The sequence below is a fragment of the Monodon monoceros genome, unplaced genomic scaffold (genome assembly GCF_005190385.1).
Source record: "Monodon monoceros isolate NGI ecotype Baffin Bay Population unplaced genomic scaffold, NGI_Narwhal_1 Super_Scaffold_4, whole genome shotgun sequence".
NCBI classification, from domain to species: Eukaryota; Metazoa; Chordata; class Mammalia; order Artiodactyla; family Monodontidae; genus Monodon; species Monodon monoceros.
The window spans coordinates 41,794,820-41,938,998 of record NW_021703781.1 but is presented as its reverse complement, the minus strand read 5'-3'; the positions used below and the strand labels follow the sequence as shown (position 1 = coordinate 41,938,998).

The 144,179-nt window shown below is 36.7% G+C and overlaps 1 long non-coding RNA gene across 1 annotated transcript; it reads left to right on the top strand.

The window, feature by feature from the left end:
- Window positions 1–50,211: 50,211 nt before the first annotated feature.
- LOC114908711 lies at window positions 50,212–100,297 on the top strand. Its single transcript, XR_003797024.1, has 3 exons — window positions 50,212–50,276; window positions 51,441–51,518; window positions 100,175–100,297. It is a non-coding gene; the product is annotated as an uncharacterized LOC114908711 (long non-coding RNA).
- The last annotated feature ends 43,882 nt before the right edge of the window (window positions 100,298–144,179 follow it).

Sequence of the window (144,179 nt, the reverse complement as noted above, 5' to 3'; positions counted from 1 at the left end):
AATCTACTTAATAATATTTCATTTCAATTATATACAGTTAGGCTTAAGTTAATGTATGTTAAAATGTATACAATTCTCCTGTCAGCATTAGGTTCAGATTTTTCCAAAAATCTTTTCGAAACTAAAATAAAGTTTACAAAACTCAGATTTAAAAGTCACCCATTCAGGTATAGTTATGAATAAGATATCCATACTGAATATTCTTTCTGCCTATTCTGATCAAAATGTTGGTATATAGCATTAACGTAAGTTGTCCTTTTTACAGAAATATCTGTTAAGAAAAGTTTTCTTTATGGACATGCTGCTCACATAGTATTTATTATGATCATTTAAAGTTCTTCACTCACCAAAGAAACCCTACCAATGTAAGCATATAAGCTCAACCACCAAGGCATCTGTTCTGTTGAAGCAAAGCAAAAGACTTTTGAGGTGAGAATACATTGAACATCTTCCTTTCTTTTTTTTCCACTGGTTCTTTCAAGCTGATATGAATTGTCCTTTGTGCTCTGTGTTCTCTGAAAATAATTGGTTTTATTAAAATAATTGCAGTGGCACAGTTAGTGCCCTATCAGATATGACAGGCAGCTAGAGCCTGCTGCTCTTCTATATAGAATGCTGCCTCTAGGTTTTTAGTCATCATTTTCTTCTAAAGGTTTTCTCTCCCAATGAGTAAGAAGAATGGATTCTTACTATTTACTTTGTTGGAAAGAATGAAAAACCATAAACGATTGTCAAGTGTATCATTTAAATATGGCTTATTTGATTGCTTATCTCTGGGCCTTTATGTGGAACCTGGAAATGACTGATAAAATAGGTCTTCTCTTCCTTCGTGGTTTTTGTACACTGCAACCTAAGATCGTTAAAAAGATTTTTCTTTTAGGCAGAGAATTTTTTTCCCCTTTGGATCTTGTATTCCCCTAAAACTTCAGGAGCAAACTTATTTATTTTTTTCTTTTATTGTGAAAACAATGTAATTTTTTTCCTGCTTAACTTTTTTCATACCTCAGCTAGAATTGATCTTGTGACATGCAGAAATAGATACCCCTGTTTTTCCATTGAGTATTATACATAATATTTTTCATTATTTTGGAGAACAATAAAGATAAAAGGGATATAAATATCAATGGAATGGAAAATAATTCTAAGCAGTGATTTTCAATGGGTAAAAGTAACTCTACCAAAGCTACTCTATTGCTAATTCTTTCTAGAACCCTGGTTCTCAAGTGTCTGCCTTTTTATTTGCTTTTGTTCCGTTCTCCTCCTTTGAGGACAAGGTTTCACTGCTTATTTCTCTCTATATCCTAAAATGTGGACCTCAAGAATCCACAAGGTCTTTTAGTTCAAGAGCTTTCTACCTACTGAGTATAGTTAGTCTTGAAAGAAATTCTTGAAAGAGAAAATATTGGTTGCTGACTAGCAAATTTCCTTTTATTGGATGAACTGTTTACTACTGGTCCAGTTAGTCATGGCAAGTATTATAAGGTCATAAGGTACATTGATTAGTCCATTTGGGACCTGTTGGCACGCCAGGCATATTTACATATGATCATTAAGAACTGTGACTGGCCAAAGAAATATGGTACTTGTCTTTGTGAAGATTACCTTTTTGCAAGTCTTTAAATACACCTCTCATTTCAAATAGTTAGCCATCTGTATTAGGGAATGATATTTAAAATATCTTCATAGTCTTACTTGACCTTATCATACCTTTAAGGAATCTTGACTTATTCATATTCAGGACTTTTCAGTTTCATTAAAAACAGTTGCGTGAGACCCTTCTTACTTTTCTCCTAACTCTAGCCCTATACCATTTTTCCCTTCTGCTTGGCACTTGGCCTTAACATTTATCTCCCATAGACACCTAGTAGTTGTTCTTAGTTTCTTTCACTAGACCAGAGGCTCTGTTGCCCTGGCTTTTCCTTCTCCTTGCTGTCTTGGATAGAATGCTTTTTTTAGTTTAGATTATAAGACTCAGACTTCAGTACTGAAACCCTTTGTGACTATCTTGACTCCCTTCAAATTTCCAAACCTTATTTAGATTATTCATGTGACTGTAATATTTAAATTATTTCTGTGGTTCCCCATTTTCTTTCTAAGGAGAGCTAATGAGAACTCTTAATGGTAGAGACAGTAGTTTTTATAACTTTGTTGGTTATGAATAAAATGTAGAAGAAATATTATTTTCATATTTGTTTTCTGACACCCATGAATGAAAATCAAATCAGCATTTATTTAGGTAAGAAACACATGAGACTATTAGGGTGAAAAATCTAATAGGAAAATCTTCTGGTTGGAAGGACATTTTAACTAGAAGAATATCTTTGGGGGCTAAAGATATGAGTTCATTCTTATAAATTTTACGTATTATAATTTTTGATATTTTATCTCAGCAGCCTTTGAGGCTGATATGAAACTCCAGAAAAATCAGTCATTTCAAATCTTTCTTGCTGGCCTCTTAATAGATTCACCATTGGTCTTTTCATCCAAGGAGGATTTAATAATATGTCTGAGACTCTTAACAGCACTATCAAAGCACTGAATGCTCCTGAGGTCCAGCCCTAGATCAGAACCCAACACAAGATACTATACCATACTGTCTTCCCAGTTCACTGGGATATTAGGATTTTTGAGGTTTGGTAACCAAGGAGATGGCTTATTTGGACTATTAAGATATGAGAAAGATTTTTTAACCCAAAGAGGTAAACCAGCAGTAAGCTGTATTCCCCTTTAAATATCATCTTTCTACCTCACTATGGATTATAGCACTGAACAAGTTCTTGAACTATGATTCTAGAATATATAAAATCTTTGAGAGCTGATTTCTTTGAGTTGGGTTTGGCCTGAAACTGAAGGCATAGAGAAGTACATGCCTGTAAGTAATGAAATTCCCTAAATTTCTGTTGGCTGATGATTGATCTTAACTGTGTAGACCACGGACTCCAGAGTGGAAGTCAGCACAGGCCACTGTGTGGCTTCAGACATCACGTAGCCTGATAGCCACTATTTCAGTAAGAAACTTATTAAATGTACACAATTAAATGTGATTTATATTATTCTTTTCCCCTACAAAATGTTTTTCCTATGAGTTAACTCAGAAGTAGAAAAAAAATTCTTTACCTGTCCACATATCCTGACTTTTATTTTAAAAATATTGTTATTGTACCTAATGCGCATTCATGAATATATGCTAGAGAGTAATGTAGACAATTTGTAAGCCCTTGCAGAGCTCTCATTCTAGCAGTCTTGGGATAAGATGATTATAATCATGGGAAATTTGGAATAAGCCTTACTTTTACTTGGTGCAATCTGACGGAATATTTTATTTTTATTCATTTTCTTCTTCCTCTGTATTTATGCCCTGGTACCCTAGTGCTATCTAGAAGTGAAATAAATGGCTTAGAAGCTATGATTCTGTAACTATCAAGATGTTAGAATGGAAATAGCTATCTGGAAGTGTTTGCATATATAATGTACCCATGTCCATTTTAACCTAAGAAGTCTACAGGAAGCTTCTGCCTATGTGCCTCTGAATCAGTGAAGAATTGTTTTTTAAAAAGGGTAATTATAAATAAAGGCAGATATGACAAAGGAAAAATAACATATTTCAAATAAAATACGTGAAAAATCATCTTTAGGCAGCCAAACAGGTAAGGCAGCTCTCCATACATTGTACACCAGTTCCGTTTGCGTGCTCAGTGGCCCAGACCAATATGAGGAAGCTATATCAAAGGACGTTTAAATATTACTCCATCTTATAGACACTTTTTGGAATTGGTTGAAAGTAAAAGTGAATCATTTTTGCATAAGGCAGAATTTTAAACTTTTTCTGTTATTTTCATAAAAACTTATATTTGTTCTCAACCACAGTATCTCTAATACCAAAAAAATAAAAAGTAGGAAATCACCAGAGAACTTTTATCATTGGAGTCTGTTCTAAGTCAGGCTTTGATTCTCTATTTCAAGCTCACAGTGCTCTGAAATTGAGTAGTTTCCTTCTCTGAAGCCAGCACAGAATAAACCTTTCTCCCCTTCTTCCTCTACTCTCCTTCCTCTCTCCCTCCCTATCTTTGCTCCTCTCTTTCCCCCTCTTTTATTCTCTCCCTACTCCTACCTTTTTCCTTTTTTTCACCTCTCACTTTCCCCTTTTTTATCTCAAATATTTACTAAGCTCTTAAGTGGCATACGCTAAGCACATTACAGACATAAAAACAAATAAAATGTAATCACTGACTTTGAGTTATACACAATCTAGAAAAATAGTTTCAAACTATTTTTAACTGGGCCCATAGTAAGAAATACATTTTACTTTACAACCCATGTAAGGTAAACATGCAGACACACATGTATTTGTTTGTTAGGGCTGCTTTAACAAAGTACCAAAAACTGAGTGGCTTAAAACAACAGAAATCTATTGTTTCCCAGTTCTGGAGGCTACAAGTCTGAAATCAAGGTTTTGGCAGGCACCATGCTCCCTCTGAAACCTGTAGGAGAGAATCCTTCCTTGCCTCTTCCTAGCTTCTGGTGGTTTGCTGGCAATCGTTGGCATTCCTCAGCTTGCAGCTGTAGCATTTCAGTCTCTACCTGGCAGGGATCTCCCATGGCATCCTCCCCTCCTGTGTCTTCTCTCTCTGTCTCTTCTTTTTTTTTAATTGGCTCATAATTTATTTTGAAAAGGGTCTTGTAATACAAAGTGTTGAATAATGAAAGATGGTTGATAGGTACCTATGACTAGGGCTGACATTTTTAGAGAACTATCCCCTTTTCTAAATAAGGGTCCACATCACAAGTGGCCAGTCTTTAATTATATGGAGAAACAGAAGTGATAGAATGAACACAACCCATTCCTGGGAAAGCATGTAAATAGGTGCATTACCATTATCAAATGGCCTACACACTCATCACGTTAGGGCAATACGTGTTTTAAAAATAACAGGTGCCTCCTTTTGGTGATAGTGTATTTTCCCTATTATATAAGAAATTCACGGAGCTCTCTTAAGAAGTTACTTGGCTGTATCAAGGACACTAGACATGTTGGATTAGCGCCCACCCTACTCTAGTATGACCTCATTTTAACTTAACTAATTATATCTGCAATGACCCTGTTTCCAAATAAAGCCATATCCTGAGGTATTGGGGGTTAGGACTTAAACATATATTTGGAGGTGACACAATTAAAACCATAACAACACATACCCGATGAAACAATAGTTTCATGAATCAATATTCAGTTTTTACTGTATGATATTTTTTACTCTTATTATCAAAAAATTTGATTTTGACCAACTAAATTGATTTACAACTCACTAATAGATGCAAGTCCCAGTTGGAAAAACACTGTTCTAGAAAGGGAGATAAAGATGCACAAGGATACTTAAAATGTAATATTATAGGTGCTAGTAGAAGAGTGTATGTATATCATGAGTGTTCTAGTATGGGAAAAAAATTATGAAAGTAATGAAAATCTACAAAAAGAGGTAACCCCTGCTGAATCTTAAAGGATAAATAGGAATCACCAGTGGTGGGGTATTTGGGGAGTGAAGAAGGAAGAAGAAAGTAGGTGTACAGGGATGACTTGACCCCTGGAGGATAAAGAGGAGTTCATGAAACAGTGTGACCAGTTCATAAAAGTTCTTATATACGATGCTAAGGTGTTTTGCTTTCATTCTGTAATAATGGAGAATTTTGAACAAAAATAACAGTGGTTAAGAATATAGGTAGAATTATTTGGATTTAAATCCCAATGTGACCTTACATAAGTCATTTTTCTTTGCTTTGGTTCTCTGATATATATTTGGGAATAACAATACCATGTGCCTCATTGAGTTGTAGGAATAAATGAATTACTACATAAAAAGAATTGTGTCTGGCTCACAGGGAGCCCACAATAAGGGTTAGTTATTGCTTTTGTAATTACCATTGAAAACTTTTAAGCAAGGGAGTGAAACAAGGTGAGTAAACGTTAGTGGACAGTTTGAAGATCATTGCAGGTAAATCAATAGAAGACTAAAGTCATTGGGTGAAAAATAATCAGTGCTACACAACAGTTTCAAAGTCCACCTCTCACGAATATTTGATTCCATTTCCCCCACTTCCAGGTTAACTGGGATAATTAATTGCTAGGTGTCTTCTAAGTATAGCTCCATAAAAGCTCTTTCCCTTTAGACAGTTCTATTGACAGGAGTAAGTTCTTCATCATTTTCATAGTTTAAGTTCCAAAGTGAGGGCACTGTCTTTCTACCTTACAAACAGTTTTTTTCGAAGAAAGATCTTGAGGTTACACACATACACCTGCAGCCACAAACAAGTAACTCTTTAAAAAATAAGGCGTTTCAAATGAACAAAATAGATAATCTACTATAATTTCTGAATGTGATATAAAACATTACAGAATATTTAGTTAGGCCTTTGATCAAAGTCAAATAAAAATAAAACGCTTTATCACCAATTGGGATTAATGTTAGAATTAGATTTGGAGGTTTATTGTAATTCGACTTTTTCTTTTGTTTAAACTACCTTCATTTTGTCTCCAGCCGCCCCGCCCCATGGCTTTAACGTTATAAGAACAGAAAATCTAAACTCGCGTTAGTAATTGTTACAGCAGCTGCACTGCGTGTGGTGAATAAATCTGGGCAGAAATCTGTGTCTTAATTCCACCCAGGGGCAACTGCTTTCACACTGAGCCAAAATCTGAGTCAGCCAAAGAGCCACAGAGATGGCTGGATATCAAAGGGAAAGGAAGAGGAAACCATCCCAGGAACTTGGGGTCAGCACCCTAGGAGGAGGTCCGCCGTGTAAGCCCGGCAAGACGGGCCCCCCTCCACGGGATCACTGCTGCGGGCACAAATCCTCCGGGGCGACCGATGAATCCGGTTCCTACGCGGAGGAGTAACAGCCAGACAAGAACGCGCTCGCATGAACGCGCCCACACGGAGCGCTGCTCCGTGGCGCTCGCCGGGGGTTCTCTTTCTCCGTGGTCTCTTGGAGGTTGCAAGGCTGGGCGATGCATTGACTCAGCAGCAGTGATTCCGCAGGTGATCGTGTTTTGCTTTTGCTAAGGGCGGCTCTGTAGATTCAGTGAAGGTCACTTGCAAATTTCCTGGCTCTAGTTCTGAAAGAGTTCCCCTTTCAGGGCTTGAAAATTAAAGTCAGAGAACTCACCAAGCAAGTTGAAGATTTTGTAGATTTCCCTCCTTGCTGAGAGAAAAGAACTAGTGATTGTGAGTAGACCTTGGTGAGGGCCTTAGTCCAGCAAGCAGGGGAGCCAGACTTTCATTTTACATAGCACCACTGCTTAATACAACTTCTGTACATAATGACAGCTGTTAGTGGTTTAACTCTCATTGTGGACAGAGCAGCATAGGAGGAATGTTACAGTCTCCTTTTTTTAGTTTGCAAAGAGGGCTCCTCCTGTTTGGTCCATTACAAGTTTCAAAGGATTTGTAAACTGAGCTTTCATTCTTCTAGCTATCCATTCTTCTCTTTCATTCTGATTCTTAAAATACAGCACACCATTGCCTATAGGAATTATGTACAATATTACCTACATGCCATTAGTCATAGATACTGATGGATGCCTCTTCTGAATTTACAAAATAAATAGAGGAAGACAAAAAGATTTCAGGCTCTTGTCTTTAAAAAAAGAAAAAAACCTTTTGTTTCCTTCTATCACAAAATAATACATATCTATTACTGAAAATTTAGAAAATACTGAAAAGCAAAAGAAAGATAAATAATAGCTACCATAATCCTACTGTCCTGAGATTACCAAAATGTAATTTGTATATTCCTTGGAAACAGGAAGGAGTATACAAATTCCACAGGACTCAACTCAGAGCCTTGCATAGATGAGGGCATTGGTTACAACCTTGACTGAGCATCTGTGACATCTGTGGAACTAAAAATAAGTACAAAAACAGAATGAGTATGCCTGGGTTCCACCTCAGAGCTACTGCCTCAAAGTTTTTGAGTGATGGCCTAGTGGCAGTATTATAAGGAAATTCCACAAAGGATTCTGCCAGGGTTGCAAAGTAATGGATTCAATACTCAAAAACATCTTTTAAATAGAATTAGAGATTTTTTTTTGCAAAAAAGTAAAATAAAAGAGGGTACACAAAGAGTACATAATGATATTTTTCCCCAACTGCCGAATTTGTGGCTCAACCTAGCAGAAGTTACTGTGCACGTTTGAAAATTAGTGTTTCATGTCCTGAGAGCTTACCATCAATCTTCTTGAACAAGGCATGGCCTATGATTGTACTCAATGGCTCCATTTCGAGCTTTTGAAAGTTGGCTATTCTATGTACTACTTACTCTAGCATGTAAGAGCAAGCTTCAGACATGATTACATGCTTTAAGTAATTGGCTGCACCATGCTCCAAATACTTCTCCCAGCTTCTTAGGCTTTAGTTTCCCATTAAATTCTCTCTGGTTTGGGTTTTGGCCTTTCTCAGTCTTCCTCCCTGGAATTCTTCTCGCCTGCCTTGGTCAGTGGAACCACCAGCTAGGATGATAGTCTGGGCTTTGCCCACAGGGGACCTTAGAACTTGGAGACCAGATCATAAAGAACAATTTAATTAAAGTGCCCTAAGTTTTTCTCTTCACTTCGGAGACCCTCTTTTTCAAGATTCTGTATTCAGGTCTAGAGTGCACACTTTCATTCATTCATCCATTCAACAAATACTGATTGAGCACTCATTATGTCCCAGATACTGTTTGAGGTTCTGGGGATTCAAGAGTAAATAAAACCTACAAAGACCCTGCTCCCATGGATCTTACAATCTAGTGGAAGATGACTGAAAAGAAATCTGTCAGATGGTGATTAGTGCCATAAGGAAAAATTAAATAGCTTAAGGAGATATCATTGTGAAAGTGTTTTATATAGGGTGGTCAGGGAAAGTTCTCCTAAGGAGTAGTAAGTGGTTGTTTTATACGGAATGGTTAGAGAAGGCTTCTCTCTGACCACAGAATCTAAGGCTAAAGGTTAAAAGCCTTTGGTCAGAGCATGTATGGTTAAAGAAAAGAGAGGGACCAGTGTGTCTAGGCACAGCAATAAAAGCACAGTGGTAGAAGATGAGGTCAGAGAGATATTGCAGGGGCATGGGTGAGATTGTGTAAGGATTTACAGGAAAAGGGAAGCATTTTGCATTAATTCTGAGCTGATATGAGAAGCCATAGGAGGGTTTTGGAAAAATTATCTGACATATTTTAAAAGGAACACACTGACCACCGGGAGGGAATAAGAGTAGAGGCAATTGCAGATATCTAAGTGAGGATCAGGTAGATTGGATGAGATTAGTGGTAGTGGAGGTAGTGAAAAACTGTCTGCTTTGGATGGTAGAGCCAATAGGATTTGCTGATAGACTGGATGAGGTATGACTGAAAAAGAAGAGTGAAGATGACTCCAGTGTTGGTTAGAGTAACTGACAGAATGGAGTTTCCACTTATTAAGATGGGAAAGAAAGTGGAAGGAGCACATTGGAGGTGGGTGAAATTAAGGATTTGATTTTAGACACATTAAATTTGAGATGCCTATTAGATAGCCAAGTGGAAATATAAATAGTCAGTTAGGTATTTGAATTTGAGTTCAGGGGAGAGGTTGGGGCAGAAGTTATACATTTTGAGGTTGTCAGCTTAAAAATGGATTATCTGTTAGGATTAGATTTGATTGCAAACACCAGAATAGCAAAATCACATTGGTTTAAGTAAGTTTATATTTCCATTATGCAAAAAGTCGAGGTAAACAAGTAGGAGCATGACTCCACAATCATCAGGAAACTAGACTCCTATCTGTTGCTCTGCTATACTCAGTATGTGACTTTTAGCCTCATGGTCTAATGAGGCCACCTGAGCTCCAGTCATTATGCCTCCATTAATGTCAGAAGGAGGAGGAAAGAATGAAAAAGGATGTGGTCCCTCCCTTTAAGAACACTATCTAAAGGCTGCATGTCACATTTCCAATTATGGCCCAATAGGCAGAACTTGGTGTCATTTGGACACAGCCGAATGCAAGGGATGAGAGAAGTGCAGTATTTATTCAAGAAGGCACGATACCAGATGAAAATTGCAGTTTCTCTTACTATTGGAGAACAACTAAAATGCTATGTTACTGATAATATTTAAGTCAAGGCACTGCATGAGATCACTTAAGTAGTGAATGTAGATATAGAAAGATCAGTCCATATTTGCCCACATACACAGATACTTCAAGTTCTCTGGCAACTGTCAAAGCTGTGCCCTCCTCTATTTCAGCTAACTGTTGCTGTGGAACAAAGCACTCCAAAGCTAAGTTACTTGTAATAACTATGTTGCTACCTATGCATCAGTGGGTTGACAAGGGTTTGGTTGAATGGTTTTTCTACTGATTTCCCTTGAAATCTCCTGAAGCTGTAGACAGATGGCAGCTGTGGCTAGAAAGTCCAAGATGGCTTCACTCGCGTTCCTAGTGTCTTCATGGGGATGAGTGGAAGCCTAGGCTCAGCTGGGATGTTGGGATGGCCAAGCTCCTATCTCTCCCCATGCATTTCAGGGTTTCTCTCTCTCTCCACATGGTCTCTCTAGGTTGTTTCTCCATGAAGTCTCTCCAGCAGCATAGCCAGATGTATTACATATAATCTCAAGGCTCAGAAGAGCATAAAGGCAGAAGCCACCTGGCCTTCTTAAGGCTTAGCTCCAGAACTGTCAGAGCATCATTTCTGCTGTATACTCTTGGTTGAAGTGAGGCGCAGGGCCAGATTCGTTGTGGGAGGAACCTACACAAAAGTGTGAATAGCAGGAGGCATGACTCATTAGGGACTATCTTCACAGATTAGCTGCTGTGTGCTCTAATGACCAAAAAGGCTGACAAATGTGGTATGCCTGTAAATCATCAAGAAAGATACTAGAAAGCAGATTGAAGACATTATTTTATCCAAGTGCAAAAACATGTTTTCCCCAGTGAGATCATTGCGTGTCCTTTAGGAATGATATAATGGAGATCCATAGACAGTCCATTGAAGGCGACAAAGAATGCTCATGGCAATCCCATATGAGTCAGGTTGAATGAACATTTGTGTGCATCCCATGTGCCAGGTGCTGTGCAAAGGACTTTAAGAAATGTTATCATAGTAACAACATCCTTATTAGAATATTAAGATGGAAGTGTTATCTGCATTTCACACCTGAGGTTGAGCAAAGTTTCCAAGGTTACCCATCTAGAAAATGTTAGAACTTGCAGGGTTAGCTCAGGCATTCTCTTACATGTGACCTTCTCCCCAGGCTGCCTCACTTTACATTTCCTGCCTCTGTAGTTTTAGAAATGATGTTCTGTCAGCCAAAAACACTTACTTCTCCTTTGGTTGCCTGGGTATCTATTTTCTAAATGTAGTTTAGGAAATCCTCTTCTTGGAAAGCTGTCTTAATAGCCTCTTTCCCACCTACCAATGGCTTTAGCCTTCCCTCACTTTCTTCTGTGCCTTATACATGTTTCTAATTGTAACTGCAACTTTAATAAGTTTAACTCTAATTATCATGTTTGTCTCTAATAATAGACTGTGAGCTCCAATGGGGGAACAGATATTTTTTAAAAAGTACCTTTTAGCCCCAGGAAACAGTCCAGTGCTTAGCAGTTAGTGATTTTATTGATTAAGGATTAAATGAATGAAGGCATAGTCCCTGCCTTTAGACATTAGTCATAAACTTCTGGGACCAGGGAGATAACATCAATATAGGCAATTAGACTGAATATAAGCACTGGTTAATGAGGGTGTATGGGGAGAGTGCTATGGTGATTGCAGAAATCTTGGCTCCATCTGAAGATATCCACACTCAGATTTTTAATAAAACAACAAGTCAGCTTAAAAAAAAAAAAAAAAAGGAAGTCTACAGGGGAGAATAGGCTTGTGGGATACAGTTTTCCCCTCCTGCCTCAGTTTATAATCTCATTAAGGGAGAAGAGAAACAAGAAAAGGCTGGATTAATCAGACAAGGGTTATCCATTGAGCTCCCACATTCTGCAGTGCACTAAGGGGACAGAGCAGATTAATTACGTGGGGCACCAGCTACTTCTTTAAGTGGCTTCTGTGGTCACAAGCACTTTCCCTCCTTTATTTAGCTCACTCTTTATTCAGTGGCTGCCATAGTGCCCTAGGGCAGTGCGAGAGTTGACACAGCTTCCAAAGGTGGTGTTGGTGCTATTGAATAATTACCAGAGTCTAGATCACAATTTTATTATCCAGTGCAATGAGCAGTAGGAAGCCTCATATCAGAAAGGACCACTCTATTCATGGACTCATAAATAGAGATGGTTGGGACTTTAGAGATCATTTAAGCCCTGAAAGTTACATTTATTGTTTCGGGTTACATAGGAGATCTGTGTCAGAGTCAAAATTAAAGCTTAAGTCCCTAGATATCCATGTGCTTTTTATACAACATGACATGGAGAAGCTAATGTTCTGACCACTGATCCTTTAGTTGAGTCCTTTATAAAGTGTATTCTCTTGATACCTCATGAAGGGCCTGGGCCAGGGAGGGAGGGTACAGGGCTCTGCCCTTCTCAGTCCCTGCCATCATAGCTGCTCTAGTTTTTTGTTTGTTTGTTTGTTTTTTTAATATCTTTATTGGAGTATAATTGCTTTACAATGTTGTGTTAGTTTCTGTTGTACAACAAGGTGAATCAGCTATAAAGAGGCTCTCTGACTTTAACATTTAGCTTTTAATTACCAATTAACCACTCTCAGGTCTATATTTTTGCAGGGCTTCAGTTGAGTTTAGCAAGAGTCACACAATTCCACTGCTCTTACAGTTACTATTTCCTCCATATTTCTCAAATGCCTAGTATATCATATTCATTTCCTTTCACTGGTGAGCCATCTCAGTTCACTGCCTTTAACTATTTTAAGAATTAAACTGCTACCTTGTACCAAGGCTATCTGTGCTCTATTTACTACCAATAATGGGGCCCTCATTTAGTTATCTTGGACTTAACTTCAGCTGCATATAGCACTTTATTATTTTTTAATTACGAGCAGATGTATTAATGGGTCTATGACCACAGAGCGGTTCTTCTATGGAGCTAATTTATATTTATATTTTATATCTACAATTCTCATTCTATAATTGGGTTCAGCCCAAGCACTTTCTGCAGTTTTGGACCAATAAGACAGTTGGAGACCAGTTCAGAAATCATAGTTGTAAGCTTAGGCAGGCCATCTCTGTTTATATCAAACTTATGAGAATTCACTAAATGGTGTTTTTATAACACTATCAGTTATCAGTTTGATGTACTCTTTTAAACTACACATTTTCAAGTTTTAGGAGCCTAATTTTTCTTAGCTGGCAAAATTCAATGGAGGTGAAGCTAGAAGGGGGGTCATGGCCAGTCACTGCAGTTTATTTTGTTCTAGTCAAAGTATTTATGAACTCCTTTTTTTTTTCACTCAAATTTGCACATTAATTTCTATTAATTAAAGTCAGTGACACCTGTTCTAGAATTTTGCTTGTCAGCTAAGATTTTAGCAATCCCACTTTCTTTGTTTCTCCATGGCTACTGTCACATTAGTAGCTCTATAAATTTCACAAAGCCTTCTTAGACACATAGATTTTGAGATTCTTTTGGGGGGAATTAAATGGAATTTTTCATGGAAGGAATTACATTCAAGTTAAACTAGAGCTTTACACATCAAAATCCATGTTCTGATATTACGGTCTGAAGAGCAAACTCCGCTTACACTGATCTGCTAGGATTATGTGACTTATCAGCTGTTACTGTTGTTTTATCAATGAGAGAAGATCATTCATGTAGATACACTGATGACTCTAGAACATTTAATCTTAAAGATTACCTTGGTAGTAAGAGTTTTCTGTTTCTAAAAATGTATACCAATCTCCACTTGAGCACCGTGGAGATTTTATGTCAAATGAGGAAGGAGTGAGTTGAAAACTTCCTAGCATGTCAGAAAAATGTTAGCTCTTATTGAAATTCTTGAGAGAAAGGGAAAATGACTACATATAGGTTATTTTTGTATAAAGCTTAAAAATTAATTTATAATAGAGATGAAATAGCATGGGCTTAGCTGAGAGTTTAGAAAAGTCCTCCTACTCCATAAACTTAGGAATTATGCCCCAGTTGTAGTAATGACTAACTCAGCAGAGATTTTTTCATTGGTGAACTGTTTTTTGTGGCTCTTAGGAGGGTTGAGCATATATTCCAGAGTGGTCAGTGAAGCAGAAGCAGAAGGAGATGCCAGGTCCATTGTGGGATCTTATTTGGGACACACTGACAGCAGGCCAATAAGCTGGTAAACCACTGGCAAATAGGAGTAGAGCTGATGACACACTACAAGGTATGGCCTTGCCAAATAAGGAAACTCAGTTATTACACACCATTGCTCATTTATTCTTGGAGTTTTCATCTCTATTTCAAAAGAAACTGGCAATCTTGTAGTTCAGTTTAGAGAATTGTTTATAACATTCCTGGCGCTAGAACAGAACATTGATGATGTTCTCATGCCTCGGGGGAGAGAACAGAATCCATGTCCAGGTATCCGTGAATAATGTGTTTGCTTGAAGCTCTGCAGGCTTAGGGAAGGCCCATTCTTCTACCAACACTTGTCATATCTGTTATAATTACATTTTGGTTTCACCATCCTATTAGACTGTGAACTCTTCAATAAGAAATAGAAAATTATAAAAATGACTCATGTAAGCCGTGAACAACTAGTTAAGAATAATAAATTTAAGTTCTGGAAATTAGCTAGCTCTTAAATGGTAAATAAAAGCTATTTTTTTTTCAGTTTTACTGTGATATAATTGACATATAGCACTGCATAAGTTTGTGTGCAGCATAATTATTTGACTTACCTATATTGTGAAATGACTGCCACAATAAGTTTACTTAACATCCATCATCTCATATAGATGCAAAAAAGAGGAAAAGAAAAATCATGTGTTTTTTTTCCTTATGTAAAAGTTATTTTAATGAGGTGTTCTCTTAAAAGTAGGTTTTGATTTAACAGCATCTTGATAAACAAAGGCCAGTTCCAGATTGAGCCAAATTTCTCCTAAACTCTAATCTTATTACTTTGAGGAGCAATTGGCCCAGCATTGCACACATGTTTTACAAGGCTCATAAAATAACCTCTCCCCTGAGCTTCTGGCATCCAGGCATCCAGGTGCATGTGACTTAGTAATATTTGCACAGCAGTATCCTGCATGCTTTGAGTGATGTTGCCATTTGCTGGAGTTCTCAGCAGTGCGGCTCTTCCACCCAGTTGCAACCAATTTCACTGATCAGTAGCTCTGGCTTAGCTTCGTTCTCATAAATGTAATAATTCACTTGGCAGGTACAGAGCAGATAGATCTCAAAAAAAAAAAATGTTCAGGTTCTTGGAAAAGCCAGGAAAAAGACTCACTGATTTTTTATTAGCTTTTGTATCCTGACATTTAATTTGGGTAAGGGGATGATGCAGTAGTTCAGGATGCTCAGGCACCAGATATCTTTTTTTAAATTCTTCAATTTTTATTCTTCTTTCCTCTGTGAAATGATTCTAGTCTGTGAAATCCACTTAAGAGTCATGGATATCAACAGGTTGTTGAATGTGGCCAGTCAGTGGACCACAGAGCTGGGCTAGTGATGAGTAGGAACAGAGCATCAGCTTTGTGTTGGCCCTCGACATTCCTGGGGGTACATGCAACTGCTATCATACAGAGACTTGGTTTATATTATACAACACACCACACACACACACACACACACACACACACACACACACACACACACACACACAGCCAGGCTGTCTGGATCCAAATCTGTTACGTTTCTTATTAGCTGAGTAATCTTGGTATATTATTCAGCCTCCTAGTGTCTCATTTTTTATTTTCAGAAATTGACATTTTCTCTCTCATTGTCTGTGAGGGTTCAACAAGTAAACAGATGTAAAGTAGTTTAAAAAAGTGCCAGGCATATAAGAAGCTCTCAATGAATGTTAACTCATTAAAATTATTATCATCACTCTCATGTAAAGATCTTTCATTTATAATTTTTCTGTATAGCCAAAAATTAATATTTTTGTTTTCTCAATATTTTTTAAATAGGTGAGATGTTCACATGGTAAAAATCCACACAAAACTAAAGTATATATAACAAGAAGTTAAGTCTCCTTCCTATTTCTGCCCCCATGTCCTTTTCTGCCTTCTCAGAGGTAACCGTTCTTTCATTTCTTATGTATCTTCCAGAGATGTTGGGCTGGCCAAAAAGTTCGTTCGGGTATTTGCAAATTTTAGAAAGATCCGAACGAACTTTTTGGCCAACCCAATATCTGTATGTAGCAATGAATTTACTTAAATCCTCTACCTAGAATTTTAAAATATATTTTGAATAAAAATTGAAGATTATTTCCTCTAAGGGAAAATTAAATTGGCCTCATTTGGATTATGACTAATCAAAATAATAGTAATCATAATTTGAATAATAGCTATCTTTGCTATGTAGCAGGAACTCTGCTAAGTTCTAAACCAAAAGTACTTGATTTAGTACCTGCAACAACCTTCTGAGATGAGTATTATCACCATCCCCACTTGACACATGAAGAAACTGTTGCCAAGAGAGGCTAAATTTCTGAAGATCACTCAGCTAATAGGTGACAGAGCTGAGTTTTGAAACCTGTGCACTTAAAATTCAAGAAAGTTTCAGTAGAAGCAAGAAATCTACCTATCTTGGATTTCCTTTTTGGAAATACTTTTTGTATCTTCACTTTGATTTCTCTTACCTGTTAAATGTCTTGACCTGGGAGAAAGTGCCCCCCAGTCTGGACTGCTCACACAGCCTCTACTTCAGTTCATCCTGCACCTTGTCTATTATTCAGCCTTTTGAAAATTCCACTTTACCAGCCTGTAGTAGTTGGTAGTTAGTTCCCTGATCTATAGCAGATAGTCCTATTCCTCCTTGAATCTGAGAATATTTTGACTTCCCGGAAGGCAGGGGCTGTGTCTCTTTCATTTCCTATTCCCAGGGCTGAGGATATTTGCTGGCACATACTTGTCACTGAGCAAGTGATGGCTGAATGAATGCATGGATGCAGGCAGTGTTTGCCCATGAAGGGGACTTTGGATATCACTTTCTAGGATGTGGGTCCAGGAGAGCAATGGCAAATTCCCTGATGCTAGAGAATTGTAAATGTAAAATGGGAAATTCTGGTCCATGAAACACTTTAGCAAATCTCAGGGACCTAAAGGTCTAGGTATGATTACTTTCAGGGCATACTAGTGATGTAATGCATGTACATGTGAGAGCATCTTCTCTGAGCCAGAATTGTCTTCTGATATGTCATGGAACAGTCTTCAGGAGTGTACTTTTGAGCAGAAGGCACTAAACATTGTCATGCTTATTGGATTTGTAGTGTCTCAGAGTCATTTTGTCTTTCACCACTGAAAGACTGATCTCACTAGGCAAACTGAGTCAGAGCAGTTTTTTAGATCTGTTAGCATAATTTCTTATTTATTTTTGAGGAGGAAGTTTGGGTTTTCAGGAACTGGAGGAAAGCTAGACAGAGGGTTAGAGATGGAAGGATTTTTAAATGTGTTTCAGAAGTAAATGACAAGTGAAAAAATGATGGAAAAGGAGAAATTGTGTTCAGCTTCTGGCCTCTGTCTCCTCTCTGCTCTTCAGCCTCAGCACGACCCTTTTGTACTCAGGAAAGCCCCTTGGTACTCATGCAGTCCCTTCCTCTTCGCTATGAGAACTTGCCTTCAGACAGTTGTCTATAAAATTCCAGTATGCTTAAGTGTGATTGACCAGTAGTTACAAGGGCAAATACAAATTATAAATAAGAGGCTTAATTCTCCCTGTTGAAAATAAGGGAAGAGACTTCCCACTTTTCCCTTTTCCTAGAGCATTTACTTTAGAAACCTTGTAATTTTAAGTTCTTTTTCCATCTCTTTGAAATGTATGTGAATCTTTTTAAAGCTAAATAAGCCTCTTGTCAAAAATGTCTGTCTCAAGGACCTGGGAACAATCTCTTTCAAATGTAGTCAATTAAGGTAGATAACACCCCAACTCCCCAGTTTCTGTGGGAGGGTAGGAATCTATGTTCTGTGCACACTTCATTCCAAGTTGCAATGATACCTCCGTTCAAAAAAATGAGACGTTTACTTTTACTTTGGACAAAACCAATTAATGAACACAGATATTACGGTGATTACCAGGTGAATATAGGATGAACTGTGTGACAAATGGTGCTGTTGGGTCCTCTTACTTAAGGACTAGTTATTGGTTGTCTTGAGCACATGTATGTAATGGGTTGTATCTGCCCAGTTACATAGAAGGGCATGAACTTCCTTTCTGTCTTTGCAGTCTCTTCAGGGACTACCTGTAATGCTTATCACATTCTGGTTTAATGCTTATTCAGCAATACAGTTGTTTTCTTTCTCTTTTACTTTTGTGGAGAGGTTTTCTGGGTTGGGAGGAGATTTTGTTTCAAATTTTATTTCCCTGACACAGCATACTGTCTGTTCAGAGGCAACTGTATTTTAACTGGGGCTAAGCTTTAAAGATTAAGACATGAATTACTTACTATAGAATTTCAAGCACCAGTAAACTGAAATGGGGAGTTTATTAGGAAGACTGGGACTAGTCATGGCCAAAGAATACCTGAAGCTCTACCCAAAAGCCAGTCTCTTAGAGGTGAGAAGTGCTTTCCTGGGGGAGAACAACTGCCCTCCAGCATTTGACTCACATTTGAGGGACATCCACACTCTCCAAACATTAAAAGAGAGCAACTTATCCTTGTTCACAGGAGTTTCTCTGGCCTGCAAATCCAACACTGTTGCCCCTTCTAAATTTAAATATTTTCATTAAGTAACAAAAGAAACACACATTAAAGATAACATATTTCTTGAGCAGCTCAAGTAGCTCTTTAATGGGTCCCTTTCCAGCTTCCTCGACAATCTTTCCTTAGTTTTGGTGGCACTCAAAGAGTATATTGTAGTTTTCCTGGCTACTGGTGATATCATCCATTAGGTTTATGTGTCCCTGTGTCTTATAGAGACCGTGACTTATTCATCTCTGTCCCCCAAACGTCTGTGTACATACCAGCTGCTCATTAAATACTTGGATAAACAAATAAATACATGAGGACTTCCAATGTACAATGCATTATAACACACAATGAGGAATACATAGATGATAAAAAATAGCTAACGATTCTTTAGTTTTTACATAGTTAATATTGAAAAAGCCTGACTCATGGGAGACTAGTATCAAACAGCTTTGTTATCTCCCACTCCCACTTTGAAATCCTCTCTGTTGGATTGGATCCTCACCTACCCCATATCTTTCATGGCTATGATTTGGTAAGACAGAGTACTGAGTTATAATTACCATCTCCATTCTTATATTAGAATATATACTTTGAACTTGTTTTAACATTGAGGCTTCTTCTCCCCAGCTCAGGTCTGACAAAAAGTGGCGCATTCTTAGGGAATGGAGGGTGATCAGCTTCTCTTACCTCACCTCACCTGAGATTTTACCTACTTGGGATTTTATTTGTATGGAGTTATGGGATGCCCTCGGGCTGAGTTTCCTCTGGTCGTGCCTAACTTAGCAATTGGCAACTTAGTTGTTTTATTGGTTCAGGTAAAAACTTCGGAGTCATCCTTGACACCTATCTTTCTTCCATGTGCTACATCCAGTTCTTCAGCAAAGCTTTCAGAATACTCCCACATCCAGCCATTTCTCTTGCAAACGCCACCCTAGGGTCGCGTCCCCCTCGCCTTTGTTTAAATTGCTGCACTGGTTTTCTACTTGTTCTTCCTGCGGATTCCACCCTCCATCTGTAAGGCTACTTTCCACATAGTACCCTGAGGGATCCTTTCAATATGCTAGATTTTATCATTTCATTCTTCTATCCTAATACTTCGAAGGTTTCCCATTCCTCTGAGTCATGAATCTTTAGGCCAGCTGATTTGAGAAGAGAAGGTACAAATGCGTCCTGTGACCCTGAATGTCCGTTTTTGTAGATAGCAAGTATCCGCAGAAAAAAGGATTAGGAGGCTGTCGTTTCGCGAGTCGGCCCCTAGATGGCACTGTGGGCCCGTGCAGATTTCTGCCCTGCTTGTGCTTTCCCGGGAGCGCAGACAGCTCCGTCATTTCAAGCTGAACACCTTCTTTGGGGCAGCCTGGACTAAAACGGACTGAAGTGCCTGCTCTTTTTCGTTCTTTCCTCTTCTTCTCACTCCATTTTTAAAAGGGAACAAATTGTAACGTAAAAGAAATAAATTGGGAAGATTCTGAAGGGGCTGGATTCTCTCAGAGAAACAGTTTGAAGTGTCTGCTGTTTGAGAATACAGAATAACCAGGATTCACGCCCTGGAGGTTGGAGGATCCGGGAGGGGTGCAGCGGGGAGAGCACTCGAGCCCCCAAGAACCTGGCCTCCCTTGAGGGGGCTTGTGCGCGACCCGAGGGGTACCTGACTAGAGGAGTTGGCAATTGGGGAAAGAAGTCCAAAAAGTTTCATCCCAATTCGTCACTTTCACAAAATGTATTCTTTTCTCTGAGGCCGAGCTTCGGCGAGTACAGAAGTTAGGGTTTGTCAGAAGGCGGTCTGAGGCGAGCAGGAGTGCGCTGGCGGCGGCGGGTTGAGGGAAGCGGCTCGTTGGCCCGGGGCTGACGAGGAACTGAGCCTGCGCACACGGGGCGGTGGGTAGGGGAGGGTTCCCTCAGGCGTCGGAGTGAAGGATGTGCGTGGAGGGCAGAGCCCCCGGCCTCTGCCAGGGCAGACACGGCCCGGAGCCGTGTCCGAGGAGGAGCCGGCCGCCCTGAGGCCCGCGGGCCGTGCGCGGGAGGACGCGGCGCCCCCAGCTACCCGTGACGCCCGCGCGCTGAGGGAGGATCCGGCGGGGCGGCGCAGAGAGCGCGAGCGGCCCAGAGGACGCCCGACCCCCTCGCCTCGCGAGGCCTGCGCGGGAGAACCGCTGAGCCCTCCCGGGTCTGCAGGTGGCCCAGCCGGCTCCTGTCAGGCTGCTTCAGGTGGGGCGGGGGACCGCAGGGACTCATGCAAGTTTAAGACTGGAGACACCCGAGCCGCTGGTTGTGTCCCGGTTTGGAAACAGTCACCACAGCCCCTCGTCGCAGCTCTTTCGCTTTCTGTCGTGGTTTCTTGTGGAGGCTAGAGGGCTCCCTGAGTTTCCTGTGGGTCGTGCCTGCTGTATGGTTTGCGCGGCATAGAGAAAAATGAAATTGTGAGTTCCTTGTGAGAAATTTAAGAATTTCAAGGCGGTGGCAGCACAGAATTAAAACAGACTGGTCCTCACAAGTGTGGCTTATGGGCCATGTGTGAATGCTCAGGTGTCACTCATCGAGCCCGTGACGCCAGCCTTGCCTCCGGGCGCCCCATTTTCCAGTGTTAAACCGGGGTATGCTTTTAGCCTCCTCTCTCCTACTTTCTTAAGCTTTAGGGGACATTGTTGTTCTATCTTGGACCTATGGGGAAGGACTCTCAACAACGGGTGAAAAGAACCACTAACTTTGTAGAAACCATGCTCCTAACCCCTTTCCATTCATGTTAATTTAATGTCTGCCTTGATATCTTTCAAAGGAGCGTACTCAAAATCGAGCGTTTCTGAAGCCTAGGAAGAGACGCTTTCTGTGTTGTTCTGAAACACGCCGGTAAGGAGGAGAATCCTCGGTATGGAAGAGCTCAGGAGAGGCCACAGTTGAACTCAGACACCAGGAGAGAGAGGCTTTGAATCTGCCTAAAAGCCATTCGATTTTTGATGGCATTGTGCAGGTATTTGGCTCTTTTTAATGCAAGGAAAAGATGTTAAGTTTCAAAAATGGTTTTTGCCTTTTGATTCAGGGTCTTCCAAATTGTTTCCTTTCTTCCTTTTGAATGAAATTAACTTTCTGTCATAAATCAATTGATTTACTCTTCCTTGGTTACAAAGGAATAAGCATAAGTTTCAGTGCTATAAGCAATTTTTAGTAATCACACCACCTTCACACATAAGATTTCATTTAGCCCTTGCAGCATCCCTGTGAGTAGACCCTCACCTTGCCATTTTCCAGAAGAATGGCAGAAGAATGGAGGCTCAAGAACATAAAGTGAATGACCCAAGGTCATACAGCCAGGAATAAGTGGGGACTTGAGGTTGGATTCTTAGGTCCTTGCAGATCCTTTGTTTCCAAATCTGTGCCAGTTCCACTGCATCAGATGCCTTTTCAACAAACAGTATCTTGTTACACAGATATGAAAGTTCAGGGGTTAAATCCCTTGTTAGAGTCTCTACTTTTTTTGTAGCCAGAGATAGTTTCACAATAGATTAAAATAAAACCCAGTCAGCATTACCTTCCTCTTGAAAACATTCACTTAGTGGTCAGAGTGGGATAGTTTTGGCCTCATTTTCAGGATAGTTACCCATGAAGAAGTCCATGTTGAACTATATCAAAAGTATGCTCAACTGTGCCTTCTCCCATCAGCCAACATCTGTTAAATATATACAAATCCTTTCTGTGTAAATATAAACAGAATTGTCTCAACAATTCATCACTGAACTCTTAAGTCTAGCATCATTTGTTGGTATTTCAGAGATCTGGTTCCAATAAGTAAGATGATCTGTACAATAACTAACATATAAAAGACCTTCATTTCATTTATCATTATTTCATACATCCACAAATATTTGTTAATCTTATATTTATCCCCTAAGTATTGTTAATATGACAGAAAAAAGCACAGGGAACATTCCTGCTCTCATGCAGCTTACATTCTCGTGAGGAATATAGAAGATAAATGGTTAATAAATGCATACATCAGAAAGCTATAATGAGGGCAATGAAGAAAAAGAAGGGATAGTAAGGATATAGAAGGGCATGGGAGTTGGGTGTCATTTTAGCTGAGGTATTTTTACTGAGGTAACCATTGGATATACAGTAGACTCAAATGAATTGGGGGAATAATAAGTACATTTTAGTTATGATTCTTTCTTTCTGTCTTTTTGCATGTTAGGAGCATCTGACATAAAACCTTATTACTCTTGATGGTGACCTTTCTTCCCAGTCCAATACAATGTTTTCTCTATCATTGAATTCTCTCTAATTTTGTTTTATGCATCTGCAAATGGGATAATAATACCTCCTGAGCCTTCCTCTCAGAGTAGTTAAGAAGATCAAATATGAAAATGTATGGGAGATGGTTTTGCAATATTAAAAATACAGTAGACTCATAAGGGATAACCACCTCTTATAAATCTGCCTTTCCAATTGACCCTAAGTTGTCTTTTATTTGATTTTTTTAGTGGTAGCCCATGTGGGGCTGAGCATGCTTGTAATATTTTTACTTTATCAGTTTAGAGTCTAGATTTTGCTTAATAAATTTCATCTCTCATGCTTGTCTTGAAGATTGGCTATGACTTTCTGTAGTACTATTGTGAACTAATGTTCTCCCATGCAGCCCATCATCATAAACAACACTTAAATACACTTAACTTGTCCACCACTCCTCATCTTCTATAGGTTATTTATACTGGGATTGAGGGAAAATGTGTCGATGTTTTTATTATGTCTGCCACTGCTAAAAAAGGAAAATCTTCTAGTAGTCTGCTGAATCTTCTTTAGATCATAGTGACCTGTCCAGAGGTGATAGAAATCGTTGTCTGTGTCTTCCTGTTATCAATCTAGCTGCTTCATTACATCCCAAGTCAATCCTCTTTTCTAATTCAGATTTTCCTGGCATCCCAGTAACGCCTTGGTAGACCTCTTGCTTCCTCCTGGCAAGCCAGCTGACAAATGCCAGATATTGGCTTCCTTTGCTTTGTCCTTCAAATATGTGGCCAGATATTTCCTCATGTGGCCATTTGATTCCATGTTTTGTGCACTCTTCAAAGACAGGAGTCTCAGGCACAGAAAATTTTCAGAGGTAAGTACATCGATATAGAAATTCTAAGTCTCACTGACTAGAGTAAAATATATGAATCAGATAATTAGAAACTTGAGAGTTGATTCAGATTACAGCTAAAACATTAAACGTCTCTTTATGCCAGATAAATGTTTGCCAAATTTAAATCAGAAGATCATAGAATTATGAGAATCTTAACAATTCTCCTAACTGGGCAAGCAGTGATCCCTTTAATTCAGCCCAGAATTTCAGTTTTTCTAGGACATGCCTAAGACAGCCAGGGGAAGTCTCTCCTTCTAAGCAAATTTAAGGGGAAGCTTATTTGTGCCTGTGCATTTTTTACTCAAATTTATGGATTTGGAATTTACAATATGAAACCGAAATGGCAAGGTAGGAACTAATAGCATGGAGAAGAGGAGCAGGTGACTTTATGGAGAGGGCCTCCTGGAGTCTGAATAATACAACCAGTTGTAGAGATCAAGTTCAACTTGAAATGGGGCTCTCAGGGATCGGCCTGTACAGGGTAGAGCTTTCAACTCAGATTGTTTGTGTTAACAGGTTTACTTTATTGTCCCTTGCATTGCAACATCTTTCTCTCAAGTTATTGATCTTTATATAGTTACTTGTTTTATAATATTTTTGATATTAAAAGCTCCCCAAATTTGTCCTTAGAGACAAGTATCCATGGCTGCATGAACCTGTTCTAACACAGGGTCTTGTGCCTCTCCACAAGATGGGATTGAAGACCTTGGTATTCACAAGCAGTTCAGCAGGTTTTAGATATGGTTCTCCATTAAAATGTTCTGAATGCTTTTATTCTTTTCGGCTTTGCTGACTGTGAAATCCAGAGATCTCAAGTTAAACTGGGACTCTACTTTTATATGGCTTGAAAGATGAGATCTGAATCGCGTTGCTTATGACATCTGGGGTACATCTGAAAATCTGAAAAAGCTGTCGCTGAGACAAAAATAGTGAACAAAAGGTAGCAGTGTAACTGACTGCTATGGGACGGTATTTTAATAAAACAAAATTTAAATTTAAGACTCCAAGTTAAAAGTGCACAAGGGTACAGTGGAAAAATGAAGGTGTGATTTGCACTTGAGATGCATGGGCAGCTTTGTGTGTTTTCATTCAAGTTAAGTATCAAAGGGATACTTTTTAATGATAGATAATAGGTAATAGTTCTTTGAATATAACTGGATAGGTCAGCTAGTTGAGAAAAAGAAGATAATTTTTTCTGTGAATATTCAAAAAGAAAATATCATTGAAGAGCATGTTTTGAAATCAAGTTAATTTAAGTGTTTTATTTTTAAAAAGAAGGCCAAAGCTATATTTAAATAATAGTTGGTTTCCTCCGTCTGGTTTTTATGCTTTCTGTCTATAGTTGTTGTCAATTCCATAGCTCGGTGTAGCAGTAGAAATATTGATAGAAGTAGCTATGAAAACAGTGAAGCATGACTACCTGTTCCTGCCTTCTACTGTTAAAGGGGTCTTTTATAGCTTCTTACTATTTCCTAGCTCGCAGCTGGTGCTAGGGAAGTACAGCATTTGAGGTCAAAAACCATTTTGTCAGGCTAATAGGAATGATTTTCTCAAGAGTTTCCCTAAAGATGACAGAGTTAGGTGAGAGAGGGCATGTTTTCAGAATGAGAGAGAATTCCTCACATGGGAAAATTCCTCAGGGAAGCTGGTAGGTGGAGATGAAAAGGAATATATCACATTTCTTAGTGACTAGCACTGGGAAGTAGGAGGAGGGTTGAAGTAATCTCTTGTTATCATTCCTTCAACTTCTATGATTTGATTAGTGAGAACCACAAGGAATTAATATTTAGAATATTATAAAACATTATATTTCCTAAGAATTGTTAATGAATGATTCTTTCCTTTCTCCCCATTGCTTTATTCTTACATCCTTTTCTTTCTGGCAAGGTTGCTTCTGAGCTGTTTAGTAGGTATAAAGTCCAGAAACTCCTTATGGAAAAGTATTAAGTGAATAGCAATATTAGAAGGGTAAACAAATTAACACGGGCATGAAGAAAATGTCTCTTCTGAAAAATAAAGTAATATCAGTATTTTAAAAATTAACTTCAAAATAAAAAGTTAAAATGTATGTAAGCACGTTTGCATCAATTAATGTTCAGTTTTGCAAGCTCTGCAGTAAAGCAGTTTTTTTTAAGAAGCTTTTCTGCATTTTAGTATTTTATGTGCTAGTACTTGGTTTTCTCTTTGTAGGCCTAATAATGCAGTTATGAGAGACACAGGAAATATCAAAGAAGGTGAATGTAAAAAGATATGCTTAATTTATATTAATTGATAGGAGTTAATTATAAGTGTTTATTGGACATCTACTAAGTCATATGCTTTGGGAATAAAATATAAGATATAGCTCTTGTTCAGAGGTATCAACCACTTAGTTATGATTATAAACTTAAGGTTCAATGAACATAGAGAATCACTGAAAACAAGGTGGTTGGCCCTGACTGCAAGTCTATGTGGAATTTAAAGAAGGGAAAAATCTTGAGTTGGAGTAGTCTTGGGTAGCTCAATATGTTGTTATCATTGGTTTCTCTTTCACTTCCAGAAGGTAGGGAGACCTTTTCTTTCTAGGGGTAAGTCTTCTCTTCATCTCTTGCCTAAGACAGGAGAGTAGTTATTCAGAATCCTGAAGAGTTTTAGGAGGAGAAGGCAAAGGAGGAGGTGGGTAAGATGAGATTGTAGTAAGGAATTTCTGTACATCTGTAGGTGTTCTAAATTAATAAAGTCTGAATTAGAGGAATGGGAATAAATTTTAAATATTTTTTCATTTCCTTCAAGTAAATATAAAATTGTAATCTATTAACTAAGCAGTGTGACCGATCAATGGCCCTATAGGTTTTACTTCAGTGTCAAGACCCGGTTTTCCACAGATGGTACATTTGACCTCAGTTGCTGTTTTAATACTTAAAAAGGGTTTTCTCCAAAATTTCTTCCTTTTTTTTTTAAAAAAAATCCCTCCTTAATAATACTATTTTTTAGACAGTGGGACAATAAGCTTTGACCTGGATTCAAAGCAAATGGTCACAAATTTGAGATCTGAGTTTATAATCTTTTATTTCTATGGCTTTTTATAGGTGGCTTGCCATTTAACAAAGTTTTCTTTGAGCTCCTACCATATGCCAAACACTGTTATTAGGCACTAGGGGCGCAATACAGGAGAGATGGAGTGGTAAATATGACAGTCTCTGCTTTCATGGAGCATGTATTGTAGTTTAAGGAGTGGAGAATGGGAAGAGGGAAAATGAATGAAAAGCAAAAAAAAAACCCACCAGATAATTTATGAGAAGTGCTATGGAAATAAAGAAATGGGGTGATGGGTCAAGATTGAGGTGAAGGGCACAGGAAGATATTACATAGAGAGATTTAGATAGAACAGGGAAGGCTTCTCTGTGGAGGTGGCTTTCAAGATGAGACCTGAACAAGGAGAATGGGATGACCATGGGGAGAATATTCCAGGCAGAGGCAGCTAAAAGAGTAAAAACTGTCAAGCAAAAATGAACTTGGTTTGTTTGAGGAATGTGAAAAAGGCTAGGGTGGCTGTAGTGCAGTGACTAACTAGGGAGTGGTATGATAAAATTGAAGAGGCAGCAGAGACTAGATCATGTAGGGCCTTGTAAATAATAGTAAGAAGTTTGTCATTATTCGATTCAATGTACAAAGTATTGGAGGGTATATGTAGGAAAGCAGAGGACGTTTATGTTTAAAAAATATTGTTCTGGCTACAACCTGGAGAATGAATTGTGGATGGCAAGAGTAAAAACAGGAAGCCAAGTTGAGGATTCTGCAGGGGAAGCTCCTGGCTATTCCCATTTTTGATGGAAGAGACTGGGGTACAGAGATGCTAAGTGACTTTCCCAAGCTCATACATTCAGGGAGCAGCCAAGTGAACCTTTCTCAATTTAGTCCTCTTTTCCTTATATCCCAGATAGAAAGAACTGGTAGTCTTTGGGTCACTGAGCCTGGATAGGAAGAGCAGAAGATTCGGTGGTAGAAAATTCGATTCAGGTCCTGGCTCTGTCACCTATAAGCTGAGAGAACCTGGAGAAGCCACTTGGTACTCAGTTTCTGTCTACTTAATGATGCCTTTTTCATAGGGTTCTTATCAGATATGAGATATGATTCTTATGAGAAATAAGATACAGTTATAAAAGAAATACCTATGTTAGCAAATGAAATACCTATATAATGCAAATGAAAGAGCTGTAATTATTTAAAAGGCTTTTAAAAAATAACAACAGAAAAGTTGAAACGGGATTAAAAGTAAAGACAGTAGCTTGTTTGCATTCCTGCATTGTAAAAATTGTGTAAGTTCAGGTTAAATTCATCTGGAATATACTGATTCTGTTGTCACTGGCTTGAGACCAATGAAGGGGTCAGTTGTTTAGAACCCAAACAACTGCTGACTCTGGGAAATGCACATATTTGAGAAGACAGGATATTCACCTAGAATATATACAGAAGGATATACAGACCAAAATGGAGTCTATTAGGAATAATATGGCTTATTAGACAAGAGATTTATGAGGGGAAGGTATTTGTTAATGTGTCATTTATTCCACAGAGGGATGGCAACATGTTTTATGGTCTACAGAGCTTGTTTTCACCTAAAGTAAATATCCAAACTCACAAGGACTCATTTATTTGAGGTCACAAGGAGCTGGACAGTTCTGTAGGGGGTCGGCATGTGTGTAAGGAGAAAATCACACAAGCGATTTGGCTAATCACACAAGCTATGTTGGCCAAAACCCTATGGGTTCGGACTGAATGTTTTACTTTACATCCAAGGTACATTTGTGCCCTGTTGGCACAGCTTAATGCTGATGAACTGGATTTGGAGAAGGAAGATTGTTGTCTCACCAGTTGGCTCTGGGCCATTTTGATGCTTAAAGAAATATTGATCCTGGAACTTTAGAATGCCGGCTGAGAGTGGACATGGGGAGCAAGTCCTAACTTCTTTGACAGTTTAAATAGATTGTGCTGAAAATATATAAACTGTTTGAAATCCGACACATTTTAATAATTGTTGAATTTTGATTTGGAGGCAGAAAGCCTGTGACTAGGAACAATTGCACTAAATTACTTTGCTTATTACATGGAAGCAAATCAGTTACTTAACTCTCGGCTGTTCAACCTTATCTAAATTATTTCTTCTCATTGAACCTTAGTCTCCTAACCTAAACTGTGTAGGGCAATAGCACATCTTCTCTGAGTTGCTGTGGTGGATAAATGCAGTAATATATCTGTAAGAACTGGGTGTCTGGCACACAGTAAAGCATTGAATCTATGTGGATTTCTGACTAGAGCAGGAACAATGTGTTAATGGTGGGAAGTAAAAATGGAACTAAGCCTAAAAATACCCTGCAGTTCACTGTCCTTTCTCTTCTCCAATTCTACCTCTTTTTTTTGTTTTAGAATTGCCACTTATGAGTAGAGTTCAGGCAAGCCTGAAGTATGTTGCTGCTCAGAAATGCTGTGTCTGGGAAAGAGACTTAATTCACTCAGCCTGGTAAGAAACCCTCAGTAATGCAGTTACATGATATAAAATTGATTATTTGAACCTGGTAGGAGGTAGGCATCTAGACAGAGTCTCCAGAACAGTCAGGAGGGATCAGAGAGATAAAAAGATCCCATGAGAATGGAAGAAGCTTTTTATATACCCACTGTTAATGAAACTTCATAGAGTTCCATAATCCCTTATCCACAACCCCAAAATATGAAAAGTTCTGGGAAACAAAACTTTTTTTCAAATTGCGCTTGACAGCAAAATATGACCTAACTGACACAAGAACTTAGCTTATTCCACTTAGTATGAATATTCTTAAATTCCCCTAAAGAAATACTAATACTGTTTTAATTACTATAGATTTGTAGTATAGTTTGAAATCAGGAAGTGTGATGCATAAAGGCTTTGTTCTCTCTCAGGATTGCTTTAGCTATTCAGGATTTTTTTGTGGTTCAATACAAGTTTGGGATTGGTTTTCCATTTCTGTGGCGAATGCCATTTGACTTTTGATAGGGGTTGCATTGAATATATAGATGGCTTTGAGTAGTATGCATATTTTAACAGTATTAATTCTGCTGATCCATGAATATAGGATATCTTTCCATTTGTTTATATCTAATTTGATTCCTTCAGCAATGTCTTGTGTTTTTTGTTGTATGTATCTTTCACTTGCTTGGTTAAATTTATTCCTCAGTATTTCATTGTTTTTGGTGTTATTGTGAATGGCATAGTTTTCTTTATTTTTCAGATGTTTCATTACTAGTGTATAGAAATGCAACTAATTTCTGTATGCTTATTTTATATCTTGCAACTTTACTGAATTTGTTGATTAGTTCTATTTTTTTGTTGAGTCTTTGGAATTTTCTATATGTAAAATCATATCATCTGCAAATAATGACAGTTTTACTTGGCAGTGATTTTTTGGATATACAGCAAAAGCATAAACAACAAAAGTAAAAATCAATAAGTGGGACTACATCAACCTTAAAAGCTTCTTCACAGTAAAAGAAATAGTCAACAAAACGAAAAGGCACCCAACATAATGGGAGAACATTTTTGCAAACCATGTATCAGATAAGAGGTTAACATCCAAAATATATTAAAAAAAACTTAAACAACTCGATAACAACAACCAAAAACAAATAATCTGATTTAAAAATGGGCAGAGGATCTGAATAAACATTTTTCCAAAAAAGGCATCCATATGGTCAACAGGTACATGAAAAGATTTTGAACATCAATAATCATCAGGGAAATGCACAAAATATCACCTCATACCTGTTAGAATGGCTATTGTCAAAAAGACAAGAAATAACAAGTGTTGGAGAAGATTTGGAGAAAAGGGAATCTTTGTACACTTTTGGTGGGAATGTAAATTGGTTCAGCCACTGTGGAAAACAGTATGGAAGTTCCTCAAAAAATTAAAAATATAACTATCATGTGATCCAGCAATTCCACTTTTGGGTATATACTCAAAGGAAATGAAAACAGGATATCAAAGAGATATATGCACTCACATATTTATTACAGCATTATTCACAGTAGCCAGGATCTACCTATCTATCTATCTATCTATCTATTATTCAGCCATGAGAAAGAAGGAAATCCTGCCATTTTCAGCAACATCAATAAACCTTGAGGGCATTATGCTAAGTGAGGTAAGTCACACAAATACTGTATAATATCACTTATAAGTAGAATCTAAAAAAACCAAACTCATAAAAACAGAGTAAAATGGTGGTTACCAGGGGTTGGAGGGTAGGGGAATAGGAGAGATGTTATTTAAGGGTACAGACTTGCAACAAGTAGATAAATAAGTCCTAGAGATCTAATGCACAGTATAGTGAATACAGAGAGCAGTATTTATTATAACCATCAAACTTGTTAAGAGACTAGATCTCAATTATTCCCACCATAAAAAATAAATGATAATTATGTAACACTCTGGAGATGTTAGCTCATGCTACAAATGTGAATCATATAACAATATAAAATGTATCAAATCAACATGTTGTACACCTTAAATTTGCACAATGTTGTATGTTAAATATATTTCAATAAGATATAAATTAAAAACACATAATAAAAAACGAAATCTAGTCCCATGGAAGCAAAACGAATTGTCTAAAGGAGTGTGACTGCTTTGCCCATTTGTCATGAGCTGACTGGCTTCTGAGTGGGGTACAAAGTTCTGTAGATACATTAATATTCAATTCTTCCACAGTTGGGAGAGTGACTCTGAAGTTACTAAAACCAATTAAAATTGTTCCAAAAGCTCAGTGGACTCTGACATGGTGGGAAGTTTTAAAACAGAAAATCAGGTCTTGTACTGTTAGCAAAACTGTACTGAGACACCAAGGGTTAACTCACTGCAAGTTGATTTTTTTTTTTTTTCTATCACAAAGAAAGAGCAGTCTATTAGGTAGATCTTTTCATACAGAGGCACCCTTAGTAAGATTTTGAATTCTGGATTTTTGCTCTTTGATCTGCCTGCTGGGTGTCTCAAAGGACTAAATTTTCACTATTAGAAAATTTGGCAGGCAGTGTCATGATGATAGACTTTTTTCATTTGTATCTTTTTCCATTCTTAACTCAGTGCCCCCACACCTCAAAAAAAAAAAAGCAAACACAAAAAAACACAAAAAATAAAAAAAACCCAGAAAAACATCATTTGAGAGAAGCAAGTTTCTGCACATATTTTCCTCTCATGAAAGTTTTCCAATGGTGATAAATCACAGTAATTTGCAGTTATGTTAATATCAAGAATCATCCATTTAAATTGGTAACTCTTTGTTGTGTGTCCCTTTCTAATATATACTACCAAATATAAAATAGATAGCTAGTAGGAAGCAGCCGCATAGCACAGGGAGATCAGCTCGGTGCTTTGTGACCACCTAGAGGGGTGTGATAGGAAGGGTAGGAGGGAGACGCAAGAGGGAGGGGATATGGGGATATATGTATATGTATAGCTGATTCACTTTGTTATACAGCAGAAACTAACACACCATTGTAAAGCAATTATACTCCAGTAAAGAAGTTAATAAATGAATGAATGAATGAATGATCAATTACAAAGTGTGTTTGACTCGAGGAATCATGCTTCAATATTTACTATTAAACAGATTGCTGTAAGATAATCTAATTTTGCCTGATATACTTATGTGCACGTAATGAACAGAAGTAATAACTTGTTATTTGGGGACTGAAGTCGATGAGTCACATATTTTATAATGCATTGCTACTGACAATCTGACTATAATAATCACATTATAACATTAATATAACATGTTTATTCATTACCTCTTGGCATGAATGCAAAATTAATTTTGTTAACAATTTTCTCAATAAGGAAAAAATAAACTGTGCTGATACAACCATAGGAATCCTTAACTTTACTATAACTGTTCTATAATTGTTTTATAAATGTTCATTGCAAAGATTCCCCCTTTATACAGTAAGAGCAGATATATTTGTCCAGACCAGGATGATGAGTGTAATGATCTATTGAGAACTTAAATCATCCTTTTGAAGCATAACACCTTATTTAAAATCTTCTCTTTCACAGAGTATGTTTCAAACTTGATACCTTGTAGAACAAACATTTACTGGAAGGACATTAGTAGAGCACGCCATTCACAGGTGCAGTTAAGCTTGAATTCTGTAGTATTCCAGAGGAGAGATGGTGTCTTACCCATTGGACCTCTCCACTTATTCCACCGCTGACTTCTCCATATCCCCCCATAATAAACCTTTGTCATATTAAGTATTAGGATAAATGGTTTACAATTACTCCAAACTACTTAGAACACTTAACTTCGTCCATCTATTTTTTTTCCTGTGTTATAGAATAGGGATCATCCACTCCCGCAGGAGCCCTGTAAATTTGGTATAGGTACAAGTGTGAATAAAGGTAGTCTCCCGTCTTGGCCCCTTCGCTTTCACTGTTTTATATTGCTAAATAAAAAATGAACAAGGTGATGCATTAGAAATTATGGGAAAAGTAGTAAAAATTTTTTCTTGTTAAAATATTTATTGATTTACTTTGTACAAGAAGATATTGTAAAGTGATTGGATAAATTTTTTCTTTCAAGGGCAAAACACTTTATTAGCTCTTAAGATCGAATATACTTGGGTAGATAGGGAAATAATTTTCTGTGTCTCTTTGTAATAGTGGTTGTCAGAAACAGTGGTTTTTAATTTGGGGGCAGTTTATTAAAATGCAGGCTACCAAGACAGAGATGCAGGACATGAAGGGTGGGATCCAAATATCTGTAGTAGTGGGGAAAAATAAGCACAGGTGATTCTGATGTACATGATTTTCGGAAGTCTATTAGAGGAATGTCATGCCTGTACTTTTATTACCTAATAGTGGAATTATTGCAAATTTGCTAATGTTTCCTTTTTTTTCTTATTTTCTGGGTTTAACAGCTTTTTGTGCTTTCGTTAAATCTGATCATTTGATCCTTGGTTTGTTAGTCATACTTTTTTTTTTTAAAGTCTCTTTGTCATCCAGCTTAGATCCTAATAATTCTTATGTTTACCTAAATTATGTGTGACAAGAAAATCTACTTAGTTATAATAAATTGAGCTAAACCTTCTTAAAGCTAAGATAGGAAATTTTATTAAGAAAAGATTTTTAAAAAGTTTTAATCTACTTCTTAGAGAAGGGGGAGGGGCAATCTTTCAATTATGTATTAAGTTAGAATTTCATATCCACAGTGCACATGAGACATCAAAGTTCTGAGTTAAAATAATTTCTTGTTAACTTTTAAGTAAGATTTTTATCTAATCCTGTCAGAGTCAGAGTCAGAAACCGTAGGGGTTTAATAAGCACCTTGTCATTGAAGGTCAGGTTCCTAACAGAGCCCTTAATTAGCCTGTGGAACATCTTAGGGCTGAAAAATCTCTTGCCAAGTGATTTCTTTTTTGGCCGGTTCACTCATGTGGGTGATAGAGAGCATCAAAGAACTTGTGGCTGAAACTTAATTCCCATTCGTTTCCCATAATATGTATGTATTTTCTGTGCTCACAGATTCTCTGCTGACTGAATTGTTTCCTGGGGGAATGGGTAAAAGAGTAATAAACATTTTCTGTAAGGTGAAGGAAATTTCAGATTTCATTAGTAATTTGGATAACAACATAATTTATAGGCCGTTCATTTGCCTTTGGCTCATCAACTGCAATAAACATGTTGGGGATTGTACATAACATGGTTAAATTTTAGGGTTATTTTGTGTCTTGTTATAACTCATTATGACACATGACAAATATCTCTTATTTAAGGGTCCTTCTTGATTGCTCAAGGTTGACTTTTATGCTTTCAGTGTTATTTGGAGGGGCCTGAAATCTGTCTAACCTTGGCACTTCACAAGCCCCATCCCTACATCCTGTAATCCAATCATATCTTTATTAAAGCTCTATTAAAAACACAATTTAATGAAGAATTGTCATGTTAGGACTGGTATAGAAGTGGGAAGGGGTCTATTATTTTACCATTTTGTACAGAATTTATCACATTGTCTAATGAGTAATCATTCAGTATTCATAGATATTTGGGGATAGAAGGTCCTTTGTAGGCTGGCTAATAACTGCCTGTTTAATATTAGACAAGTCATATGACCTCTCTGGCATTCTTTTGTAAAAACATATAAAATAAATGAATTAGATTCAATGTTCATTGGGTTCTCTTATATCAGATATTCAAGGGATTGTCTTCTTTTTTTTTTTTTTTTTTTTTTTTTGCGGTACGCGGGCCTCTCACTGTTGTGGCGTCTCCCGCTGTGCAGCACAGGCTCCGGACGCGCAGGCTCAGCGGTCATGGCTCACGGGCCCAGCCGCTCCGCGGCATGTGGGATCTTCCCGGACCGGGGCACGAACGGCGGCAGCCGGACTCTCAACCACTGCACCACCAGAGAAGCCCAGGATTGTCTTCTTGATAGATCTAATTTTTTAGTTTGAACCTGGGAGTAATTATTTGGTGTTACAATTTGATTAATTCAATTCAAAATAGCAGACTTTAATGAAGAACCCACTCTGTGCAGACCACAATTTATAAATATCCTTATAGGTCATGTCAGTGTTCCATCAGTGTTCTATCTTGTTGAGAAGGTGGAGGACTGTTCTAAGGTAAGCAGCTTGCTCTTGCAGAATTAAAGAGGAAAGAAACGAGGAGCTGATTTGACCTCTGAGGAGATCAACACTGGGCCTGGGGAATGGGCAGGAGTGGTGAGGGTCCAGAGTAGAGCAACTTCCTTCTCCTCAGGCAGGGCATTTCTGGGCAATATTAGGGCCTACTAGCATGAGCAAGAAGTAAACAAGTTAGCGTAGCCCATCCCTGCTCTCAGAAACCTGGTTATATTTAAAGGACACACATAGGTAAGGCCTTCTATCTAAATCTGAACTCTGCCAATCCCAAATCAACACCAAGCTCAAAACTGTATCTAAGAGGCCCTATAGTAACATCTCTAAGTAATCACATCGATGAACCAACATTTCTCTAGGACTTTTATTTATCTATTTAAATTGGACACAACATTTTTTCAGCTGGGTTTGAGTAGTAAATTAAATGCTGCAGACACAAACCTGGGAGAGAGAGACCCTAACTAAATTGGAGGAGTCAATCTTAATCTGCAGTTCTGCTGTGCAGAAGAATAAGACATACAGGGGTGTTCCGAGAAGGAGAGTGGCAAACTTGACAGATGAGGGAAGAAGATGCTGCTTTTCTGTGAGGATTGATTGGCGTGAGGATGACTGTGGAGGAAGGGAGATGTGTGGTTATTTGGTTAATTTTTACATTCTTAATCCCTGGGATTTCACTATTGCTCTCTAGTCATTTGGTAACTAATTTATGCAATTGCACCTAGTTTAATAAAGAGATTAATATGATTTGTGGGCATATTCCTGTCCATTTCTGTATCATGGCTATTAATGTTGTTTAATTTTGCTCACTTCAAACCATCTTAAGGAAATAAGGTAATTCTTAAAGAAATATGTTCATTAAGCATATTTTATTTTCCTTACTAACCTCAGGTCCATTTTAAATAGACCATTAGCTTGAAGTGAATTCTTTTTGAAAATGACATTCTTTTTTTGAGAATGACACTCTTTTTAACTGGAGTTGGAGATGTCCCTACTTTCATACTTTTCTGAGTTACCATAGAGGAAACCAAAGACTTTTTTCTGCCTTTGGATTCTCCACATTGGGCGCTGCCTTACCCAAAGTAAGATGTTACCTCTGAATCGGGGCCAGTTCTTAGTCATTCCTCAAGAATGTTTTCAGCTGAGAGGATCCAAGAACTACCTTATTGTTTCTGGTGCCTAAAGCAGTTTATAAGGAGGGGGAAATGTAGATGTTATTGGAGAACAGTAACTGAAATGCATTTGGAATGTTGTCAGCAGAAGCCTCATATTAGGTTTATCACAGGCTTCAAAATGGGATGTGCCAGGAAATTCACTTTTGCCATCAAGATAGGAAGAGGAATGATGTTATAAATGGAAGTACCTCATTTTTTTTCATAAGGAGGACACTGGGAACCATTCTGGCTTGAAATGATGCCTCTTATACAAGTGAATCTCAATTCAATTTGGAAGGCCGATATGCTCACCACTATACCACCAATGCTGCATTATCTAAATATTTATATAAATTCTTCAGTAATATGATGAGGTACGTGTTAGTAGTCTTCTCCATTTTATCTATGTAAATACTGATGACATTGGAAAGGTTTAAGTAGCTTGCTTAAGGTTCCACAGTTGGCCTGGTGTATATTTATATGCAAATCTGAGATAGTTTGATCTCAAAGCCTTGTGCTTTAAAAGTGCTGTTGTCCATATGGCCAAACTTTGAAGGCTCTTTGAAGGCTCTGCAATGTTCTGAAGATCTATGGGGTATGGGGAGGCAGAACTCAGCTCTCTTTTCATGGCCATTCCCTCCCAACTTGATTTGGGTGGCTGTGTGGTAGAGAAGGTGCTTTGGGTGCTCCTAGCCAGCAATTAGTACAAGGAGGGCCATGGTTCTGCCCTGGATCTCAGCTAGGCTCTGTGAAAACATATGGACAAGACTTCAAAAGAGTCTCCTATCCTCTTTGCTTCCAGGTAAAAAGCGTTTCCAGAAAAGTGGAGGAAGTTCAGTTCATCATACTGTAAATGTTAATAAATGAAACTGTTTGAAATAATTCTGATAAGGAGTAGTCTTAGGTGCCCATTTTACAAAAGGGTTAAAGTTGAGGACTCTGTCAGACCTGTTGTTTCTTCTTAGCAAAATTTAATATTGCTTATAAAAATGTAGGCTCTCGGGACTTCCCTGGTGGCACAGTGGTTAAGAATCCACCTGCCAATGCAGGGGACATGGGTTTGAGCCCTGGTCCGGGAAGATCCCACATGCCGCAGAGCAACTAAGCCCGTGCACCACAACTACTGAGCCTGTGCTCTAGAGCCCATGAGCTACAACTACTGAGCCCGTGTGCCACAACTACTGAAGCCTATCCTCCTAGAGCCCGTGCTGTGCAACAAGAGAAGCCACCTCAATGAGAAGCCCATGCACTGCAACAAAGAGTAGTCCCCGCTCGCTGCAACTAGAGAAAGCCTGCATGCAGCAATGAAGACCCAATGCAGCCAAAAATAAATAAATTAAAAGAAAAATATAGGCTCTCTATTCCTCTTTTATTATCCAGTCGACATTTTAGCTACTCAGTAAAATCATATTCTCATTTCTTCATGCATTGATTTACTTATCAAATATGTTTTGGGTTCTGACTATGTGCCAACAGTTTTCTGGGCATTGGGTTAAAAGAGTCAGAAAGAAAAGGTCTTCATGCTCAAAGGATCTTTTCTTTTAGTAAGCATTAACACTCTCTTCCACTAACACCTAGAAATATATCCCATCTGTGTCTTTTGTTTGTTCTGGTGGTCTTTTTGTTCATCCATTCTTCCAGTTTTTAGTAAATTAATTGCTGATTTCTTTGACATGAGCCATATGCTACCTTTCTTCTCTGATAGACTGCCACCATAAGAATATTTTTTTATTGTCCCCTCTAATGTGATTATAATACTGAAATTTCAGTATTATGGCCACTGCTGAAAGAAAAACATGTAAAATTGCAGAACTTATGGGAGATAAGATCTGTATTACAGATGGTGCTATGAATCTCCAGGAGAGTGATCTCTGAAAAGTTTCCAACAGTCTGGCTCAGTCAACACTGAAAACATTAGGAGCCTATCAAACCTTGGTTTATCAACATTACCTTCTGGGAATTCGTGGGAATCTTGTGGCGAAAGCAGCACATGTCCTTTCTATGTGACTTCAACAGCCACCAGTAGTGCAATGCTGAGGCAGCCCAGATTTGATCCTCAGAATAGTTATAAGATTATAATAGCTGAGAGTGGCAAGATGTAATTTATAGTTTGTGGTATTTTGGCTCATTAGCACATAGGATCATTGCTTATTTCAGTGATCTGGAGGGCTGCTTGGTTGAATAGTTTCAAAGCAAGAAAGGCTTATTCGTTTAAAGGCTAGTTTATTTCTTGCCTATCATTATTTATTATATATTTTGTTATTTTAAATACTGTACATCACGTTAGTCACAAAAGTGTTAAGCAAATATTGACTGGATCATTATTCAGAATGATATTCTTATTTCACATAGGAAACCATTACTGACTAAATCTGTTCCAGAAGTTAGGGCATAAAAATATGGTCTCCCATCTAAAGTAATTCAGTGTAAAAGCTGACAATCTAATAGGGAGGGCAGGAGGCAAGGGAGGAAGGAGGTAAAGAAGGGAGGAAGGAAGGAAGGGTAGATAATTGCCATGCACAATGATAATTACCAAAATTCACATTGGTATGTGGCACTAAGGGACGTCAAGGAAGGGCACCCAATCTAGGGTGATTGTGAGTGTGTGTGAGTGTGTATGAGAGACCATTCTGGAGGAGGTCATCTGACCTGAATTTTGGAGGGTAAGTAGGAATTAGCCATAGGAAGAAGTAGGAGAGAGAACAATCCAGGGGAAGCAAAGAGGCAGGGAAAGGAGATGCTAGAAGAAAGTACTGAGAGATGAGGCTGGGAGGTAGGAAGGGGACAGGTGGTCACAAAAGACCTTGTATGGCAACTGAGCAGTTTGAATTTTACCCAGAATGTAATGGAGAAATATTGAGCGGTTTTAAGTAGTCTGTTTTACTTTAGAAAGCTCATTCTGGGAGTCATAGAGAAGCTGGACTGAAGGGATGGTGGGGAAGGAGGGCAGGCAGAAGAACAGAGACCAGTTAAGGGGCTGCTACAGCGAGTGAGGTGAGACATGAGGAGTGCCAGAACTCAGGCAGTGGTGTCAGCATGCAGAAGCGAAAAAGGATTCCAAGTATTAAGGAAGCAGAAATGAGGGGATGCAGACTATCCAGAAAACATGGCCTTTTCTATTAATCCTCTAAAAAACTGAAGCAAGTGTGATTTGTCAACTATCAAAGCGGTGCACATTCTCTACCTTCAAATTAATACTAATCCAATTCATGTTTTTGAAGTAGACAATTATCACTGTTACAACCAGGGCATCTTTACCTTTGAGGAATGTTGAGAGCTGTTAAGCAGATAGCTTTCTGGGCTGCAGTGACTTAATGTGACTTGAATCTTCACTTACTATTAAACTTTCAGGTTAAAAAATTCAGTTGGCAGATATTTTTAAAATGTGGATAGATTAAAATCCTTTGTTAAATTAATTTACATTTCATGTGCTTTCTGATAAAATACAAAATGCAGTTTTTCTGTTTATCTACTCTGGGTAACAGAGTTGTCCCAAAGTGCCAGGTATCTAATAATCTCCATTTTGGTGAGATGTGGGGAGGCTTCTAAGTATCAGGTTGGCTTTGTTAGACAGAAAGTACTAGACTTTCACAGGCTGCTCCTTCTGAGGGGTTTCTGAGATGCTCTTCTTTTTATTAAGGACAGACCTTGTTTGCTCTTTATTAAACTATTACTGGTAAGTCATATCCTCCATAGCACTGGGGAAACCAGTTCTGTATCTTACACAAGAATTCCCATGATGTAGTTTATTAATATCTAGTAAATACATGTTAGGTTTAATCCTACCCTTGATTCTAAATATAGGGAAGTTGGACTCTACCCTTGGAGAATAGAAATCTGTGCTTTATTTATCATGGAGAGGAAAACAAGAGGAAAACATTGACTTCCTCTCCTTGAAATCTTCTAACAGGTTTATTTGTTATTCAGAAGTGTGCAGTGTGCATAGAAAAATTGTCTTGATATAATAAGAGGAACATAGAAGATAAGAAATAGAGTGTTTTATTTTTTCCATCTAATCCCTCATATCAGACAGAGATAATTATAATGTTTGATGCTGTATTTGGACAGGATGAATTAAGTGTTTCTGGTGAGATCCAGTACAAGAGTCAGGCTGACACTTGTGGGAGAGGTTGAAGTAAGAAAACAGCATGATTCTCTTACCAACCTGAAACATGGTCATTTTCTCACCCTGCTCCTGATTCTGACCAATTGCTGATCCTGGACTTAAGTAAATGCTGTAAATCATATAGCATTTCCTGAAGTGCAAGACATTGGATGAAAAAGTAATTGTTCTGGTGTCAAATTATATGAAGAAAACTGGCTGGACAAAGCCAAACAGATTTATTTACTGCAAAGTTTTTCAAAACCTTTCAATGCTGATATAACCACCATGAAAATAAGAACCAAAATGTTTTGAGTGCCTACTGTGTGTCAGGCACTATTTGAATTAACTTGCCGGAGTTAACTTGTTTAATATGACAGCTCTATGGTCAGATGGGTGCTAATATTATCCTCATTATCCACATGAGGAAACTGACACCAGAGAAGTTCTGAACTTGCCAAGTTTACACAGCTAGCAAGCCTCTCTTTGAGGGCAGGATCCAGTATATAGTATTTTACAAACTTAGTTGACCACGTCCTTGGTCCATCCCTTTTACCTTTGTGACATCTATTGAAATTAATAGTCTATAGTATACAACTTTGGAAATGTAGCAGAGGAGACAGTATGGAGGAATGCTGGGAAGAGCAGAGGGAACTTTCACGTGTGTGTTCTTTGCCTTGGCAATTTGCACTGAACTGGACCAATACTTGTGTCAGTGATTTACATGAATATATCAACTACATGCAGAAGACTCAGAGGTACACGGGAAAGATCGATAGTGTGCTTTATGTTAGAATCAATATTCAAAATGGTGTGAACCTTGAGCTTGTGAATCCAAAGTCGATAGTTCTGCATGTAGTCTAAAAGATCAGTAAAAACAAAAGCCACTCTAAATCATTTGACTAAGAAGCAGCAGCATTTGTTAGCAGTGCAAGTGGTTTACATTTTTTTGTTTTTTGGTCCGTAAACTCAGTATAGGACAACAGTCTATAAAAAAATTGGATGCAAATTTTATGTTATAATGGCTGTTTGGGACTTCCCTGGTGGCACAGTCGTTAAGACTTGGCACTCCCAATGCAGGGGGCCTGGGTTTGATCCCTGGCCAGGGAACTAGATCCCACATGCATGCCGCAACTAAGAGTTCATGTGCCACAACTAAGGAGCCCGTGTGCTGCAACTAAGGAGCTGGTGAGCTGCAACTAAGGAGCCCACCTGCCACAACTAAGACCTGGCACAACCAAATAAATAAATATTAAAAAAAATAATCGTTTAATATATTCCAGACTAGGTAGTAGAGCAATGCTGTTCAGAAATTTGCCAGAACGTTGCACCCATGGGGTATTATATTAGAAAGGAAATGATAAGATACCTGAGTAGTGATCCCTAAACTTTCTCAGCATTACTTCTTTGAGAGTCTATTAAAAGTGATATTCCTCTTCCTTTACAAAATTAACATAGTCACAAAATCCTGCCTGTGAAATCAAGGGGTTCACAGACTAATGTGAAAACATCTTTAAAGTAAAGTAGCAATTATAAGGAAGCCAGGAGAAGAAGGGTAGAGGAAACCATGCCATTTGAAGAACATGTGAAAGAATTAGGAATGTTTAGATTGGAGAATAAAAGGTCTCAGGAGACCTCGGTTATAATGTGATAGACTTTACCAGTGCTTACCAATATCAAGTTTGCTGCTTCTCCTGGCACTCAGAAGATTGCATTTCCATGAGATTATTTCTGGCCAATGGGACATGACCAGAGAAGGGGTGTGTATTATTTCTGAGCTATGACACCTCATTACTGCTGTGAGATGCATCAGTGCTCTTTCCCCCTTCTATTTGCATTAAAGAAGCAACATATTCAAGATAGTGAGGTTAATGTTGGGGAATTTTCCACCAGCTTGGGTCTCTTAGTAACTGTGCTAATGCATAGTATACATGCATTGTGAAATTAGTCTTGGTAGAGCTAAGCAACTGGGGTTTTGGGGTTAATTTGCTTTTGCAGCATAATTTATCTTTTTCAGATGACTGCTTCCAATTTTTTTTCAGAAACAAGCTTATTGAGGCATAATTGATATATAAAGAACTGTAATGGAAATTTCAAGACACTAAAAAATAGAGATTGGCCAGACTATTTCATTGTTTTCATTTATATTGAATCTGTGCCCAGCAAAAAAATAGTTAATCGTATACTCTATTGTGCTCACTGCATGAGGGTGACACTCTTCACCTGGCTATCCTGTCCTGGGCCCCAAAGCTGGCATGGTCAATGGATAGATAGGTGACTTACTGTGGGACCACTAACTACAGCTGAGCGTTTGCCAGCATTGGTCAATCAGTCATTCCAGGAGGGGTGGGAGTGGAAGGCACTGAAACCTTGAATTGCTTCTCTCTGGGCAGAAATTATGCCCATGTGGCCACATCTAGCCCAATTCCCATTCATCATTTGGGACAGTGAAATTAAAAGTAAAGCACACATGATATCTAAACAAAGGGGCTTGAAAGCATGAGATTTTCAGACATTCTGCCTTCCTCTCCCTAGTTTCATATAGGTAGTCTACACACTGAGAAGGGGCACATACATCTTTGGGGCTTTTTAAAAACCCATAGATAATAATCTTAGTCTGGCTGCTATGAGAACAGAAAACAGTTACTTGCTACCAGATGATCTCAGGCCTCATGAAGGGGATTTTCCCATGATTCTCCACAATAATGAGGAATAACTTTCTAATAATTAGACCTAATGGAAAATTAAAAGAATCAGGTGTTTTCCCATAGCTAGAAACATTCAAACAGTGTTTATATGAAAGGGATCAGGCACCAGGTAGGGGATTAGACGCAGTGACCTCTAAATTACAGTCAAAAGCCTAGAGAGTGTGGTTGTTTTTGCCTAAATGTCTTCAGTTCCCCTTATTTTCTCAGGCATTTTTTCTCATGAGCAATAGACCATACATATTTTTATTTGATGTATTTGAATGAATATTTATGAATAATTTTTGAAGGCTTTATAAGATACTACTTTTTAATATAGGCTGTAAGTGTAAAAGTCCAAATTTTAAAGGGAACAACCACACTGGCTTATAACTAGACTATACAAAGATAGAGTAGAATTGAATGATTCAAGAAAGTGTCAGGTAGCACATAATGAGCAGCCTTTTTTAAGTGGTGAGAGTAAACACCAGTTCAAGGATCACAACATTAAATTTTTATGTCCAGAACACTAGTCTATGTCTCATAATATTCAGAAGACTAATTCCTCACTAATGACCTTAAGCATCAATGAGTAATTTTGCAGCTTATCCCACAATAACCTGGAGGAGTTGCTGCAGTCTTCTGCCTCTCTCCATTTTGTGGCTTGTTTTATTTGTCTTAAAATAAATGTGAATTCATAACCTCTAGAAAATGAATCTCACTCTATTGAATGGCATTCCCAAGGAAATGAGATTAGCATTACTGGATATTGTTACTGTCATTGTTATGACCTTTAGGGGAACTAATTCTTGTTTCAGGATCAAATATAATAAAACATACATCACTGCTTTCTGAAACAGTTTGTATCTTTGTTTCTGGTGTGGCAAATACCTTTTGTGACACAACACTGAATTCCTTTGTCTGGGCATGTAAATAACGTGTTCAAATAAGGAAAAACTTAACAGAGTTGGTTTATATGACTTTAAATTTTCTGTGGTTTACATTTGGAAATGATTCCACAGGAATCAGGATATTATTTGCTGGTTGAAACAATGTAATTCTTGAGAAGCAATTAAGATATATTCTGACAGTGGGTATATTAGCTACTGCAGATGAAACATAAAAAGAGAATATTTTCATCAGGAAGGACAATGGTAATATAATGGTCAGAGGCACAGTTAACTGGCATTTTCTTGGTGTGTTCACCGTGAGTAAATTTTTAACCTTTCTCAGTGGAAGTTTCCTCATCAGTAAAATGGGAATACTTGTACCTTGCGTGTACTAATTATATGATTACATGAGGAAATACATAAATGCAAAACATGGAATAGATTGCCTAGTATATAGTAAATGCTTGATAAATATTAGTCTGTTGTTACTGTTATTATTGTTACTGTTAACTCTTATTGGGATTGAATGCTCTTGGTGTAGGCAACGAAGTAAGACTAGCATGGTGGAAGAGCTATGATGGTGGAAATTGTAGGAGATTGTGCACCAGCACCCTGGCTTCTAGTCCTTGTTTTTCTGCTAACAAACAGTGGTGGTCAGCAATCACTTATCTCTTTGAGTTAAAATTAAGATGCCTATTTGTATTTTGTTATATTTGTCTACACTAAGGAATCCCCAGTTTTTTCCAGTTATAAATTTATTTCATTTTATGTGAGCAAGCATCGTGAATGTCAAAACATTTTAGTGCGTGTATTTTATTAATTTAAATGTTGAAAACTACAAATAATGGCAATCAAGTGATTCACAGCTACAAGTAACTCTACTAGATCCACAGCCTCTCGCTGAGAACCAACTGTGTTGAGGGCCTTGTGAAGCAGAGGCAGAGTAGAATAGGCCCCATCCTCAAGGATGCCAGAGTTAGGATGTGTAAAGTGATCCTCCAGCCATTCTTCTGTAATCTTATCCATTTATTTAAAAATACAATGTTGGTTATAACTCTATCAGATCATGTATGAAAGGATGAAGGCCACACAACTATGTGAGTTTGAGTGTCAGTATCCTACCATCCACACCTATTTGTGGTCAGAGCAGTTTGGATGAAAATAAAGGAGAGCTAAGTGAAATAAATCAATATGGCAGAACTTCAGTATCAAATTATTATGCCAAATCAGAAAAGTAAATGCGTGGGTTTGTAAGAGTCACCTGAAAAAAACGAAGAGCCTTTTAGAACTAAAATTAGATAGAATTTATTGGATAGATGCCATGGTAAAGATCTTTTTTTTTAAATCTGGTCTTTAGGCTGGAAAAAAATTCATGTAATGGACAAAGCCAACTATCGTGAATAGAACTAAACCCTGAAGAATTGTAGTACCTAAGCAACTGAGCTGTCTGATGCATTTCTCAGTCAAGGTAAAACTGCCATTATTAACCACTGAAGAGTTCCTATTTTCAGAAATGGTCATAAAATTTACTTTTAAGGATTATGGATAAGTTTGCCTTTAGTACAAAGCATTTTTCATGAAATCTAGGCACTTGAATCTGTCAGGGCAAGTGTCCTGAAGGAGAAAGAAACTCAGTGGGTAAACAGAAGTGAATCTAGTAGTTGATCCAGGGGCAGCTGTGATTCACATTCAAAAAGTTAGTTAACAATGAGCAGAAAGAGAGGAGCCCTTTCCACAGCACCAGTTAGGGTGGCAAGAGAGGATCATGCAGAGCGACTCCACCAGCTCTGTCAGGTTGAGATTTGCTTTCGTATCTTGCTTTTTTAAAAATATTTTTGATCATAGGGTCTGAGAATGCACTTGGCTGACCAGACATATCTGCTAATTATGATCCTTTCCCTTTCACTCAGCCTTTCAAGTCAAAAAGAGAGAGGGAGCAAGGAGACATAAATGAGCCTGGAGAAGGATGATGGGCTGGACTTTCAGACTGAAGGTAGCTGATGGCCTTTTGGTAGGAAACTCTGTTAGAGTATAGAAAGGGTCCTATAAAGCATTCAAAGGGAAAGTTAAATGACGAAAAATGTGTGTGAAGCTTTGATCCCTTTAATCCCAAATGTCCATAGTAATGGCTATGTACTAAAAAATGTCTCAAAGCAGAGCTGAGACATCTTCAGAAGGCTGTGGGACATCCTGTTCATTTACATACATATGCACCTACATAACTTTAAAGAGTACATATTAATATGTAGAAATTAATAGGATATATAAATGCATAAAATTTTATAGCCTGCATAAACATTTACAAAATAACTATAAATACATAAAATGATTATTAATATAATAAAATTTACTGAATAAATTTATATAACACATATAAATAAATAAATTATATAAATTTGAATTTTTATGTAAAATCTTGTTTTAAAAAGCAGCATGTGGTAAATCCTCTGTTATTTTCTCTTTACAACTGTGTGTTTTACTATTGCTTTTTTTCCTGGGTGAGGTAGCCTGGTACTTGGTATTTTCTCATTTGGACCTGGATAACTTGTTGCTGATCAACAATGAGAGGGATTGACTTGGATCAAAAGATAGAGTCCTCTTTCTTCCAGCAGATCATCTTGCCTCTCTCCCCAAACTAACCTTAACAACCCCCCAGTAAGATACGGTTTTGGAGGCCAAAATAAGGCAAATAATCAGATTGTTACTTTCTGCCACTATTCATTCTTTGGCTCTACATAGAAATAAAATCATGCTTTTCCTCACAAATGTGAAGAATTTCCATTTGTAATGAATTGAAGTCCTTGAATTTCCTTTGTAATTTCAAGATAAAATTTATTCCAAATTGGATAACTTTGTTAGAGTTTTCTGGCATTGAATTTTTTGTACTCATAATAATAAACTCATGGTTTTGAAACTCTATCTTCAGAAAGAAAAAGGAAGAAAACATTTGATGTTAAGTGTAAACAAATTCATGCTGATGAATCCCAATATTACCTTGAAGTTATGTTTCCTTGTGTATATTGAGTCTATGGTAGAGTCTCTATTTGAATGCTGCTCTCTTTAAATCCAGTCTTTTGTACAGCAGAGGAAACCATTGACAAAACGAAAACAACCTACTGAATGGGAGAAAATATTTGCAAATGATATGACTGATAAGGGATTAATATCCCACATACATAAAGAGCTCATACAACTCAACATCAAAAAAACAAAAAACAACGAAATGAAAAATGGGCAGAAGAACTGAAAATACATTTTTCCAAAGAGGAAATGCAGATGGCTAACAGTTGCATGAAAAGATGCTCAACATTGCTAATCATCAGGGAAATACAAATCAGAAACACAGTAAGATATCATCCAACTGTCAGAATGGCTATCATCAAAAAAGAACATAACAAATGTTGGCGAGGATGTGGAAAAAAGGGAACCCTCTTACACTAATGGTGGGGATGTAAATTGGTGTAGCCATGGTGGAAAACAATATGGAAGTTTCTCAAAAACTAAAAATAGAATTACCGTATGACCTAGCAGTTCCACTCCTGGGTGTACATCCAAAAAAAAAGCAAAATCACTAATTTGAAAAGATACATGCACCCCAGCATTCATAGTAGCATTATTTACCATTGTCAAGATATTGAAACAACCTAAGTGTCTATCAACAGATGAATGGATAAAGAATATGTGGTACATATACACAATGGAATACTACTCAGCCATAAAAAAGAATGGAATTTTGACATTTGCAGCAACATGGGTGGACTTGGAGGGCATTATGCTAATTGAAATAAGTCAGACAGACAAAGACATACTGTATAATATCACTTATATGTGGAATCTAAAAAATACAAGAAACTAGTGAATACAACAAAAAAAGAAGCAGACTCACAGATAAAGAGAACAAACTAGTGGTTACCAGTGGGGAGGAGGGGAAGGACAGTATAGAGGTGGGGGAGTGGGAGGTACAAACTATTGGGTGTAACATAGGCTACAAGGATGTATTATACAACATGGGGAATATAGCTAATATTTTGTAATAACTGTAAATGGAGTGTGACTTTTTAAAATTGTATAAAAATTAATTAATTTAAAAAAACCACAAAAATGTCTGTTCCTCCTGGTGCTCCTGCTTCCTCCAAGTCAGCTTAGATCAAAGTTTCATGCTTGCATTCCCATTTCAAGGCCTGACTCTGTTGGAGGAGAGCCTGTAAGGGAGGAAATTGACTGGATGGTATTAATAAATTCTCCAGAATTATGGCATTACTTCTGGGTTAATTCCTTATTGGGAGAACTTTGGAAGACATTTATTACAGTGCATGACTCTTTGAAGGTATTTGCCTTAGATATAAGTAGCCCTAAATAATTGTAATTGAATTGCTTTTCATTTTGCTTAGTACTGTAAGAACAAATATGCAAATGATTTTGAAGCATTTTGGAAGGTGATTTGAGACCTGCTGTTGGATCAGGCAACACTTGAGAAACACACAGTAGTAGAAAAATGTGTGCATGTAATAGATTGTTTGTGATATAATGAATTTTGGTTATTAGGTTAATACATATTTTAATATATGTTTCAGTTAAGGAAATGTATATTATTTGAAGGGTGAGATTTTTGTCTGCAGCAGGTCTTATGAGGACTTAAAAATTACATGATGAATTCACAGATTTTTAAAAATTCAGCTTTAGCTTAAATTGAACTTAGGTTGAAAAAAGAAGGCAACTACTTGTGAATCTGTCCAGACATGAAGTAAGTGTTATTTCTAAAACAAATAATCACTCCAGGAAAATGTTAAGCCCGTGATCCTGGGAAAACCACAGGAGACAGTACAGAATAGGGAAAAGAATAGTGAACTAGGAATCAGCACTTGCTCTAGCAGGAACTAACTATATCCGTGACCTTGGACAAGCCACTTTACCAGTGTCAGGCTCATCTTCCTCATCTGTGAAGTAAGTGTGTTTGCAACAGTTTCTAAAGTCCCATTGAGCTGCATATACTGCGATTTGAATTGTATGTAGAATTAAGCACTTACCATCAGTAAGGATGTTTATTTTCTATTTCTTTCCTTAGATGTCCTTTAACAAAGGTAACTTTAAGTTGTTGAATTTAAATAGTACTGGTTTTTCTAAGAATCAGAACTTTTTCACGTGTTAACCCTTTTTTGTCACATCAGCACTTTGGGATATATGTATATTTCTACCAATTTATACATGTAGGAAAAGGCAATAGCTATCTGAATTACTGGCTTTACTGATGTGTAACAGAGATATTAGAATAGAGGTTTCTTAATTACAGGCAAGCAATTACATTTCTTAATCTTGTAACTCTAAAAGGTAAATTAATGGGCTGAATTCTGTCTCCCTCTCAAAATTCAGAACTTGAAGCTCTCACTCTCAGTACCTTAGAATGTGACTGTGTTTGGAGATAGGGCCTTTAAAGAAAAGTTATTTAAATTCCTGTGCTTTTTCCTCCCTTCACATCATGAATGGAAATAAAAGCACCTCATAAATTTGTTGGGAGGATTAAATTAGATGCAGCACACATAGCATTTAGTATAGGCCTTGGCATATTTTTAGGAGTCAATATATATTAGCTATTCATAATACTATTATTGTTATATTAATTATTTTATTTGATCATGCAACTACTTTGAGTAATAGATTGAGGGATGGTTGAAGTTTTCATGACCACACCTTTCATGTTACAGCAGAAGAAATTAAGGCTCTGAAATTACACCAAATCAAATTGAATGAGCTCAAAGATCTGTTGTTGTTTTTTTTTTAATATATTTTACTTTTATTTTGTAAATTAAATTAGCTTATTATAACTTCTGTTTATTTACAGCAGCAGTATGGTTATTGTTGGTGGAAGAGTCTGGAAAACCCTCCTCCTGTGGGCCTCGGTTCTTGGTAAGGACGCAAAGAAGAATCTGAGGTCTTACCCGTTGCAAGAGAGTTTATTGAAGCTAAGGAGAGAACAGAGAGAACACGTCAAGAGAGAAGTGGGCCAGGCCAAGGAAGGCAGTGTCCTCTGAGTGCTGGAGTGTAGGGTTTTTAAGGCAAGATCGTTGATTGACAGTCTTGATTGACAGCTGTAGGTTATATAACAAGAGGCTCTGCTGCACATGTCCTACCCATAATTCAGTCTGTTATAATCAGATGTATATTTTACATAGAATATTTATGAACTTTTAATGAGCCTAATGGCCGCCAAAGGTTATCTATGGACATGGTAGCTTGAGGTGCATATGCCAGAGTGGGGAAAGTCCGTCCAGTCGGCAAGTGGGGGATTTTTCCGGTCCCCTGACCATTTTGGAGTACTGACGGGGGCGTGTTTGGGACGGGGTTGGCAAATAGCTTGGCAGGTTTAGGCGACTGTTGGACATTCAGCCTACAGGGCCCCCTCTCGTTACTCATGGCTAACTTCCTGCCTAACAGTTATGACTTAATTTTTTATCTATTTACTGAAATAATGGGGTGATGGATATTCAACACAGGTTGGTTGAGCTAAACTATGATTTTTTTTCTTTTTCACACGTTTAAGATACTGTCCTCAGTATTAAGAAAACCCTGTTCATTTGTAGTGATCTTTTATGACTCAAAGTATTTTTATTATACCTGAAAACTATAATTTTCTCCCCTTAAACATTTGAGTCTTAAAATTTCTTCAGGTTTAAAAATATTTAAGTCATTTTGCAATTAACCTTTCTTGTCCCCCCTCCCATTCCAATTTGTAACAAAATGCACTGTGACAAAAAGGATTTACAGAACATTGCTATGTAGGAAAGCTTTTTAGGAATACGTTGTTAAGTGTCCTCAACATTAAATAAATGGTTTTAGTAACAAGGGTTGAATTATGCAAAAACAAACAAAAGGATTTTTCTCCTTAGCACTTGTTTAAACAGGAATTTCTGTAAATTGGATAAATAATAACAATCTAATTATGTGACTTCTTTTAATTGATTAAGCATTTAACCATGTCATGCTGGGCTTTTTTAAAAAAGTCTTTTATAACTCATTTAAGTGTGTTTTGTCAGTCATCATTTCCTGAAGTGGTTCTTTGTTAATTCCTAGGATATAATTCAGGAAGCGGTGGGAAATTAGATTGGAGAAGAAAGTTTAGGCTACGGGATGAGGAGGAAGAAAGTGAAGGTAAGAATTTTGTTCTGTGGGCAGTGAAGAATCTTTGAAGATTTCTTAGTAGGAAAGTGATTTCTTATGAACTCTGCAAGATTAATTTGGCAAAGATATCTACAACCTATTGGACCATAAACTGAAGTTAGGAGTTTATTTTAATTGTCCTGGTAAGAGACAATGAGCATCTGAGCAATGATGCCTACATTGAGAATGGAGAGGAGAGAGGCGCAGATGAGAAATATCACTTAGGTTGATTAAATATACATGAAAAATATGGGAGAGGCAGAGTAAAATGTTACTTGGTTAGGGTAAAATATAATGTGTAAACTAGAAAAGTAGAAAGAAATATTCAGGAGCAATTTAAAGCACAAGAGAGTGATTTTTAATTTTAACTGTTAAATGAATTTGCATCAACAGATTCAGATGAATCATATTCCAGGATAATAGTAATAGCCATGAAATTTCAAGGAAGTAACAGAAGGACAGTTACCCTCTTCTCTTAGAATACCACCTTACCTTTACAAGCAGGATCCTGGGCAAAGACAATAAGGGCTCCAGTAGTCTTGGTTTGTCATAGTTGGTGTAGTCCTTCTGCTCTACAAGAGGGAGCTAGGTAAAGAGAGAGAGCCACAGGCTTCTCAGCTGCTCTTGTTTAGAGTAGAATTTCTGCAACACAAAGCTGGGCCTATGTCATAAATGTTTGTGGCCTCACCTTCCCAGGGAGGAACCATAACCGTAGACTGGGAGCTAGAGATGGAGGAACCATGTTCTTTGCTGCACCCTTAGGGGCAGAGTTTCTTATAATGCCAAGCTGGAGAGAGGGAGAGGGAGTGGATTGTGGGTTAAATGTCATAGACTTCCGCAATTTCTACTGAGATTTAGTGGATTTTCTTGAATAAATATGTCTATGTGCCCTTAGGACAATTTACAGGCACTTTAGTTGCATGTGTTGTTTTAATACTTTTCGCTAGTTATGACTGTTTCACTGAGAGCTTCTCACACTGTCATTCCAAAGGTATCTCTTTAGTTGTCATTTGTTAATAGAGATGTTGGCAAGTGAAGTGTGCTTAGAAAAAGAGAAAGGATTGTGAATGGGTCTGAAAATCAGGCCATATCAGCAGTATCTCGGAGAACTAAAATACAGAAGAGATGCTAGGAAGCAGGGTCTTCATAGATTTAAAATGGTAAAGATAACTTTAATCTGTGTAACTCCACTGAGCAGAACTAAAACTAATACACAGAATTACTGGGAGGCAGATTTCATTAATTTTTGAAACAAGTTTAGTTGAGTGAAAAAGAAATGCAGCCAAATGTGTAGTACTGAGATCCCTTTTCCTGGAGATATGTGAACAAAGCTGAGACCTTTTAAAGGAATGCCAGAGGAGGTGTCTGCAATGATAGATGATCAGGCAAGATGAACATAGAAATGTTTACATTGCACAGAAGACAGTTGGAGGCTTCTGTATTAATCAAGGTGAGAGATGATGCTGGTCTGAAGGGGACAGTAGCAGACAGAATGGAGAGAAGTGGACTAGCACCTAGCATTATGGTACATGCTATAGGGAAGGATGCAAGGATGTATGAGATTAATGACAGCCTGTTGTGGACTAAGAGTTCACTTGACATTGAGTTAGAAATTCTTTTTCCTTTATAGTCTAATGGGCCACAGTTGTGATTTAAGGGATGTTTAGGTACCCATAAATCTTGCATCTTCTCATCTTTGCTTAGATGTAGAATTGTTTCATTGGAGCTTGACTTCACGTATTTTCAACACATTTGAAAATGTGATCCTTCCTCTGACATATCAAGCAACAAAGATAAAAATAAAATGTTTACTAGCACAACAGTTTTCAGATATTTTGACTTTATCTCTACACCAACTAACAGTAGAATTTTCTAGAAGCAACAAGACGAACAGTAACACAAATGAAAACAAATAAAACAATGAATAAATGTTTATAAGCTGCAGACCCAGATCACAAGGTCAAGCATACTTTCATGCACTTTTAAAGTCAAGAATATAAATGAGGGCTATCTCTGCACTGAAGATCTCTAAGAAGAATTAAAAAGCAGTAAAAGATCAGTAGTATAAATGGGGGAAAGTTTGAAATGTATAGTTTTAAAGCAGCAAGTAGGTAGAAACTCTAAAGGGAATTAGGATATAATAAGAAAAATTGGGGGCACTAGATTATCAATTTTGGTAATAATGAAAAGAATGCAAGAACCTCACAATTTAAATTGTGATTCCACAGATTGTGATTCACTAAACTTTTTTTTGTTTTGTTTAGTAAAAACACAGTATTTGAAATGTACCTAATTAGGCAGAATGCTAGAGACTTTTTTAATGCTTGTGTTTTCCTGACACTTATACAAATATTTAATGTTTAATTAAAATGGTTAATTTCTCCCTTGGTTTAGGAGTAGACACACTTAAACTGCATTTAGATCAATAAGAGAAAATAGGATCTCTGTAAATATTTAAGGATAAGAAGCCAGTATTCTGTAATAGTTCTGTACTTAGGTGTTTGTAATCAGATTTACGGGATACTTACTATTATGAAATGTATTTCAGCAAGAAATTCTCAAGAAAGTTTGTTTTGTTTGTGAATCCTGCCCTTACAATTAAAATAATGCACTGCAATTCATCCAGGGATCTAAGAAGTTCTCTTATAGGCATTTGAATTATTTATTTTCCATCTTGCTGTAATTGGGGATTTTCAGGTTTTATGTTCCTTGAATTTTCTACCTGCAGTTGTAATAGGACATTATTAGGTATAATGGGGCAGACATTGTAGAAGAAATTCCCTTCATGAATTTATGTAGCTTCAAATATAAATGAAAATTTTAAAACGAATTAGAAAAATGTACCAGAAAAAATGTTATAGTTACAAACACAGACATTAATTTGAATATGTTCCTTGTACTTATGTCCCTCTATTCCTTCTAGACAGATAAGATTTTAATTTTCAAAAGATGATAGCTTCCTAAGTTGAAATTTAGAAAACCATTAACAAGTCATGAGTACAGATTTAACATAAATTTGCTTTGGAGGGGATTTCATAAAACTGTTTTTCGTCAAAAATGACATGTGTTGTTATAAGAAATTTGAACATTGGATGGTTTAATCATGAAGTTGTCAGTCGTTTACCACAGAATATGTGAACAAATGAAATGTGTTGGCATTTTATTGGTAATCATTATGGCCACTTGGGATATCATGCTATTTGAATATAGGTAAGGATAGAATGCTTATATATTAATAAAATATAATAAATTATAATAGTCTTCAAATGAACATATACCTAATCTACAGATGAATCAATTTACAGATAATTAATAAATGATGTGATTTGTGTGATGTGTAAATCAAGTGATGTTTTTAATTTTGTCCAAAGAGAGTTTCAGTTTTTAATGGATGTCATGAAATGAAAAGGCTGACCTTGATTTTAGAAGGAAGGATAATAATGTTATTATTTTAGAAGGAAGGATAATAATATTTTGGAGAGTAAGTTTACATAATTTCTTTCAGAAAAAATAAGGAGAGAATGCCTGTTTTTCTATATGAAATTAAATAGGTGGCAACTTTAAACTTTGTCTCATGCTAATAGTCCCTAGGTACTAATTAGATTATAAAGCCTACCAAGTATATATATGTGATTAATTCATTCAGGCTCTCTTTAGTAGCTGTGTTAGTCAGAATAGGCTACATAATGCTGTAGTATTAAAAATCCTTAAAATCTCAGTAGTTTAATTCAATGAAAGGCTATTTCTTATTAATGCTATATGTCCAACATGTCAGCAGGGCCTCCTTTCACATGTTACCCAGGTTGAAAAGGGATTCTTCGTTTTGTTTTTTTTTTTCAAATTTTAGTGTCATTTTATTTAATAATATTTTAACATCTTTATTGGAGTATAATTGCTTTACAATGGTGTGTTAGTTTCTGCTTTATGACAAAGTGAATCAGCTATACATATACATATATCCCCATATCTCCTCCCCCTTGCATCTCCCTCCCACCCTCCCTATCCCACCCCTCTAGGTGGTCACAAAGCACTGAGCTGGTCTCCCTGTGCTCTGCAGCTGCTTCCCACTAGCTATCTATTTTACATTTGGTGGTGTATATATGTCCATGCCACTCTCTCACTTTGTCCCAGCTTACCCTTCCCCCTCCCCACATCCTCAGGTCCATTCTTTACGTCTGTGTTTTTATTCCTGTCCTGCCCCTAGGTTCTTCAGAACCTTTTTTTTTTTTTTTTTAGATTCCATATATGTGTGAGCATATGGTGTTTGTTTTTCTCTTTCCCACTTACTTCACTCTGTATGAAAGTCTCTAGGTCCATCCACCTCACTACAAATAACTCAATTTCGTGTCTTTTTATGGCTGAGTAATATTCCATTGTATATATGTGCCACATCATCTGACAGGGATTCTTAGCCCTTCTTTTCATACTCATCTGGCTGCAGGAAGAAAGAATATTTAGTCTAGCACTGGCTGCTTTAGCTACTGCCTGGAATTGACATTTTTGCTAACATTTTACTGGCCAAAGAAAGGTCACATGGCCACACCTAACTTCAGAGATGCAGAGACATGAAATCTCATTATGTGCCCAGAAAGCAGAGAACCAGAAGTATTTAGCAAACAGAATTAATGAAAAAACATGCTGAATCTTATCTCTAGGTCATTGTTGGATAATCCTAGATATGTTTGATTAGTGTCAAAAGCTAAAGAACATGTGCCAAATTTTTTTGAGAATTGAAGGATTAACTTTAACATACATCTGAGTATACGCAAATAATGGTAATTCCTTTAACAACTCAAGATGCTGTCATATTATAGAGGTCACTTGGATCCAGTGACATTATTGAGCTCCAAGTAAAATGGCCGAAATGTAATGGGATCATAACAAGCAGATTAGATGCACAGGACTTCGTCAGTAAGAAATACACATATTCTTGAATGGTCTAATAAAAGAATCTGGGTAGGTGCCTAAGCTAAGAGTACAGTTAAATTTGGTTTGAGCACTTGGAATAAGAAATTTGAGTAAAATCAGGAAAGGAGGGGATGGTTCTAGGGTAATCAGAATAAGCAGACTGGCCAGAGGTGCCGACTGGCTAGTAGGAGAAAGGATCCAGACAGGGATCTTGACCAGGATCGACGAGATGGGAGCAGGTTAAAAAAGAGCTGATATTGGTATAGGCAAGGGCACAGGTACTGGATTGTTTCAGAAGGAAAGGATATAAATCGCACTGTAGTTGCAGCCTACTTGACAGTAAATTGCATAGTTTCTCGTGTGTCAGAATACATCATTGAAAGGTTTTTGGCTCAGATATGACTTTTAAAGAGGGTATACAAAGTGCAATCAAAAAACATCACTATGGGGCAGGATATCCCAGCCTTTTAAGAGTCTAATCCATTAAGGATTAATTGATACTGACAAAAGATATGACTTCTTTGTTTCTGGAACTCTCTGAATTTAGTTTATGAGGTAGAAACACCACTTTGGTATTTATAAGGAACTTCTTTGTGGACTAAATAGGGGTTGAGCTCTTCACATACCTGGGAGTATTTCCTGAGACAGTATATGCTTATAAACACATCACTAGGATGAAGGTGAGAGATTTAGTTGGGCAGAGCTAGGAATTGAGTGAATACATTTATCTCAGAGAAGTATCATAATTTTAATATTAAATTGGAACACTTGAATTTGAATTCTGTAATAGTTGAGAATGCTTTCTATAGTAGTTATTTCAGTCCAGACATTTTACAGTTCATATCTGTAATCAGAAGTTTTTATTTTTCTTTTCTTTACTCTTTATTTTACCATATTATATTTAAAAGTTAATAACTTTGTTTTACATATATTATATGAAATTATATAAAAACACTGAGAATAGGAATGTTTTTCTTGATTAACTTTCTATACTTAAATTTGTATATTTACTAAGTTTATCAATCTAGATACCAGTTACCAGTTTGCTGGTAACACTAAGCTGACAGAAAAGCAAAGCCCATTGAAGAATTGAAACTATCCCTTGTGTATAATACCATAAGCTTTAATGTTTTATAACAATGGAAACAGCAAATCTTTAGAGCTTTTCCTTCCATATGAGTTTAATGTTTAAGAAGTCTTTTTAATAACTGCATCTTTAAATACACCATTACTCTGAAAATCAATATTGTCCTATTTAAAAGACTAGCATATATTTCATTGTGTTCACTACATATTGGTTTTTAAGCTCAAAGCATTTTTAATGGGACTTTGGCATTTTGTAATTTTTATGCTAAAACTGAACTTCCTAAGTATGACCACTTGATCTAATGTTAAATTTTAAATTATTTAGAATAGGAATTTTCTCCCAATAAGAATAAAGCTTTTTTTTTAAACTAATTTACTCCATATCTGTTTACAGCACAAGTCCTTTAACTTCATTAATAATAAATTTTTTCTTAATGTAAGACTAGGCAGAAAATAAGTAGATATGTTCATATTTTGTTCCTAATAATCTTTGGTTGAAACTTTGTTAAGCCATTTTGAAATATATTAAAAATAGTGCATTTGGTTAGTGACGTTTCAATATTATACTTGTATATCTTTTAAAGAAAGATTGCATTTTATAATATATTAGGTATTTTGTAAATCATCATTTTATATTCATAATATACAGATTTTAAATATGCATACTATGTTGGCTTCTAATTTATGGAAAATTATTTTACATTTTATGGAAATATTTTAAGGCACATAAACTAGTGTGTTTTGTTTAATAAAATGCAATAGACCTAAACACCTATATTTAAGAGATTTTTCCCCCAAAGTATAGCAGTATGTGAAATAATTTGCCCTTATACTCTCAATCAGAGACATTCCTTATTTAACTTGACACTAGAAGAGATTATTCATGACCTAGAGACCACAGTATGGGCCTCTTTGCTTCCTCAGTTTTCTCATACTCAAATTTATACAAATTATTGAACGCCTTATTAATCTTTAAGAATCTACCCAGGAATGTTTTAAAATCATAGTCCTTCATGCACAAGAAGCCTAAATATTTTAAGTGTTATACAATTACATTTTTTAGAGAATAATAATGCTATGGTAAAGCAGAGATGTAAATGCAGGGTAAAACAAAGGTTTATCGAGTTATTTTCTTTGAATAAGATTTTAATGTTTACAGTTGCTGTAAACAAGCATCATCATAATCCCTGCTTGGAACAGGGATTGGAGTAGGAGGAAGAGCATATGAGAAAGGTTAAGACTAGGCAGGGGGCCTGAGGAGTTACGGACAGGTTGAAGACTAGTATTTCTCCAAAGTTTCATTAAACCTGAAGGTTATGATTTTCCCCATCCTCTCTATTCCCTTTTATTTGACTCTTCTACCTTTGATATCATTTTTTTTTTCCAGGAAGCTCTTCTAACCTTTAAGATTCTGTAGGGCGTTTGAATCATCTAAGTACATAACACCCCATATTTATCCCTATCATACAAAGTACATCTGTAAATTGGCTTTTTACCAACTGTGATCTCTTTTAGGACAGGAACTATATCCTGCTAACCGTTTATTCTTAGCACTTGGCACAGTAATCGATGTATTCTTGGTGTGTAATAAATGTTTGTGGAAAGAATGAACAATTAAAATTTAGCTTGGGTGAATGGAATGAGTTGTATGCATTGGAATATGTTAGACATAGAAGATGATAGGAAAGGTAATTAATTCAGGGTTAGAATTGTTGGAGTAGAATTCCTTTCCTTTTCCATACTCACATTTTAGGGAAAATGAAAGCATAATTAGTTAGAAATAGGATTTCTGAATTCTGATCCTAGTTTTGTGAAAAGTTACCTTTGTGATGTCGGACAAATTTTCTGACTATGCTAGCATTCATTTCTGCATTCATATAAAGCAGAAACTTAACTCCATGATTGAAAAGGTTCTTTGAGTAACAAAGTCATATGACGGTGTGAAAAATTCTCTGACATCAATAATAGAGCTGAGAAATTAGCTGGGTACAAGGGGTTTCTATTGGATAGAGGATGAGTATTGCCTTGTTTTGTCATATTTTAGTAGCGTCAGAAGCAGAAAAAATTTGGGCTCTTTGGTGGGACTGATGGCGGACTCCAGGAGGGCTCATGCTAAGGAGTACTTCCCAGAACTTCTGCTGCCAGTGTCCTTGTCCCTGCAGTGAGCCACAGCCACCGCCCCACCTCTGCAGGAGACCCTCCAACACTAGCAGATTTGAAATTATTGTTCCTGGAGTTATTGCAATATATTTCTTCTTGAAAGTGATGACACACTGGATAGAATGTTGACCCAAATTAAGGATCCTAATTGCAAACTAAGAAAATACACTAGTGCATTTTGGGAGCTTTTGGACCATAAGGATTGAAGTCAAAGGATATCAGATAAATCCTCAGCTGTAAGAATGCATGAACTCTATAATGCTCAAATGGGCTGATGTTTGGACTGTACACTGCTGTCATATAAAGAGGAAGGAGCAGACCTTCAAGATGGCGGAGGAGTAAGACATGGAGATTACGTTCCTCCCCACAAATGCATCAGAAATACATCTACATGTGGAACAACTCCTACACAACACCTACTGAACACTGGCAGAAGACCTCAGACTTCCAAAAAGCAAGAAATTCGCCACATACCTGGCCGTGTGGCTGACAGTGTTTTGGGGCTCCAACCGGGTGTCAGACCTGTGCTTCTGAGGTGGGAGAGCCGAGTTCAGGACATTGGTCCACCAGAGACCTCCCAGCTCTATGTAATATCAAATGGCAAAAGCTCTCCCAGAGATCTCCATCTCAACTCTAAGACCCAGCTCCACTCAACAACCAGCAAGCTACAGTGCTGGACACCCTATGCCAAACAACTAGCAAGACAGGAACACAACCCCACCCATTAGCAGAGAGGATGCCTAAAATCATAATATGGTCACAGACACCCCAGAACACACCACCAGACGTGGTCCTGCCCACCAGAAAGACAAGATCCAGCCTCATCCACCAGAACACAGGCACTAGTCCCCTCCACCAGGAAGCCTACACAACCGAAGGAACCAACCTAAGCCACTGGGGGCAGACACCAAAATCAACAGGAACTGCGAACCTGCAGCCTGTGAAAAGGAGACCCCAAACACAGTAAGTTAAGCAAAATGAGAAGACAGAGAAACACACAGCAGATGAAGGAGCAAGGTAAAAACCTACCAGACAAAACAAATGAAGAGGAAATAGGCAGGCTACCTGAAAAATAATTCAGAGTAATGATAGTAAAGATGATCCAAAATCTTGGAAATAGAATGGAGAAAATACAAGAAACGTTTAACAAGGGCCTAGAAGAACTAAAGAGAAAACAAACTGACGAACAGCACAAGAGATGAAATTAAAAATTCTCTAGAAGGAATCAATAGCAGAATAACTGAAGCAGAAGAACGGATAAGTGACCTGGCAGAGAAAATAGTGGAAATAACTACTTCAGAGCAGAATAAAGTAAAAAGAATGAAAAGAATGGAGGACAGTCTCAGAGACCTCTGAGACAACATTAAACGCACCAACATTCGAATTATAGGGGTCCCAGAAGAAGAAGAGAAAAAGAAGGGGACTGAGAAGGTATTTGAAGAGATTATAGTTGAAAACTTCCCTAATATGGGAAAGGAAATAGTCAGTCAACTCCAGGAAGCACAGAGAGTCCCATACAGGATAAATCCAAGTAGGAACATGCCAGGACACATATTAAATACAAAGAAAAAATATTAAAAGCAACCAGGAGAAAACAACAAATAAGATACAAGGGAATCCCCATAAGGTTAACAGCTGATCTTTCAGCAGAAACTCTGCAATCCAGAAAGGATGGCAAGACATATTTAAAGTGATGAAAGGGAAGAACCTCGAACAAAGGTTACTCTACCCAGCAAGGATCTCATTCACATTCGATGGAGAAATTAAAACCTTTACAGACAAACAAAAGCTAAGAGAATTCAGCACCACTAAACCAGCTTTACAACAAATGCTCAAGGAACTTCTCTAGGCAGGAAACACAAGAGAAGGAAAAGACCTACAGTAACAAACCCAAAACAATTAAGAAAATGGTAATAGGAACAAACATATTGATAATTACCTGACATGTAAACGGATTAAATGCTCCCACCAAAAGACATAGACTGGCTGAATGGATACAAAAACAAGACCCATATATACGCTGTCTACAAGAGACCCACTTCATACCTAGGGACACATACAGACTGGAAGTGAGGGGATGGAAAAAGATATTCCATGCAAATGGAAATCAAAAGAAAGCTGGAGTAGCAATTCTCATATCAGACAAAATAGACTTTAAAATAAAGACTATTATAAGAGACAAAGAAGGACACTACATAATGATGAAGGGATCAATCCAAGAAGAAAATATAACAATTGTAAGTATTTATGCACCCAACATAGGAGCACCTCAATACATAAGGCAAATGCTAACAGCCATAAAAGGGGAAACCGACAGTAACACAATCATAGTAGGGGACTTTAACACCCCACTTTCACCAATGGACAGATCATCCAAAATGAAAATAAGGAAACATAAGCTTTAAATGATACATTAAACAAGATGGACTTAATTGCTATTTATAGGACACTCCATCCAAAAACAACAGAATACACATTTTTCTCAAGTGCTCATGGAACATTCTCCAGGATAGATCATATCTTGGGTCACAAATCAAGCCTCGGTAAATTTAAGAAAATTGAAATCGTATCAAGTACATTTTCTGACCACAATGCTATGAGACTAGATATCAATTACAGGAAAAAAACTGTAAAAAAAAAATAAATAACACGTGGAAGCTAAACAATACACTACTTAATAACCAAGAGATCGCTGAAGAAGTCAAAGAGGAAATCAAAAAATACCTAGAGACAAATGACAATGAAAACACCATGACAAAAAACCTACGGGAGGCAGCAAAAGCAGTTCTAAGAGGGAAGTTTATAGCAATACAATCCTACCTCAAGGAGCAAGAAACATCTCAAATAAATGACCTAACCTTATACCTAAAGCAATTAGAGAAAGAAGAACAAAAATACCCCAAAGTTAGCAGAACGAAAGAATTCATAAAGATCAAATCAGAAATAAATGAAAAAGAAATGAAGGAATCGATAGCAAAGATGAATAAAACTTAAAAGCTCGTTCTTTGAGAACATAAACGAAATTGATAAACCATTAGCCAGACTCATCAAGAATAAAAGGGAGAAAACACAAATCAATAGAATTAGGACTGAAAAAGGAGAAGTAACAACTGACTCTGCAGAAATACAAAAGATCATGAGAGATTACTACAAGCAACTATATGCCAATAAAATGGACAACCTGGAAGAAATGGACAAATTCTTAGAAAAGCACAACCTTCTGAACTGTGTTCACGCCGCCAACCCCAGTCCTCTCCCTGCACTCTGACCGAAGCCCGAGCCTCAGCTCCCAGCCCCACCCGCCCCAGCGGGTGAGCAGACAAGCCTCTCGGGCTGGTGAGTGCCAGTTGGCACTGATCCTCTGTGCGGGAATCTCTCCGCTTTGCCCTCCGCACCCCTGTTGCTGTGCTCTCCTCCGCGGCTCCGAAGCTTTCCCCCTCCGCCACCTGCAGTCTCCACCCGCAAAGGGGCTTCCTAGTGTGTGGAAACTTTTCCTCCTTCACAGCTCCCTCCCACTGGTGCAAGTCCCGTCCCTGTCCTTTTGTCTCTGTTTATTCTTTTTTCTTTTGCTCTACCCAGGTACGTGGGTAGTTTCTTGCCTTTTGGGAGGTCTGAGGTCTTCTGCCAGCGTTCAGTAGGTGTTCTGTAAGAGTTGTTCCACGTGTAGATGTATTTCTGGTGTATCTGTGGGGAGGAAGGTGATCTTTGCGTCTTACTCTTCCACCATCTTCCCCTCGTCCTCCTCAGGTATTTCTTACGTGATGATTGTGCCCTATGCCTGGGAAAAAAAATTGCTAAAATTTGTAGACATGCAATTAAATCTGAGGTGCAGTTGGGAATTCAGGAGCAGTTTTATTATCATGAAAGTCAATTAGCTCCATTGCGACATTCATAGATGAGAGATTTAAGGGCATTTTCCTCTAATGATTGTGTTATGCAGCCTAGATACATTTTAAAAACTCAGAAATAAAAATTAGAGTGAAGAACAATATATCTACTTCTGTAAATATTGGGTTGGCCAAGGAGTTCTTTTGTTTTTTTTCCGTAAAGATGGCTCTAGTAGTGCTTAGTTGTCTTTAACTTCAGTCGAAACAATTGTGTTAGATTGTATTGTGACAGCTGTCATATCAGTGTGCATTTTTTAAAAAAAGAACTTATCGGGCTTCCCTGGTGGCACAGTGGTTGAGAGTCCGCCTGCCGATGCAAGGGATACGGGTTCGTGCCCTGGTCCGGGAAGATCCCACATGCCGCGGAGCCGTTGGACCCGTGAGCCATGGCCGCTGAGCCTGCGCGTCCGGAGCCTGTGCTCCGCAATGGGAGAGGCCACAACAGTGAGAGGCCCGCATACCGCAAAAAAAAAAAAAAAAAAAAAAAGAACTTATCAAAATTGGTGAATTTTTGTGTAGCCATTTTAATATTGAAGATGGAAGAAAAAAAAAGCAACATTTTTGATGTATTATGCTTTATTATTTCAAGAAAGGTAAAAACGCCAAAAAAAAAAAAAAAGATTTGTGCAGTATACTGAGAAGGTGCTGATTGAACGTGTCAAAAGTGGTTTGCAAAGTTTCGTGCTGGAGATTTCTCGCTGGACGATGCTCCACAGTCGGGTAGATCAGTTGAAGTTGATAGCGATCAAATTGAAACAATAATTGAGAACAATCATTGTTATAACACATGGGAGGTAGCTGACATACTCAAAATATCCATATCAAGCGTTGAAAATCATATGCACCATCTTGGTTATGTTCATCGCTTTGATGTTTGGGTTCCACATAAGTTAAGTGAAAAAAAACCTTCTTCACCTATTTCCGCATGCGATTCTCTACTGAAACGTAACAAAAACATTCCATTTTTAAAACAACTTGTGACGGGTGATGAAAAGTGGATACTGTACAATAATGTGGAATGGAAGAGATTGTGGGGCAAGTGAAATGAACCACCACCAACCGTACCAAAAGCCGGTCTTCATCCAAAGAAGGTGATGTGTATATGGTGGGATTGGAAGGGTGTCCTCTATTATGAGCTCCTTCTGGAAAACCAAACGATGAATTCCAACAAGTACTGTTTCCAGTTAGACCAACTGAAAGCAGCACTCGATGAAAAGTGTCCAGAATTACTCAACAGAAAACGCATAATCTTCCATCAGGATAACGCAAAACTGCATGTTTCTTCCATGACCAGGCAAAAACTGTTACAGCTTGGCAGGGAAGTTCTGATTCATTCGCCATATTCACCAGACATTGTATCTTTGGATTTCCATTTATTTCGGTCTTTATAAAATTCTCTTAATGGAAAAAAATTTAATTCCCTGGAAGACTGTAAAAGGCAGCTGGAACAGTTCTTTGCTTAAAAAGATAAAAAGTTTTGGGAAGATAGAATTATGAAGTTGTCTGAAAAATGGCAGAAGGTAGTGGAACAAGATGGTGAATATGTTGTTCAATAAAGTTTTTGGTGAAAATGAAAAATGTGTCTTTTATTTTTACTTAAAAAGGAACTTTTTGGCCAACCCAGTAGAAAGTATCTTCTCAAGTTGTGTACAAAACTTCATTTTTGGGGCTTGCTTCAATGAATGAAATTGCAGTATCTCCATCAACTAAATCTTCATGTCCAAAGAAGAGTTGTCTCTAATTGGCTATTATAGATAAAAGAAAACTTAAGAATTTGTGGCAGCATCACGCTTGATTATAACCTATTGAGGTTTAGCTGAACCAAAACATATCTTGCTCCTTCAGTGATTTAAATTACAAGTAAGCAACTATTTAGTATTAAAAATATTCAGTCTAGTATCTGTAGAAGGAATTAGCAAGAGGTAGTGCTGATCATTATTTTTTTCTGTGAAGTCAAAATAATAACCAAAAAGTTCTCAACACTACCCTTTTAAAAATTATAGAGTTATAATACAATTCTACAATTTTGGGATGTGTTTTAGCTTTTTTTGTGTATCTCAAATATTCATTCTATGCTAGTGATATACAGCTTCAGCCTTGGCTTGGGATTAATTGTGATTTTAACACAGCTCTCTAGCTGGTAGTCAAAGGGTTTATTTGTTCAGTTTTTAATATGTACATTTCTTTGCCAAAGGCTTAGGGCAATTTATGAAGGAAATTACATTGTAAGAAGTTAAAGGTTAAAATTCCGCCTAACTTGGTCTTTTCTTCGACCTCTGGAAAAGAGTCTTCAGTGGAAAGCCCCTCATCATGACCTGGATTTCCTGACTTCAAGTTGACATGTGTTTTCTAAGAAAACCTTTTATCAAGCCCCTCTAAAACTCAGATCTTTTCCCACAGTGAGAGAGCGTGTTTCCTGGTTTCTTCCATCTTCCCCCTGTGCCAACCTCCACTGTGGGTGACGTCTTTACAAGATACACCTTACACTAATGTTCATTAGGTCTTAGTTTCGCAAGTATCTGGGAGGATTGGTAAGTGCTGTCAGTGGGCTCCTGTGCCACTCCCATGGGCCAGAGAAATACTTTTCTTTCAATTCAAGTTTCCTTGCAATATTCCTTCCCGTAGGAGCTGAAGCTTGTTGGTCTTTTACATAATAAATACTGACCTATTCAATACTTACCTCTTTTCCAAGGACACACATTAATATTTTAAGAGATTATATGCTTTTAGTTCATATTTAGAAATAATATTTCCTACATTAACAATGTCTCTACCCTGCCCTTGGAGTATTTGGTTCCTCAGTATTGCTCTGAGGGGCTTGTAATTTCTTTTTTGTACTTTCCCATGACCCACAGGAATCATAAAAATGTACATTAGGCTTTAATGTCCACTTTTATTGAGACCTAGGGACAAACTCTCTATTCTATTCCACTCTTTGGTGTCAGAGCCTTCCTTTGATTTAAGGGAAATGGAAGACTGTGATTACCAATATGTCCTACAACTGACCCACAGATAAATAGTTAAAGACCCGAATAGGCACATTATTGTGCCCCATAACAGATAGACATGCATGAGAAGAAAGGTTGGAATTAAAATAACAACAACAATAATAATAATAATTCAGACTTCCAGTTCTCAGTGCAGATAACTTCATCCTACCCCAGCTTCCAGAGGGTAAAATGACTGTTCTGAAAGGGTCCTCAGGGTGAGCTGAGGCTAGAGAATTCCTTTATGGAACTACAGAAAAATAGAATTCTGGGGACTGTAACTACCCAGAAAGCGTTAAATTAACTATCCAGAATTATCCGATGACAAAAAAGCTAGAACTGGGCCTGCTGACGAGGAGATGGGCTGTAGAAAGGAAGGTATTTTTTGGTCCAGTGGAGGGAACAAGCAACTGGGCAGAGCAGGAAGTGGTGCTATTGGAAACTCAGAAAGCTGGGTGTTCTGTCTTCTAACAAGGAATATTAATCATCTGTTTTTCCAGGAAGATCATGGTATGCAAGAATAAATGCGCTTATTTCCCAGTATGGTACAATACTCATCAGTCATTCACTTACTCAGTAACTTTTTATTGAGTTCTAGGTTTTAGAAATAAGTAAAGCAGGGAAAGATCACTGTCATCATGGAGCTAACATTCTGCAGGAGAAAGACAATAAAAAATAAATTGATTAATTAATAATAATAAAATATTAGTTTAAAATATAAGAAGTGCTATGAAGAGAAGGCAAGGAAGGGAGAAAGAGATAGCCTGGTGAGGAATAGGTGTAAAGGTTTTAAAGAAGTTGGTTTCTGAGAAGGCCATACTTGAGATGATGGAATAGCTCTGTTAACATCTGGAAGAAGAGACTTCTGAGCAGAGGCAGCACCAGTCAAAGACCCTGAGGTAGATTATAGCTGGAATATTTCATAAACAGCAAAGAAGCTAGAGTGACTGGAAAGAAGTGAGCACAGAGGAGAGAGCAGGGGGAGAAGGTGTCAGAGGAATAATGGGGCACTAGAATCATGTACAGATTTGTGGGCCACTGTACAGACTTTGACCCTTTCTTCTGAGTGATATGGGATTATCCTTGAGGATTTGAGCAGAATAGTGACGTTATCTGCTTTATCTTTTAAAGGAATCATTCTTACTGCAAAGAGGGGAAGAGTAGAAGCAGAGGACCATTTAGAAGGATGTTAGAACAAGACAGGCAATATATTATGGTGGCTTGGAACAAGGATATGTGGATTATATATAGAGAGGTAGACAGATTCAGAATATGTATTTAAGGAATAACCAACAATATTTACTAACAACTTGGATGTGGGTTATTTGAGAAAGAGAGGAATCAAGAATGTATCCAGGTCTGTATGTTAAGCAACTGGGATGATGGAAATGCTATTTATTAAGTTGATTAATTGGAGAAAACTGCAAGAGAGGTTTGTTTGCAAGGAGTGAGCTGGGGAAAATTCATGGTTTTGAAAATGTTAAGTTTGGCACATACCTAGCAGAAAGTGGAGAGGTCAAGTGGAACGGTTGGATATAGGTCTGGCTTTCATGAGAAATGTGTGAGTGCAGAAATTAATTTGGGAATCAGCATCATGTATGAATTATAATAAAAATTTCTCTGGTGTTGAGGGAACTTCAGAGAGCAGGGCTAATTTTGGCATGCCTCCTTAATCAACATCTTAATTCATTAATATAATCCAGTGCTTGTATGAGCATATGTATTGACATGTGCTTATTATGTATCTCATTGTTGACATTGATATGATCTGAAAATCATTATAGTTAAAAAGAGAATGTATTTGGAAAGGTTAAAAAATTTAGGCAAATAAAGAGTTCTCTTATAAGAAAGTTTTTGTTTAGGGTGACTTAATTTAATCGGATTTTCCCCCGATATCTAATTTATATTCTTTTGTGCAATGGTAGCTTTTTGAAAAAGAAAGAAGAGACATAACTTTGGAGCATGTGACATTGTAAGATAGGTCAAGTTTAAGGGACCCTCAATAAGAAATCTAATAGCTGATAGTAGGAGGAAATTGGTTTCTTGGGGAATGACTTAGGGTGTGGGAGAAATGAAGAGAAGAGTAAAAAGCATCAACATCAAAACCCTTAAAGTTTAAACTTTTGCTGTGATTTAGTCACTTTCTCATCTATTATATTGATACTTATTGGATAGAGGAACAGAAGACTGCATGTCAGAGCTGGGTACAGGCCTAGCTGTGTATAGCAACTGCATAGTCTTGTTTTTCAATCTGTTGCTTCTCCAACTTTTATTCCTATGAAAAACTCAGGACTATTTTGTGGATAGCAAGAAGAAAAGTCTACATCCAAATGGCAAAACTTCTTGTTGTAGAAAGTGGTTGTAATTATTATCTAATTTTTGTATCAAGGTCTTTGGTGTTCTACTCAGAATAAGATCCAACTAATTAATATGTACCTGACTTTTGTTGTTTCCTCTTAAAAATTGTTAGGTGGTGCCTTGAAAATGGGAATCTTGAACTTTGGAGACTGCATTGGTATACTACTGATTGTCAGAGGACTAGAAACTGAAAAAAAAATTATATTCCAAGAACTAGAATATACAACTTATATCTCTGTGACTCATCCTCTGAAAAATAGAACTAATAATTTCCTATTCTTATATAACCATTAAGCAAGGTAAAAATGTTACATATCATGGAAAAGTGTTCTTTCTCATCTAAAAGATATGTTATGTTCCCCAAATCTGTTATTTTGTCCAATGGTCTAGTCTCTGGATTGATTATATCTAGTATAGTTTAATTTTGATGCATTGACTGGTTGGTTTGAGGTCATCCATACTTTCCCATTTATCTAAGGCAGCTATATAACCTTTTCTGAAGTCTGACATTTATACTACATGTTTATAAAATGCTTTTAATTATGACTCTTGAACGTTGTACCTAGTGAGAATATGGTCAGAAAAGAAAGCAGCAAAAAACTATGTAAGGGGAAAAAGTTTGAGAAACATTTTTAGACCTCATTCACCTCCATTAAGACTGATAAATTTAAACTGGCTCATTGAAGCAGCAAATACATTTCATCTTTTCACCAAGCATAACCTTCACTGAATCATATCAGTATTTCCTTCCCATCTCTGAGATCTGTTTCCTCTACAGTGGATTCTTGATGACTCCAAAACACTTGAGGTGTATTTCTGGTTCCTTCCAATAATAAGAATGTTAAGTGTTAATTTGACAACCCACATTTTGCCTGTGACTTTAGTATAACTATCAAAATATGTCCAGGAGGAAGGAAAACAAGCTGATAAGATTTAAGTACATCTCTATTGCATGATGATGTTTAATATTAATAAAATGGAAGACAAGCAGTGTTTTTGTACTCTGTTTAAAAAGAGAAAATCTGTAGTTCTCAGTTTTTATTGATTCCTTCACACATAAAAATGAGACCATACACCATACTAGTATGACCAGATAAGATTATCCTAACAATGTATTTTATGGTGAACGCCTGTGTTTGCTCTAGGGTGCTGAGGTCTAAGTAACTGAGGTCAGACATGTAGGCACTGCATGCCTATGTGACTACCCCCAGTTAAAATGAAAATAATATAAAATTGTAAAAAAAAAAACCAAAAAACGCTGGACTCAAGACTCAGATGAGCTTTCCTTGTTGGCAGTACTTTGAATGTGTTATCACACATTGTTGTTTGGAGAATTAACCACTTCCCCATGTGACTCCACTAGAGAGGATACTTGTTTCCCCTGGACTTGTCCTCATTCTCCTTTTTTCCTTTGCTGATTCTAATTTCTGTCCTTTGCTGTAGTAAATCGTAACTGTGAGTGTAACATCTGAGTCCTGTGAGTCCTAGTGATTCTTTGAGCCTGAGGGTCGTCTTGGGATTCCCAGTGCAAACTCATACTATAAGACTACAGAAAGTTGTGTTGGGTTCTCTGCCTTTTAGTGTCAGTTTTCCACTTGACTTCTCACTCTCTTGACCCCGTCCTACTTATGAATCTGCACATTCCATAAGGTTTAAGTGATGTTGACAGGCTTAATTTCATTACTCTTTTTTCCTTGAAGTTTGGCCTCTTAATTTCATTTTCCTTTGTACCTTGAACTTTATTATTTTTTTATCCCAAATTCTGTGAGACTATTAAAATTCTGCTTAGCTTATGTGCTATTTAGTTGTTGCTTTTTACTCGTTGCTTTTTACTCACCTTCTTTGTCTATACTGATTATAAATTGACAAATGTATTGATATTGTAGAGCAAAGCAGTGCAGGATACCATGCTCATCACAAGCCATTTCTCTCTTCGCTCAGATAATATCCTGTTGTTCTCTGATGACATTTAGTTATTTTTGATGGAAGCATTTATGTCAAAGACCAGTTGTGTTTTATATCAAAGCCTGAAATATGAAATAAGATGGAATGCATTTTGTTTATATTTTGGAAAGACAGTAGAGTGACTGTTATGTACCAGACAGTGTGCACAGTGCTGTAGTATGATTTTTCATAGTCAATTTAGAGGAAATTGGTAAATTTACATGACCTGAATTTAAAAATGGGTACCTTAACTCCCAATTTTTATGCCATTATGAGCAAACTCTATATATCAAACCTTCTAAGCTTCTAAAATAAACAGTAAAATGCCTCTAAAGATGATAAAATTAAGTTTAAAGAAAGGTGAGGCAAGTTTCTGTGAAAATTAATCTTATGTCAAAAGAATTCTTGGGGAGAAAAAAGGGAAAACACTGCTGCTGTGACCCTTCCAGGCCAGTAATATATACAGAGGTTCATAATTTTGGAAATAACTTGTGAAGAGAGTCATGATTATCAGGTGTTTTTAATAACTATTTTTTTAAGGAAAAATATTGGTGATTTTGCATATTTTCCTTCTGAGATGAATTTGCTTTCCTGCTAATTTTGAAGCCCCGCTGGTTCCTTTAAATCTTTCAGACAGGTCATAGCATAGACTGGCTGTTGATAAAAGAGCAATTTGTCTTTTAAACTTAATACACTTAACAGCTCTTTTGCTGCCACTATCTATTGATTGTAGCCTGAAGGGTTTGCCTTTTCTTTTCAAAAGTCTTAAAACCATTGCTTTGTGTTGTTAACAAGGCTAAATTCCACTCTATCTTTTTGCATAACTCTCACTGCCATTCACTACTAAAAAGTTGCATTTTTTTCTTCTTGTTATTGCACCTCACAATTGTTAGGGAGTTACACATGTAGAGAAATTTGAGTTTTCTTAGTAGATTGTTATTGCAATAGGTGTTATTTTTTCCAAAATTAGTTTCAGATTAAGTTGGATTTGGAAAGGACCATTTTGGTGTTAACATATATTTTAAGGAAAGGCATGAGACCTTTCTTTTTTTAAAAATAATTTTTTTTTTGGCCGGTCTGTGTGGCATGTGGGATCTTAGTTCCTCCGACCGTAGATCAAACGTGCACCCCCTGGAGTGGAGGCGTGGAGTCTTAACCACTGGACTGCCAGGGAGGTCCCAGACATGAGACCTTTTGATCTGCAAGTGAGTCAGGTATGGTAAGTTAGGCAATGCTGTGGTGATGAACAACCCCAGATCTTAGGGATTTAGAGTAACAAAGGTTTATTTCTTGCCCACATAGCATATCCATCATGGACTACCTGGGAGCTGGGCTCCATGTTCTTCTCAATCCGGAACAAAGGGTGGAATAATAATTATCATCTGAAACATTTCAAGTTGTGTTGGTGCCAAGTATCACGTAGTGTAGATGCACTGGCTCTTAAGGCTTCTTTCTGGTGGTGACACAAGACACTACTATTCATGTTTTCACTGGCCAAAGAGAATTGCATGACTGTGTCAAAATTCAGATGAACAAAGAAAGTTTAATTCTGTTATGTGCCCAGAAGGAGAAAACTCAGATATTTGTAATTAGTCCTAATGAGCAGCACAGAAATCATGCATACATTTTGGTATGCATATTTTAAGAAAATGTCCTTTTTGAGGAATTTGTGACTCTATTCTGGGTTCTTCATATTCTCTGATTTTATTGAAGAATTATTTAGATTTATCTGAAGAAGACCATCATATACATAGACTGTAGTAAACTTTTCTTGATAAATCAGCATCTGTTAAATGTTCTGACAACTGTATCTGTCCAATCTGGATGCCATTGTCTTATTACAGTTACCCATTTGGTTAATCTGGTTTTGACAACAATACTAACTCTTGAAGGAATTCTTTAACTTGGAACTTTAATGACCACAAAGGATTAATTGAGCATCATTAAACACAGAGTCGATCATGAGAACTGTACATAGTTTACTGAACCAGTTAATTTGATATAGGCTTCGAACTGCAGTTGATACTTGAACAACATGGTTTTGAACTGCACGGCTCCACTTATAAGTAGATTTTTTTTTCAATAAATATATACTACAGTACTACCGAATCTGTGGTTGATTGAATCCACAGAGGTGGAGCCATGAATATTGAGGGCCAACTGTAAACTTATATGCAGATATTCGACTGTGCAGGGATCGGTGCCCCTAACCCTCATATTGTTCAAAGGTCAGCTGTAGGGCAAATATGCAGACTAGTCTTGTTCAAAACTTCAAATCTTATAAATCCTAGCTTGCAAATTCATGAATCTCTTCTGATTGCAAACACTTTAAGACTTAGTTGTGTAGTTCTTCTCTGGATATTATGCTATTATCTATTTTCTCTGAGATTGATGCTGTTTTCCTATTGAAAAAAGGTTTTGATCTAGTTCAGTGGTTCTCAAATTTGGTTCAACATTAGAATACCCTAGGGAAGTTACTAAACCCTTTTCCTGAGCTTGTAGCTCAGGAAATTCCAAGTGAGTAGATTTTGGATGGAACCTGGAATGTGTACGACTCAGGAGATGCTGGTGTAATGATGTCTTTAACTAAGTATGTCAAATATTATTGGAGATGTATACTAACTAATCATTGAATAGCTTCTGTTGTAAATGTAAACTAAAGCTCAGGCAGGCAGCAAACACACAGAAATAGGAACTTTAGAGTGAGAGGTTGCCCCAAGCTAGTTATTACTAATAATGTAATGTTGGACAAATTAAAGTATCTTAACAGGTGCTTGAAAGAGGTAAATAATATAATGTATGTAATACATATTTCTTTGCACACAGTAAGCTTTTAAACAATTACTGGCTTATGTTGTAATTGTTCTTATGAGCTGTTACTGTTTTTGGAATTTTTATTTTTAATTTTATTAAAAAAATTTTTATGTACGTTTCAGGAGTACAGAATTATGATTCAATATCTGTCTACACTACAGAGTGATCACTACCACAAGTGTGGTTGCCATACATTGTCTCCTTCACCCATTTCGCCCACCCCAACTCCCTTCCCCTCTGGTAACCACTAATCTGTTCTCTGTGCCTATCAGTTTGTTTTTTGTTTATTTTGTTTGTTCATTTGTTTTGTTTTTAGATTCCACATATAGGTGAAATCATGTGGTATTGTTCTTTCTCTGTCTGATTTATTTCACTTAGCATAATACTTTCAAAGTCCATCCATATTGTTGCAAATAGCAGGGTTTCATTCTTTTTTATGGTTGAGTAGTATTCCATTAGAACCATTGTTCTTCTTGCCTTGCCCTAAGTCTTCCATATTCTCTTTTCTATATCCTCTCTTACCACTGTCCACTTTTAACACAGTGCTCTGGGCACATTGTTTTTGCTGTTTCTTTAACACTCCAAGTAAAAGTTCTTCTTTGGGTCTCTGCCATTGTTTTCCTTTTGCTTGCAATCTCATTCCCAAAATTGCTGAATTCTGCTTCCTCACTTTCTTCAAGAATCTACTGAAATATAAGGATTTTTGCTGCTATTTTCTTGACCATCTGATTTTAAATAGCAACATTCAATTCTTTTTTCTCCTGTCTCTATCTCTGCTTTATTTTTCTCCATAGCATGTCTCATTGCTTGAAAGAGTTATTTGTTTGCTTGTTTATTTATTTGTTTACCCTTGTTTCTCCTATAAGAAAAAATACCCCATGAAGCAGGAACTTATATTGGTTCTATCCCCAGTTTGTTTGTTTTTTTTTCCTTGAAAGAGCTAGGTATAATTTGATGTTTAATAAAAAGTTCTTGACTATAGGAATAAGTGGATGAGTGAACAAATAATAACACTTCAAAGTGTATGAGAAAAATAGAGAAAAACAAAATAATAAGACTTTAAATTTGTTTTCTCATCTTTTGATAGATCAAACAGACTAAAAGATAGAGATAATGGGATTTTGAATAATATTAATAAAAAATTATTCATGTTTTCTAACAATAAAACTGATACCAAACATTCAATGTAAAAAAAGTCTAGAAAAAAAAATGTTGAATTAAAAACTTACAACTGCTTGGAAATTAAAAGCAAAAACAAACTTCCTTCCTCCATAATTCTTAGCCAATGTGTCATAAATAATGATAAAATATCTGATTTCAGACTCTTTAAATAAAACTGTAAGCAAACAAATACAAACTGTACGTTATGTACATTATCACAATTACCCAATCTGACCCAGACAATTTACTTCATAAATTCAGCCTGATAAAAAATTCACTTGCATAAGTATTGAAATCTATTGATCACACAGAGATACACTAGCTTCTAAACAACAAAGAAGTCTTGAAATAGAATACATTTAAATAGGCATATGTTGGAAAAGTTTTAAAATACGTATTTTTATATGGGTTCCTATAAAATATTTATAAATCTTCACTCATGTATCCAAATGTGTTTTCTTATTACATCTCATATTTACTATTTCAATAAAAAGCTTTTTCTCTGAGGCTAGTAATGAAACCAAGTTAATGTCTTCATGTGCATCTTTTATCCTCTTTTCATGTTATGAATATCCTCCTGTTGTTGAGAGAAGTACCCACCCGTGGTTATGAAGAGCCACGACTCTCATTTTCATTTTCAAACTGGTCAACACTGTAAGTGAAAATCCCATCACTGGAGACAATGTATAAAGCAATAAACTCCTCCTGTCTCATAAACAGTGAGCCTTGAAAGCAGAGCACTTATGACAGCAGGGGCATTTACTACTGAATGACATCTGCCACTCTGGGAATATTGTGGAAGTGAATAGAGCAAGATTATCATGCCAAAGATATGAAGATTTTAAAATTTTTATTTTGTTTGCAGAATTTGAAGAAATTGATTTTAAGGAAATAGAATTAGTAAGCAAGGAAGTGTATTATTGCATACAAGGACTGTGTGAGCTGTCTATTTACTGAATTTATCTAATGCAGGCCTGTGGGGAAAGCAAGATGAATAGATCACTCAGCAGCAATGCCATTGGTTTAGGAACATTCTCTACTGCCTAGAAAATACCAAATATGAGGGAAGAAGTAAATAGGTATGTACAGTGCACACAAAAGAGTGAATCAGACTGTTCATGAAAAAATACATGTTCTATATTTGTCAATTATATCTCAATTTAAAAAATGAAAAAAAAAGCAAGACTTTAGCTGGAATGCAAACTAAATGAAAAATTGCTGATTCTTTGTTTATTACATAATTGTGTGCCTGTTGTAAGCAAGAGGCAGGATGAAGTAAAAGACAAAAATCCAAAAAGTAATCAGTTTCAATTTTTATTAGCACCATGCTCTACCCAACTGAGCTAACCGGCCAGTTGACTTAATTTTTAGATAAAATGATCTGATTTTTACCATACATCAGTAATCCTGCCCAGATGTCTTCTTCAAATCCTCTTCTAATGTTAAAACATCAGTGGATCTACAAAGTCTCTTTCTTCTTTTTCAAATATTAGCTGGCTTGCTAATGTCACTTTAGCAAATGAAAATTTTTGGTGGTAGCTGGACTTAGAATGTGGGATCCTATTAAATAACATAAAAGGTCTGTTGAAACTCAGTGACTGGCAACTGCTAACTATCAAGATAAAAACACTACCCATGATAATCTGAAGAACTATTAAGAGAAAAGGAGGGGACTTCCCTGGTAGCACAGTGGTTAAGAATCCGCCTGCCAATTCAGGGTTTGTTTGAGCCCTGGTCTGGGAAGATCCCACATGCCGCGGAGCAACTAAGCCCTGTGCCACAACTACTGAGCCTGTGCTCTGGAGGCTGCGAGCCACAACTACTGAGCCTGCGTGCCGCAACTACTGCAGCCCGCGTGCCTAGAGCCTGTGCTCTGCAACAAGAGAAGCCACTGCAACAAAGGGTAGCCCCTGCTCACTGCGACTAGAGAAAGCCCGTGCACAGCAACAAAGACCCAACACAGCCAAACAATAAATAAATTTATTTTTTAAAAAAAGGAAGGAGCTGGAATCTTGTAAACTTGTAGGAATGTAAACTGATTTCCCTGTCACTTCTGGTGCAGTCAGACAGGGGCTTTTACTTGAGTGGTGCACCGGTACTGCAGGGCAGACAGAAGAGCCCCGGGATAGTTACAGATTACTCCTAGTGGCTCTCCTTTCACAAGTGTCACCTGCCTTCCCTCAAGTTTGGGCTGGTTGGGGTCTAACTGAGGTACTGCACCAAAAATACCCCAGTGGCTTAAGAAAAGACCTGAAATAAGTACAAACAACAACTAATACAATTTAGGTCTAAAATCTCAAATATATTTCCCCTTTCTTTTCATCTTTATCTGGTTTAGACTCACTCTGAAAAAAGAAAGGACATTGTTAGAAATGGTAATCTACAACTGGACTTTAATTCACTTTCCCACATGGTTGTGAAATCATATGTATATGTTTTATATAAGAAATAAATCTTGACCCTGACAAACCAAATCACCGAACATACAGAAAAGCACAAAGTATAGACTTCTTTATTCTTTTATTTACATATTTAATTTTCAGCACTGAATTTTTCTGTTGCTAATTGCAACTCCTCCTGTTCCTGTATTTCTGAGGGAAAAGAGTTACGAATCAGAAAAGTTGGAAACAAAGAAGACCTGAGCTTCTTTACGTTCATAGGTGATGATAATTTCTAGAGAAATATTTTTCCTTCAACCATTTCTTTTATGCAAAGGTCCAGTGTAGCAATGGCACCTTGCCAGCCTGGCATGTAATTATTCTTTGTCTCCCTTGCAATCTCAAATTAGAAGTTTCACTTATTCTGCCCACTCAACAGTTCATAGATAATGTAATTATGTGATTGAATTTCTTTCATATCATGCAAGGAGATAAATGACGTACAAATGTCATCTTTTATTAATTTATGCACCATTTGCCATGGAGTTGACTCAAACACAATTACTGCTGTTTCATTTCATTTAAAAGAGTCATAACGCTTTAGAATCTTGTAGAATTGGTGGTCTTCTAGGGAACAAAATCTAATGTATATTTTTGAAATTCAACACTATAAAATTTATAAACCAAATCATAATTAACACAGTTCCCTCTCAAAGTGATCTCATTTTCTTTAAAAATAACCTTCCTTCTATTCCACATAGAGAAAATGAAGAATCTGTTTTTATAGCACTTTGTTGATTCCATATAATGTCTGATAGATATAATAGTGCATTGGCATATTATAAATGGGAAATGCTCATAAGTGCTATTCACATAATCATAATTTCTCTTTGGTAAAACTTTTTTGGTCATAACAATATTTAAAAATTATTAGAAAAAGTGAAGAATTTGATTTAAAATGTCATAAAATGATTTAATTTTGACAATAATATGTGCACAGATAATATATTCACATCTTTGCCAATATCTTATTTTGACATTGAGACAATATCTTATTTTCAATCATCAAATTTTAAAAGTCAAAATATATTAATTTATATTTCATTGGGAAATATAAAAATGAAAACACATTAATTATCTTAAATCAAGGCACACGACTTCTAGCTTCTGTATCTTTCCTTTTACCAAGGTCATCTGTCTTCATAAATGTTCCTTAGAGCTATAATGAACAATACTGTTTTCTTCTTTGTTTCTAGGCAAGAGCTTTATAAAGGAGCTTTCTAACCTAGGCAAATTGGAAACATTTACAGTAGTTGTTATTTTAAATATCTTTAAAATACATTTAGATATATTCTTTATGAATTCCTTCACAACTGTTTAGTTAATATTGACCTCTTTTCTTAACTTTTACCATATTTATAAATTTTTCTCAGGAAATTTAGTAGTTGATTATATGCTTTATTATATTATTGCTAGTCACTATTTTTGGTTTTAAGATTCATCAGATTTGGGGCTGCTAACTTTCATTGAATATTGTCTGAAGTGGGAGTCAACAAACTTTCTGTGAAAGTCAGATTATAAATGTCTTGGGGGTTAGATAGTTCTCTTGTGCAGCTATTCAACTCCTATATTGCATGTGAAAGCAGTCAAAGACAAGTAAGTGAATGCGCATGGTTGTGTTCCAACCTTCCAGATCCTTGGTCTAAAGAAAAGTCTAGTAATACTCACAGTGGCTAGATAGGCAGCATGAATGCAGCAAGCCACGTGCATTTCTTTCACCTGGAGCCTCTTGTTTTGGGTACTAATGAGTTGGGAACTTCTGTAAGAAGAATATGTGCTCTGCTGTTTTTCCTAAACATATCTCTACTTTATTTTCTGCTACCTGAGAGTTGGGCAGAAGAAGCATTTAATTATTTTCTATTTGACTCTACTATAAAAATAAATATAACATCACAATCAACACTATGCTTTGGTGTAGATAGAAAAGCAGGGAGTAGTAGAGACTGTGGTAATGTGGATCATGGCATGCAGGAAAGAGGCTCAGTATTGCCAGATAGTCAAATTATTTAAATTATGAAAAAAATTTACATTGGAATTTTCCCAAATTTTAAGTGTTTGCAAATAATTTTTTAAATTATGTAGGCCAAGAAGGTGTGGTTCATACAGAACATGTCAGCAAGCTAAGACTGACCAACTACTTAAAACATTCATTTGATAGCATACAGCCTACAAAAGGTGTTTGAGGAATAAACGCCAGTTTACTGGACTTTCACCTGATGTTGGGTGTCATGTTATTTAGAGGGCTGAAAATATAAAATGTATTAAATTATAAAGGTTAGAAATATTAAATGTCTTATTTTCTCTTATAAACATAAAATGGTCACCATTTTATGTTTATGGTCATTAGCCATAAAGATATGTCTAAAGAAGTTTCATTGATTAGAACATATTTTATTTAATTAGTGTCACTAGAGCAAGTCCTTGCATTAGTAGCTACTTTGCCTGCCTATTCTTTAATTTATGTATATCAAGTACTTGAGAAGATACAATCTAGTTAATAAATAGTGCTATTTATCAAAAAAAAGAATACGAGAAACCATCGTTATACGTAATCAACTGTGGTTAACAGTGGATGCTGGCTTAGTCATAACATGGTGTTGGGTACTTAAAGTTTGCCCACAATCCAGTAATTAAGAGTATATTATCTAATCCTGACATCCTCACTTTTTTGAAGAGGGACTGGGCAGAGGCTGTCTTGATTTGTTCATTAGATGAGGAGCAGGACGATGAAAGTTCTGTTGGACCACGTGAAAAGGAGAGAAGTTCCTCATCTTGGATAACAGGATGTCCTAAAGATGGAGGAACATCTGTAAAAAGCTCAAAATTAAGCAGATGTAGAAAGCAAAATGTAGAAAGGGGAGGCAAGAAAATGGCTATATTGAGTATGGGTGCATAGGTAGACTAAGGAGTAAAGGTAGATGTTACAGGTGCATAAAAAAAGTGCCAGAAGTTCAGGATCAAGTAGCAGATGAGTTCCTAGTGAGGGCAAAACCCAAAAGAGCCTAGATTTTACCAGAGATAATAAAGATACCTATTATCTAATGAGGAAAAGACATAGGCATAACAATTGGTGTTTAAAGGTAAAAGTGATTCACTATGAGGCTGATGAAGTTTGTGGCAGGGATTTGAGAATTGTTGGTCCATCAGCTCCCTCAGAATCGATCTTTAAAATATTAGTGGAGAGAAATAAGCCATGCCTGAAGCCAAGACACTGGTAGTTGAGTGTAATTAGGAATTGACTGTGAAGCGTTCACACTGGGCAAAATCCGGAGCTTTCCAAGTATTTTCATATATGTGTAAGCAAGAAAGCAGTACCACTGTAGCTGAGCCAGTGACCAGATACTAGTGAAGCTGAAGGGTGAACTTGAATGATGATGATAGTATTGTAGCTTGAATAGCTCTGACAGTCATGAAAAATGTAATGCAGAGCTATTTTACCCTTTGAATTTAATTTAAGAAAGAAATTCTGTTCTCATTTTATCCCCCATTGTAAGGAGTAACTATAACTCGATCCAAGGCAGATTTGGCACAGACTTTAGATGGGTTCTTTATCTCATATTCCTGGTAGTAACATTATTGGAAGATGTCTCAATTGTATTGGGATGTGTGACAGTTCCAAGGTGATGTTGGATATAGCTGTTCCTAGTTCAGAAGTACTTGGATGGCCTAATAATTTGTGTAGGGTGAATCTGAGAGTCTCCTCATACATTGTATTCTTACCCACAGGTTAAGTAGTTCTCCGTGCTTCCCTCCCTTCTCCTTTCCCCTCCTTCCTTCCTCTCTCTCCCTCTCCCTCTCCCTCTTTCCCTCTGTCTCTCGCTCTATCTCTTCCTCAGCACTATACCTAGGATCCAAATGCAGACGGATCATTTCTTAGATGATCCACATATCTTAAGTATATTACAAACATACTATTACAGTTTTTGTTTCCCCACCTACATGGCATAATCAGAATACAAATGACTAATAATAGAAAGAAAGCTAATTTATTGTATATTATGGGGACAAGGAGAATATAGTGTATCATCAGTCTCCCATATCCCTGTTCATTTACCTCTTGTTCAGGTAGGAAATTTCTCAGGAAGGGAAGTTTTTCATAGGATACCTATGTCATTGTTTTACTTGTTCTCATAGGGAAAATTGTCAAGATTGAACTCTGTCTCAAAGCATCCTCTCAAAATCAATCTATTCCCTGAAGAAGACTCAAGGAGTAACACTTCCCTCTTACCCCATCCAGCAGAGATATAAGCCCTTTCTTGATTCATTCTTCTTGACATTGCTACATTAGAGGAAGACATTTTTTTCAAAGGGTAGTTTTTCTTAAAAGTTAGAGTGGTTCAGTTACTTTATTTAACTTGAAAAAAAAAAACAATCTTACAAAGAGGTTTGTCAAATTTAGCAAAAAAAATGTATAGGATGTCTATCCATATGTTCATTGAGATAAAGTAAAAATATTACATGAACCACACTTATACTAAAAAATACATATTGTTAATGTGAAATAAATTATCTCTAAATTACATAATTTTTTGATTATATGCCTCTGATAATTTGTCTCTCCTTAATGATTCCTTGTTTTGCAAAATTTGCTGTATAAAATTCCATGCAGTTACATTATATGTTCCATTTAATTATAGCATAACTTCTACAGTGGTCACATTCAACCTATTTTATTCTTTTGCCCACTGAATATTTATTAGTGAGAAAATGCTCATTAGCATCATGAGCCAGTATACCGAATACGTACTGACAAAGTTAACAACTCTGAGAATTGCTCTATAAATTCGATTTGTTGAAGCACATAATACCATCTTTTGTAATAATTATCCACCTTAAATTGGAATTTATTTTCCTATTAATAAGCAATGTTGTCCCTTTTAAGTACAGCCTGACACTTAAAGGTATACAGAGTTTATCAGTTCTTTACTCAACAAATTTCTTTAAGCAATGAAATACTTTTAATAACACTGGTTGTACTTCTCTCAAGTTGCATAATTCTGTTACTAAAAAGATTTTGGATACTAACAAACAGGAAATAAGTAGAGCTCATTCAATAGACTTTTTATAAACTCAACAGGAAACTTTTGAGTTTTTTCTTCAGAAGTGAAGTATAATTTCAGTACTTCAAGTAGACTCAGGTAACTCTCAATTACATTTGTTAAAGACAGCAAATGGGTTTTTAAAAGCAAGAGAACTGAAAAATATTAGTAACAAAATTATAAAAACAGTTTAACTGCTTGGTTCAAACAGTATAATTACTGAAGGAAGAGAACAATTTCATGACAATTACTTCAGTGTCAATAGAAAGATCATCAGATGCTGTTTGAAAACATTTTAGAAAATATGGGCAGGGTAGTCATCTCCTTCTATAGAATCAATCATGCTTTGCTTCAACTTCGTAATAACACGTCTGAACCTTTATACAAACATTCACCTAAATACATATTATCTTCACCAAAAGCAATACAATTTTTCTCATTTACTTCTAACTTAATATGAGACTCTGCATAATATTTTTTCTCAAGTCTCATCTGGATAAGATTTTACTCACAATAGCCTTATAAGGAAGCCTTTTTCAGAAGAAAAAAATATTGCACTAGCAAATGAAAGAATTACTTCTGCATTATTATTACTGTTATCTAACCAAAATTGGGTCCACTCACCCACATGCAGTAAAGCCATCTACTGATGCTGGGCTGTGGTGAAGGAAGGTACAGTATTTACTGCAGGGCACCAAGCAGTGAGAATGGGCAGCTCATGCTCAAAAGACTTGAACTGTCAGAGGGTTTTCAGGCAAGGGGTTTTAAAGGCGGTGTGAGGGAGGGGGTTGTTGGGTGCGTGATCAGTTCATGCACAATTCTCAGATTGGTTGACATCAAGGTGAAGTTTCAAGCATCATCAACCTTCTGGTTTCAACCAGTCTAGGGTCTATGTACTTGCAGTTAGCAGTTTTTATCTGATGGGGGTCTGCTTCCTATAAAAACAATTTAGGAGTGTGTGTCAGGCCTTTATCTATATCTTTCAAGGAACTGTGAGTTTGGTGGTTCTGCCATGTGGCAGATTTATAGTCTAAATTTTTACCAGTTTCCTGGCCCAACAGCTATTCTTTGTTTCTACATTTTCACATTTTCTAATCATTAACTCTTGAGTCAGCCTTTTTTTTTTTTTTAATGCGGTACACGGGCTTCTCACTGTCATATCCTTTCTCGTTGCGGAGCACAGGATCCGGACGCGCAGGCTCAGCGGCCATGGCTCACGGGCCCAGCCGCTCTGCGGCATGTGGTATCTTCCCGGACCGGGGCACGAACCCGTGTACCCTGCATTGGCAGGCAGACTCTCAAGCACTGCGCCACCAGGGAAGCCCTTGAGTCAGCTTTTTGAGGCTCAAGGGAGACTAAACCAAAAGCCTATTACTTCAAAGGACAGGGACACAGGGGTTTGTTTTCAGTTTCTATCCTCTCTTTTTCTTTGATACTCCTCAATCTTGAGGGGAACAGGTTCAGGAAAAGGAAGGGAGTAAAGTTTTGGATAGAGAGGTTAATCATAAACTCAGTAGAGGAACTCAGTTTTAGGGAGGCTCGGTTTCATTACTTGCATCCTTGGCTATGCCATAAAAAAAAATGAGACATTTAGATGTTTGATAATATCAGTGAGAGTAAAAAGAGCCATTACAATTTTTTTTTTAATTCTAGTAGGTATCTTCCTGGCAATCGAAAACTTGCTTGCAGTTTTGGAATATGAAAATACTTTTGGTAGGGGTACATTCAAATAGTCACTTGAGCTGAAAGACTGATGATATATAGTGCAGAAGGTTATTACAACTTCCTTTGTGATTATTTCATTGTCTTCATCTGAATTTCTCTACCAAAATTTTTATTTTAATGCTTTTTTTGGGTACTAGTTGAATCAATCTGACATGCATAGCTATTAATTAGTATATGTTGGTTTGTATGTGACTTTCCACCAATTTTGATATTGGATAAATGCATACTGTACAAATTAATTCAAAAGGGCTTTTTCCTTGTTTAATAAATGTTCAATGTTCAGAAAATTCATCTATAAATATATGAATTTTGGGTTTCAAATACATACAAACTAAAAAAAAAAATAGCAATCACCAGAAGAATTGGAGATTGTATTTGATCATCTTATAGTAATGGGTGTATCTGTCATTCACAAGTTTGAACTTATAACTAACTGTAAATAGGTGTTGAACTATTGAAAGACTGGGGAACATGCAAATTAATAAGTCAAACTCATTCTGATATAAAAATGGTGAACTTCCCATTTGCCTTCAAGGAAGAGATGTATTTGGAAGACACTGTCTCTCCAGTCTTACATAAAATTTTGGGAAGCCTGGTATTTAGGGACTGGTGAAATTTTCAGAAGCAGCGGTGTTTAGGGATTGACAGATTTGCATCTGTGTTAGAGTGGTTTTGGGAGTAAGGCTGCTATGGGCGTTTGCCTTTCAGACGCTTCGGCACTGGAGCAAGGCAGTTGCTAATTCGCTGTTATCTAGAGTGAGGGGCTGTCACTGACTGGCTGACTTTTAGAGAAGGCATGCTATACTGATCTAGTTTTCTCTAAAGATGGTTACTGCTGGCTCAGCACCTGAGATTTTAGCCAAAGAACAGTCTTGTACTTCCCTGAATATGAAAAATAATATGTTTAATTCTCATTTCCCCATTTTGTTCTTTCCCTCAGCCAAACTTGCAGGAGAAACCATAAGGTTTATCCAGATTTTTATTTGTGGTGGTATGATTCTCACCTACTGTTACCATTTAAGTAATTTAAGCATTAACAACTGTAGCCTAAAAATAACTGATTTTTTTTTAAGTATTGAAAAAAGCTGAACACAGGGCATTTAAGACATTCTGAAAAAAGTCAACAAACGTTGCCGGACACAATCATTAATTATAGGAGATGTCTTGTATATACAGGACACCTTGCAACCCTACTTACAAAACATGCCATTTCTCTAATTAGGTCTCCCTCTCTCTCTTTTTCTTTCTTGCAGAAGTTATCTTTGATACATTGTACAACATTTTAAGCAGAAGTGGACTTTGATCCAAAATTCTAAACATAAGAGTGTGACTTTCACTTTTTTCCCCAAGGAAAACACATCATAATAGTATTCTGAGTAGGAAAATGTTCAAACACAGATTGACATCACCTTTACATTTTTCATCTCATTTTTCTTGTCACAAGGTTACAATTTTAAGAACTATCCTCTATTTCAGGAGATAAGCATATAAGCATAAGCAAAGCTGATTTAGAAGCGGTTAATCTCTGAGCAGTTTAAATTTTTCTAATCCTGGACAAGAATTCCCAAAAAAATGTACCACTAGAAGGAACCATAGAAGTCTGAGGCACAGATTGGTGAAATCATTTGCTTGGGATCACACAGCCTTGGAGCTGGGTTTGGATTCCCAGTGTCCTGGCTATCATTCCAGCTCTTTCTACATGCTGTATAGCTTAGTGAAATGGCTAACTCCATGGACTTGGTTGTTATACAGACATGTTTTAAAATCTTTCTACTACTTACCAGCTGGATGAATATGGTCAAGTTATTTAACCACCCGTTACCCTCAAATTAACATCAGTAAAATAGAGGTAATGGTAACACCTGCCTCATTGGTTTGTTGAGAGTATTAGCTGAGATCAATCATGTGATATGCTTAACATAGTGCTTGGCATATAATCTATGTTCAATAAATGTTATTATTTCACTGTATAATATTGTACTATTATTTAAGAGGTGTATGAGAATGATACTAATGACCCTACAGCAGTTGAATCTATTCTTAAAATCATCTAGTAGTAGGTAGTGGGGTCTGTTACATATTTTTACTTGAAAAGTTTGGATCTGTGAATTATTCTTTGCCTTATATTGATCACATTGGCCACCTACTGCTACAACATCCACATCTCAGTCATTGAACACAGTGCAATTTTTTTTCTAGAACGTGGGTTTGCAGGAGGCTCACCTTCATATAGTCATTCAGGAGCTGATGTTCCTGTCTGGTGGCTTCAAATCCCCTGAGGTCTAGAGTCCTTCACTGGGTTCTGTGCATTTGACTTTCCAAAGAGTGGAAAGACATCATAGATGATCATGCAGGGCTTAAAAGGTCAGGACTGGGAATAGCATTTATTACTTCTTGAAGTGGTCCCTGCAGTGAAGGCTGTGAAAGGTAGTCAAGCTGTGAGCCCATGGGGGTAGAGAAATGGAGTTTGGAGAGCATGGCCAAAGTAGAGACTGCAAAGTGCTGATGCACCTGAGAGAAATATGAGGATCTGAATAACCTTGTTACAGGTCATTTATTTGAGCCTCATAATATACCAGTTAATTTTCTGTGTATTGTTATCCCATATAACAGCTGAAGGAACTGAGGACATAGGTGAATTGCTCAAGGTTTCTCATTTTGACAAGGGCATAACCAAAATTCTTTTTCCAGGCACTATGAACCTAAGTCCAAGGTACTTGATTTTATATCCACTTAGGTACTTTGTCTAGAATCCTTGATTACTGTTTCATGCTTAAATCAATTGCTAGTCAATTTTCAGTGACTAGCAAGTGACTAAGTTGCTAGTCACTGAAAATTCTTCTTATGTTTTTAATATTTTCAAAATGAAACTTTAATATTACATTTTTTTTATGAAGATGACAGTTTAAAAAAATATTTATTTATTTATTTTTGGCTGCGTTGGATCTTTGCTGCTGCGCGCGGGCTTTCTCCAGTTGCGGAGAGCGGGGGCCACTCTTTCCTGTGGTGGTCGGGCCCCCCACCGCGGTGGCCTCTCCTGCCACGGAGCACGGGCTCCAGGCGCGCGGGCCTCAGCAGTTGTGGCACACAGGCTCAGTAGTTGTGGCTTGCGGACTCTAGAGTGCAGGCTCAGTAGCTGTGGTGCACGGGGCCCAGTTGCTCAGTGGCATGTGGGATCCTCTTGGACCGGGGATTGAACCCGTGACCCCTGCACTAGCAGGCAGATTCCCAACCACTGTGCCACCAGGGAAGTCCCTAATTTTAACATTTTTTTGGGGGGGCAACAAGATTGATTTCACTAAGCCAGTATTTTGTAGAATATTCTTAATGCTTTTCATGAGATTAATAATGCTTTTGTTTTCTGAATAAAATTTCAGTTTGGTTAGCAAAATATCACGTTTTTCTAAACCGTATTAGTTATGTAAATGTTTAGAATGTCTTAAAATTTTTAAAAATTATGTGCTTTCTCAATTAAACAGTATCTTTCTTAAGGAGTCTTCTGAAAGCAATAATATTATGCCCTTAGCTTTACAAATTAATGCACTTAAGGCAAATGTTTTGTATGTTTCAAAAAAAATTTTCCAAATTATTAAGTGAAAGTTGGATTATAAATAATACTCATATTTGATATATAGAATCAATCATTTTCTAAATGATATTACTGGATATTTTTATATGGATTATCTCAGTGGTACTTTTAATTAATAAACTTGGAAATTGCTGAGCAAAAGCCCTATTTTAACCTTTATTTATTTTTTTGTTAACATTGGATAATCCTAGGAGATTTGCTTTTAGCTAATGTATATTTACTGGATTTTTATGAAGGGCACCCAGGAAAAGGCCAGTAACTCAAACTGGTAGTGAGATCAATTGCATATTAGAGCTAGCATTCATTCTCAAGTCTAGTTAAACTTTTATATTGAAATCTTGCAATAAACTTTCAGTTGGTACTAACTTCTTTTTCTATTTATCTAAGCAGGCTAAGTTAGTTGTCCTTTCATGAGTGTCATCATCCTGATTCTCTGACCTATTATTAGGGAATAAACTTTGGAAATAAATTTCTTTAAGAATTTTTCCAAATGATTTCTGTGGTTTTATGCTTTCCTGTAGAGTTACAAAGAGGAAATACCCATAGAAATTAGGGAATGTGGAAATACCATACATTTACTGCTTCTTTAAAAATCTAAACGTGCAGATCACTAAAGTTAAAACAGCTGTTTTTTGTTTTGAGCACATTTTTTAAATGTTAAACTGATTTTTTGAAAAAAAGAGGTGGAATATTTCAAGAGGTTAGATCTTAGTTGCCACCTTAAATTCTGAACAGAGGTAACATAAGGTGAAGACCAGAGTGAATGGACATTAGCAGTTGATGGTCTCCTAAATTTTACATGTTCCAGAATCATCAAGAAATACTAGGGTTTCCAGATAAAATACAGGACACTCAGTTACATTTGAATTTCAGATAAACAATGAATAATTTTTACATTTTACATAAATATGTGCCAGTAATTATTTGTTCTTTATCTGAAATTCAGGTGTGACTGGAATCATGTATTTTTATTTGTTTTATCTGGCAATCATAAAATATATTGATCTCTCATTCTCTGTCCCAGCTTTCAAATTTTAGAGTCAGGGAGTGAGTGACATAGTTTAGGTCGTGTACCCTTTTTGGGCTTCAGGGTCAGTTGTCTGCACAAGGATTTGCATTTTTAAAAACAATAGTAATTGGCATGAGAGTCCGGTGGGTGGGGGAGAGGAATGAATGAGGAGATAAACAGATTTAGAATTAGGTACATAGAAAAGAGCAAGATAGTCCTGATGGTATTCTGAGCTCTGTTTTCTAGCTTGTTGCTGAGGCCCAGCCCCGTTTATCTTCTTGAGTTTTCTAAGCTACCTTAGCATCCTTAAATTAATTACTTAAGCTGGTTCAAGGTGGGTACCTGTAATTTGCAACCAAAAGTTTTTAACAACATTATTTCTGGGACTTTCCTGGTGGTCCAGTGGTTGAGAATCCACCTTCCAATGCAGGGGACGCGAACTCGATCCCTGGTCTGGGCGGGGAACCAAGATCCCACATGCCACGGCGCAACTAAGCCTGTGTGCACTGCAACTACTGAGCCCATGCGCCACAGCTGGAGAGAAGCCCACGTGCCACAATGAAAGATCCCGCATGCTACAATGAAAGATCCCGCGTGCCGCAACTAAGACCCGACGCAGCCAAAAATAAATAAATACTAAAATTTTTTTTTAAAACCCATTATTTCTAATGATAATTTCAAATACAATAGAAAAACTTACTGTAGCAATATGTGCCTGATGACGATATCTGTTATTTTATTTTAAAGTAATAGGATGTTGGAATTTACCAGTGCTCCTAGTAGACCCCTTCTTCATCCAATCAAAGATTTGAGATTTGCCATTGTATCCTATGAGAGCAAAAGAATCTTGACCCTATGCAAAACCTGGCAAAAAGCAGTGCTATAGCAGGAAAGCCTGTAAATCCTGCTCATCTGCTACTCTTTGGTAGAAGATATGGTTTCCTCTTTTGCCAGTTGAAGAGGGTGTTTTGCTTTTCTGACTAAAGTTGGTACCTTTGAAACGAAATACATCCAGGCAGAATGAATATGTTCTATACAGAATATCTGGAAACTGATATATAATATACTTCTCTGCATGTTTTGTAAATGTAAATCAAGAGGAAGCTAATCCCTGACTTTGCATTGGGAGGGCCAAAAAGTGCCTTCGTTTTTTTAGGTAAAAATAAAAGACACATTTTTCATTTTCACCAAGAACTTTATTGAACAAAAAGTATTCACCCTTTTGTTCCACTACCTTGTGCCATTTTTCAGGCAACTTCATAATTCCATCCTCCCAAAACTTTTTATCTTTTTGTGCACAGGACTGTTCCAGGTGCCTTTTACAGTCTTCCAGGGAATTGACATTTTTTCCATTAAGAGAATTTTGTAAAGACCAAAATAAATGGAAATCTGAAGATGCAATGTCTGGTGAATAAGGTGGATGAATCAGAACTTCCCAGCCAAGCTGTAACAGTTTTTGTTTGGTCATCAAAGAAGCATGCGGTCTTGTGTTATCCTGATGGAAGATTATGCATTTTCTGTTGACTCATTCTGGATGAGCGCTGATTTCAGTTGGTCGAATTGGGAGCAGTACTTGTTGGAATTAGTCCTTTTGTTTTCTGGAAGGAGCTCATAATAGAGGACTCCCTTCCAATCCCACCATATGCACAACGTCACCTTCTTTGGATGAAGACCGGTCTTTGGTGTGGTTGGTGGTGGTTTATTTCACTTGCCCCACAATCTCTTTTGTTCCACATTATTGTACAGTGTCCATTTTTCATCACCCGTCACAATTTGTTTTAAAAACGGAATGTTTTCATTACGTTTCAGTAGAGAATCACGTGTGGAAACATGGTCAAGAAGTTTTTTTCACTTAACTTATGTGGAACCCAAACATCAAAGTAATGAACGTAACCAAGCTGGTGCAAATGATTTTCTATGCTTGATTTGGACATTTTGAGTATGTCAGCTCTCTCCCATGTGGTATGACATTGATTATTTCAATTACTGTTTTGGTTTGATCGCTATCAGCTTCACCTGGTCTACCCAACTGTGGAGCATCGTCCAGCGAGAAATCTCCAGCACGAAACTTCGCAAACCACTTTGACACGTTCGATCAGTCACAGCACCTTCTCCACACACTGCACAAATCTTTTTTTGTGTTTCAGTTATGTTTTTACCTTTCTTGAAATAATGAAGCTTAACATGCCAAAAATGTTGCTTTTTTTCTTCCATCTTCAATATTAAAATGGCTACACAAAACTCACCGTTTTGATGTATTTTTTTAAGTGCACCCTGATATGACAGCTGTCACATGCAATCTAACAAATTGTTTCGAATGAACTTAAAGACAACTAAGTGCTACTAGAGCCATCTTATGGAAAAAACCGAACGAACCTTTTGGCCCACCCAATAATATACAGAAATTGCTATATGGAATGACTTTTTTAAAAAAGCTTTGCCTTATACAGCTTATGAAAGTTAAAATCTTGGTCCTTCCCACAGTCTAGATTGTTTCCCCAGAATATCAGAAAGTATAAGTACATTTTTCTGGGCTCTGACAGGAAGCTGTAATTCATAGAATTAGAGATGAGTGAGTTGGTATATGTAGCCACTTTACATTTAATGCTCAGTTACGTGAAGTTACATACATGAAAATTGTATATATAATATGCTATAATGGATAATGTATAGTTCAGATGTTGTTTGCATGAGTGAAATAAAGTGAACTCTCTCCATCCTGTATTGTCACTACCCTGCTGATAATCACAGATAAGAAAAAACAATTAGAAACATAGATATACTGTAAGAGTTTTATAATTGGTGCTATTAAGAAAATCAGTTTAAAACCAATGACTCTGATTTTCACTAATAAAGTCAAATCTAGTAGTTGGCTTTACCTAGAGCTAAATGCATTGAATTGTTAGAATTGTTTTTAATATGGTATTGTAATAGGAGTGGGGACATTAGATATGTTAACTTTGAAGCTTTTGCTAACAGTGATGATTCACTATATATTTGTGAATCCAAGATCTCTTAAAAAGTAACTTCTTAAAGCTGTGTTCCACGAAAGCCAAAATTTCATATTGCAAGCCTTCAAATTGAAATTCTGAACCCTAAAATAGGTTAGATCATGATCAGCACATTTATATTTCTTTCTAAATGAAAGGTAATTATATCAAATGGGGGTCCCACTGCTTGCCAATTACAAAATCAATACTCACAAATGGTAGAAACGAAAGGTGCCTTTAATCAGAATGCCGGCAATCTGGGGAGATGGTGGACTCAGAGTCCCCCAAAAACTACCTCCAAAGATTCTGCTTGGCTAGGAAACTTTTAAAGGGAAGGAGGGAAGTAATTTCAGTTAATCACTGAGATAGGGGGTCAGAGTCATAGCCATCCCCCCTGCTGCATGCAGGCTTGCCATGCAAGCTTGTGGACTTCTTGTGATCTTCCTCTAGATGTTATCTTGTTCACAATTTGGTCACACAGTTTGTTCAGGAAATTACTGAAGGGGAAGCTAGTAAAGAGATCTGGTTATCTGTTAATTACTTATTTTTCATTTCTACTTCTTTGATCTACCTACAGAAAGAATGGACAAATTAGGCAAGGTATTGTTTGATCAAAAGATTTGAAATGTGTGCTAGGGCTGGAGATGAGTAGGGCATGGGGGTGCCTGTTTTAGAAGTTAGTTACAATATAGCTTCGCTAAAGTGACAAGAAAAGGGACTTCCTGCTGAGGGCAGTTTCCTCAAAGAGCTGCTTACAGTAATATACCTAAGGCAGTTTAATGACCATAAACTAGCTAATTTAAATAACCAACAAATTGACTATAATTTTCCTGTATAATTTCTCTAAACAAAAGCACAACTCAATTCTCCCTTTTAATCGTCCAAATATGCATATCCTAATGAAATAAAAAATTATTCTATCTGATTTAAAATTAAGGTATCAACAAACGTATTTTTGTTTTTCAGTGTCCAGTTGCTAGTGGATTGATATCAGTCCTTATTTATTTCTCATTCATTCATTCAACAAGTATTCTTTGAATGATACTCTGGGCCAGGTTGTGAATGAACATAATAAAGATAGAAAAAACGTTAAATAGTAAACATTTTCTACAATATCTGAAAATGTTTGTGGGATTGGCATTTAAAAATGTGTAATGTATATTAACTTTTAATTTTAAAAATATGTGGAATCTAAATTGTAGTTTAAACTGGCAAAATGATCTATAATAAGAAACCTAGGTGAACACCTTGGAAAAATTTCTTAAAGGTTATAACCAGCCCTTCACATCCAGAGGATTGGCAATGTAGGGAGGATTTTGAGATAAAATAGGAAAAAAAAAAGACTGGGAATCCATAATTAAAACTCCAAAGATACTATCCTTGTTATTTTATGCAGTCAGTATTTATTTCAATTAGATCAGATAAACATAACCTCTTCATTCCTCCACTTTTGTTGAACCCAAGTTAATGTGCCTGATGAACAGTGAGGCCAAGCAAACCTAAACATTGGAGTTTGGAGTAGAGAAATATTTATTGCAAGGGCCAAGAAAGAATGGGTGGCTCATGCTCAGAAGACCCAAATGCCCTGATGGGTTTCAGGGAAGCATTTGTAAAGGCAAGGTGAGGGAGGGGAGTTGCAGGGTGTGTGATCAGCTCATGCATAATTATCTGATTGGTTGAAGGTGAGGTAACAGGGTGGTGTCACAGAGGTTAACATTATTATCAGTCCTCAGAATCCAGCTGCTCTGGGGGCTGTGTGCTCATGGTAGTCATGTAGTTAACTTCTTCCATTTGGTGGGGGTTTTAGCATCCATAAAACAGTTCAGAAAATGTGCATCAAATACTGTTATATAGGTACTTTAGGGAGGAGCTAAAGATTCTATGACTGCCATATCTCTGATTTGCTGTTTAAATTCTTAACCGTTCTCTTGGCCCAACTGCTGTTTTTGTCACTACACGTTCACATCCTTTCAATCATTAATTCTTGAGCCAGGCTTTTGTGACTCAAGGGAGGCCTAGAAGATCACAGCTTTTCTGTATACATATAAGAGGCAGGCAGAGTACATGGTAGAGGGGTTTGTCTTGGGAAGGCCCCATAAGATCCTATTCAGTTATAGCACTATTTACTATTTCTTTCAACATGGGTCTCTGTATATCAACTCTCTGAATTTGGATGTAAAATTCTCATAATATAGTTATTTTCTTTTAGTGGTGAAGATACAATTCCATAGTCTTGTAGCTCCAATTATTTCTGTTGAAAAGCCAGCTATCTGTCTGTTTGCTGCTCTTTGGAAAGTAATATAAGTTTTGTTTTGATTGCATTTAATATTTTCTGTCTTTAATATTCAGCAAGTTTCTATAATATTTATGATTTTTTATATTTATCTTGTTTGTGATTTATGTTACTTCTTGTATATGTAGTTAACATATTTAGTTAATGTCTTTTAAAATTTATCTTTTAACTTTGTAGTTAATACCTTTCAGTAATTTTTGAAAATTGTCAGAGATAGTGCCCTATTTTTCTTTTTTACTTTCCAATATGATAGACCATTTTTCCATGTCACTATGCCCATTTTTCTTTTTACTTTATTTTCATATTTTTAAAACTATCTTTCTCTTCAATCTCTATATATTTTTTTTGCGGTACGCGGGCCTCTCACTGTCGTGGCCTCTCCCGTTGTGGAGCACAGGCTTCGGACGTGCAGGCTTAGCGGCCATGGCTCACGGGCCTAGCTGCTCTGCGGCATGTAGGATCTTACCGGACCGGGGCACGAACCCATGTCCCCTGCATCGGCAGGCGGACTCTCAACCACTGCGCCACCAGGGAAGCCCCAATCTCTATATTTTATTTCGATTTATCTTTCAGTTTAATAAGTCTCTTTTAGTTGTGTTTTATTTGCTGGTAATCTCATCTATTAAGTATTTTATTATTTTTCATTTCTAGAATTTTCATTTGAGTCTTTTTAATAATTTCTCTCTCTTGTCTTTTAAATCCTGAGGGCCTCAGTTCTATAACCTCAAGGAACTGAATTCTGCCCAAAACCATGTGAGCTTAAAGAGGACCCTGAACCTCAGATGAAAACATAGCCCTGGCTGTTACTTTGACCACAGCCTATAAGACCCTGAGTAGAGGACCCAGTTTTATAGCACCCAGACTTCTGATCTATGGAAACTGTGAGATAACATATGTGTGTTTTCTGAAATTGCTAATTTTGTGGTAAATTGTTACGTAGCAATAAACTAACAGCACAGCAATTTGACTCACAACGTCAAAAGTAAATAAAATTAATAGATGTTGAAGTTGTATAAATCTTACCAAGGCAGCCAAGTACCATTAAGGAGTATTTACATTGCACAGAGTTAACTGCTTACAAAGCCATATTCCTTCAGTGGCTGCAGTGGCCTTTTGCAGACCATTTTTCTAATCATCCATCCAGTGGCAGAGCTTTTTCTGACTCACGCACATTCCATAGAACTCACCTATCAGTGAGAAAGAACAGGGTTAGCTATTCTAAGAGAAATGGGAGGGAGGGTTATTGGGTTTCCTAGATAAGGAAATTCAAGATTTCAAGGCTGTTGAGATTCCTAATCCTTAAGAACAATGGAGAAAGAAAGGAAATAAAGGAAAGCTTTGACGATATAACCCATCTCTTAAAAGGGGAATACAGAATTTTCTCCCAAGTCTGTTTGAAGCCACCCTTAGCAAAGACCTTTTTCTTATCCCAGAAAAGTGCTTATAATTAACAGCCTTCCACTTCTAGGCCATATCTTCTCTTTCCAGATGCCAAACTGCTGTAACTTTCAAGTCAATTCTATGGTTTTTGAAATGTTATCTGTACTTTCTGTCCGGTGTCCTCATTTAGTTGAATTATGTAACCTATGTAACTTTTTTCATTGGTATTCCTGATAGAAATAGGTATTGATACGTTCCCCAGATGCTATGGTAACCTCTGTTTCACTGTGTTTAACAGTGTATTGAATTTTTTGGAAGGGACATTGAGAATGGAGGTGGTGATCTATGCTATCCTTGAGAACAGGTGTTACCTGAAAGATGTGAAACACGGAAAAACATCTAGACTTGACATCTATATAAATATGATACCACAAAAATCATTCAAATCTAAGGAAATATTTCAAAGCTGCAGAGGATCTACATTTCTAGGAAAAGCACCAACTGTGCAGTTGCTTTCCTTAGAGTCTATAACTTCTACAGCTGCACTTTGGCAAACTTGTTCATGAAAGGATATTGTTTATTAGTAGAAATAAGTTTGGAGAATCTGTCATCACAATAGATGATCAAACCAGCCCCTTCATTCTGCAAGAGCTTTAGAGGGTCATGTCAAACTCATGCATTGATGTAAAGTGATTGAAAAAGTAGATGCTGAGATTAACAGTAGGAAGAGATTCCAGAGGATCTCACACAATTTTTGCTGACATCCTATGGCTCCAGCTGGTGTCTGTGGCAGAATGTCATCGTCCATAAGATGAAAGATTGAATTGAACGTCATTAACAGGGACGTTAAAGGTCTAATGTTGGCATTAAAATCCAAATAAAGAAACCCTCAACTACCTGAAAGTCAAAGTAATCAACCTCACAATGATAAAGCAAAATAGCTAATTGCACGCATAATAAAATGAGTCATATGTCTCCTTGATCATCCTTGACAGTTTCAGGCACTAAGGAGGAAATTTGAATAAAAAATAGAATAGAAAGCAAAAAAACAAACTATAATAAAACTATGACTTAGACTGCTTTTAGAAATCAGTGCTTTTTGCATTCATTGGGTGTAGTTAAGTCTGGAGCTAATTGTGTGTGTGTGTAAGCGTGCTTTTTTTTTTTTTTTTTTTTTGGCCTTGCCACGTAGCTTGTGGGATCTTGTTTCCCCACCAGGGATGGAACCCATGCCCCCTGCAGTGGAAGCACAGAGTCCTAACCACTGGATCGCCAGGGAATTCCCAGGGTGCATTTTTTTAAAGGAAGTTGTATGGAGGAACCTAAAGCCTTATCTACCTCTTATTCAAGTATTTGTATGTAATTTATATTATAAGGAATTTATATTATGTGCAATTTTTATTACATGAAAATGCCAAGGATAAATTTTGAGCTTTGTAGAGATGTGATGAAAAAGAACCCTCATGCAGTTGGTAACTAATATTGATTATCTGTGTGAAGATTATTTTTTCTGGTCCTCTTTAGCTGAAAATATTTAGTCATTGAAGAAAATATGTTTTGGTAAAGTTATTTTTATAAATTATTTCTGTAAATGGTTATTCCAGTAGTTAAGGTTGACGATTTTTCAATCCACTGAATGATGTAGGGTGATGTGTAGAGTCAAGTCACAGGTGAAAGAGATGTGAAAAGACACTGAGACATCAGAGCAAAGACTATTAGATTTGTGCCACATAGAAGCCATCATGAGCACAAAAATACGGATTTTTCCCTCTTCCATTGTTAAAATATTAAGGGCTTGGTAGATGGCAGGGATGGAGTGATAATAAGTATTTTCACAATCAAATAGCCTTTTTTAGTACATAATTGGTTGATGCTCAATTTAAAATCTTCTGACATTCCATACAATTTTAAGTAGAGCACATATTGTTTGAAATCACCCCAAGATGATTTCCATTAAGAAATATGGCTATCATTTTTATATGTCTCTCTTTAAATAACATTTACTTTTAACCTCAATTATTTTTATATCTACTTTTGATATATTTTCTGTCTCCCTTGGCTCAGTTAACAATTTGAAGCTTATTCTTTATACTTGTTCCATTCCCATATGCGCGCACGCACACACACACACACACACACACACACACACACACACTTCGATGTTGAAGGTTAAATCCTTCCAGTTATATAATCCTAATGCAGCTCTAACTCAGTCTTTTAAAATGTATGTATCATTAGGCTCATTAGTTTTAGTCTTCAGTTATAGTTATATACATTGCATTTTTAATTTCAAAATCTTTACCTTTCATTTCTGCATGTGCTTTTTTTTCTTTAAAAATTCTAGTTTTTAGTTTTTCCTACTGTCTTTTTTGTTCTTGTGAGTTATATACTTTTCATCCCACCCCCTCCTTCCCCCCACTGTGTCTGCACGTCCATTCTCCTCTATTCCTGCCCTGCAAATAGGTTCATCTGTACCATTTTTCTAGATTCCACATATATGCATTAATATACGATATTTGTTTCTCTCTTTCTGACTTACTTCACTCTGTATGACACTCTAGGTCCATCCTACAACCACGTCTCTATGAAGGACCCAATTTTGCTCCTTTTTATGGCTGAGTAATATTCTATTGTATATATTTACCACCTCTTCTTTATCCATTCATCTGTCGATTGGGACTGACATATATATGTTACCATGTGTAAAATGGATAGCTAGTGGAAACCTGCTGTTTCCAGGGAGCTCAGCTCACTGCTCTGTGGTGACCTAGATGGGTGGGCTGGGGGCCAAGAGGGGTCCAGGGGGTCCAAGAGGGAGGGGATATATGTATACATATAGCTGATTCACTTCGTTTACAGCAGAAGGTAACACAACATTGTAAAGCAACTATACCCCAATTAAAAAAAATAGTATGTACTTAAAAATACATTCTTGGGCTTCCCTGGTGGCACAGTGGTTAAGAGTCCGCCTGCCGATGCAGGGGACACGGATTTGTGCCCTGGTCTGGGAAGATCCCACATGCTGTGGAGCGGCTGGGCCCGTGAACCATGGCCGCTGAGCCTATGCGTCCGGAGCCTGTGCTCCGCAACGGGAGAGGCCACAACGGTGAGAGGCCCGCGTACTGCAACAAAACAAAACAAAACAAAACAACAAAAAAAGCATGCTTGTTTAATAGTCTAATGCAGATAGTACCGTTGTCTCTCTCTCTCTCTCTCTCTCTCTCTTTCTTTTTTAATATCCCCATCATCTAATTATTCGTGACATCTTCTGACTCCTTCTCCTGGTGTATTGTTTCTTTATATGTTTTAAGATCTTACTCTGCGAGCTCGTTTTTAAGCACATATTGATTTTTATTTTCTCATACAGTCTTATATGGCCTCGGTTTTTTTTTTGTTTTTTTTTTTTTGCACTATTTCTGAGACAGGGGACAAAAAAAGAGATGAATTCTCACCTCCAAATAAAACTCATACCATGGTTAGTTATTACCTCTCAGCTCATTGGCCAGTGAATGGTCATTGTAGGTATGTGGTGAACCCTTACAGGTGCCATGGTCTGTGGTGATGGCTGTGGAGTATGAGTACGTGACTTGGGTCACTCTCAAGAAATCAGATAGAACAATTGGTTCTTTGGAATTTGACAAATACTGACCTCTAAAATGTATAGTGTCTAATAATTTCAGTGTCACTATAGGGTACTTGAACAATGTTTCTGTCATTGCTGACTGGAAAGCTTTCATTAAAACCAGCCTAGTTTATCTGTTAATAAGAATTTCTATGCCTGATGTGTTTTTACTGACAGAGATCGCCTACATTTTTCATATCATACATCATATGTTGCCTTTTTTTAATACTTAAGAGTGGAATGGCTTGGTTATATGGTAAGTATATAAAACTACCAAACTTTTTTTCCAAAATGGCTGCACTTTTTAGTCCTACCAGAAGTATGTGAGAGTTTCCTTTCCTCCACATCTGTACCAGCACCTAGTATGGTTATTCATTTTAGCCACTCTAATAGGTGCGTAGTGTTAGATCATTGTAGTTTTAGTTGGCATTTCCCTAATGACTAACTATGTTGAACATCATTTCATGTACTTATTTGCTATCCGTAAGTCTTCTTGGGTGAACTATCTGTTCACATCTTTTATTCATTTTTTAATTGGGTTGTTTGTTTTCTTATTATTGCCTTTTAAGGGTTCTGTCTATAATCTAGATACAAGTTCTTTATCAGATATATCATATCCAAAATTTTTTGATGGCCAGGGGTTTGTATTTTCAGTCTCTCAGTATTGTCTTTCATAAAGGAGAAGTTCTTAAAGTCCAATATGCCAATTTCTTTCTTTTATGTATTGTGTATTTAGTGTCATCTTTAAGAAATGTTTGCCAAACCCAAGGTAAAAATATTTTCCCTTATGTTTTCCTCTAGAAGTTTTGTAGTTGAGAGACTGAATATACAAATGGACACTGGCCAGACCATATATAAAAACAGAACTCTGACCCACAACCTTGCAGCAACCAGCTAGGGAAGCCAAACCACAACCCCTGCAGCAACTGGCCAAAAGTGGTCCGGACTTAGTCAGTAATTGCCAGCTTCCATAACGTTTGCGCCCACTTCCGACTCAGGACCAACCAGAGAAAGCCAAATCCTTCACAGACCAGTCACATAGGATGCCCCATTTCTACGTAGCTTGCCTCCAGCTTCCCATGCCAACAACCTCAAATCAGAGCATACTTGATCTTTCCCTTTTTTTTTCACTATAAAGCTTTCACACTCTCCTGCCTGCCTTTGAGTCTCTATCAAAAGCATGTGGTGATAACTGACTCTCTCGTTATAGTGAGTTCTGAGTAATTAACCTCATTTGGGTGATCTTAATTTTTACAGTTTTCCTGGCGGTTCCACCAGCATAATATCTGCATTGGTTTCATCGTGGATCCCAGCCTTTTGCCAGGTGTGGTACCCACAGAGTCTCCTCGTGCCTTCCTGCTAGTGCCTTGTAAGTCTGTGCCAACATGGTAAGTCAGTACTGGCTTTGAACTCTTCTTTCTTTTGTGTTGAGTTCCTTTATCAGTCAACTGCTATTGATTTGTAGTTTGGCACCTGGGTTTTGCTACTGGTTTCCATTTGTTTGGCAGCCTTGGTGGAATGAGGTGGAATTGGTGGAATTCATTCCTTCTTGCTTTCCTTGGTGCTAGTTTTGTGTTGTGCTATTTAAAAATGTTTGTCATAAGGAGAATAGTCACAAGGTAGAACACAGGTACAGGCCACACAAACCTGTTCAAGCTGGCTTCACAAACCCAGTTTAGTGTTAGATGTTCTTCCTGATTCTGTGTGCGTTTGGAGAAGTTTTGCTCAGCCAGATAAAGTTCTCCTTCCATCTGGTGTTTTGGTCCTGAGATCTTGACTTTGATCCAGAGAGAGTGTTCTCTTTGTTTTTCTGCCCTGCTGAGGCATGCAGATTATCACATCTGTGTTCAGAGATGGCCAACCATAAGATTGGGGACCTGAGACTCAAGGTGTACAAGCATTATATTCCTGCCGACGGTTGCCGGTTCTCATGGGATCATTGAAGACTAAATGTTCTCCTCTTCCAGGAAAAACTACTGCTTCTTATATGTACTGTACTAATTCTTGCACTTCTCTTTCTAAATGGCATAACTTCACTGAGGATGATTTGGACCTTCAAAGGCAGCTCTGGGGAACATTTGACTTGAACAAAATTGTTGATTTGAGAAGCGCCTTAAAAAAGTAAAGAATAAGATTTCTCAGGACCAGTGGGCAGCAGTTTTGATTGGTATGCAGATGTGACTGAGCATGTGGGCTTCTTGCCTGTTGTGTAATGACTATACCAAATATCGAGGCAACAGCCTTTTGCAGCGAGAAAAAAGCTTTAATATTATTGCAAGGCGGCCAAGCAAAGGAGACGGGAAGCAGTGCTCAAATCTGTCTCCCTAATTGGTTCTTTGAGTGGGATATTTATTGTATAAGTAGGGAGTAGGAGGCGGAGGAGGCTAGGAAATGGTTTGTGGAAAGTAATGGTAAGTTTCAAGAGTTTTCTGCACATGTATGACTGTTCTTCATGCCTCTTCATGGCTCGCACATGCAAATTTGGGGGGGTGAGGTTCAGTGTGTTACACGTGGTGGATTTTCTGCTGCGACATCTAAAGTTCGTTATAAGTCATTCGAGTTCCTCCAGGTGCTTTCGAGATGTTCAGCAGAAGAGGCTGTCAGCAAGTTGTTTTCATATGTGCTGTTTTTCTGGTACTCTGCAAAACAAGCTTGGGGGGTCTTGGTGAATCATTTTGTTTCTATTTTGTTTCTGTCTTATGGCCTGGAGTGTATAAGGTACAAGATATGGTTTCACAGAGGCCTCCAAATGAAATTCTTAATCAAAAATTCCTTCACTAGGATTCTTTGCCCAAAACTAATGAGCAATTAGCAAACTAAACTCTTTTCTTAGCAAACCCACCCCCTCCTTGTCCTTCAGTTGCCTCTCTGTACCCCGCATTCTCTTTTCCCCCTTATCTTTCTGGTCTCTCTCTTGCACCTCAGTCAACTTCTCCTTCCTCTTCCCCTTGTCCAGAACTCCTACCTTTAACCAGAGATCTCCAAAAACCCCAAAATGCCAGTTGCTTATGAAGATCCATCCCTCCCATGAGCCAGGTGCGCGGGCAACTACAGAATTTAAACCTTGGACTTGAGCTGAATTAAGAGTTATATTTAAAGATTTCTCTAAATCCGTTAAATACCAGCAAATATTCATAGAAGAATTTAGAATTCTTTTGGGTACATATGGCTCAAGGTTACCTAACCTATATCAATGTATACACTTGTTGGTTGGAAACTCAAATGCTAAATCTGAATGGCAGAAGCTGATTGGACTGACTCAGAAGGGAACCCACAATAAACCTGAGGGTCCTCTTTACACAAAAAACCTAAGGGTCCAAAGAAACGGGTCCAAAAAAGTAGGTAAGTTTTCTCAAAAGCCAAACCCAAAACATTTCCAATAAAAATCAATTGGACCATAATTCAGTCATGCAAACAGAAAAGATAAACTTGCAGGAGATATTTCGGGACTAGAAAAATACCTTCCAATGACATCTAGGAGTTAACAAAGGTGTTGATTTAACAGCAGCCTTTCATGTCATTTTGTCAAGGAATTAAACCTGAAATTGGTTTAATTCGCAATTCTAAAACAGAAATTAGGATGGGAAATAGCTCCTTTATCTCAACTACAACACCTGGGAGAACATTTTCTTTTATTAAGGTATAATTGATGTAACCTCATATTAGTTTCAGGTGTACAACATAATGATTCAATATTTGTATACACAGTACAGATGATCCCAACTTATGATGGCTCATCTTACAAGTTTTCAAATTATGATGGTTTGAAAGCTATACACATTCAATAGAAACTATACTTCAGATTTTGAATATTTATCTTTTCCCTGGCTATCCATAGATGTTACAGTACTGTCTTGTGATGATGGGCAACAGCAGTGGCAACAAGCTACAGCTCCCAGTCAGACACACGATCTCAAGGGTAAACCACTGATACATTTACAACCATTCTTTACTCATACAGCCATTCTGTTTTTCACTTTCAGTGCAGTATTCAATAAATTATTATAAAATAGGCACTTTATTATAAATAGGCTTTGTGTTAGATTATTTTGCCCAATTGTTGGCTAATGTAAATATTCTGAGCATGTTTAAGAGAGGCTAGGCTGGGCTTCCCTGGTGGCACAGTGGTTGAGAGTCCGCCTGCCGATGCAGGGGACACGGGTTCGTGCCCCGGTCCGGGAAGACCCCACATGCCGCGGAGCGGCTGGGCCCGTGAGCCATGGCCGCTGAGCCTGCGCGTCCGGAGCCTGTGCTCCGCAACTGGCAGAGGCCACAACAGTGAGAGGCTTAGGATATTTTCAGCTTACAAGGGGTTTATCAGTTTGTAACCCCATCTTAAGTCAAGGAAGATCTGTATTGCAAAATGACCACCACAATAAGTGCAGTTAACATCTGTTACAATACATAGCTATAATTTTTTTTCTTGTGATAAAAACTTGCCAGTCTACTCTCCTAGCTGCTTTTAAATATGGAATACTGTATTATTAACTATAGTCACCATGTTACACATTATATACCTATGACTTATTCATTTTATGACTGGAAATTTGTACCTTTTGACCCCTTTCGCCCTTTTTGCCCCCACCCCAATCCCCTGCGCCAGTCAATCATCAATCTTTTCTGTTCTCTCTGTTCATGAGCTTGGGTTTTGTTTTGTTTTGTTTTGTTTTTGATTCCACATATAAGTGAGATCATAAGGTATTTATCTTTTCCTTTCTGACTTATTTCGTTTAGCATAATGCCCTGAAGGTTTTCCACATTGTTGCAAATGGCAAGATTTCATTCTTTTTTATGGTTGAATAATGTTCTGTTGTATGTTTGTGCCACATTTTCTTTATTCATCTGTCAATGGACATTTAGGTTGTTTCCATGTCTTGGCTATTATAAATAACGTTGCAATGAACATAGGGGTGCATATATCTGTTTTAGTGTTTTTGTGTTGTCTTATAGTGTAAAATTTCCTATGAACTCCTTGCATCAAGTGGCTGTGTCTTAAATATTTTTGTAACATGCACCGACCTCCAATGTACACACTAAACGCATATAGCTTAGGATTTGGCATGTAGTTAGTACGATATTAATATATAGGTTGTTTAATTTTAGAAAGTGATATTTCATAGGGAGAAGATAACATAGGGTGTTCTTCAACGTCAAAATATTACTCTAGTGAAAAGCCTTGGAGTAACTTGATCAATGCCTTTACATTTTCCTCAGTTTTGAAGATGATCACATGACAGAGTAATGCCCACAACAACAAGCAAAAAAACAAAACAAAACAAAAACTTTTGTCCCTATTGTGGATGAAATTTTATGCTAAGAACTTTGCAAATATTATACACTCTAATATTTATAGGAATCCTATAGGATTATGCAGTAGGATTAAGCAATCCTATAGGATTATATCTATTCTATAGGATAATCCGATAGGATAGATATATTTGTTATCACTCTCATTTTATGTTTGAGGAAAGTGACGTTTACGGAGTTTACTTAATATACTTAAATCACGTAGTTGGTAAGTGATGAAAGTAGAATCTGAGTCTATAAAATCTAAGTTCAGTGTCTGGATTCATAATCACTGTGTAATATTGCCTTTTAATCTTCTCTCATTCTCTTGAAGGCAAAATTGCAATCTCAAGATCTAGGAAGTGAACCACCACATTTTCAGCCAGAATTTATTATACTCTGAAAAGGATAACATTATCTAGACAATACCAATAAAAGCAAAGGCCAAAGCCTTATTTCTTTTTAATAAACTCTTGATTATCGATCAGTCTATCATCAACAGTATCAAAGTCTATTTCTCTTCCCTGCCTGGACTAGGGCAAAGCCAATTTAGAAATGGTCAAATGAAAAGGAAATCAAAGCAGTTTCACAGTTCTCTAAATATTTATGTGTATTGTCAAATATAGGTAATTCTAGCATTAGTGCTATTGTGCCAGTCATTATTCTTAGGATATAATCAAACAATATTATAATACTTATTTTATAGATTAATAAACCTAGACCTGGAAATATTAAGTAATTTCTCAAGGTTGTACAACTAGTCAATGAGACTTCTGATAATCTTATTTATGATTTTATTCATTAATTCAATAAGTATTTATTGTACACCTCCCAAATACCATGTTAATAAAACTGAAAAAATCCCCGTCCTTACAGAGCTTATATTGTATTGGAGATATATAATATATATATGTATAAGTTAATTATATTGATTGTCCACTAGCAATATATTCTGTGAAAAAAGCATGTAAAGTAGGAAATGAGAGTAGGGAGAGTTTGAAGGAAGGTGAAGTGGAGGTGGCTAGGTTACAATTTTAAATAAACTGGTCAGGAAAATACTAAGATTGCATTTAAGGATAGAGTTGAAGGAGGTGAGAGAGTGAGGCATGTACCTATGATAGTTAATTTTATGCATCAGCTTGGCTAGGGTATGATGCCCATTTGTTTGGTCAAGCACCAGTCTAGATGTTGCTGTGAAGATATTTTTTTAAATGTGATTAACATTTAAATCAGTAGACTTTGAGCAAAGTAGACTACTCTCTGTGAGGTGGGTGGGCTTTACTCAGTCAGCTGAAATCTTTAAAAGACTGGTATCCTCTGAAGAAGAAGGACTTCTGTCTCCAGACTGCAACACAGAAATTTTACCTGAGTTTCCATCTTTCAAGTTGTCAGGGAAGGCTTCCCTGTGAAGTATAATCTGAGCTCATTTCTGAAGGACGAATACAGCTAAACCACATAAAGAGCGTTGAAAGCAGGGGCTGAAGGATGTAGATGAGACTCTGAAAGAAAGCATACTCCAGGTAAAGGAACAGCATGTGTGAAAACTATTGGCAAGAGGAAGTATAGCTTGAGAAACAGAATGGAGGCATGAATGGCTGAAGCCAGAGGAGCAGTATAGTGTGAGATGAGATCAGTGAGGGTGTGTGGAGCCAGACAGGCAGGCTCACCACCTTTACTGCTACTTACTTACCCTTGTATAGCATACTGACATTTTCAAAGCATATGCACATTTATTTTCTCATTTTATCCTCATACCACCCATGGAATACAGATAGCTTAGCATACAGTTGAGAGATAGTGTCAGAGTCAAGTTGATGTCTAAGGCCCCACAGTTGTTAACTGACCAGGGTTCTTGGCCTTCCCCAATCATTAGAAATTGATGGGAGGCCAGACAAGAAATTCAGGCAAGGCTTTACTGGGGCTCCTGCTGCAGCAGGGGAGAGCGAAAACAAACAATAGGTCCCCTTGCTTGCTCACTCCCCAAAGGGGAGCAAGCTTGTTCCTTACATGGGGTGAGGGTAGGTAGGGGTGTGCCCAGGGGTCAGGCCGGAGGGGTGGCTTAGGTGTTTTGCCCACCCCTTTGGTGGGTGTTTTGTGCAAACGGCATGCTCAGTACCCTGCCTTTGCTCCCAACACCGTTTTTGCTCCAGGCTCTTCAAAAGTGACAGTTGGGTTTTTTGGTCTCTGTACATTTTGGGTCCAGAATTTGCCCCAACTGCGCATGCACGCAGTTATTTTTAGTCCCTTACAGTTTCTTTATATTTTGTTGGTCGAGGAGAGGTGTGTCTAGGTGCAAGCATTGCAGCACTGCAGCAAAGGGTCCCCAGGTCCCAGCCTGTCTCACAATCAATTAATGTTGGTTCTGGAAACCAAATATTATGAATTCCAGTGCTGGATAATTTCTCCCAGGTCATGCTGAACATTTAATGTTACATTCAGATCGCTTTCTTCTTTCTCAATTTTTGACAATGATATTTATGCATCCAAAAACACATAGAAATGTGTAAAATTGGTTTAGTTTTATAGTCTTGGAATTTTCAACCCTTTTTTTTTCATCTGGTGTTTTTGGTTTAATATTAAATAATTATTAATAAAAATTACAACACTTTTTTCATTCATATGTTCAAAATAAAAATTGTATAGTCAGATTTTTTCAGCTATTTTTTTTAAATTGCTATGTTGTGTTTAATACAATTGTGAGGTTCAAGAACTTTATTATACTCTGTAACTCTGAATCTTTCCTTTTATAATGATTTATGTAAATATTCCATTGAGATTGCCTTCAAATTATACTATAAATTGTAAAAATATGAAAAGTTTTCAAAAACTAAGAAATATGTACGGACATTCTATCAAAGGATTTAACAAGACTAAATTGTGCTGGTTCAGTATTCTCCTTTTGCAAATTTTCCCCAAATCTAATAGGTAATCATGGTTGTTTACGTAACACAGGTACATATTTAGTTCAATTGAATTCATATTCCTCTTAAACATGGAATTGCCAGGGTAAAATAAAGCAATAATACCATGACTAATTATACCATGGATGAATTGTAAATGCATGTTGAAGCTGGTCTGAAGAGGCTGCATACTTTATAATTAAAATTTTATGACATTTTGGAAATGGCAGAACTATAACAACGTGTCTCAGGAGCTGCAGGGGCGAGGAAGAGGGTTGAATAGGTGAAGCACAGGGGATGTTTCAGGGCAATAAAACCAATCTGTTTGCTACTGTAATGGTGGATAAATGTCCCTATGCATTTTTAAAACCTGTAGAAATTTACAACACAATGTGTGAACCTTAAGGTATATATATTTAAAAAATCATTTCAGAGGTTGGAGTTTCTCAGGAAAGAACGCAGAAGTGATAACATAATCAAACTATATTAAAAATATTTGAAGCAGTCTCACTGAAGGGGGTGGGGGGAAATGGTATGACTAAGTAACTTTGGAAATAAGTGCCATCTGTAAGACTAAAGGCAAAAGAAACTATATAGACATTCTACTATAGTTGATAAAGTTGTTTTCCATGGGAGAACAGCTTCACAATTTTGATAGCATTATATATGTATGCTGTAATTGAACAATTAAAGAAATTAATAACAAATTGTGAAAGCCAGGTTTCTCATTATTGGAATGTTAGTTTATAGATAAGCATGGGTGGAGGTTAGAATGATCCATGTGATAATTGCTTAGAGTTGGAGACCCCAGTATATACTCATATTTAGCTTACATATAAATACAGATGATTTTATAAAGACATATTTATATATATGTATGTATAAATGGGAATATATGCAATATACCTGTGTATATTTCCTTGCTCTATCAGCTGAGAACCTTAGAATCAATGATACCTCAGTTACAATGAGCACACCTAGTGCGCAAATCTTGATTTTTAATATAATTCTTCAAAAAAGGGAACTAGGGGTCCTTGGAGAAATAACTGATTCTAAGAATGGGACAGGAAATATTCAAAATAAATTTGCAATAAGGAAGTGCTCAAGAAAAAAGTCCACAATGGTGGGGTATGTCAAAGAAACACAGCAGCCAAATGAAAGAGTACCCTGAAACAATCTGAACAATAAAATACATAATTACAGTATTGAATTATAAGTGAAAGTATAAAATAAACATCCATTAGTCCATGCTGATAAAAATAAATGATTGGACAAATAAATAGGAAGAATAGACAAATCTATGCAGAAGAAATAATACTTCCCCTCCTTAAGTGTGGGTTGCATGCAGTGACTACCTTCCAAAGTGTACAGCATGGAAAAAGATATAAAAGAAATGTAACTTTTCAGAGGAGAAACCTGACAAACTACCTCTGCCAGGTGATCAAGATCAATATCAGCAGTAGTGTCATGTTGATATTACGTACCTTTTACATGATGTGATGAAATTGGTAATTCACCTCTCTTCTTCCTCTTGAAAACCCATAACCCATCCTGTCATGAGAAAATCAACAGACAAATATAATGTGAAGAACATTCTACAAAATATATGACCAGTACTCCTCAAAACTATGAAGGTCATCAAAAATAGGGAAAATCTAAGAAAATGTCACAGCCAAGGGGAGACAGAGGACACGTGATGGCTAGATGTAATGTGGTATGTTGGAGAGGATACTGGGGAATAAAAGGGAAAATAAGTAAAAAATAAGGAAATCTGAATAAAGTATGGACTTTAGTTAATAATAGTGTATCAATATTATTTCATTAATTGTCATAAAAGTACCATACTAATGTAAGATGTTAATAACAGGGGAAAATGAGTATGAGGTATATGGGAATTCTCTATCTATTACTATCTATGTAATTTTTTGTAAATCTAAAACTGTTCTAAAATAAACATTTTACCTAAAAATATGAGCTAGAATCTGAAGAATGAAAAGGATGCAGAAGATCCCAGGTAAATTTTTCCGGGCAGAAAACAGTAAGAGCCCAGTAACTAAGAAAGGAATAAGTTTAGCAAATTCAGCAATAGGAATAAAATCACTTTGCTTAGAAGTGTAGAGGTAATATAACTATCCCTGGAGGTGTGAATCACATGATTATAAGGAACATGGAATGTTTAACCAAATCATTATAGCCTTGCACAGTGTTGTCATTTCTTGAACATCTGTCATGGGGTTCTTTCTCATAACAATAGAAATCTAAATTCTCCAGTTGATTAGACTATAAGTTAATAGTATCCAAAAGTTTGAAGCCTCCATAGCTATATGTGTCATGCCAGCATGAAGCTTAATGCTTCAAAAATATGATTGCTCACTTGGATAGCATTCCTTGATGGCATAATTCAAATTTCAGTAATTGGATAAGTTAATTGAGGAATAACCCAGACTTAACTCTTTAAAAAACTAATTTGGCAGTCAATTTGATACAGCAAAGTAAATCCTAAAAGAAGTGGAAGAGTGTCTGATAGGACTATAAAAATGCTGACAAATTGGATTATGGAGCAGCTTTGCAGTTTCCTGTTATTTGGCAAGAAAAATCCAGCAGACCATTTTTATGCCTGGGTATTATAATAGATGTATAAAAGAACATGGGTCAAAAATCAGAAAACTACATAAATGTTTGATTTAATTCATTATAAATAATCTTCATTTTCTGAGAAATATTAAAGTTCTTATGTAATTTTTAACAAGTCTAGTTGGTGCCTTTGGGAAATGTGTCACAAATAGAAATTAATATTATTCTGAACAACTTTTAGTTTAATTTCATGTAACTCTGTTCCAGAGTTGACATAACTTGACTTGGACTACAGACCATGTTTCATTTAACACATCTTATGTTTTTCCTTGTAGATGTTTGTAAGTTATTTTATTTGAAAACGTGCTAAGTTGCAAATTCCTTAAGGGCAGAGGACATATAGAGACTGGGAATAAGTAAATTTGACAGACTTGCAGAGCCGATAGAATTTCTGCTGAATATTTATTGGGTACATAAGTTTTATTAAGTCCCTGGAATAAAATACATTGTGTTTTCCTTTATGGTTTTATGCATTTGGTGAGATTATATATTCATTTATATTTTTATCTAGTATTTTTAGTATGTCACATTTTATGCTTAAGTTTATATTGATATAGGAAGTAATTTTGGAATTAAAAGTTCTTTTTTCCTAAATTATTCAGGTGTCCCATCATCATTTACTGAGTAATACAGTATGTTAAAAATAATATGAAATGCTACCTTTATTATATACTCAGTGCCTTCCCCTCCCCTTGTTTCTCATCCATCCAAGTACCACTTTGGCAAACTTCAGTCAGTTATTGTAACAATCTTATAAAGTGATTAGTATTCTTATATTTTTCTTACAGATGATGGAACTGAAGTGTATAAATGATAAATGACTCATATACCTAGAAGGTAACAAAAAAGACTAATACCTGTTGAATATGTAAAATATATAAATTCTTCAGTAGTCTTAGAAAGTTTTATTGGTAATTTTTTATGTATTTATTTATATAACCAGCACTTATTGCCACCAGAAACCATTCTAAGCAACTTATACGTATTCATTTACAGCAACTTTCTAAGATCGATATTAATATCATCTTCATTTACTCTGAGGAAGCTGAGGCTTACAGAGAGGTAAGATAACTTCCCTAAGGCCATAAGTTCAGACCTGGTGAGGCCAACTGTAGCTTGTGCTCTTAACAGTTGTGCTGTGTTGCCTCTGTTTCTTAGATCTGTCCAAATAATTGAGGAAATATATGTATCTAAAGTTGAAGAAGTAAGACAGTTCTCATTTGTAGTGCAAAGTACTGATACTGTGGATAAGTATAGCCAGATAAGAATATGCAAAATAATTAACTAGAGTCATTGGTAGTAATTTCAAACAAAGGCATATTCCTATATGCCAGCAATAACTAGTCATAAAAATGAAATTAATAGAAGCCTAATAGGGTATTTAAAAATATCATATGATAGCCCAATACATTTTTCACTTTATTTTTGAGGTTTGTGGCAGAATTTTATAGAATAAATGTTTCCAAAATATCCAGTGTTGTAAGAGGAGCCAGAGTGGGACTAACACATGATGCAGTCAAACATATGTAGGGATCAAAAATGCTTAACATTGAAGGCAGTGATTGAGCTGATTCATAAATTAATAGTAGGAGTTTACAAGGTAGAAAAGGTGAGGGGAAGAACCCAGACAAAGGAGAAAGCGTAAGTATGGAAACATGCTCTTTTCAGTTCAAAGATAATTACATGCTAAATTAAGTTTTCACTTTCTCTTTCCTTCTCCCAAGTCTTAATTAGATCAACCTGCATGGTTTGATATGGAAAGATCCGTAGGCAAATTTTACATAGGATATTCTCCTGTTTGGGAAATCTCTTTGGATTAAAGTGATTTACCCACTAATTTAGCTATATAAAGCCAGTTTCCTTTGCTGGAGTGCATTCAGTTGTCTCCTGAAGGCTCTACACTATCCACAAGGTCTTTTGTTTTTCTGTTTTGAGATGTGTGTTTCAACATCTACCAGCCCCCTTCTATATAACGAAGAAAACACAAAGGTCAGTGCTCTTGGATAGCCTGTATTTCTTTAAAAGTACGGCTGTTCCAAGGGCACTGAAGAGCACTATTGTCAAGGAATGACAGCAACATATAAATAATTAAAATAGTGATTTTACATATTGTCTGGAGGAAACTGATCCTCCAGCCTCATTCCTCTCCCATGCTGAAACTGGATTATGTCTTCCAGGCTCCCATATGTAAACTGTAGACATTTGAGCTCCTCATTTTTGCTATGTAAAATGGAGAGACAAAATTCAGGCCTGTGTTGTGAGTCATGAATTGAGGATGATGGAATCATGGGGTGGAATGACACTGGGTCCCTAACCTGAATCTGGAGGAGAACTGTCCCCACCATTCAGGTACACCTTTTTTAAGTTTTAGGGAGTGAAGAATAAATTTTTATTTTGTTAAATCACTTGTCTCTTAGGGCAACCAAAGTTACCTTCAGGAACAGACTGACTCATACCTTTCATTATTTTAGACTTCGTTCCTTTATTATTTGAAAATATTTGTACTTCAAATCCATAGTTTAGATTTAAAGTATATATCTAACAGGTCTTACATCTGGATTTTCTTAGGGACAGTTTTTACTGACTATTTTTTTATTCTATAAGTTTGAATCATATGTTTCTGTTTCTTTGCATCTTATAATATTTTGGTGAAAACTAGAAAGTTTAATATGTTGTGTGTCAACTCAGAAAGTCAGTAATCCACTCCGCAACGGGAGAGGCCACGGCAGTGAGAGGCCTGCGAACCAAAAAAAACCAGCAAGAATTCCCTGGGAACTGGGCTTTTGTTGTTATTTTATATCATTTTCTTCCCCCTCCAGTGTTTATAAGAGGACTCAATTCTATAGCTTGGATAGTTTTAAGTCTGTTCACTTTTAAAGCTACCACAGGTTTGGGGAAAGGGAGAAAGTAATGTCTAGTTAAAATGCCATAAGTTTGACTATTCTTAATGAAGTCTCACTCTTTTGTCTTCAATAAATTTAGCTTTAATTGTTGTAAACCTCTAGTTAATTTCAAGAGTTATAAACAAGTTGTTTTGGATATTTTTTCTAATGTTTTGCTTTCATAGAGGAATGTTTTTTCAGGAGTACTTATTCCACCATTCCAGAAGTGCTTCTCTCCCAAAATACATTTTAAATATTTGGTTCATCTAGGTTTTAAGAAGGGTATTTACTGGGACACTGGCTAATAGCTGCTTGAAAAGAATTTTATTTGATTACACTGTGGTACCAATTGATGTCTTAAGGTGTCATGGTTGAGCTGCCCTAGATGAGCTTCTGGTTAGTTGTCAGATCTGTGGCAAGTTACTTGAATTGTCAAATCTCTATTTGTACTAGAAGATGAGAATACTCTTTTATTTATTTACAAGATATATTTAAAATGCTAATTTATTTAGTTCTAAAGTCTTTAATCCTAGCTCTTAATATGAATAATAAATAAATAAATCCATTTAAAATAAGCAAATATACATCGCTTTTCACAGTTTTTGCACTGAGTTAGCTTGTGAATCATTAAATGAAAATGATAGATTTTTTTAAAAGTGTGACTGACTTAAATAATTATATTTAGATTTAATCCCTCTGTTTATCTTCACTTGACAAATAGTAAAAATTCAAACCACTATGTGAAATAACCATCACTGTGTGACTGAAATAAATAACAGTCACAGTGCTGTAGAGTTATTAAAATCTATAAAGCTCTTGGGAATGTGTGGTGAGAAATGATAGCCCTTGGTATGTGAACTGATTCTTTATGAAATTCCTCAAAATATCTTTATAAAGCAAGACCTCAGTATATAGCTCATCACTTTGAAGAGAGTCTTATTTTAAATAATGACCTAGGATGTACTTATTTTTCACTCTCTGTTAGAACATTTGTTTGTTTATTGATTTATTTTTAAATTTTTATTGGAGTACAGTTGCTTTACAATGTTGTTAGAACATTTATTTATTATGCAACTCAAGAAAACATTTATCTCTGGGGAATAGTAGAAACACAGCCAATAGGCTATATTTTATTCATAAACATATCAGTACAGCAATCTCCAGGGTATTTGAAAAATTTGATATGATACCAGTAATAATCCGTAGCATTTCAGTCACCAAATGAAAGGATTATTTCTGCATACTGATTGAGAAGTGATCTATAATAAAACTTTTTCAGCATTTGAGTTTTGCAGTAATGGCACATGAACACTAGATTATTAAATCACATTGGAGTCTCTTTTCCTCTTCCTATAGATGAGGTTACTTCTTCAGAAATGACCTGTTTCCTTTAATAGCCTTCTAGCTGTGCGAACTTGGATAACTTGCAGAATCATAGAATCCCAAGGATAAAAGGAATTTTAAGGGTTACATTGTCCAGTTATTCACAGAATTCATAGATCTTTTCTTTATTCAGCACTCCCACAGAGTAGTCATTCTCCTTCAGTTTAAATATTTTCAGGGAACAGGGAACTCAGTACAACCCAATGAACTCAAACTGGTTTCACACAACCCTGAGTTTTAAGAATTCTGTCTGTTCACTTTGTTCGTTTGAATCAGCTTCCTCACGTTGAAAATGGAGATAACAATAGCTGTCTATTTCACAGAATTATTGCAAGGATAAAATATATAATGCGTGTAGAAAATACAGTGTACATAGTGAAGCTGGGGTAAACCTGTATTCCCATTCAGTGCTGTAAACTGTATGATTATTCATAAATATTTGCTTCTATTCTCTGGGGAAAAATTATACTTCACTGCCTGTTGATATTAAGCTCAGCCAGGTGACTTGTTCAGGCCTATGAAATAAGAATCTAAGTAACATGTACCACTTTTGAGAGCCCAGGACATGGTCTCATGATCCCGTTTCTCTTCTGTACCAGTGACCAGTAATACACTCAGAGTCTGCTTTGACTGAATGGATCCAGGAATGAAGATAATATAGAGCAGTGCTCTAGTAGGCTCCAAGTGGTCACACAATTCACTGAGAATTCTCTTGGTTGTAGCCAAACATAACCTTGCCTATCTTCTTTGATGCAGACTTTCTCCTTCTTTCTGTAAAGGCTTGCTTTTCAGGTTATATTCTTGCATACTTCTTACCACTATGAGAAGACTCTTTTTCTCCTGCTGGCCTTATATGAACTTGAATATGAAGCAGACAGAAAAGTGTACATTTTTGGGCTGTACACATAAGATTTCAATGACATTACTAATTCAAATAGGTATTTATTGGATACTTTGAGACCCTTTTCTCTATGTAATGATCTTTTATGACATTATTTTCATGAAAATTTATTTGGACTTCTAATCCTTTTTCTCTCACAGAAGAGGGACAAATAAAGCAAACCTTCAGGTTTGTGTGAGAAATATCATAATAATATATGGTCCCAGGTTGAGGGAGCAGAACTTAGCACAGTGAAGTTAAATAAATCCATATAATAAATTAAAGACATTTTTAAAGTATAGATTCTTCTAAAATCATAAGAATATTTAAAATTCACTACAGTTCTCCAAATCCAAATGTAAGAGGATTGAAAACTGTATATTCTTTGGGATAAATTAGGCACAATAGATGATAATAGGCATGCAAACAATAGGCATGACATAAACAACTGAAAGTAAATGAAATGAATAAAGAGCAAATTTTATGCTATAGAAAAAACAATGTCCTAAGGTAAGAGCTATTAGGAAACTTTGTCATCTTTTGGGCGAATTGATTGAAACTCTATCATTGAGGCAGTGTATAAGAGAGAAATTTCACAACAGTATAATATAAGGAAGAACCTCAGGCTCACTTGTGAAGATGGAGTAGGTCAATCATACGTAATAATGTTTCAGATTTGAAACTTTTTTTCAAATATTCTTTATTTTATAAATTTTTCAAAATTTTACACTTATTTATTCATCTCTATTCAAAGATTTATCTTAAAAATTTCATTATTAAATTGATGGTATTAGCTTTCTATTGCTATTGTAACAAATTGCCACAAATTCAGCAGCTTAAAATAACATAGGTGTATATGACCTCACAGCTCTGTTGATCAGCAGTCTGAGTACATCATGGCTCAGCTGGATTGAAGTTCTGTTTGGAGTCTCACAAGGCTGAAATCAAGGTATTGGCAGGGTTGTATCCTTACTGGAGGCTCTGGAGATGTATTCATTTCTAAACCCATTTAGGTTGTTGGCCAAATTCAGTCCCATGTATTTTACAACATGGAAGTCCCTGTTTTCTTGCTGGCTATCAGCAGGGGGCTGCTGTTAGTTCCTCAAGGCTTCACTCTGTCCCTCACACGTGACCCCTACATCTGAGAGCCAACATGTGGAGTACTTCTCACTTGGAATCTTTCTGACTTCTCCTTTTAACATATCTCTCTGACTCCAAACAGAGAAGGTTCTTTGCTGTTAAGGATTTGTGTTATTAGATTGGGCCCTCCCAAATAATCCAGGATAATCTATTTTTCGTTTTATAAATTTAATTACATCTGGAAAGTTCATTTTAACCTTTTCATAGAGATTAGGGCATGGGCAACCTTGAGTCTTTTAGGAGCCATTATTCTGTATACCACATTGGCATATGTAAAAAATCCAATCAGAAAAAAATTTTGTAAACTGGGTAAAGGTTTTACTCCATTCCTTCTCCAGTTACTCCCTGGAGATAACCTCTGTTAATACATCCTGTGTAGTTTTCTAGAAATGTTTTATGCATACAGTAATGGATATAAGTATCAATATCTATCTATGTATGTATCTATCTGTATACAGTCTTTGGCATATAGACATATGTCTATCTATTCTCCCATTTTTAAATCTCTGTTTTTTACTGTACATACTCTTCAGTATCTTGCTTTAGCTTAATAATGTGTAGGATATTCTTTAATGAATGACGTTTTCACCTGACTTCCAGGACAGTATTTTCTCTTAGTCCTCCTTCTATTTTAATATGTCCTCTCTTCAATATTATTTTATTGATGTCTCCTCATTTCTTTATCCTCTAAGTTTTGGAGTTATTATTGGGTTCAACTTTTTACTTCACTTCTTATCTCTGACTTGATCACTCCCTTGAAGGCTGGATTACATAAACCATTGACTATTTGAAATTGCCACCTGGCTACCTCTCAGATGAGCTGAAGTGGGTTTTACTACAATTCTGGTTTCCACAGAGGACTTAGTCAGCCTTGAAGCATTCTGAATTCCCAGTGAAGTGAATGGGTATTCTGTGTGCTAAAGGCATGTGAAGGAGACTATATCCACAAAGGTAACACAAGCTCCTCATAAAAAAATTCAGAACCAACAATCTAAATTAAGTTTAACTATCAGTCTCAGAAGTGCTAAGCAAGTTTTCTGGATACTCATGTGAAACCAGATGCAAATTCTGACAATATTTCAGTTCAGTCAAGCATTTTTGATGCATCATATTTTGTTAGAGAATTCCAGTTATAAATTATATTTTTTATAACTAGGTCTTTTTGTAGCCCCTATAAAAACCAAAGAGAAGTTACATATGGCCTAATTGCAGTGTAAAACCTTTAAAAATTTAATGAGATTTGGAATGTTTTAGAAATAGCATAATTATTGTTATTGAAATATATAACTGTCTCTCATGACTGTTTTAATAATTTCTGTCATATTCTATGGAGTTTTTTACAAAGTGGTGAATAGATTCAAGGTAAAAGCATTTAATAAATGTTAGTGATGAATATTTAAAAGCAGTAGCTGCTATATGGATTTTTTTAAAATTAAGATTATTGGCTGACCATGGACCCAAGGAATCAAAAATTGTTTTAATGATCTGTTTTTGTATCCTTAAGCCTTATGTGGAGAAGGAATTGAAGAACAAAAATGTATTGACTTAATGCCAGAGATGAACTTGATGATCTTCTGAGATGTCTTTATGATTGACAGCAGGCCATACTCTGATCACTACCAAGTAATTCTCTGTGATTTTTAGGGCTCTGTGCCTGATTTTCCCTTTTTATTTAAGAACAGCTAAAGAGGAGGGTCTTGATGATGCTCTTATCTACACAACAGCTTGACAGAAATTATATGTGAATTGAACCTCTAACTTGTTCTCAAATTGCTACATCAGATTTCTGTTTTGCTTTGGGAATCGTCTCCAGTAATATTGATACACCATCATTAGATGCTGACTAGTAGGACCTGGTGCCATATTTCACTTTAAAGCATTTTATATCAATGTTTAATATATTAATTAAGACATTAATTAATAATATACTTCTTTTAGAAAAGAAGTTAAGTTTATAGAAGAATTGATAAAATACAAAAAGTTTCCACATACCTTCCCTACCTTCATGCCTTACAATTTTCTCTAGTATTTACACTTACTGTTCCTGTAGACCTTTTGTTAAAATTAATGTATCAATATTAATGCACTGTTATTAACTGAAATTCATAGTTTACATTAGGGTTTATTGTGGTGTATATTCTATGTGGTTGTATACTATGTATAATGACATATATCCACCTTAACTCTATCGTAGAGAACAGTTTCACTCCTCTAAAAACTCTCTGTTCTACCTGTTTATCTCTCCCTCCCCAAAAACTGCTCTTAGACAATAACTCATCTTTTTACTATCTGTATAGTTTTGCCATTTCCAGAATGTCATATAGTTTGAATCATATGGTACGTAGTCTTCATATTGTGCTGTACTATCCTTACCTATACTATTGATTTTCCTCTATCAAATACTTATCCTGCTATGTGAATTAGTTTTAGTCATATTCATTACTTGCTATTGATTTTTAATATTTAGCATCACTGTGTGCCAAGGGTTATGTGTTTTAAAGTGATTTTCTCATTTAATCCTCATAATAATAGACACTATTGTTATCATCATTTTACAGATACAAAAAATCAGCTTCAGGAACTTTAAATAACTTGCCCCAGGTCTTACAGCTCCATGTGGTATATATGGGACTGGATCTTTATCAGTCTGAATCTAGAAGCCAACTCTGAACTACTATGATATATTACCTCCTTTTCAATTTATTTTTGTGTGTTCTTTCTTTACTGTAGCACTTTAATGCTACAGTAGAGAACTATATGTATGGGAAAAGGTATATGTGTTGGGAGGTGATTTTTTTCCCTCTTTTTAAATAACGGAACTTTTCATATTTTTAAATTCACCTATAGGTCCTTCCTCCCAAGGGACTCTGATAGCCCTATAGTTGTAGGAGGGACCTGGAATTTCAACTTAAAGGGAATTCTGATCTTTCCCCTTTAATTAAGAACCAGGGGTGATCCTCTGAGATCAGCAGTACATTTGGTGGGAGAAGACATACTGTCTCTGTTTTTTTGTTTGTTTGTTTGTTTTTAAATACATCTTTATTGGAGTATAATTGCTTCACAATTGTACTAGCACTAGTTTCTGTTGTATAACAAAGTGAATCAGCCATATGCGTACATATATCCCCCATTCCTTCCCTCTTGAGCCTCCCTCCCTCCTGCCCTCCCTATCCCACCCCTCTAGGTCATCGCAAAGAACCAAGCTGATTTCCATGTGCTAGGCTGCTGCTTCCCACTACCTGTCTATTTTACATTTGGTAGTGTATATATGTCCATGCCACTCTCTCACTTCATCCCAGCTTACCATTCCCCCAACCCCCATGTCCTCAAGTCCATTCTCTATGTCTTCGTCTTTATTCCTGCCCTGTCCTAGGTTCATCAGTACCACTTTTTTTAGATTCCATATAGATGTGCTAGCATACGGTATTCGTTTTTTTCTTTCTGACTTACTTCACTCTGTATGACAGACTCTAGGTCCATCTACCTCACTACAAATAACTCAATTTCGTTCCTTTTTATGGCTGAGTAGTATCCCATTGTATATGTGCCACATCTTCTTTATACATTCATCTGTCGATGGACATTTAGGTTGCTTCCATGTCCTAGCTATTGTAAATAGTGTTGCAGTGAACGTTGTGGTACATGCCTCTTTTTGAATTACGGTTTTCTCAGGGTATATGCACAGTAGTGGGATTGCTGGGTCATATGGTAGTTCTATTTTTAGTTTTTTAAGGAACCTCCGTACTCTTCTCCATAGTGGCTGTATCAATTTACATTCCCGTCAACAGTGCAGGAGGGTTCCTTTTATACCACACCCTTTCCAGCATTTATTGTTTCTAGGTTTTTTGATGATGGCCATTCTGACCAGCGTGAGGTGATACCTCATTGTAGTTTTGATTTGCATTTCTCTAATAATCAGTGATGTTGAGCAGCTTTTCATGTGCCTCTTGGCCATCTGTATGTCTTTTCTGGTGAAATATCTATGTAGGTCTTCCACCCATTTTTTAATTGGGTTGTTTGTTTTTTTGATATTGCGCTCCATGAGTTGTTTGCATATTTTGGAGATTAATCCTTTGTCTGTTGTTTCATTTGCAAATGTTTTCTCCCATTCTGAGGGTTGTCTTTTAGTCTTTTTTATGATTTCCTTTCCTATGCAAAAGCTTTTAATTTTCATTAGGTCCCATTTGTTTATTTTTGTTTTTATTTTCATTACTCAAGGAGGTGGGTCAAAAAAGATCTTGCTGTGGTTTATGTCAAAGAGTGTTCTTTCTATGTTTTCCTCTAAGAGTTTTATAGTGTCCAGTCTTACATTTAGACCTTTAATCCATTTTGAGTTTATTTTTGTGTATGGTGTTAGGGAGTGTTATAATTTCATTCTTTTACATGTAGCTGTCCAGTTTTCCCAGCACCACTTATTGAAGAGGCTGTCTTTTCTCCATTGTATGTTCCTGCCTCCTTTGTTGTAAATTAGGTGACCATATGTGCGTGCGTTTATCTCTGGGATTTCTATCCCATACCATTGATCTATATTTCTGTTTTTGTGCCAGTACCATACTGTACTGATTACTGTAGCTTTGTAGTATAGTTTGAAGTTCGGGAGCCTGATTCCTCCAGCTCCATTTTTCTTTCTCAAGATTGCTTTGGCTATTTGGGGTCTTTTGTGTTTCCATACAAATTGTAATTTTTTTTGTTCTAATTCTGTGAAGAATGCCATTGGTAGTTTGATAGGGATTGCATTGAATCTGTAGATTGCTTTAGGTAGTGTAGTCATTTTCACAATATTGATTCTTCCAATCCAAGAACATGGTATATTTCTCCATCTGTTTATGTCATCTTTGATTTCTTTCATCAGTACTTTATAGTTTTCTGAGTACAAGTCTTTCACCTCCTTAGGTAGGTTTATTCCTAGGTATTTTATTCTTTTTGTTGCAGTGGTAAATGGGAGTATTTCCTTAATTTCTCTTTCTGATTTTTCATTGTTAGTGTATAGGAATGCCAGAGATTTCTGTGCATGAATTTTGTATACTGCAACCTTATCAAATTTACTGATTAGTTCTAGTAGTTTCCTGGTGGGATCTTTTGGATTTTCTATGTATAGTATCATGTCATCTGCAAACAGTGACTGTTTTACTTATCCTTTCCAAATTGTATTCCTTTTATTTCTTTTTCTTCTCTGATTGCCATGGCTACAACTCCCAAAACTATGTTGAATGAGAGTGGGGAGAGTGGACAGCCTTGTCTTGTTCCTGATCTTGGAGGAAATGCTTTCAGTTTCTCACCATAGAGTATGATGTTTGCTGTGGGAAGACTGAGGTCTTCTGCCAGCATTCAGTAGGTGTTCTGTAGGAGTTGTTCCACATGTAGATGTATTTCTGATGTATTTGTGGGGAGGAAGGTGATCTCCACGTCTTACTCTTCTGCCATCTTGAATGTCTCTCCCTATCCACTCTGATTTAGATTCTTTTCCCATGTACGTCATTACAGAGTATTGAGTAGAGTTCCCTGTGCTATACAGTAGGTCCTTATTAGTTGTATATTTTGTATATGGTAGTGTGTATATGTCAATGCCAGCTTCCCAATTTACTGCCCCCATTCTCCCCTAGTAACCATAAGTTTGTTTTCTCCATATGTGACTCTATTTCTGTTTTGTAAATAAGTTCTATTTTTTAGATTCCTCATGTAAGTTGTATCATATATTTGTCTTTTACTGTCTGACTTACTTCACTCAGTATGACAATCTCTAGGTCCATCCATGTTGCTGCAAATGGCATTATTTCCCTCTTTTTTATGGCTGAGGAATATTCCATTGTGTATATATACCACCTCTTCTTTATCCACTCCTCTATTGATGGACATTTAGGTTGCTTCCATGTTTTGGCTATTGTAAATAGTGCTGCAATGAACATTGGGGTGCATATATCTTTTCAAATTATGGTTTTCTCCAGATACATGACCAGGAGTGGGATTGCTAGATTGTATGGTAGTTCTATATTTAGTTTATTAAGGAACCTCCATACTGTTCTCCATGATGGTTGTACCAATTTCCATTCCCACCAACAGTGCAAGAGGGTTCTCTTTTCTCCACATCTTCTCCAGCATTTATTGTTTCTAGATTTTTGATGATGACCATTCTGACTGGTGTGACATGATACCTCACTGTTGTTTTGATTTGCATTTCTCTAATATTAATGATGCTGAGCATCTTTTCATGTGCTTTTTGGCCATCTATGTCTTCTTTGGAGAAATGTCTATTTAGGTCTTCTGCCGAGGTTTTGATTGGGTTGTTTGTTTTTTGATATTGAGCTGCATGAGCTGTTTGTATATTTTGGAGATTAATCCTTTGTTGGTCTCTTCATTTGCAAACATTTTCTCCCAAGTACAGTTTTATATTACCTAGAAATTTACCAATTTGTCAAGTGATTTATCTGTTTTTTCTTTTTTTTTTTTGCCAATTTTTCTATTGGGTATTCTGTATTGATTTTGTATCAGTACTAACTCATTGTTCATCATTGATTTTAGCCCCTTAGGTGTTATATATTTAATATCATCATCACAGTTTAAAATAAATATATAGTCACATCTGGCAATATTTTCTTATATTGTTTCTAGACAACAGTTTCTTTGGTTTTATATACACAGAAGATAATTTAGGCTCCATGATTTGATTTTCAAATAAGCCCTGAAATTGAACATTACAGTGTCAAAAAAATCTAAAGTATTTCTACTCCTTTCCCTAGTATAAAATTGAATAAATAATAACTCAATAAATACATGATTCATTAAAATTTGAACCAATGTAATGTTTCATGAATAATACTTAGAAATTCCTAGTAACGCTTTTACTGAACAACCCACACACGTTTTCCTAAACATCAGTTCTTTTTCATTTTGTCTTACATTGAATGTAGGATCTCCTTTAAATAAGGGTTTGCAGCAAAGAGTTGGTTGTTCTCTTTTTGTGAAGTTTCAATGCAGTCATCTCTAAGAATAGCCTGGCTGCTTGATGATTTCCTGAGTGTGATTTTCTGAATCCCCCATGTTAAACTTAAACCTAATTACTCTTGTTCTGTGCCTAAAGGGAAGAGAGGACATCTGGGCATCACCTTCTACATAATTAGCCTTCATATTTGAAGATTAGAAGATTGCCTTTGCCTTCTGCTTATGTTGAGCTATTAAAATCCAATTCTGTTTCTTCTTACCATGAAATTTTTAAAATGGGTAAAAACAAATTCTTCTTGCTCTGGTGGCTTGGGAATATAATAGTGGGAATAAGTTGTTAAGAATTAGGAAAGGTCAGACCACAAAGGATTTGTTATAGCTAAACACAAATTCAAAAGCAAGAAATAAATTTCAGCATCTGCCAAAAGGCTCAGATTTATAATGGAAATTCCAAATAAAAAGAATTATAAACTAAATTGGATTTGCAATATCAAAATATTTCCGTATGAGATAGGAGATGTGAATATTGTCTATCCAAATCTCTCAACTATATAACCACAAGATTTATTTCAAAACTCTCTGTTTTATGATGACTGAGATCCAAAGTTAGAAATTATGAAGAAAATAATTTATGAAGAAAGTCAGATCATCTGGCCTTTGCAAAAATTATAAGCAGGAACAGCCTTCAGTGTTCCAAAAAGTTAAAGGAGCATAGGCAGCCAATTAAGCCAGTTTGACATATTAAAAAAAAAAACACTGAAAATTAAAATGAAACAAAAAAATGTATTTCAATGAAGTACAGCTCCAAATCTAAACCACTTCACTCATGGCCCATAAAATATTTGATAATAGAGCTTCTTTGGTGAAAGGTTTGCTTAGAGAGAAAATATACTCTACTAATAAACTTGCTCTAGTCAGTTGGGATCCCTGAGAAACAGATTCTGAGATAAAGATTAGCATGCAGAAGATCTATTAGAAGTGTTTTTAAGATTAACATCTGCCGAAGGGAAACGAAGGAAAGATTGGGCAGAGGATGAAGTAAAGCAGTGATCATGTTTCTGTGGAAGTCTGAGCCAGTGCTACAGATGAATAATCTTTAAAATGGAATAACCCTTCAAAGCTGTCCCAGATAGGGAAGAGAGTCAAGCATTTGTATTCCCACATGGATCAATTATTGGATGCAGGCTGACTCTGGAAGGGGGAATGAATTTTGGTGAATTTCAAAAGGGGATGACGGCCAAGGTTTCTATAAATAAAAAGCAAGTGGTTGCTGTGACAATAGGAAGTAACTACAGTAGTCCATCTTTCAGATAGAAAACCTAATAATATTTTATTCTGAAAGTTTCTTTTCTTAATTTATTTATTATTTATTTAACATCTTTATTGGAGTATAATTGCTTTACAATGGTGTGTTAGTTTCTGCTTTATAACAAAGTGAATCAGTTATACATATGTTCCCATACCTCTTCCCTCTTGTGTCTCCCTCCCTCCCACCCTCCCTATCCCACCCCTCTAGGTGGTCAAAAAGCACCGAGCTGATCTCCCTGTGCTATGCGGCTGCTTCCCACTAGCTATCTACCTTACGTTTGGTAGTGTATTTATGTTCATGCCACTCTCTCACTTTGTCACAGCTTACCCTTCCCCCTCCCCATATCCTCAAGTCCATTCCCTAGTAAGTCTGTGTCTTTATTCCTGTCTTACCCCTAATTTCTTCATGACATTTTTTTTTCTTAGATTCCATATATATGTGTTAGCATACGGTATTTGTCTTTCTCTTTCTGATTTACTTCACTCTGTATGACAGACTCTAGGTCCATCCACCTCACTACAAATAACTCAATTTCGTTTCTTTATATGGCTGAGTAATATTCCATTGTATATATGTGCCACATCCTCTTTATCCATTCATCCGATGATGGACACTTAGGTTGCTTCCATCTCCTGGCTATTGTATAGAGCTGCAGTGAACATTTTGGTACATGACTCTTTTTGAATTACAGTTTTCTCAGGGTATATGCCCAGTAGTGGGATTGCTGGGTCATATGGTAGTTCTATATTTGTAGTTTTTTAAGGAACCTCCATACTCTTCTCCATAGTGGCTGTACCAATTCACATTCCCACCAGCAGTGCAAGAGTGTTCCCTTTTCTCCACACCCTCTCCAGCATTTATTGTTTCTAGATTTTTTGACGATGGCCATTCTGACCGGTGTGAGATAGTTTCTTTTTGATGTGTAATTAAGACCTGCATTTTCCAACAAGATTTCCTTTTATTATTTCTTTCAGAATTTATTCTGCTTCTTCACCCCAAGTATTTTGAAGAGACATTATTGAAGATCAATAGAGAAGAGTTTTATTTATTTATTTAACAACCTAGGTTAACCTAGAAAATGCAAGGGTTCCAGACCAAGGCTGGGAGCGTCCATAGCATGAACTGCAACAGGCATTCTCTGACTTTCCCAGCAGTCCTGGGATAACTTTTCATTAGCTTCAAACTAAGCCTCAGATTATCAGTAGCTGATCTACTGGTTAAACTAGAGAATTTACAAATTACACTGAACTTGTTGGACTGCCACTTAAAAGTCATCTTTAAGGTGATTTAAATTTTTAAAGTTTCAGTGTCCTTATTTAGAAAATGGGAATAATTATTATTTTCTTAAAAGATTGAATTTTAAAGGAAGTAACACATGTAGAACATTCAATTGTATCTAGTATTAATATATACTGAAAAATTATTAGCTATTTTATAAGATGAGTTGAGTGAGAAACATGAGTTCAACAGATAATGATATCTAGTATTTTTTAAGGCAAATATCAAATGTACTCTACATTTGACAGTCTGCATTTGGTATTTCTCTCTGTTATGGTCACTTGGAGGGGAACCAATCCCATGACTTTTTTAACATCAAAGATGATGCCAAACTGCTTTTTAAAAATGTATTAACATATATAAGCTTCATAACAACACCATGAGGCAGCTATTATTATCCTCATTGTATAGATGATGAAGTGAGACACAAGAAGTTTAAGTAATTCCCCAATATTTACACTATTTTTTTAATGGTGGACTAGGGATTCAACCCAAGAAGTTTGACTTCAGGGTGCATATGTTTAACCATGCTATCATTTTGTCTCTACAATAGTAAATTCTCATTGCCCAGGAGTTGTGATTGACACTAGTTACTTGCTTACCATAAAATCTTACCATGACTTCATAATTCTTAATATGGGAAAAAGTATGGTTACAAGTATTCATTTGCAGAATTTGATACATTTGCTGGAGGTCCAAGTTAAACTTTAATACCTACAATTCTCTTTGGATGGGCTTGCTTTTGTTTACTTATTCTAACATGAATGTGTAGAACAGATAATATTATCTATACCCTTAAGTAGCTCAAAGATTATTTCCAACTTTGCCATTTTCTTATTCTGTCACCTGACTCAGAAAAGCTCAAAGAAGCACATTCCCTTAGATGTAGTATTTAGGATACAAATTATTTGATGACCTGGTCAAATAGCTGTAGTAACATGGATAGGCTCTGTTTCAGCACATATCCGGGGATGTATAGCTCCATCAAACTAAGAAATGGCAGTAATATAAGAACATGTTTTGTAAATGGGGAAGTTTAGCAAAGCATTTAACAATAATTTTGCTGGAGATTGCAGTAAAGGGAACAAGAAGTTCACACATCAGGCCTGCAATACTTTTCTTGTAAACATTTACAATGAGGTGATTAAAGGATCATTTACTTTTTATGTCTACCTTTTCACCATTTGAGGCTTTGTACACTAACTTTCAGCAGCAAATGATTATGGTTCAGAAGACAGCTACCTTTTTTTTTTGTAATGTATTTTTAAGGGAAGAACAGAGGGTAATTTATCTATAGTAAATACAACAGTTCAGATTATTTGTTGGCTGGAAAATGAGATTACAACTGCTAATCTGAGGTATGCATAACAAATCAAATCTTCATCTTTAATGCAAAATATTTTTCAACAGATATATTAGAAACTATGTAGCTTTACTAATGTTCAAAGAAACAACTTCAATTTCTGAGTTAAATATATCATTTGCAATCATTTTTAAGGCAATAAAAATTTAAATATATTACACAAAACATATATTTATAAGTGTAATTATTATAATTAAATCATTTTGTTTATATGAGGTACAAGATATAAATTATAATAAGTAGCTAAATCTATAAGATTCTGAAGTTTGAAGTGGTCTTCATATGCAATGAATACTTTCTTTTTTTACTGAAACAGCAAACTTTAGAGTTGAAATTCTGAGGTATATGTATCTATGTATGTACACTCGAAGATTAGAAGTCAGACCCTGTACTCAAGGTGAAAGCCTAAGTAAAATCTCATAAAGACTATGCCCAGACTATCTTTTTAAAATAGAAGAGTTTTATGAGGATTTAACTGGACTTTTTTGGTAATTTTTTCTTTAGTTCTTGAATTTTGTTCTACTGCATTTTAACTTTTGGTATGTTCTGCTTTTTCCTCTCCAAATTCTTTTTGGAATCTGCTTTTGTAGAACAGCTATGGTTTTCTGAAGGTGGTGGTAGTTAAGCCTCCTACTTGTCTTGCAGTGTTGAACAGACGACATACTTGAGTTTTTCTGTCCTTGGGTTAGCTTCATGTAGGACTCTTTTCCCTCTGAAAGTTTAATAATATCCTCCATAAAACTTGTAATATTTCCATTGAATTCCATCTTTCAATTATTTATACTCTTTTCTTTGTTCCCAAATTTGGGGATTTTGCACTAGAATTTTTGTTTTTTCAAGACTCTTTAGTGTTTGCTTAAGCCTAGACACTTTCTTTCAGTGAATATTTTTGATCTGGCTTCTGCAAAAGCTGTCCTTACTCTTTGATCATCTACTTGTAATCTAAAATTACACCATAAATTTCTTTAATTTTTTTGAGATATTTTGAAACATTTCGCAATTTACTGTTCATGCAGGTGACAAATTCTCCTTGTTATCAGGAGGGTTTCCAACAACAACAAAATAGTAATAATTACATTCTCTGAGAAAATTCTGGAAAACCAGGATTTTGTTGCTCAGGGTTATATTTTATGCTGATCATATGTTTTATCATATTTTTTAAAATTAATTTTTATTGGAGTATACTTGATTTACAGTGTTATATTAGTTTCTGCTATACAGCAAACGCAATCAGTTATACATATATCCACTCTTTTTAAAATTCTTTTCCCATGTATGCCATTACATACTACTATATATCATGTATTTTTAATTAAAAATAATTACATTTTAACATGTTATGAGGCTTTGATTTTTCATGGTAAACATTATCTCAAATGGTCAGTTTCTTTTTTTTTTTTACATCTTTATTGGAGTATAATTGCTTTACAATGGTATGTTAGTTTCTGCTTTATAAAAAAGTGAATCAGTTATACATATACATATGTTCCCATATCTCTTCCCTCTTGCGTCTCCCTCCCTCCCACCCTCCCTATCCCACCCTCCAGGTGGTCAAAAAGCACCGAGCTGATCTCCCTGTGCTATGCAACTGCTTCCCACTAGCTATCTACCTTACGTTTGGTAGTGTATATATGTCCATGCCTCTCTCTCGCTTTGTCACAGCTTACCCTTCCCCCTCCCCATATCCTCAAGTCCATTCTCTAGTAGTTCTGTGTCTTTATTCCTGTCTTACCCCTAAGTTCTTCATGACATTTTTTTTCTTAAATTCCATATATATGTGTTAGCATACGGTATTTGTCTTTCTCTTTCTGACTTACTTCACTCTGTATGACAGACTCTAGGTCCATCCACCTCACTACAGATAACTCAATTTCGTTTCTTTATATGGCTGAGTAATAATCCATTGTATATATGTGCCACATCTTCTTCATCCATTCATCCGATGATGGACACTTAGGTTGCTTCCATCTCCTGGCTATTGTATAGAGCTGCAGTGAACATTTTGGTACATGCCTCTTTTTGAATTACGGTTTTCTCAGGGTATATGCCCAGTAGTGGGATTGCTGGGTCATATGATAGTTCTATTTATAGTTTTTTAAGGAACATCCATACTGTTCTCCACAGTGGCTGTATCAATTTACATTCCCACCAGCAGTGCAAAAGTGTTCCATTTTCTCCACACCCTCTCCAGCATTTATTGTTTCTAGATTTTTTGATGATGGCCATTCTGACTGGTGTGAGATGATATCTCATTGTAGTTTTGATTTGCATTTCCCTAATGATTAATGATGTTGAGCATTCTTTCATGTGTTTGTTGACAGTCTGTGTATCTTCTTTGGAGATATGTCTATTTAGGTCTTCTGCCCATTTTTGGATTGGGTTTTTTGTTTTTTTGTTATTGAGCTGCATGAGCTGCTTGTATATTTTGGAGATTAATCCTTTGTCAGTTGCTTCATTTGCAAATATTTTCTCCCATTCTGAGGGTTGTCTTTTGGTCTTGTTTATGGCTTCCTTTGCTGTGCAAAAGCTTTGAAGTTTCATTAGGTCCCATTTGTTTATTTTTGTTTTTATTTCCATTCCTCTAGGAGGTGGGTCAAAAAGGATCTTGCTGTGATTTATGTCATAGAGTGTTCTGCCTATGTTTTCCTCTAAGAGTTTGATAGTTTCTGGCCTTACATTTATGTCTTTAATCCATTTTGAGCTTATTTTTGTGTATGGTGTTAGGGAGTGCTCTAATCTCATACTTTTATATGTAGCTGTCCAGTTTTCCCAGCACCACTTATTGAAGAGGCTGTCCTTTCTCCACTGTACATTCCTGCCTCCTTTATCAAAGATAAGGTTACCATATGTGTGTGGGTTTATCTCTGGGCTTTCTATCCTGTTCCATTGATCTATCATTCTGTTTTTGTGCCAGTACCATACTGTCTTGATTAGTGTAGCTTTGTAGTATAGTCTGAAGTCAGGGAGCCTGATTCCTCCAGCTCCATTTTTCATTTTCAAGATTGCTCTGGCTATTCGGGGTCTTTTGTGTTTCCATACAAATTGTGAAAGTTTTTGTTCTAGTTCTGTGAAAAATGCCAGTGGTAGTTTGATAGGGATTGCATTGAATCTGTAGATTGCTTTGGGTAGTAGAGTCATTTTCACAATGTTGATTCTTCCAATCCAAGAACATGGTATATCTCTCCATCTGTTTGTATAATCTTTAATTTCTTTCATCAGTGTCTTATAATTTTTTGCATACAGGTCTTTTGTCTCCTTAGGTAGGTTTATTCCTAGATATTTTATTCTTTTTGTTGCAATGGTAAATGGGAGTGTTTTCTTGATTTCACTTTCAGATTTTTATCATTAGTATATAGAAATGCCAGAGATTTCTGTGCATTAATTTTGTATCCTGCAACTTTACCAAATTCATTGATCAGCTCTAGTAGTTTTCTGGTAGCATCTTTAGGATTCTCTATGTATAGTATCATGTCATCTGCAAACAGTGACAGCTTTACTTCTTCTTTTCCAGTTTGCATAGCTTTTATTTCCTTTTCTTCTCTGATTGCTGTGGCTAAGACTTCCAAAACTATGTTGAATAAGAGTGGTGAGAGTGGGCAACCTTGTCTTGTTCCTGATCTTAGTGGAAATGCTTTTAGTTATTGACCATTGAGGATGATGTTGCCTGTGGGTTTGTCATATATGGCCTTTATTATGTTGAGGAAAGTTCCCTCTATGCCTACTTTCTGCAGGGTTTTTATCGTAAATGGGTGTTGAATTTTGTCGAAAGCTTTCTCTGCATCTATTGAGATGATCATATGGTTTTTCTCCTTCAAATTGTTAATATGGTGTATCACATTGATTGATTTGCATATGTTGAAGAATCCTTGCATTCCTGGGATAAACCCCACTTGATCATGGTGTATGATCCGTTTAATGTGCTGTTGGATTCTGTTTGATAGTATTTTGTTGAGGATTTTTGCATCTATGTTCATCAGTGGTATTGGCCTGTAGTTTTCTTTCTTTGTAACATTCTTGTCTTTTGGTATCAGGGCGATAGTGGCCTCGTAGAATGAGTTTGGGAGTGTTCCTCCCTCTGCTGTATTTTGGAAGAGTTTGAGAAGGATAGGTGTTAGCTCTTCTCTAAATGTTTGATAGAATTCGCCTGTGAAGGCATCTGGTCCTGGGCTTTTGTTTGTTGGAAGATTTTTAATCACAGTTTCAATTTCAGTGCTTGTGATTGGTCTGTTCATAATTTGTATTTCTTCCTGATTCAGTCTTGACAGGTTGTGCATTTCTAAGAATTTGTCCATTTCTTCCAGGTTGTCCATTTTATTGGCATAGTGTTGCTTGTAGTAATCTCTCATGATCTTTTGTATTTCTGCAGTGTCAGTTGTTACTTCTCCTTTTTCATTTCTAATTCTATTGATTTGAGCGTTCTCCCTTTTTTTCCTGATGAGTCTGGCTAATGGTTTGTCAATTTTGTTTATCTTCTCAAAGAACCAGCTTTTAATTTTATTGATCTTTGCTATCGTTTCCTTCATTTCTTTTTCATTTCTTTATGATCTGATTTTTATGATTTCTTTCCTTCTGCTAACTTTGGGGGTTTTTTGTTCTTCTTTCTCTAATTGCTTTAGGTGCAAGGTTAGGTTGTTTATTCGAGATGTTTCCTGTTTCTTGAGGTAGGATTGTATTGCTATCAACTTTCCTCTTAGAACTGCTTTTGCTGCATCCCATAGGTTGTGGGTCATCGTGTCTCCATTGTCATTTGTTTCTAGGTATTTTTTTATGTCCTCTTCGATTTCTTCAGTGATCACTTCGTTATTAAGTAGTGTATTGTTTAGCCTGCATGTGTTTGTATTTTTTACAGATCTTTTCCTGTAATTGATATCTAGTCTCATAGCATTGTGGTCGGAAAAAATACTTGATACAATTTCAGTTTTCTTAAATTTACCAAGGCTTGATTTGTGACCCAAGATATGATCTATCCTGAAGAATGTTCTATGAGCACTTGAGAAAAATGTGTATTCTGTTGTTTTTGGATGGAATGTCCTATAAATATCAATTAAGTCCATCTTGTTTAATGTATCATTTAAAGCTTGTGTCTCCTTATTTATTTTCATTTAGGATGATCTGTCTATTGCTGAAAGTGGGGTGTTAAAGTCCCGTACTATCAATGTGTTACTGTTGATTTCCCCTTTTATGGCTGTTAGTATTTGCCTTATGAATTGAGGTGCTCCTATGTTTGGTGCATAAATATTTACAATTGTTATATTTTCTTCTTGGATCGATCCCTTGATCATTAGGTAGTGTCTTTATTTGTGTCTTCTAATAGTCTTTATTTTAAAATCTATTTTGTCTGATATGAGAATTGCTACTCCAGCTTTCTTTTGGTTTCCATTTGCATGAAATATCTTTTTCCATCCTCTCACTTTCAGTCTGTATGTGTCTCTAGGTCTGAAGTGGGTCTCTTGTAGACAGCAAATATATGGGTCTTGTTTTTGTATCCATTTAGCCAATCTGTGTCTTTTGGTGGGAGCATTTAGTCCATTTACTTTTAAGGTAATTATCGATATGTAAGTTCCTATTCCCATTTTCTTGATTGTTTTGGGTTTGTTATTGTAGGTCTTTTTCTTCTCTTGTGTTTCTTGCCTAGAGAAGTTCCTTTAGCAGCTGTTCTAGAGCTGGTTTGGTGGTGCTGAACTCTCTCAGCTTTTGCTTGTCTGTAAAGGTTTTAATTTCTCCATCAAATCTGAATGAGAACCTTGCTGGGTAGAATAATCTTGGTTGCAGGTTTTTCTCCTTCATCACTTTAAATATGTCCTGCCACTCCCTTCGGGCTTGCAGAGTTTCTGCTGAAAGATCAGCTGTTAACCTTATGGGGATTCCCTTGTGTGTTATTTGTTGTTTTTCCCTTGCTGCTTTTAATATGTTTTCTTTGTATTTAATTTTTGACAGTTTGATTAATATGTGTCTTGGCGTATTTCTCTGTGGATTTTTCCTGTATGGGACTCTCTGTGCTTCCAGGACTTGATTAAATATTTCCTTACCCATATTAGGGAAGTTTTCAACTATAATCTCTTCAAATATTTTCTCAGTCCCTTTCTTTTTCTCTTCTTCTTCTGGAACGCCTATAATTCGAATGTTGGTGTATTTGATGTTGTCCCAGAGGTCTCTGAGACTGTCCTCAGTTCTTTTCATTGTTTTTTCTTTATTCTGCTCTGCAGTAGTTATTTCCACTATTTTATCTTCCAGGTCACTTATCCGTTCTTCTGCCTCAGTTATTCTGCTACTGATCCCATCTAGAATATTTTTAATTTCATTTATTGTGTTGTTCATCGTTGTTTGTTTCATCTTTAGTTCTCCTAGGTCCTTGTTAAATGTTTCTTGCATTTCGTCTATTCTATTTCCAGGATTTTGGATCATCTTTACTATCATTATTCTGAATTCTTTTTCAGGTAGACTGCCTATTTCCTCTTCATTTGTTAGGTCTGGTGGGTTTTTATCTTGCTCCTTCATCTACTGTGTGTTTTTGTGTCTTCTCATTTTGCTTATCTTACTGTGTTTGGGGTCTCCTTTTTGCAGGCTGCAGGTTCGTAGTTCCCGTTGTTTTTGGTGTCTGTCCCCAGTGGCTAAGGTTGGTTCAGTGGGTTGTGTAGGCTTCCTGGTGGAGGGGACTAGTGCCTGTATTCTGGTGGATGAGGCTGGATCTTGTCTTTCTGGTGGGCAGGTCCACCTCTGGTGGTGTGTTTTGGGGTGTCTGTGGACTTGTTATGGTTTTAGGCAGCCTCTCTGCTAATGGGTGAGGTTTTGTTCCTGTCTTGCTAGTTGTTTGGCATAGGATGTCCAGCACTGTAGCTTGCTGGTCGTTGAGTGAAGCTGGGTGCTGGTGTTGAGATGGAGATCTCTGGGAGATTTTTGCCGTTTGATATTATGTGGAGCTGGGAGGTCTCTTGTGGACCAGTGTCCTGAAGTTGGCTCTCCCTCCTCAGAGGCACAGCACTGACTCCTGGCTGCTGCACGAAGAGCCTTTCATCCACACGGCTCAGAATAAAAGGGAGAAAAAGTAGAAAGAAAGAATTAGTAGAAGTAGAAAGAGAGAGAGAGAGAAAGAAAGAAAGAAAGGAAGAAAGAAAGGAGGGAGGGAGGAAGCAAGGAAGGAGGGAAGGAAGAAAAAAAGGAGATAAAGTAAAAGAAAAAAAGTAATATAAAATAAAGTTATTAAAATAAAAAATAATTATTAAGAGAAAAAGAAAAAAAATTTAAAAAACAAAAAAGAGAACGGACGGATAGAACCCTAGGACACATGATGGAAGCAAAGCTATACAGACAAAATCTCACACAGAAGCATACACATACACACTCACAAAAAGAGGAAAAGGGGAAAAAAATTATAAATCTTGCTCTCAAAGTCCACCTCCTCAATTTGGGATGATTCGTTGTCTAAAGGAGGGAAGAAAGGAAAGAAAGAAGATAAAGTAAAATAAAGTTATTAAAATAAAAAATAATTATTAAGAAAAAAATAAAAAAAAAATGGACGGATAGAACCCTAGGGCAAATGGTGGAAGCAAAGCTATACAGAGAAAATCTCATAGAATCATACACATACACACTCACAAAAAGAGGAAACGGGGAAAAAGTAATAAATCTTGCTCTCAAGTCCACTTCCTTATTTTGGGATGATTCGTTGCCTATTCATGTATTCCACATATGCAGGGTACATCAAGTTGATTGTGGAGCTTTAATCCACTGCTTCTGAGGCTGGTGGGAGAGATATCCCTTTCTCTTCTTTGTTCTCACAGCTCCCAGCGGCTCAGCTTTGGATTTGGCCCCGCCTCTGCATGTAGGTCACCGGAGGGCGTCTGTTCTTCCCTCAGACAGGATGGGGTTAAAGGAGCCGCTGATTCGGGGGCTCTGGCTCACTCAGGCTGGGGGGAGGGAGGGGCACGGAGTGTGGGGCGGGCCTGCGGCGGCAGAGGCCTGCGTGACGTTGCACCAGCCTGAGGCGTGCTGTGCGTTCTCCCGCGGGAGTTGTCCCTGGATCCCGGGACCCTGGCAGTGGCGGGCTGCATAGGCTCCCCGGAAGGGGGGTGTGGATAGTGACCTGTGCTCGCACCCAGGCTTCTTGGTGGCGGCAGCAGCAGCCTTAGTGTCTCATGCCCGTCTCTGGGGTCCGCGCTTTTAGCCGCGGCTAGCACCCGTCTCTGGAGCTCCTTTAAGCAGCGCTCTTAATCCCCTCTCCTCGTGCACCAGGAAACAAAGAGGTAAGAAAAAGTCTCTTGCCTCTTCAGCAGGTCCAGACTTTTCTCCGGACTCCCTCCGGGCTAGCCGTGGCGCACTTACCCCTTGCAGGCTGTGTTCACGCCACCAACCCCAGTCCTCTCCCGATGCTCCAACCGAATCCAGAGCCTTAACTCCCAGCCCCGCCCGCCCCGGCGGGTGAGCAGACAAGCCTCTCGGGCTGGTGAGTGCTGGTCGGCCCTGATCCTCTGCGGGAATCTCTCCGCTTTGCCTTCCGCACCCCTGTTGCTGTGCTCTCTCTACCGCTCTCTACCGCGGCACCGAAGCTTTCCCCCTCCGCCACCCGCAGTCTCCACCTGTGAAGGGGCTTTCTAGTGTGTGGAAACCTTTCCTCCTTCACAGCTCCCTCCCACTGGTGCAGTCCCGTCCCTATTCTTTTGTCTCTGTTTATTCTTTTTTCTTTTGCCCTACCCAGCTACGTTGGGGGGGGCGGTTCTTGCCTTTTGGGAGGTCTGAGGTCTTCTGCCAGCATTCAGTAGGTGTTCTGTAGGAGTTGTTCCACGTGTAGATGTATTTCTGACGTATCTGTGGGGAGGAAGGTGATCTCCGCATCTTACTCTTCCGCCATCTTCTGAGAAGCCTCCGGTCAGTTTCTTCTAAGATGTCCAAATTCTTTTCAGATATTTCCATTCCAGAATTATTACTCAGTTCTCTGGTAACCTTCCTTCATCTCTGCTTAGTAGTATACCTCATTTCAGTTACATTGGCCTTCAGTAGTGTCTTTGGGTTATTTTTCTTGTTTACCAATGAGTGCCACAGAATAGGTTCTTTCTTAGGTACCACAACTGATCAGAGGTCACTTTCTTCAAGTGCAGTCCGCTGACTGAACTGTGGGGCTTTAGCTGGAGCAGAAAAGTGCCGTGTTTCTCATTTCCATGGTGGATTTCAACTCTGGCTCGGTAGGTGGCGCAGTTGTTCTGGTGACCCCATATAAAGTCAGATCAGGCTGTGAACAAGTGATTAAATAGCCAAGCTAACAACTGGGACAGGAAGATGGCCGTGACATTAGAAATTCTAGGACAGGACCACAGTAGCCAGTGTGGCAAAGGGTGCCAGAAGCCTGAGACCTGACATTCTTTCTTAAATTCATTTGTCAGTGTCCAAAGAAATATAACCAAAACACAATAGATACATTAACATGGGATACTAAAAAGTGTTTCAATGACCCAGAAGAAGCCTGGAAGGGGAAATGAACTAATTAAAAACTAATGGAACAAGTAAAACAAAGAATAACATAGACCTAAATCCAAACTTATCAATAATCACTTTAAATGCAAATTATCTATACACACGATTTAAAAGACACTCTCAGATTGTATAATAAAGTAATACCAAACTATATGTAGTCTATAAGAAACTCACTACACACACACACACACACACACACACACACACACGTAATAGCTTATAAGAAGAATGGGACAAAACATACTATTCATACCTGAGCTCGAGTGGCTCTATTAATATCACAATATCACTCACATTTAACAATGTAAATAGTTGCCGGCATGCAGAAATTCAAATTTTTCTTTTTGGAATTTTGTGAATATTTTTTTGTGGTTGTTTTTGATCCACAGTTGGTTGAATCCGTGGATGCAGAATCTGCAGATACAAAGGCCTGGCTGAACCAAAGGGCAGTGAGGAAGACTATACAAGGGAAATTACATTTCAGCTGATACCTAAATGGTGTTGGACTAAGGGATAGTACCAGAAGAGGAAGATAATATTTCATGTGGAGGGAACAGAAATATGTTCATGACATCTATTATTTGACAACTCTATGTTTATCCCATTTTTATTTTGTACTCTGTAAAGTAGGAGAAGTTTAATATTTTTCTAAAAATAATTAGAAGAAAAATGTCATGCTTGGATAATATCTTTAAGCAATTCCCAGATAAGATCTAGGAGTGTGGGGTTAGAAGAGAGGTGCTTAATATCTAGAAGAAAATTATCTATATCTCTACCTATCAATCAATCATCTATCATCAACTGAGAGACAGAAAGAGAGAGGCAAGGTTGGTAAACATCAATTATGGAAGATACAACAGAAAACAATAAAGTGGAAGAAATGGGTCTCGTAGGTGTAAGTTTGCCTCAGGGTGACTCAAGGAAGTTCTCTTTTCTATGGAATTTTGATCTTAGAGCTTTGAAAAATGACAGGTCTAGAGGAGAAAAAAAAGACCCTTTTCATAAAAGACCATTCAAATGAGCTTCAGTGTTTATTGTTTTCTTGTTTGTTTTGAGTAAAGTTTTACAGTTTACTTTTGTCTATTAATTTTAAACAAAGACCTAATTAGAACTTATTAAAAGACATACCAAAATAACACCTGTAAGAGGATGATTTTATGCACTTTAAAAGATAAAGCAACCCATGGAGCATTGAGATAAATTTCGCATTTGCTGTAAGATGAATGGGAAAAAGGGATATTAAATTTCATTTAAGGTCTTTACATATTTTATTCATAGGCTTTCTCTGATTCTTCTTTCTGGTTAGGGAATAACAAAGACTAAATATTAAATATTTCAGTTCATCTTTGAATCTTTTAAATCAAATGTATCGCTCTGATTTATTTTATGTATGCAGTTTTGGCTAAAGATAACCAAGAGCCACTTTGCCTCTACTTTGCAGCTTATGGATTCATTAGAAGAAATCATTGAAATCAAAATGACTTGGATGAATTTTTTTTATTGTAGGGAAAAGACCACCTAAAACTTCCTTAGACTTTAATTGCGATTTTCAACTCTTTCTGGAGCCAATTTTCAAAGCAGAGGGATCTCAAAGTAATTCAATTTCAGATCATTTTTCCTCTCAACCTCAATCTTTAGTGGTGTGTTATTTTAAATGGCTCTTTTGTCAGTGTTTTCTTTAACAATTTAAGTAGTGTGGTGTTGTAAGATTGCATTTGCCCATGTTTACTTGGAATGCAAAAAGTACGATCTGAATCATTTTCATTCTAGAATGACAAAACATGGATAAACAGAAAGTAGCTTTGGGGTAGGGGTGCATCTTGACAGCAATGAATCAACAATCTAAAGGCTGAAAGGGCCCTTCGGCTATCATCTGGGCCAGCTTCTTAACACCAAACAGTTGAATGCCCCAAACAACTAAAGCAGGTGGCTGTCTATTGCACATATAATATGGAGTTATCACACAAATACATGTTTCCACAACTCTGGAGAATCTGAATTTTACATCTTCATCACAAATCCTGTCACTGAAGACAGTAATTTTGTTTGTACTCTAGTTCTCAGACAGCATCTCTGCGTAATATCAAATACATTGGGACAGCAGAACTATACCTTTTTAACTCTTTATATCATTAGTGCCTAGTATAAGAAGCACACGGTAATGTTTTGTTAATGTTGACAGTACCCACCTATTTTTTAAAATAATAGCTGATGATATCACAAATGCATGGGAACTGTGAGGGAATTATCCCTGTTTCTTTATGTGACTCATAGGTTAAGTTAACTGATTATCTAGCTGACAAGTTCTGTGAATCAAGAAAAATAACCACACCTCCTAATGGTGTAACAAAGAAGAACAGTCTATTCCTTTAGCTCTAACCTTTGTGCTCTGTTGCCTGTGCTTAGTTATGCTGGCTCTGCATCTTTGAAAAGAATGTTGCCTATAGCCTGACTATACATAATAGCACTTTCTCAAGGCTCTGACCTGTAAAGGTATAACACTTTTCATTCATGTAGAGAAAGATAAAAGTTGCAGAACAGAAAATAATATTTATCTTATTGGGGGTTTACAGAAACATTCTGACCAGATGTAGTCGGACAGGTGCAAGAACAAAGGATTATCGCATCCCCTCTGGGGTTTGGACAGCACCAAGAAGTTTGCAATAACCAGCTACGTACCCTCCCCTTTGAGTATAAAAGAAGCCTGTATTCTAACTTGGAGTAAATGGTAGTCTGCCATATTCTCCGTCTGCTGGATTTCCAAATAAAGGCACAATTTCTTACCCGAACACCTCTCGATTTATTGGCCTGTCATTCGAAGAACAGTAGGAGCTTGGACTCTGTAGCAATGACATTAATTTCTTCACAAATTACTTCAGAGCTTTGTTTTGTTTTCATTTTAATGACTGATTAAAGGATGAGAAATCAACCTGAGAAAACTGACTGCTGAGAAATAGAGGCCTGGACTGCCTGTCTTTGGCCACTTATCAATTATAAATGACATTTTTGGTACCTTTTTATCTCTTGTCATTGGCTGCTAGGGAAGAATCACAATGACAATTCAGCAAAATCATGGAACATGGAGAAGGCCAAAGGTACACAGTTTAGTGTTATCTTTCAGGGGACATATGAGGCCATAAAATTCTAACACCTAATTCCTGTAACAAAGCTTGTAAAAAGAAGAGAAAATAGCACATCATAAATCCAGCCCTCTGCCACCACCTGGAGCAAAAGAGCACCTGGTACAATTTAACTTGTTTTAGTTACAAGGTTAAGAATGTAATATTTTTTTAACATCTTTATTGGAGTACAATTGCTTTACAATGGTGTGGTAGTTTCTGCTTTATAACAAAGTGAATCAGTTATACATATATCCCCACATCTCTTCCCTCTTGCATCTCCCTCCGTCCCACCCTCCCTATCCCACCCCTCTAGGTGGTCACAAAGCACCAAGCTGATCTCCCTGTGCTATGAGGCTGCTTCCCACTAGCTAGCTGTTTTACGTTTGGTAGAGTGTATATGTAAGAATGTAATCTTGTGACAAACAGTTCTATAGTCAGGACTAAGCTTCAGTGTCCTTCAGATAATGAGCTTTGTGATAGAAAATTACAGTTTTCTCAACCTTCATTCCACTGTATTTATTTCTTTTAAGGCTCTTGAGGTTTTGAAAGAATGTCTGAGATGTAATATTTAAATTTAAATTTGGAAATTTAAAATTTCTAATTATAAGAGAGTATATTATAGATATAATAACTACAAATTTATATATAACTACCCATTTGTAATATAACTACCAATTTGAAAATAATTTTTTCCTAATCAAGCTCACTTTTTAGGTCTTTGCAATTGCAAATGCTTTGAGAGAGAATGCATCAGTTTACGCAGACTAAGTTTGTATTATCTTTATGGTTAACTTAGAATTGCCTGAAGCATTTGCTCTTGTAGATTTGTCTGCTTTTCTATTTTTGTGTCTGGTCTGAAAGGATTTGCAGTCAAAATTTCAGAAAAGTATTCCTTTTTCAAAATTTTGAAATCCCTTGAAGTTCTTCCCTTTCAATTCTTAGACTACTTACTCTATCTCAAAAGGGAATCTCATTGTAATTTTATCCATTTCCATGACTTATTTGCCATTTATATCTCCCAAATATTTATCCTCAACTCATATATTTATTTGCTTCCAGACTTACATTACAAAAAAAAATCAAAGACAAACCTCTGGGACATTGACCTCTTTATCGTCTACCCACGTAATTCAATCTTCATGTATTCCATATCTGTGAAGGGCACTGTCCCCCACTCAGTTGCACCAGGAGGGAAACCTGGAGCCATTCTTGATACATTTCTCATCCTAACTTCCCATATCCAATTAATTACTGAGTTCTGTAACACATACTTCCTAAACATTTGTTAATTAGTGTATACTTTCCATCACCATCACCTCTACCATACTTTTTAGTCTCCCATTATCTCCTTCAGAAGTTACTGAAATAGTCTCTGTTTTTTAAATTAATGAACTTGCCTTTTTTTTAATTAATTAAATTTATTTGGGGCTGCATTGGGTCTTAGTTGTGGCATGCAAGATCTTCGTTGCTGCGCGCAGGCTTCTCTCTAGTTGTGGTACGTGGGTTTTTTTCTGTCTAGTTGTGGTTCGCGGGTTCCAGGGAGGGTGGGCTCTGTAGTTTGTGGCTCGTGGGCTCTAGTTGAGGCACGCGAGCTCAGTAGTTGTGGAGCATGGACTTAGTTTCCCCACAGCGTGTGGGATCTTAGTTCCCTGACGAGGGATCGAACCTGTGTCCCCTGCATTGCAAGGTGGATTCTCTACCATTGGACCACCAGGGAAGTCCTTGCAATAGCCTCTTAATTGATCTTATACAATCCAGTTTCCGTGCTTAAATGGAGAGTTATTTGTTCAAATATGAACCTGCTCTAATCATCAACATTTGCCATCTCTCCATCTCTCTCTCTCTCTCTCTCCCTCTCTCTTTCTCTCTCTCTCTCTCTCTCTCTCTCTCTCTCTCTCTCTCTCTCTCTCTCAACCTTTCCCCTCATACACACACACACACACACAAATCAAAGTTTCAAGTAACAGATCTACCTCAGGCTTAGACTTTTTCTGCCTGTCCCTTTTATCATCTTTGCTAATTCCACCTACTAACTTTTTATTCCATGTCTTTTCCCTCTACTCCAATTCTGGACTTCTACCTCTCCATTATTCAACTCTTGGCACCTTCTTAGTGCCTTGTTATTTCCCTTACATAATATTGGGCAGGCTCTATTGTAATTGTGTGATTGCTTGCCTGAGTTCTGTAGTATTGATATAATCCCTTTAAGGGCAGAGATCATGTCCATCTACTTCATTGTAATATACTCAATGACTAATACATAGTATTTATTACATTATTTAACACTTGTTAGGTGTTCAATAAATATCATTAGGGTAAATAAATGAGTGGATGAATGAAAAAGAATTACATTCAAAATGGCATTTGATTTTTCTACAGGATAAAATAGTGTCCTTAACTTTAGACATGGAATCTCTTTTTAATTAAATCTCTAAGAATATGAGTCATTCACTTCTTCAGTCCTTTGTTTTGTTTTATTTTGTTTATTCTTTTTGTGGTCTTCTGCTTTCAAGAAAACATAGGAAATTGGTTCATCATTTCCTTTGTATAGTTGGTCAGATATTTCTCCACTAAAAATGAAAGCTAGCTTTAAATCAAGGTAACATCTAAACTTCTTCCTTAGCCTGCTAATTGTGCACAAGCTTATATGCCTTTTAAAATTAGTGGACTTTATTTTTAGATCAGTTTTAGGTTTACAGAAAAATTGACCAGAAAGTACACAGAGTTCCTGTATACCTCCTCTGCTTCCTCACAGTTTCCCCTATTAGGAACAAAATTGCATTAGTGTGGCACATTTGTTATAATTAATGAACCAATATTTATACATTATTATTAACTAAAGTTAATAGCTTACATTAGAGTACACTCTGTTCTGTACAGTTCTATGGATTTTGACAGGTGTATAATGTCATGTATCCACTATTATGTTATCAAACAGAACGGTTTCACCTCCCTAAAAACCTGTGCTTCATTTGTTTAGTCTTCCTTCCTTTCCTCTCTTTGAGCCCCTGGCAACCACTGATCTTTTTACTGTTTCCATAGTTTTGCCATTTACAGAATTGCATTTAAGTTTTTAATTTCATAAAAACTTTCATATGCTAAAAATTATAGTTTTGAAACACAAAGTGTAGCCCATTTCTTCCCTGGAATAATACAGTACATAGCATTTTCAGGTTGACTTATTTCCCTTTGCAATATGCATTTACAGTCCCTCCATGTCTTTTCAAGGCTCACTACCTTATTGCTTTTAATAAGCAATAATACTGCTGATTAATAATTAATAATATGGCTGAATAATATTCCATTGTATGTATGTTGGTCGGCTTGTTTATTCATTTGTACATTGAGGGACATCTTTGTTGCTTCCAGATTTTAGCAATTATGGATAATGCTGCTATAAGTTGTGTGCAGATTTTTGTGTAGACATAAGATTTCAATCCACTTGAGCAAATATCAAGGAGTGCAATTGCCGGATATTATGGTGAAATATCAATATAGTGCAAGGAACTGCCAAACTTGTCTTAAAAAGTGGCTGTACCATTTTGCATTCCTACCAGCAATGAATGAGAGTTCCTGTTACTCCACATCCTCTTCAGCATTTGGTGTTGTCAATGTTCTGGATTTTAGCCATTCTAATAGGTGTGTTGTGGTATCTTATTTTTGTTTTAACTTGCAATTCCTTAATGGCATGTGATGTTAAGGATCTTTTCATATGCTTATTTGCCACCTTTATATCTTCTTTGGTGAGGTGTCTATTCAGATATTTTGCCCATTTTTAAATTGAAATTTTTTATTCTTGTTGAGTTGTAAGAGTCATTTGTGTATTTTGGATACAAGTTCTTTATCAGATTCATGTTTTACAGAGATTTTCTCCCAATATTTGGCTTGTATTATCATTCTCTTAATGGTGTCTTTCACAGAGCAAAATTTTTTAATTGAAGTGAAGTTTAACTTATTCATTTCTTCTTTCATTGATCATACCTTTGGTGTTGTACCTAGAATGTAAAATAGATAGCTAGTGGGAAGCAGCCACATAGCACAGGGAGATCAGCTCGGTACTTTGTGACCACCTAAAGGGGTGGGATAGGGAGGGTGGGAGGGAGATGCAAGAGGGAGGGGATATGGGGATATATGTATATGTATAGCTGATTCACTTTGCTATAAAGCAAAAACTAACACACCATTGTAAAGCAATTATACGCCAGTAAAGATGTTAAAAAAAAATAAACAAGGTCACCTAGATTTTTCTCCTATGTTACCTTCTAGGAGTTGTAAAGTTTTGCATTTTACATTTAGACCTGTGATTCATTTTGTTTTCTTGTTGTGAAATATATAAGATCTGTGTCTAGATTCATGTTTTTGAATGTGGATGTCCAGTTCTTTCAGCACTTTTTGTAAAAAGACTGTCCTTCTCCATTGAATTGCTTTTGTTTTTTTGGTAAAATCAGTTGACTTTATTGGTCAACAACTATTTCTGGCTCTCCACTCTGTTCCATTGATGTATTTTTCTTTTCTTTTATCAATGCCACACTGTCTTGATTACTGGAGCTTTATAGTAAATCTTGAAGTTGGGTAGTGTCAGTCTTCCAACTTTGTTCTTCTATAATGTGTTGGCTGTTCTGGGTCTTTTCCCTTTTCATAGAAAGTATAGAGTCATTTGTTAATACCATAAAATAAC